Source organism: Phyllostomus hastatus, unplaced genomic scaffold, assembly GCF_019186645.2.
Source record: "Phyllostomus hastatus isolate PE091 unplaced genomic scaffold, TTU_PhHast_1.1 phas_scaffold_46, whole genome shotgun sequence".
NCBI classification, from domain to species: domain Eukaryota; kingdom Metazoa; phylum Chordata; class Mammalia; order Chiroptera; family Phyllostomidae; genus Phyllostomus; species Phyllostomus hastatus.
Genome location: NW_025334032.1, coordinates 38,660,305 through 38,771,449, shown reverse-complemented (window position 1 = coordinate 38,771,449; position 111,145 = coordinate 38,660,305). Strand labels below are relative to the sequence as shown.

General features: G+C 49.4%; 3 protein-coding genes and 1 pseudogene across 4 annotated transcripts in view; 3 read left to right on the top strand and 1 right to left on the bottom strand.

Annotated features, from left to right (window-relative positions):
* The window catches only part of ING2 (inhibitor of growth family member 2), an 8,224-nt gene extending 5,806 nt beyond the window's left edge, over positions 1-2,418 (top strand). Inside the window, exon 2 of the mRNA XM_045821272.1 lies at positions 1-2,418. This exon is cut by the window's left edge and continues 50 nt beyond it. Within this exon, the coding sequence (XP_045677228.1) occupies positions 1-621 (621 nt within the window). The 3' untranslated portion in view covers positions 622-2,418.
* An 11,477-nt stretch (positions 2,419-13,895) lies between these two features.
* Positions 13,896-14,049, top strand: LOC123807827 (annotated as a pseudogene).
* A 51,965-nt stretch (positions 14,050-66,014) lies between these two features.
* Positions 66,015-76,796, bottom strand: RWDD4 (RWD domain containing 4). Of its 2 annotated transcripts, none has more exons than XM_045821891.1 (8): positions 76,470-76,796; positions 74,298-74,378; positions 71,358-71,463; positions 71,116-71,266; positions 69,577-69,694; positions 67,275-67,324; positions 67,138-67,140; positions 66,015-66,292 (listed from the first exon to the last, which is right to left on the bottom strand). In XM_045821891.1, exons 3-8 carry the CDS (start codon positions 71,381-71,383, stop codon positions 66,260-66,262), a joined length of 381 nt encoding a protein of 126 aa, XP_045677847.1. In that variant the 5' UTR covers positions 71,384-71,463; positions 74,298-74,378; positions 76,470-76,796; the 3' UTR covers positions 66,015-66,259. The 2 variants fall into 2 exon arrangements, with proteins under 2 accessions (XP_045677847.1, XP_045677846.1); XM_045821890.1 differs by having other exon boundaries at positions 71,358-71,467; positions 76,470-76,794.
* A 154-nt stretch (positions 76,797-76,950) lies between these two features.
* TRAPPC11 (trafficking protein particle complex subunit 11) lies at positions 76,951-110,434 on the top strand. Its single transcript, XM_045821613.1, has 30 exons — positions 76,951-77,109; positions 78,982-79,206; positions 81,052-81,221; positions 81,871-81,941; positions 82,935-83,049; positions 84,000-84,099; positions 84,643-84,716; positions 87,042-87,138; positions 88,811-88,944; positions 89,606-89,753; positions 91,810-91,903; positions 92,606-92,685; positions 92,787-92,865; positions 92,948-93,002; positions 93,330-93,475; positions 93,895-93,956; positions 94,291-94,423; positions 94,904-95,034; positions 96,661-96,816; positions 98,223-98,410; positions 98,529-98,677; positions 98,838-98,959; positions 99,496-99,615; positions 100,940-101,005; positions 101,111-101,267; positions 103,796-103,907; positions 104,692-104,783; positions 105,751-105,884; positions 107,109-107,276; positions 109,442-110,434. The coding sequence occupies exons 2-30, from the start codon at positions 79,003-79,005 to the stop codon at positions 109,484-109,486; spliced, it is 3,402 nt and encodes a 1,133-aa protein (XP_045677569.1). The 5' UTR covers positions 76,951-77,109; positions 78,982-79,002; the 3' UTR covers positions 109,487-110,434.
* Positions 110,435-111,145: the final 711 nt, after the last annotated feature.

Genomic DNA, 111,145 nt, shown 5'->3' with positions numbered 1-111,145 from the left:
GATTTAAACCAGAAGAAACGCCTACAGCAGCATCTCCAGAGAGCATTAATCAACAGCCAGGAATTGGGAGATGAGAAAATTCAGATTGTCACCCAAATGCTCGAATTGGTGGAAAACCGGGCCAGGCAAATGGAGCTACACTCGCAGTGTTTTCAAGACCCTGCCGAAAGTGAGCGAGCCTCAGACAAAGCCAAAACGGATTCCAGCCAACCAGAAAGATCGTCCCGGAGACCCCGGAGACAGCGGCCCAGTGAAAGCCGTGATTTGTGCCACATGACCAATGGCATTGAAGACTGTGATGACCAGCCGCCCAAGGAGAAGAAATCCAAGTCAGCCAAGAAAAAGAAGCGCTCCAAGGCCAAGCAGGAGAGGGAAGCTTCTCCTGTCGAGTTCGCAATAGATCCCAATGAACCTACGTACTGTTTATGCAACCAAGTGTCTTACGGGGAGATGATCGGATGTGACAATGAACAGTGTCCAATCGAGTGGTTCCACTTCTCGTGTGTTTCACTGACCTATAAACCAAAGGGGAAATGGTACTGCCCAAAGTGCAGGGGGGATAATGAGAAAACGATGGACAAAAGTACTGAAAAGACGAAAAAGGAGAGAAGGTCGAGGTAGTAAAGGCCATCCACATTTTAAAGGGTTGTCTTTTATATAATACTTTCAGGATTTCCTTTCAGAAAATGTTTTAGGGTAAATGCATAAGACTATGCAATAATTTTTAATCATTAGTATTAACGGTGTATTAAAAGTTGTTGTACTTTGTCTGTGACCTTAATTTTCTGCACTGAGTTACCAAATACTTCAAACCAGGTAGTCTGTAGAGCACCCGATGGAAGGGGCAGGAAGTAGGGAGAGGGCGGCGTGAGCACTAGAAACACTTCACAAGCCATGCCTCGTTCATTTCACCTAATATGCAATGCTGTTTTGGGGGGTTAATACCAAAGTTTTGTTAGCATTTTGGTTCTGCACACTTGAAACAATTTAGATAATAGGTGGAGTACTCTGCAAGCATTAGAATTGCCATGGGCATTTAAAGTGCGCTCGCTGCACACCTGTTAAGAGCCGCCTTCCCCCAGCCCCACGTAGACACGCACTCGTTCACCCGGAGTCTTCCAGCATCCAGGGGGGCCGGAGAGAGCGATCTGGGGTTCCGCGTGGAACGATGTGCTCTTCAGTAGAGGGTTTGCTGCTGTCTTTTCATGAGCGGCATTCCGATGCACCGTCAGCAGCCCGTTTGCAGATGCCTTGCAGGTGTATCCTATCTAATGCTTAACGAGGGGGTTGCGTGTTGTTTTCATGGGAACGGGTAAGGGGAGTTACAGTACCAAAAACGCTGCCATCGGCTTATATTGGCAAAATTTGGGTTATGTAGGATCATGGGTCAAGGTTGAGCAATTTCAGAAAATGCGTCTTATTTAATATTTTCTACACTGACCCACTGCTGGGAGGCCTAGACACAGGCCTGTCGCTGGGAAAAGGGCATATACTAATCTTTAAATGTTGCCTTTATGTCAAACAGTAGCTTACATAATTTTGCTATTGGCTATATAGTTCATTTCTGTCCCAATCAGTGATTATATATTAAGTAACACTGTATTTACTTTCTTCTTAACTTTCTGGTATTGGTGCTGTTTGATGTCTTCACGTTTAATGAACTAATTTCATTATAACAATGCAATTAATAATGTATTTGTAAATTGAATTTTCCAAAATCCTAATATTTTAAGGGTAAGCATCTTGATGGGTATTATGTCCATATACGCAGAGAATTTGGGGGTTTTTGGCGGGGAGGGGGCAGCGGATTGGCCAGTCCTTTAGATCTGTGTGTAACATACTTTTTATTCCTCATTTCTTCCCAATCTGGTGATCTTGATTCTTTTTGATTAACATGTGAAAAATTCTGTCTGCTTATTTGGAAAAAAAAATTGTTTTTTTTCTCTTCTAGCTCTCCTGTGTGACTTTTACGCATGTCATCTCTCCTCACCGGGGGGTCAGGCCGACCATGTGTGTGCGGCGGGAGGTGGGCTTACGTGTCCCCGAGGTTCTTTTGGAATCCACAGAATTTTCCCTGTAGTGAGGATGTAAAGAGTCAAGTGACTTGATTTGCTCTTTCATTAACTTTGTCCTTTATTCTGAAGTATGAAGACACTTTAAAGGCGAGCTTAGAGACAGGTGAATGCACAACATTTGATTAACTTCCGTCCTGGGGATATTTTGATTGATGCCTGGAGCTTATTATTATTACTTCTTGAGCAAGGAATATGAGCATGATGAAGAAGTTATTTTATTGTAACTTGTTGAGTATAAAATGCTTTTCTCTCTTGAGAGGATAGCATTTTGTGTTAGTAATCACATCCTTGTTACCAGGAGAGCGCTATTTACCCGATGCCATGAAAACTGTGAGTATGTGCCGAGCCCCCACAGCCTTTCGGATGTGACTTACATAGCAGTCAACACTTGTGCATACCTCAAGTTGATTCAGCACGTCAGCAGATAACTCACTTCCAAACAACAGCGCCCAAATTTGGATTACTTTCGACAGGAGAACAAACATGAAAAAACCTCAAGAAAGATGTGCTCTCTTTCAGACCTAATGTGTGAGACCGTTGTGTTTTCGTGGATTTCTTCTTTTCTATATCACACAGGAAATAGACGTCTTAGGTTTTCATAACGGCATGGCTGGGAGTTTTGAAAATATCTTACAGATTTCATGTCTGACGTCACGCTCACCAACGCACAGCCTACAGCAGCGGTTCCCAAATTTAACTCACAGTGGCATCGCCTCGAGAGCTTCAGCATAAACTGGTCGGTGGTGGTGTCCCACCCCCAGCAACTGCGGTCTAGTTCATTGAAAATGTGGCTGAAGACGAGAATTTTCTCAAAGGGCCCCCAGGTGATTCTAACGTACAGAACTATGGTAGCACCAGCTGCCGTGTGATAGAAGTCTGAACCGGTTGAAAACCGCTGGCGTACTCGCCAAATCCAGGTTTTTGTGTGACAAGCATATCCAGAGTCTGGCACAAATAACACCCCCTTTGATTAAAACGTCATTAAGTATGTAATTCTGTACATAACAGTGTCACACGCAAGCATACCACGTGACATTTTGGGTGAAACGTGCAAATTAAACTTATAAGGTACCACACCCATATTGTTCTCCTACCAACCACACCCGGGTGGGTGTTCCTTCTGCCAGACCCTGTTTAGGTGCCGGTACAGTCGGGAGAGTCTGCCCCGCCCCCGACAGGCCCACCAACACCACCTGAAGGCTGTCCTTGGGCGCTCCTTGCGTGCCAGGCACTGTTCTAAGCAGTGGTGGTTTCGGAAGGAGACGAAGTCTCTGATCGTGGGCCGCATGCTGTAGTGGGAGAGTCAGACACCTGTGATGTCGGAACTGTCAGCTAAAAGGAAAGCCCCGCACGGAAAAAAAGATAGGGAAAAAAAAGGAATGCAGAGGGAGGTCTGTCTTAGTTTTGGTGATTCAAGAAGGTTTCTCTAAGGAAGGGGTCTTTGAGCTGAGACCAGAAAGAAATTGGGAAGTAAAGTAGGCAAAGGTACAGGGGAGGGAGCAGAACAAGCCTATCAGCGTGACTTGAGCAGAGCATCTGACACAGCGTAGAAGGGGCTAGGAAATGCCGGCTCTTGGAAGCCAGCGTCTGGAAAGGGTACATGTTCTTTAAAGATCACTGTGGACACTGCGTGCAGAATTGACTGCAGGGAGCCGTGGTGAAAGAGGATTTTGGAGACCCAGAAGTCTTTGCACTGAAAATACTGATGACCTAGACCAGGGTGGTGGACGTGGTGGGACTCTGCCGGCGTTGCAGAGGTGCAGCCAACGGGAGCGCTTTGGCCCGGGGATTGGGAAGCAAAAAGATGCCCAGGATGACTCTTAGGTATTTGGCTTGAGGGGGAAAAAAAAAATCAAGATTTCTGTTTTGCCCTTCGGTTTGACGCGTCTGACAGGTTTTTGTGGGGTTTCGTGTGTCATGGAGGGCGGGGAACCTGAAGAGAAATATTTCCGAGTTAGCCTATGAATGGAGTTTGAAGTCCTGTGATTGAAATCCCGTAAATAGAATTGTGCTCAAATTTCAGTACGCCTATGAGTCACCTGGCCTTGAACAATGCAGACTGATTCACAAGGGCTGGCAAGGGGCCGGAGATGCTACACTTGCAACGAGCTCCTCAGTGCTGTCGATGCTGCAGGTTTGGGGGCCCACATTTCCAGCAGCAGCCGTGTAGATCCAGAAGGGGGGTGATGCGGGGGATTGTGGTACTGAAGCATTTTTAAAATGGGGCGGGGCCAGCGAAGGGGACTTGGAGATCTCAGGGAGGCCATCCAGAAAAACGGGGCACGCGGGAAACGAAGGTGTGTAGCAAGTTTCAGGAAGGGTGATCTCTCAAATCCTGTCCAGTAAGAGGAGGACTGGGAATTCACCGCAAGATTGGAGGTGGCGGGGGTGGGGGTGGGGAGGTTGTTAAATGTAACGGGCTGCAAGTTTAGGGGTTAAAGCATTGGGAACAGAAAGGGTTGGAAGTAGCGTCAGCAACTTTGGACAACTGGAGTTTTGATGGACAGGGGATAAATGGGGTAGGTGTGCAAGGAGAAGATTTTAGCTTTTACGGAGAGGGCAGAGCGTGGTTAGACGCCGATTGGGATATTGCATTAGAAGGGGGCAGGTGAGTGCAGGAGGAGGCAGGTGACAGATGAGAACTAGGACTCCTGGGGGTTAGTCTCAGTAGGCACAGGGTCCCAGTTCGTGTACGGAAAGGCAAAGGCGGTGTTTTTACCGATTTATTCAAATATTGATCATGCAGCTATTTACAAGACACTGTTTTAGGTGCTTGGGATGAAGCAGCGACCAAAACAAGACGGAAGTCTGTAGCCTCGTGGTACTTAGATTCCGGAGTGAATCCCTGTAAACGCAGACAGGTTCCTAAATTTGGTGCTGGGAAAATGAGATCATTCTCTTCTAACAGCTTCCGCTTGTCCGGTGGAGGGCCAGGACGGGGATGGCCTGCGGGAAGTCTCCAGGAGGTGAGAGGTCTGTGTGTGAACCTGAACTCTCACCTAGAGGAGCCACGGGAATGGGCCAGGAATGCTAGTTAGAACAGCGGGTCCACTGGAGTCTTTGGTCGTGACTTCACATGAACTCGTAACTCATCTGTTGCCTGGATGCAGGCATGAAAAAAGGGTGCAAAATCTCTTAAAATTTCAAAGTCTCTACAGTAAGCCAGAAAAACTGCCGCTCCCAGTCCTTTTTTTATACCCAGTAGGTGGCTTCCTCTGAGAAGTCTGTCCTTGCTCCCCCCATCGAAAGGGAGAGGAGCCCTCTGGAAGGAGCAGTTGGTGTACGGGAGCCGGACGAGTCTCCACCCCTTCCTGGGTCGCGTCCTCAGAGTCTGACCTCATCCACATCGATTTTAAGTGAAGCATAGGTTGTCTGTGCTCCTAAACTCCATCCATCACTCGGAGACACCAAAGTGCCTTTCTCATGTCCCGCGTCAGTGTGATGAGGGCTGTGCTCTGGACCCCATTCCAGAGCTGCGACTCCTTCTCGGGGACCACAGTAGGTCCCTGGTCCTTCGCCTGCGGTTGGTCCAGCCGAGACATGAGGGACTTAATCTGTGCTTTCCTAAAAATGTGACTTATTTCCCTTAACATCAGAGGGAAGCATTCTAATCACAAAGTTACTAACAGTTTATAACACAACAGCTTTGAGTTCGCGTGTGTGGTGATGACTCGAACGCAGCGTTTTCTAAGCTTGAGACAGAACGACCTTGATGGGGTCTGACATTCCTGCATACCATTCTAATTTTATATTTCAAATTTTGTTTGCTTAATACTTTTAAAAAAGAGTTTTGTTTTTTTACAGAGGGAGGGAGGGAGGGAGGAAGAAAGAGAAACATGACGTGTAAGGGAAACATGGATCGGTTGCCTCTCGCACACCCCCAGCTGGTGACCTGATCCCACAACCCGGGCATGGGCCCTGACTGGGAATCGAACTGGGAATCGACCTTTTGGTTCACAGGCTGGCACTCAATCCACTGAGCCACACCAGCCAGGGCTGCTCAAGACTTTTCTTAAAAAATGACTCACTTTTTGATGCCAGTTTGTTTTAAAAAGGAAGCATATTGCTTTGGTTAAGTGGGAAATTGGTATCACTTTCTGTGAATAGGAGATTCCCTAAAAATAGAATGAAAAAGCAGTGTTATTAAAGTCCAGCTATGTAGCATTGCCTCTGAGAACTCAGCCCACACTCTACCCCCCCCCCCCCTTTATTAAAAGGTCTGATTAGTAAATAATCATCGGGAAGGGTGAAAAACAAACAGCAAATTTAGCCTTCCTGCATGATGTGTAATCAGAAGGGTTTGAAGAGAATTTGGAGCACCGCTGCCACCTTGGTCTGGGAAACTAGCTTAGCTGCAGGAGGTCAATCACTGCAGTTCCCTGACTATCAGCATAAAACAGAAATACCACGTGTCTCCCACGTGTCTCCGTTGAAAGGCGTTTATCTAGCTACAGGCAGATGGAATGTGCCTCTTACTAAAGGGTTCTGTAAACCCCCGACGGTATCAACCAGCGTTATCTGTGTCAGCTTTAGAGTCACGGGGGTTATCCCAACTCCACAGGAGCCTCGGTCTTACCTGCTTTCCCGTCTCAGGAGAAACCCTGCCGCCCCTCAGGTGCTCGTCGTCTTGGGCAGCTGAGCGCGAGCCCTGGGCAGACTTGTTTAAGGTCGCTTTGGGGCCTGGCGTTCCAGCCCCGAAAAACTCCTTAGAATCTTCCAAATAACATCCTCAGCGACCCATTTGCTAGTAGATGCTTGATTTAGCAGTCGCCAGCATTTAAAAGAATTCCAACTTCCTTCTGTGTCTGCCGGGTGGTACCACGTTGCCTGTCGTGAACTCAGGGGATGAGATTTGGGGTAGAGCGGTGGATTTGGGTGTCTTGGGTAGCTGTGCACCTGTGAGCACGAAAGTGGTCTTTCACATTTTTATCATATTGAATAAAAGTTACCCTGTCTTAAATATGTCCTTCAATCCCTTTCCGTGTATAGTGGGACATAAGCGAAGATTTGAGGACTTCGTCCTTTGTCTTGGCGCCGAGTTAATACGCAGCAATACCCTTCTTTCTTGCCCCACTTGCTTCAGGCTGGTGCTGAAAATAATTTGGCTGTTTTTAATGGTTTTCGTTCTTCCTTGCTTCTAAAGCTGCCTGCCTGGTAGCCTGTATTCCTCTTCTAGTTAACTGTCTGTTAGAAAAGCATTTAGTCAGATCTGTGTCCGGCTTCAAAACAAACAGAGTCTAAGAGAGGATCTAATGCTTCAGTTTCTGTGTGTGTGTGTGTGTGTGTGTGTGTGTTTAAATACGTGGGGTTTTCCCTTCCCTGCTCTCGACTGTGTTCAGGCAGCACTGTTTTTGCTACGTACTTGCTTTGAACAGCAAGATCCAATTACTCTGACCAGCGCCCTTAACTTATTTATATAGCTCACTAATCCTAGAAACTTCCCACGGAGAAGCAGAGGTGTTAGGCCAACCAGCTAGTTGTCTCCGCAGGGGTCAGGTTTTAGGTTAGTAAAGGGAATCGTGCCTTCAGAGGGCTGTACCGACTTGAGTTGCAAGAGAAGAACTTGCTGTCACACTTCCCAAGGACGTGACATGGTAGCAGATAGCAATTCCAAGACGTTAAGATGGACTTTCACTGCTCTTTTGTGACTTCCTGAGACCTCCCCCAAACGTCAGAAATTGTCTTCTGTGCTCTATAGAGTGTGTTTTGCTTTTTGGTTATAAACTTTAAATTCTCGTCACCTTTTTTAAGAAAAGTAAATTCTCACAGATTAAGAAAAGTGGTTACAGACTAGCAAAATGGTGACCGAAAAGTTGTTTGGTTTTGAGCACAGGAAGTGTGTAGTGGCTTTGGGTGTACGGCGCTTGCACTTGGGTGTAGTGTTGCACTGAGTATTTTCTATGTCTAAATCAGTTTAATGTTCCTTTGGGGAGATTCTGATAAGTTGAAGGTATGATTTAGTGGGACTGGCCATCGAGAGCTTTTACAATTACACAGTGAATAAGAAAGGAATTTCCATGGCTAGTTAAGAGAAAGGAACAAGAAGGATTTACTTTATGTTCTTTCTATTTAAGTCTTCGCTGTGTTAAAATTCATCTTGAATTAATTAGGTTTCTCTTTCTGACGATAGGTGAAATGGACCTGACAGGACAAGAAACGATACAGTTCGAGGAAGAATTGTCTGTCAAATATAACGGGTTACGTAGCCCATTAGCTACATCTTGAAAGTCGTCTCACTCGTTCAGTTTTTTTTTTTTTAATTAGAATTGGCCTCGATTTCTAGGCACACAGGGGCTGTCACCGTCCCATGTGATCAGAGAGAGACCACTGTCAACACTCTTGTGCCTGGTTCTGGGGACACCAAGGGCAAGCAACAATGAAGATCTGCATTCAAGCCACATTTTATTATGACCAGACAGGTCAGGCGGGTGTGAGAACTGGCGTCTGGGGGAACGCCTTGTCCTCCCCCTGGGCTCTGAGGGTGTGAGAATTTACTGTCCTGGCACTCCTCTGGCTCTAGGACCTGTAAAGACCAACCAACCTGTTTTTCCCTGGAAGTTTTCATTGTTATTTCAAAGCAATATAATTTGTTTCTGTAAAATGCATTTATTGAAAAGGCAGAATTGCTTAATCAATGTCATGGTCACACATTTCCATGAAGGCACAGGGAAGTCCCTTCAGCAGACTCAGCCCAAACCTGAACTGTGTGTGAGGCACAGGGACTTTTTAGGGAAGAGAAGTAGCCAGTCACCCCAGCGCCCCCGACAGAACACCGTTGATCATTTCCAGTCGAGTTCCGTGAGCACGTGGGGACCCTTGTACTTTGTTTCACCGTGAAATCAGTTGGCGTCTTCAGGAAGATCAATAGCTGTGAAGCATAAGGTGATCCAATCACACGTGGAGCCAGAAAGTCACACTGAAGCAGGGTTCGACCCCGGTGTCTGTTTACTGAGAAGCACTGGGTTCCTTCCCGTCTCTGGAATGCGTTTGGGAAAGCTTTCTGGAGAGGAGTTGCACGTGTGTTCTGAAGGTCAAGTCCAAGCCAGGATGGTGGGCCCAGGGAAAGCTCTCTTTTCACAGTCATGCTTATTTGGGGAAAAAAAAAAAAAAAAAGCAAAGCTGTCTTCGTGTCACCCTCTGCCTGTGACACGCCACCTCTGAAACAGAGAAGACGAACCAGCTCTGTCCTCCCGTTGGTCCCTCGTAGTCTTGGTTGGAGACACCCGCTGGCTGGAGAGCAGCCCCTTCCGTTACCTCACGGGGAAGGATCTGGGGCATCCGTCAGAGGGGGCATTTGGAATGCTGATCCTGGGGAACCTCCTTGTCTCGCCCCCAAATCCTTTGTCATGTTTAATACGTTTTTACTTATTTTTAATAAATTATCAATTCCATAGCATTTTAATTGTAACCTAATAATTGTAATAGGCAATTCAGGAGAAAGTTTTGAACTTAGAGGCATACGTGTTTTTGTTGCAAAGAGTTACAGTAGGGTCATCGAATGACACCTGAGAATGAAAAGACACCGTTAGGATGCCATTCTGTCAGGGACGTGGAATGCAAATGTAGTCTCAGGGGAAAAACAATGTTGAATTGTAATTTGTTGGTGTTTTTAAAATGTATGATCTGGTAGTTCTATTCCACCAGATATATTTGAGTAGTAGACTGGTTTTTTAAAATGCCAGCATAGAAAATATGGCAGAAGATACACTCATTGCATTCATGTAAACTTATGAGACATTTGGGAGATCAACTTGTATGGGTGAGCAGAGACAGTTTTTTGTTTTGTTTTTTAAGTTAGTAGATGTGACAGCGAAAACATTAGAAATCATTGACAGACATAATCTGCTCAATACTTTGGCCTTGACCCTGTCGCCTCAAATGATTTATCCTACCTCACTGCTTCCTACCCACCCACTTCCCCGGTGTCACCCCAGACTCTGCAACTACCGAAAAGTCTCCACCGACTACCCAGAAATGAATTCGCACTCGCCAGCCTCCTGCCCTCTGACCGCCGCCTCCTACGGGTCTCGTTCACTCCCGTCTGTGCTCTGACTCGCGCCAGGACCCCCCAAAGTACCGCCACCTAACTCCGCCCTTTCACCTCCTCAGGTTGGCTTTTGCTCCTTTGCCTGACTCAGATCCCAGGCCCAGCATGCGAGTCACCTGCTCAGACGCCACGCCAGACGAAGGCCGTACCAAACCGGTAAGCACCCGACAGGACTGGGGCTCGGGCAGGTCATCCAGGAGGATAAGGGTTAGTTGAACAAGGCTTGTTTGTACAGACCTCCCCTTGGCCTTGATTCCCATCTCTGGTGACAGGAATGTTTTTTCTTCCTGGTGCAGGGGGGATGTCTTTCCTGTGGGAGCCTCCTCTCCTGACTTCAGGAAGAGAAAGGCAGGTCAGAGAGCCCTTCCGGCATCTGCTTTTTTTTTTTTTAAGGACCTTTAACTTCAAATAATCCTTAGCCAAAGTGGCATATTCTGGGTGTACTACACCCTTCAGTAGGAGTTTGATTCGGTTCAATAAACCCCGCCCACGTGAGTCTTCCTGTGCTGCTCCTTGTTAGTGCTGAGGGGCTGCAGGGAGAGGGCTGCAGAGAAGGTCAAGGCACACGTCCCTTCAGAGCCTACAACCCGGTGGGAAGGTGCACACACATCTGCAGAGAAGCGACCAGGTACCCCCCACCTTCCCATCACCGAACCCACTGGCTCCCCCGTGCTCCAGCCGCACTCTCTGCCTCTTCCTGTTCGCTCTCACCTTAAACCAACCCCCCGACTGTGTCCCGGACCCGTCTCTTGCCTTGTTACTGACTTACCCAACTGCCTAGTCGATTTGTCGATTGACAGATTTATTAATTCCACTAATAATTAGTGGGCATGATAACATCGTATCCACCAATATTCATCACCTCTATATGCCAGCTACTACTGTAGGTGTGGAGACATTTAGAAACCCAAAAAAGTAAACTAGGTGGTGTCTTGTTACCTGGTAGGAACTTGGAGAAACGTAAAGCAGGAGAGACAGTGAGTGTCAACATGCAGGAGTGAGTGTTGCAATTTTAAATAGGAATGTCTTACGGAAGAGGTGACATTTGATCAAAGACCTGAAGGAGGGGAGGGTGGGGAGCCACGTGCATTTCCTGGGGAAACAGCAGCGGAGGCAGCAGGCGCAGTAGGTGCAAAGTAGCCAGGGCAGGAGCTGCCTTCTTGTGTTCAAGCGGCATCAGGGAGGGCAGTGAGGGAGGGGGAGCCGGAGCCACGTGAGGGAGGGGGAGCCGGAGAACCGAAGGTCAGAGAAGAAATGCAGGGCTGGCATGGGAACAGACCCATGGAGTCATCGTGAGGACTTGGGTTTTCTGTTGACTGAGATGAAGATCTTGTGGCAGCTTTGACCCGAAGAGGGATATAATTTGATTCACTTTTTTAAAAAATATGTTTTATTGATTATGCTATTACAGTTGTCCCATTTCCCCCGTTCACTCCCCTCCACTCTGCACCCCCTCTCCCACCCACATTCCCCCACTTTGGTTCATGTCCATGTGTCATACTTGTAAGTTCTTTAGCTTCCACATTTTCCATAATATTATTACCCTCCCCCTATTTTCTACCTACCATCTATGCTACTTATTCTCTATACCTTTTCCCCCTCTCTCCTCCTCCCACTCCCCTGTTGCTAACCCTCCGTGTGATCTCCATTTCTATGGTTCTGTTCTTGTTCTAGTTGTTTGCTTAGTTTGTTTTTGTTTTTGTTTTAAGTGTGGTTGTTAATAATTGTGAGTTTGCTGTCATTTTACTGTTCATATTTTTTATCTTCTTTTTCTTAGATAAATCCATTTAACATTTCATATAATAAGGGCTTGGTGATGATGAACTCCTTTAACCTGACCTTATCTGAGATGTACTTTATCTGCCCTTCCATTCTAAATGAAAGCTTTGCTAGATAGAGCAACCTTGGATGTAGGTCCTTGCCTCTCATGACTTGGAATACTTCTTTCCAGCCCCTTCTTGCCTGAAAGTTCTCTTCTGAGAAATCAGCTGACAGTCTGATGGGAACTCCTTTGTAGGTTGCTGTCTCCTTATCTCTTCCTGCTTCTAGGATTCTCTCCTTCATTTTAATCTTGGGTAATGTAATGATGATGTGCCTTGGTGTGTTCCTCCTTGGGTCCAACTTCTTTGGGACTCTCTGAGCTTCCTGGACATCCTAGAAGTCTATTTCCTTTGCCAAATTGGGGAAGTTCTCCTTTATTATTTGTTCAAATAACTTTTCCACTTGTTGCTCTTCCTCTTCTCCTTCTCCTTCAGATGTTGGAACATCTAAAGGAGATGTCCTGGAGGCTCCTAAGCCTCTCCTCATTTTTTTTGTATTCTTATTTCTTCATTCTTTTCTGTTTGGTTGTTTCTTTCTTCCTTCTGGTCCACTCTATTGTTTTGAGTCCCAGTTTCCTTCCCATCACTGTTGGTTCCCTGTACATTTGCCTTCATTTCACTTAGCATAGCCTTCTTTTTTTCATCTGATTTGTGACCCAATTCAACCAATCCTGTGAGCATCCTGATCACCAGTGCTTTGAACTGTGCATCTGATAGGTTGGCGATCTCTTCATCACTTAGCTGTATTTTTTTCTGAAGCTTTGATATGTTCTTTCGTTTGGGACATTTTTTTATCTTGTCGCACCTGTTACGTATGAGGGCAGAGCCTTAGGTGTTCACCAGGGCGGGGCAACCCAGTCGCTGGGTTGTGATGCTGTATGTGGGGGCGGGGTCCGAGAGGGAACAATGGCGCTTGCTCCGCTCTCTGCTGGCTTTCAGTCCCTTCCGCTGCTTCCCCCAAGCAAACTGGGCCCTTCTGGTGCTGATTCCCGGGTGGGTGGGCTTGTGTACGTTCTAGGACCCTGTGGGTCTCTCCAACGCACTTTCCTGTGAGGCTGGGAGTCTCTCCCAGCACCTTAACCCCCACAGGTGTTTTCAATCGGTGTTTTGGGGCTTTATTTCCCGGCGCTGGGACCGTGGGCTGCGCGGTCTGTCTCGTTCCCCAGTTTCACCTGGTTTATCTGCACACGAATGTGGGACCTCCTGGTCCGCCAGCTGCCGTGCGTGCGGTGCCCCTCCACACTCCCGGGCCTCGCTGGGTCCGCCCACTGCTGCCCTGCGCCCGGGGTCCGTCAGCCGCTGCTTTTTTTGTGCCGGGACCGCTCTCCATCAGGCCGCCAGCTCCGCCCCTCCTGCAGGTCTGGATGAATGTGTCTACTTTAACTCCTTGGTTGTCAGACTTCCATGCAGTTCCATTTTCTGTCAGTACTGGTTGTAATTTTGTTTCTAAATTGTTGTTGTCCTTCTTTTGGTTGTGCGAGGAGGCACAGTGTGTCTCCCTACGCCTCCATCTCGGCCGGAAGTCCTGATTTACTTTTTAAAAGGTCCCTCTGTCTGCTCTGGGCAGACTAGGTGAGGGGAGAAGTGTAGGAGGCTACATTAGTAAGGCAAACGATGACAGTGTTTGGGGCCAGGAGGAAGCAGCGACAACATAAAAAGTTTCAGAGTGGGCAGACAATGCGGAGGCAGAGCCGGTGGGGTTGGACGTCAGATTGGGTCAGTCAGGGTGAAGACGGTGTATGGACCCTGTTTTCCGATAAAATGGCCAGATTTAACAAATGAAAGTGTAGGATGTCCATTAAATGTGAATTTCAGCTTAACAACAAATTGTTTTTTAGTTTAAGTAGGTCCCAGGCACAGGAAAGGCTTATAAAGCTAAATGTATCCAATAGAAAGTTTGGTAGCTTATTAGAAACCCAAGGAGGGAAATACAAACTGTATTTTTGATATTGTAGCTTTGCGCAGTGGCAGTATCGTAGCCAATGAGGTTTATCTGGCGCGATTATTGCTAGTTGATATTGTGTGTATTAGCATATTATTACAAACATAAGGACTCGTGCAATTTTATTTTAATTAGTCATTTCCTTTATGAGGTCACATCATTGTATTGGGTTCACTTTTGTTATAGCTGCCTCAGTTCTCATTGGTCTAGACACCCTCTGGCTATCATTAAAAAAATAACATTAAAATGAGTGTTTTTTGGGGAAAAAAGTATGTGCCATGCAATATTATTTATACTCACACACAAAAAAATTATTTGCCATTATTCTGCTCTAACTGGTGTCCTTTACTTTACCTGGTAAGGCTAGCTTTGGAGGGAACCTGGAGTTGTCTGTCAGAGGCGTTGAGTAGGCAGTTGGGTAAACGGGTGTGGATTAAGGGGGAGATTTGACCTGAGGATTAACTCTTGGGAAACATCAGCATATAGGTAGCCCTGAAAGAGCTGAGACTGGAGGGAGTCAGCAGTGGAGTGGTGTGGACAGAGGTCAGGTCTAAGGAAGAAGCCTGGGGCTGTCCAGTGGGAAGAGAGGGAGGACACGTGGAAGGACCTGCAGAGAAGATGGGGGGGGCAGTGCTAGCATGCAAGTCAGTGCACCTGCTAGCCCCCCAAGGTTTAAGATAGCTCAGACACAACTTTCACCTCCTCTCCATTCTGTGTCTTCCCATGCCCTATCCCAATTCAAGGTAGCACTGCATCTATCCAATAGCGGAGGTCAAATATCTAGGAATTATCTTTAATATATGCATGCATATATACAAATGTATCTCCTCTATGTCAGGTCTTTCAAGGCATCTCATTGTCAGCATCAGCACCATGTGATCAGTGCAGTGTTCTCTCTGATTTGCTTAATGACCCTCCCCTGACCGCCCAGTGGGGTTCAGCCCCCGAGACTGGCTTACGCGGGGACAACATGAGGGGGTTTATTTCCGTGGTCCCAGCAAAGACAGAGGGCTTGATCTAGAACGACTGGGAGTGTTTGCGCAGGTACTTAACTCCAGGGTTGGCCCTTGACTTCTGCCTTTAGTTTAATTCTTTATGGTTCTTGGGTTGAGGTCATGGATAATGAAGAGTTACCTGAAAAGGCAGGGCCATGACCTTTGTCTGTCAGAAGTAAGAGACTGGCTCTCTGGTGGTCATTCTGTTGGTCATTCTGAATGCTGGCCATCGGACACTGCACATTCTGAACGGCCACGCCGGGAGTTCTCCGTTCTGTGTGTGTGTGTGTGTCGGTGGACACAGGAACTTTAGGAGGAAAACACAGACACCAGAGACGAAATACTAAAAAACGGAGCAGTCGGGCAGCCACCTGCTCTCCCCACCAACTTCCAAATCCTCTAGGTCGGCGCGCTTTAGCCTCTGTCAGGAATTGCGTAGCCAACCACTATACGCCTTATGGGATCAGAGTGTCGTCCATGGAGGCGCTGCACTTTAAATACTTCAGAAAGATTGGGGGAGGGGTGAGAACGGGAGGGGATTGAGAAGGACAGATTGGTCGTTACAGAATGAATAGTCACGGGGATGTGAAGTGCAGCATTACGGAATATAGTCAGTAGTATTTTTAATAGATACCCCTTTATAATATTTTGAATCTTGTATTTATGTAGTACCTACCCCTCCATAGCTAGTCTTTATAAAATGACAGCTTAAAAGGGCCAGAAAAATTAAACCTTATTTATGTACACTTACTATAGTTTTATATGTAAATTTTAAATATTTTTCCCAAAAGGGACAAATATTCTGCAAAGCTGGATGATCCTGGGCGCAGAGCCGGGAGGCCTGGGGCCGCGTCCAGTGACGGAGCCCTCGGACGCTCCAGACTCAAGCAGATCCCGGGGCTCCCGGGAGCTCCGCCTCTCTCGCCGGTCACGTGGGGGGACCACGCGGGATGACCTCTGTGACCTCTCTCAGCTTGGACCGTCCAGGAAGGTCCGTCCACTCACCTCAAAGTGAAAAAGTGTCTTTTGACCTTTCTATGCGGGCAGACATTTCAATCCGCATTGCCCAAGAAACTTCATGTCCAGGAGGGGCCGAGGGCTCGATTTTGGAGCTCGCGTCATTGGTGCCCACCCACAGCTCAGGCCGCGGAGTTGGGGGACCCGCCCGGGAGCTACGGGCCCTCGGGTGTGCGCGTGGCTCGCCCGTGGTCTGCAGGTCGGCGCTTGCCAGTCCGCAGGGGTCGGGTCTGAATCCGAACTCTAATTCCTCTCTCTGAAGCCAGCACATACGGAAAATATTAATACTTCCTTCAAAGGGAAATGTTATTTTCTTTTTGGAAAAAAACACAATTTTTTAAAGAAGTTTCTAGTTAACTGTGCTACCAGCACAAAAATTACGTTTCCAAATGCCCACAGAATTACTGTATTATGGGAAGTAAAGAAGAAAAAATGTTTATTTCAGGGAAGAATACAAATCAAGGCCCAGCAAACGGAGCGTTCTCTCCGCCTGAAGCGAGCTGCAGCTGCAGACGTGGGGGTCAGCCGTCTCCCGCGCTGCGCCCTCTCCGCAGAGCCCGTGGGCCTGGGACGCAGCCTCCGCGCCTCCACCAGCTCTGGGAAGCGTTCAGCGTGTTAACTACAAGCCCTGAACCCCCGGCCTGGCTTACTTACCATGAGAATCTGCCCTGCTGGGCCTCGGAGATACTGGGTTTGCATTCTGAACTGATGCGGCCTCTCAGTTCTCAATGCTGTTGTTTACAGTAATGGCCGGGAGAGTTCTTGATAAGAGGTCTCTCCGGGGGCCTTTGAAGGCATTTAAATAACGTCCTTATGCCTATGAAGTCACATCTGATGTTCCCGGTCCTCAGTGTCTGAGATGCAACAGTCTCACACGTGTAGTTAACGTTTGTGGGAAGCCGGCCCCGGGTTCTCGGGGCTGTGCGAGGTCAGGGGGTCCTGCGTTGCTGGACTCCCTGTGTGGATGCTGCTCTGCGCAGCCCAACTGAGAGGACATCCAGGAGGCAGGATTAGTCACAGAAAACTTCTGGAAATGGCTGGAAATGTGCCATCCTCAGCACACCCCGCCCTCCCCCACCGCCCCTCGCACCAGGGAAGGACCCTGCTGACGTCTTGGGGAGGGTGGGTAAGGGGGTGTGCGGGTTCCCGCCAAAGGCACGGACTGGCTGGCTCAGGAGCTGAGAGAGCAGGAGCATCTGGGAGAGGAGGTCGAGGGGAGGAATGTGTTGTACAGGGACATGGCGCTCAAAGGGCGGCTGGTGCTGTGTTCCTGCTGCCCTCCCTGCGCGGTGAGCCCTCCCTGGGGGCAGCAGCAGGGACTTCAGGGCCCTCGACGAACCCCACCCCCTCAACCTGTTCTCTGATTCCTCCCCTCGAAATACATTTAAAAATGAACGAATAAGTACAATTCCAGCTCTTTCTCTCCTCGGGGACTGCAGAGCCTGTCAAAGGGGCTCCAGAAATCGGGGTTCCGCGTGCTGTATTTTTTCTGTTTGGTTTCACAGACCACCCGAGAGTGGCCCTTTTACTCTCCGAGCAGGCGGACAGGCAGCTTTGCACAGATCTGGCCCCTCTGTCGTGACAGGGAGCGAGGCCTCGTTCTCTGCGCCAGGCTATTTGCTGCCACTCCAGATTCACCAACAGTGCACGCAGCCTGCCTTCTGAAGGTGCACCGATTTGGGGGCTGACCGCATTGTCCCCTTCTGAGAGCACATGGTCTGTCCCAAACAGCTAGCACTCCTGTTTCTGTATTGTTTCCTAAATGTTCCCTGTGTTTGAGTTTCACCCCTTCCCCGGACTGCACGCACCTCGGGCTGCGTCAGGTCAGGCTGCACCCTCCTTGAACTCCCAACGCAGCGCCGCTCCTTATCTGTCCCCAGTAACTCCGCCACCACCACCGCCCGAGGGGGTGGTATTTTAAGAAACAGACGGTAGCACCAGTATCAACTACTGTAATTACTGGGGAAAAGGTGGGGCAAAGCTAAAACTAGATTTAAAAAAAAAAGAAGTCATCCTAGGATATGTAGTGAAATCATACGTCACTCAAGTCCAGGTCCCTGGACAGCAGGGGTTGTGTCTGTTTTTATCACTGCTGCCCGTCCAGCACCTGGCCCGTAGTTTGGCAAGCAGCAGACAGGAAATGACTATGTTTAAGGAGCTAACAGACAAGTTTCTTGAGCTCCTGTGATGCCTAGGTCCTGTGCTCAGTGAGAAAGATACACAGACCCACGGCCGTCTCCTCCGCCGTCTGGGGAGGAGGAGGAATGTCAGAATCGAAAGCAGTCACCGTGAAAGCTATTAATGGTGCTTATCCAATTAAAGTGCTTTGGAATCAGAGAGGGGAGCCGCTAACTTCAGAGGGCAGTCAGAGAACTTTAACACTAAAAAAAACCATAAAAACACCTGATGGGTTTTGGGGGAGACTAGGAACGTGCCAGGTGCAAAATGGGGAGAGATTCTGGGCAGAGGGAACAAGTGGGGGCAGCTCCGAGAGCTGGGAGCGTGCGTGCTTTCCGGGACCCTCGAGTTGTTCCCGAGGCTGAGGGCTTCGGCCTTTGAGGGGGACGGGGAAAACAAGACCAGCAAGCGGGGTCTGGTTTGTGAGGGTCTCGGGACTGCTGTTGCAGGCAGTGGGGCCAGTGAGAGTTTTTTCATCAGCGAACCGATGTGAGCAGACCTGGATTCGGGGCGACCACTGCAGACAGGGTGAGGGCAGATGGGAGAGGGAGAGACGGGAGGCGGAAAGGCCACCGTGATGGCCACCCTGGTGCCCGGTCAGGGAGCAGGGAGGCAGGAGACCAGGTGGCGGGTGTGGCGTGGAGAGGAATGGACAGTTGGAGAGCTGTGCCCCTTCCCAGGAGGACCGTGCAGCTCACGGGAGGTGGGGAGGTAGGGAGGTGGGGGGCGGAAAGGCAGGAGTCCAGAATAACGGCTGGTTTCCAGTTTGGGGGAGGAGGCCCCAGGGAAAGCCGTGGGGTTGGTGTGACGGGGAAGGGAGGTCTCACGTGGACGGCCACGAGCAACCTCTTCTCCCACCTGTGGGGGCCGCAGGGAGCCCCCCCCCCGCCCCCGCTTTGTGGGGAGGGAGGAGGCTTCCCTGAGGAGTTCACGACTCTCCTTCCTGTCTTGGAAGAAAGACATTCCTCAGCCAAGAAGGCGTAATTCAACATGGGGACTTAAGCCCGCTTTGGATTCTAGATGTCAAGGAGCCCTCGGGTTGGAGGCAGACTGCAGCCTGCCGCAGTCAGAGAGGGATATTTTTTAAGCCAAAGAGTTTAGTTTCCTGCGATCGTGTGCTTTTTCCTTAATCTTCAGCAAAGTCTTAGACAAACAATCGGTCTCATTGCAGCTGTGCTGATGCCTTCAGGAGCGTGCAAGGAACAGGGCAGCCCTTCCTGCTTCCAGCCAGCGAGGAGTAGCAACCGTGTTCGCGGAGAGACCTCCAAGGGGAAGAGGAAGGTGGGGGAGTAACACCTGTAAGGGATCGGGGCCTCTCCCCAGCAGAAGTTCGCCCTCATCTGCCAACACCGGAGAGCGAGGCTCTCTTTGGTTCAGGTGGGCAGATAGCTCTCTCCTTCAAGGTGTATGTCGTCTGGGACGCCCAGGCTGCCTCATTCCTTATGGCGAGTAAGAAATGCCGTCTCCTCTCCACCCCCACCAAGGGGCAAGGGGCGCCCACCCTGTTCCGTTCATCCGGCCCGGGTCCCAGTGTCGACAAGCCTGTAGTGGTCCCCAGGTGGGAAAGGCGTCTGCAGCTGTGCGCGTCAGGGCGTTCGGCGTCTGTTTAGAGAACTCGGACCTGACGGTTGTCCCTAAAAAGACATCCTCCCCCCATCTCGATCTTGTGCACCCTTCCCTAAAGTGTTAGTTTGAATCGCAGTAAAATAAACACAAGATTGAGCATCTTGAACGTGTTTTACGAGAGGTTATTTGAGCCAAACTGATGACATACGCCGGGCAGCAAGAGCTCATGGGCTCCCTGAGCCCCGCCCGAGCAAGGGCACGGCTCGGTGGCATTAAGCACACGTACACTGTGGTGCAGCCCTCGGTGCTGTCCCACTCCGGAACTCTTTCGTGTTCCCCACGGACTCTGTGAACAGTGGCTCCTCATCCCCAGCCCCCAGCCCCCGGCCCCCGGCCACCGCCATTCTGCTCTCCGTCTCCGTGAACGGGGCTGCTCCGGGCCCCTCCCCTAAGTGGAAACACGCAGCGTGTGTTGCAATGGGCTCATCTCACCGAGCGTGATGCCTCCCAGGTTCACGCACATTGCAGCGTGCGTCAGACTTTCCTTCCTGCCTGAGGATAATATTCCTTCCTCTGTGCGCATCACATTTTGTATGTACAAACAGCCACTGATGACGGACACCGGGCTTCCGTCCGTGGTTTCCTCCTGTTGGCTGTGGTGAAGCGCGTTGCTCTTCGGAACACGGGTGCACACGTCTCTGCGCTGCGCTGTGCTCACACTTTTCTCCAAAGCGGTTGTCACCACCTGATGACACATTTACTGTGGGTCACCTTTCCCTCGCAACTAGAATGCAGACTTCTGGAGGTCAGAAACTTGGTTTTGTTCATTGCAGCTGTGTTCCAAAGACTGACAGCTGAGTTTGTGGCAGGTTGGTCAATAAATATTTGCTGAAGGACTGGATAAATAGACTGCTAGCCTTGACTCAGCCGAAGTTTCCATGCTGAGTCCCTGAGTCCTATTCTGTCGCTGACATTGCCGGATGCAGGGGGATTTCGAACAAAGTTTTCAGTTAGACGGTGCCTCACCTTCCTTGTCTCTCCAGTGGGTATCAGTCTTGCTTTCTAGCAATATCTGTGAGCTTCCCGTGAGACAGGGCAGGCCCAGGGTCACCGTGTCTCCTGGCAGACCTCAGGGCAGCTCACCGGAAGGGACAGCACACTCCCTGACTGTCGCTTCCGAGGATTTTTGTCTCTGGCTTATTTCTGCTGGAGAAAAGCAGCTATGTTTTGAAGGGGTACATTCATTTTCAATTAAAAAGTACATTTTTCATAGGCTGTCATTTAATGACAAAATATCATGCTCAACTGTAATGAAATGGTTCCACCTCTAGGCTTTGTCATGTGGGTGGATTTAGATGGCGTATGTGTGTTTCCTGGCCATGTTGAGTCTGTATCTGCAGCTGAAAACCTGGGGATATTTGCATCTGCGTATCAGGGTTATTGTGCGGATAAAAATAAATCTGATTCTAACCTAGCTGGTCCCCAACAAATGTGATTCCTCACTTTGCATTTCTACTAAAGCCCAATGCAGAATAGTCTTACAGTGCTGATGACAACAGTAATACTTATTAAGCTTTACTATGTCACTAGTGCTATGCTAGAAACTTTATTCTTTTAACAAAATTAACATTTGATATCCCTTTCCCTCTTCTCTCGGTTGCTCTGTCTCAGCCTGAGTTTTCTGTGGAAGCCAGAGAGTCTCCGTAGCTCAGACAGCTCTTGATGCCCATGAAAGCTTCCGGCCCCATTCCTGTCTTGTAGTAATAACACAACCTCCTACCTGCACCACGGGCTTCTCCCCGAGGCACGCTTCCCATTGTCTCCCTGCTCCGATCGAGGGTCTGCAGTGGCTCTGGAGTGTCTAACAGACGGAGAGATGAACTCTCAGCCCCCAGCCCCAGAGTCAGCCCCTCCGACCGCCTTTTGTTAGGAGAGGCCACCGTCCCTTTCTAGCTCTCCCCTCGGGTCTCCGTGCAGCCCCCTCCTGGGCAGGAACACACCACAGCGCCCTACTGATTGGCGCCCTACTGGTCTCCTTCGTGTCCACTGTGTTCACACTCTTCCCCTGCCTGGGACGAGGGTTCTTTCCTTACTTCCCTTCATCCAAATCCAAGACCAAGCAAAGCCCAAACCTACCGTATTTTACCATGAACAATGCGCATTTTTTTGCCCAAATTTTTGAGGGAAAAATAAGGATGTGCCATTCCACTTGGGTAGTACTAATTCCACTTCTATATAAAAGTTTTTAATTTTTTTGTTTATGCTTATATGTTAAAAGTATAACTCTAGAAAGCAATAACGATATCTGTATGCAAAATAATACTCTGGGTTATGATCATTGGTTTTGCTTCTAAATATAAATAAATAAATAATGGAGTTAAAAAATTAAAACAAAAGATTTTTTTTTCTGCAAGTTCGGGCCAAAAATGTGGGTGTGTATTATCCATGGCAAAATACAGTATATAATTTATATTTGTTTTGCTTTGAAAATTTTGTTTTACTGGTTGATAGTTTCCAGCTTCTCAGTCACTACAGGTTATAATTCTTTAAGGAAAAGAAAATTATATTCTATGACTTTAACGTTTCTCTTCACCTCTGAGCCTAGTCAGACCTACAGAAAACAGTTAGGTACTTAATAAGTACAGAAATAAATCACTGGGATAATGATTAGTAAGCCACAGCTGCCCACCACAAAAACTTCAACACCAAAAGACTTCAGCTTCAGCCTCCGAAGAAACTTTTGCTTAATGGATACATGCCATGTGCAGTGTTACTTTTGTTTTAAATGCATGCATTTTGAAAGCCTAACTACTCAAGAAGATTCCAGGAATTTGCAATCCAAGCCACGTAAAGAATGATCAAAATGTGGATAGTGTCACAACAGTCATGTGGGGAAGGAGGGAGAAAACCGTCCAGCTCAGATTCCAGGCCGGCGAAGGGCTGCTCTCCTGCGGCCTGACCTCTCGTCTGCCGGAACCTGACACCACCGGCTGCGCGAGCGCCCGCCTTCCTCGAGGTAAGACCGTGCCACCCAACCAAGGTGTTCGCCAGCAGCCCCAGCCATCATCCTCATGTTAAAAAGGCGTGTGCAATTTTAGGTGTAAATAAGTTAGTTTATTTTTAAAATCTAAAGCTCAGTATCCCATAGCTTATCTTCTTCTGTATGCTGCCTTGGGTAAGTGGATGGGACAGTAGTTCATGACCTTTCATAAGAAACTGAGGAAAACACAATAGCTGTACACTGGGCTCTGCAGGAGCTCACTGTGGGGCAACACCAAGCGGCGTGAGTCACACACTCATTGTGCACACATTCTATGGTTTTCCAGTGTGGAAGGTGCAGACACTCAAGCGTGCAGTCCGAATACCTCCCACTCAGGGTTTCCTGAGCCAGCATCTACGCTAGGGACAATTTTAACTGGGCCCAACAATAAAATGAAGTAAAATAAAATGACCTTCCTCTAGCTTCAAAGAGTTGGCTCTTTGCCCCCAGCCTGTCTTTGTGCTATGCGGTCTCAGGACGTCTCGCCGGTTTGGCTGTTCTGATGCTTGTTTTGTGTCTGAGACTCAACAGTTTTCTCTTGTCAAACATCATTGCCAAGAAGCCCTTGATTTCACACAAGTTGATGATCCAGTAAATTACCTAATGCCATCGACAGCTCCACCAGTCACTCGTGCAGGCTCAGAATGCTCAAGTGTCAATGATCCTTGGGACATGCCGCCACCAAGGACGTGGGAAAGAGGGAAATAATGTCCAATGAGAATGAGGGGAAAATCAGAACCTCCAAGGATTCAGAAGAGAGAAACACGATTCTTTTTGATGACTCAGTCTGGTTAAAGTGACTAATAATGCAATAGAAGACGTTTGCTTATTTAAACAAGGTGTCACTGCAATATGGCGGTTTGGTGGCAGAGAGGGTCAAAACCAACAGTCAAAAAAGTTGATGTTTGGCTGCGCCCGCCATCCACACACAGGAAGCGGGGTCTTTACTTGCCAGGCGTACCCACCAAATACAAAAATAAGGAAAACCAGGCAATTACAGCCATATGTTATTAAGTACTTGAATCATAACTTCCCTTTCTCTGAATCTATACTTATCAAAAAATATTCTGTGATTTGGTTTCCCATGACCTACATGAGCTTGGGTCCACTTGTCAGTTCTATTTCATGTTGAAAATAATGAATTGGAATTTTGATTAGTATGATTCAATGCATTCTCAGTGTTTTCCCCAAGTTTGATCAAGTCTGGAACATTGACCAAACCTAGTTTTTTTTTAAAGGTTTTATTTATTTATTTTTAGAGAGAGGGCACGCGAAGGAGAAAGTGAGGGAGAGAAATATCAATGTGTGTTGCCTCTTGTGCACCCCCTGCTGGGGGCCTGGCCTGCAACCCAGGCTTGTGCCCTGACTAGGAATTGAACCAGCGACCCTTTGGTTTGCAGCCCACACTCAATCCACTGAGTTACACCAGCCAGGGCCCAAATCCAGTCTTTATGTCCCCCAAAACTGTGGGTTACATTGATAGTTCATTTGGTCATCCATTTATTCAATTAAATGTTTTTGAAAGCTTCTTATAGCCCAATCACTCTGCTTAGGAGTATAGCATTGAGAAAAAATAGATGAAATCCTGACAATCAGAGAGCCTATCATAAAAGATTTTTGGCATCAGTGTTTAGAAAAAATGTTGAGTCTAAGGAAATGACTGGCTTCAGGAAGACGTTCTGAGTAAACGATCTGAGTGGAGACAGGAATTAGGAATTTGTGCAGTGAATGGGGGGAAGAAGGAGAAGAGAGAGGAAATGAGGGGAAAGAAAGGCAGGGTGAGATGAGGGAAGAGAGGAGCTGTCGGGTTAGGCATTTAAATGCTGGAGGGAAGCAAAACCGAGGGCTGACGGAGGGCCTGGGGGTCAAGGTTTAAGGGGTTAGGGAGCCACTGTGTAACAGCCGTGAATCAGTGTGATCAGATCTGCATTTCGGAGAAACCTCTGACCGTGCAGCGACTGAACCAGGGGGAGAGAGGACGGGAGTGGACAGATCGTGGGCAGGGAGGCCCATCGGAAGGCAGTTGTATTTTGTGTGAGAAACAGTGGTGGCCCAAGGTAGGAACAGGGGGGACGCCACAGGCGAATGTTCACCACAAGCACACTGAGCTCTTCTGGTGCTGATTTCCGGGTAGGTGGGTTTGTGTACATTCTCGGACCCTGTGGGTCTCTCCAACACACTCTCCTGTGAGGCTGGGAGTCTCCCCCACTGCCACTGCAACCCCCACAGGTGTTTTCAGTCAGAGGTTTTGAGGCTTTATATCCCCACGCTGGAACCTTGGGTTGCATGGTCCGTCTCGCTCCCCAGTTGTTCCTCCTGGTTTGTCCGCACACTAACGTGGGAGGGACCACCCGGTCCTCCAGCCGCTGCCTCACCTGCCACTGTCTGTCAGCCACTGCCTTGCGGTGAGTCCTCTCCACCATGGCTGCCTGTCTCCACCCCTCGTACCAGTCTGGATGAATGTTTCTTCTTTAACTCCCTGGTTGTCGGACTTCCGTACAGTTCGATTTTGTCAGTTCTGTTTGTTGTTGTTTTTTTTTTTTTAATTTGTTGCTCTTCTTTTGATTGTGCGAGGAGGCAAAGTATATCTGTCTATGCCTCCATCTTGGCCAGAAGTCAATATCCTTCATTGCATCTCAACGAATCCTTTATTCCTCATGAACCACTGAATTCCGCCCACTTGTAGAATTCTGAGATTAGCATTTCTGGAGGTTTCACGGATTAGTTCTTCAGCCATTCTGGTACTTTTTTTCTTTTAACTAAAGAAATAAATTAGGTTCCGTTATCTTAACTCTTTCTCATGAATTTGGGTTTGATGTTCAAGGGTGATGAAAGAAAAAGACACACGGTTATATATACGCAGAAGAAAACAATTGCTACCATGTTTTTCTTAAAAGTAATTATCAAGAAAGACGTGAAGATTATTAAACAAACTTTTGGCAGTCCCTTCATGAGGTTGGTGAAAGGGGCACTTACACACGAGTCATCACCAGTCTCAGGAGGACTCGGCACTGCTGGGGGTCCTCTTGTGCTTCCCCGGCTTACTCTCTACTCAGTGACTGTCTCCAAACTGTCCTGCTTCCCTCAGACCTCCGATCCTGTCACCTCCCTCCTGGTGCTCAGCTGCTTAGAGCAAAGGGGAGCCATCAGCCCAGCACCCACCCAGCTTCCTCCTCATCACCTGCCACCGCATGCAGCCCCTAGGGCGCACTAGGGGACGGTCCCTGCTTCCTGACCTCCACTCGGCCTGCACTCGGACCACATGCAACGACCCCTTCGCTCTTCTGTGGCTTCAGTTGGACTCTGCCCACGACCCGTTCATCTTCATCTCAAAACAGTGCAAAGCTAAACAAGGAACTAGGCCTTGATTTGCACACCCTCCAGCTGCCACTGCGTTCCTCTTCTCTCCTTTGTGACCCCATTTCGTGGTAGACGGTGAGAGGGTTATGGTTTCTGTCTCCTCGCCGCTCGTGCTCAACCCACTCGCCTCACACCCACATGGTCTCTGTCCGGGTCCCCCACGCCCTGCACACCCCCCTGTGCTCCTTTGACCTGATTGCTGCACGGCCTTGAACACCGTAGCTCTTTATTTTCCTTCTTGACACTTCCATCCTTGCTGGGTTAAATATCAGGAGTCCCTAGTGCTCCGCCCTGAGCTCTGTTCTCACCCTATTCTCTCCTTGGTGAATCTCACCTTTGCCAATAGCTTCAGTCACTGTTGATGTGCTAACGGCCCCCAAGCTTCTCTTCTCAGCTCCAGCCCTTGCTGACTTTACTTCCCCACGGGGACGTCTCCAGCGTTCCTCAGGCTCCACAGGTTCCAGACTGAATCTGTTGTCTTCCTCCTCGAAGTCGCTCTCTTGCACTGCTGCCTCGCTCAGGGACCGGACCCACCACGCAAGCGCACAAGCAGGAACCTGTGTGTTGTCTTCAACCTGTCACTTTTCACCTTCCAAATTCAGTACAACTGTTCAAGTACCCAGATAAGTCTCGATTTTTCCTCCACTGTCACACTTTAGTCTAAACAAGCTCTAAGGAATTTCAGTGAAACCAGGTAGCTGACAGCTTTTGGAGGTCCCCTCTCTCGGAGCTATCCTGCTACCCTCAGATTTAGCCAGCACCAGTGGTCGTGGGTTTTCATAGCGTCTGATAATGAACTGTGGGATAACAATGAAGCGATGTGTAAGGACTTTATACAGAGAGGAAAATAAAAATGTATGAAACCCTAATATCTAAATTCTTGCATTATTCACTGGTTGCATTCTACTTAAACTGTATTCTGAAAAAAGGCTGACATTTGAAAAACTTCAGTGTGTACTTGACAACTATTAATTATTTAGTGATGAGGATTGTAAAGGATTAAAATAGACCGAAAACACTGCACAGAGCAGATTTTCCTAAAAGGTACGTGTGCACCAGTAAACAAAAACTGATTGCAAAACCCCATTTCACACACAGTCAATTTACAGCGAAGGGAAACGTAAATCCCCGGCCGAAACTTAACCCAAAGCAGCTTCGGATGAGGAAATTTGCGTTTTCAGAGGCGCCCCGTTGGCAAGGCGGTCGCAGCAGACAGGCAGCACAGACGTTTAAAGAGTCTCTTCCGCTCTGAAGAGCGTCAAGTGCTCTCGTGCAGAGAGGGGGTGGGCTGCACAGGAGCCGCTTTAGCAGGGAAGCCCTCTCTCTGCCAGCAGGACGGCCTGGGGGGCCGGAGCTCTCCGCTCTCACAATGAAGGGCCAACCGTGAGTAACCATGACCACAGCCTCTACAACAGTTAGCAGCGCCTCTTAGAAGAGAATATCGTTCAAGGTCAAGGGTGGCCTTTGTGAGAAAAGGCCTTACCCCGTGCCCCCAGCACAGGCTTGTCACTGGACAGCCACCAAAACCGAGGCGCTCTCAGCCCGGAGGGTGTTTGCCCGGCGGCCCTGCCAGCCTCTTGCCCCTGGGTCCTGCCGGGACTTCCCGTTTCCGTCTCTCCTACTGGGCCGCCGGGGTCCCTCCATTGCCAGAAACTGTTCTGTTGGGGCCAGTGGCAGGGTGGTGGCCGTGAAGTCCTTTCACTTAGTCTTACGTCACTGAGCCGAGGCTCCTCAGCTGTGGAGAGGCCCCCCCCTTCACTGAAGGGTCCTTCTCCCCAGAGCCCCGATGAGGCCTGCAGGACCCCAGGGGCCGGGCACCCCGATGTTCACCTTCCGTATCCGAAATGTGTTGATCGCACGTTCCCATCAGTAACATAATTTCTGGGCATGAACTCCCCTCAATATATATTTTTATTAATTGTCAATATAATGATTTGCCAAAACCTACATACTAAATAGATTAAGCATATTATGTAGATTCAATGTTCATATTATATATTGCAGAGGTTAAAATGAAATAGGGTAAATATGTACTAAATAGTAGAGCCGCATACAGTTTTTCAGAAAAAGCAGGTCTAGTATTTTCTTCCCACGCCCTTGCAGACTGCTCTGCGCACCTCGTAAGTTGCTGACGCCGCGTTCGGAGGATCGTTGCTGCTCGTTTCTGGTGGGCGCAGCATCCCGAAACACAGACTGCTCCCTGCTCGAAACCCTTCCACGGCACCGCGTGGCCCTCAGGACGAAGCCCAAGTAAATGCCTTGACGTGGGCTGTGGAGTGAGGCTGGCCCTGACCTCCCCGCTCGACCGCCCCACCACTCAGAACTGCAGCATTTGTCTTCTCTTCTCTCCCTTCCAGGCCTTTGCACCGGCTTTCCCATAACTGCAATTTCCAGAAAGTTCCCCGGTTCTCCTCCTCCACTCCCTACGACCTCGTCAGGGTTTGGGACCTGCTCACGCTTCCCAGCGTAACAGGGGTCGTTCTTCATGCGACAGACACCATCGCGCGTGGCGAGGACAACCTTACCAGTGAGCTCGCTAAACATCGGGATGAATTTCTGACAAAACGGCTCAGGTTGAGCAAGTTAAAAAGGTGCTGGGACGAAACAGGGTCCCCACCTCACTCCTCACCAAACAGTTGCCAGCTCTGGTGCTGGGGGCTGAGGGGAAGAGAGGGTGTTCCTCTTCCTTTTCTTCCTGCCTTCTTCCTTCCCACTGTCCCTGGGCCACACTTGCTATGTGGTGTAGTGGGCGGTTTTCATGAGTCATGGTCAGAGATTAGTGTTATAGTAGACCCAGTGCCCACATACATGTACACACATGTACACATGCACTCACTTGTGCACACATGTCACTTATTTTCCACTTTCTCAAGGGGGCTACTTACTTGCCTCTGAGTCCCAAACCCCCCAATGCCACTCTACTTTTTCCTGTTCCCATCAAGCCTTTGGTTGCACTAAATAATTGATGTTATTAGGTTTTTTTTTTTAATGATCCGAATCTTACACTAGATTGTAAGCAAGGATCTTTGTCTATTTTGTTCACTTATTTACCCCATGTGTCCAAAACAGTGCCTGGCACACTGTATGTCCTTAACAAAGATTGAAGCAAATGAATGAACGAACTGAGTTGAAATCAATGTTTCGTGACACGTAGCCACACAACGTGAAACACAGACATGTGTTTTTCATCTTGCCTATTTTAAAAACAATTGACCAAGATGTACTAATGGGTCAAAACCTGACCTCTCAAAAGCACTGACCCAGGCTGCTCTTTCAGGGGCCTGTGTCATCGGGGACCTCGATAGGGCCGGAGGGAGGACGCCGTAGGGGCCAGGGACCTTCGAAGGGGGCGCTGCCGAGCTTACAGCAGAGGGCGGGTGCGAGGGAGGTCAAGGGCAGGCCCCGAGGGGAAGTGTATCCAACCAGTGTGTGTGGGGGGGTAACAATACACCCTTCGGGAGGTGGGGCCCGTTTCCCTCTCCTGAGGTGGGGCTGGGCTTCGAGCTCACGTCTAAGGAAGAGTGATGTGAAGCTGACAGCACGTGGCTTCCCAGTCCAGGTGGAAGAAAGGACCGAGGTGTCTTTTTGCCTTCTCTTTTGGATCACCGACCCTGGGTGGGGGGCGCCAGCCGCCATGCCACGGGGATGCTACAGCAGCCCCACGGAGAGAGGCCGTGTGAGAGGGCCGTCCCGGGAGCAAGCGCTGCGGCCCCAGTCAGACCTTCAGACGACGACTACGATGGCAGCCCTGGTGGCATCTTGACCGTGATGTCACGAAGACCCTGAGCCGCACGCACCATCCGACCAAACCAGCCCCGACGTCCTGACCCCGGAAACTGAGAGAGAGCAAATGCTGGCGGTTCTAAAGCCACTGGGTTTCAGAGTACTTCGTGTGCAAAAGCAGGCCATTCGTGTAAGTGTAAGCAGTTTTAAAAGGCATTCACTCTTACGATACAATTTTATGTGGAGAAAGTGAAACAAAGTTGTTTTTATAATACACACCAAAATGCAAAGCTTGTTCAAGTATTCTTGGCTGGTGGAGATTTCAAAAGACAGCATCTTGGTTTAGATTATTGTTGCAAAAGCTGCAGCTGCTGCTCTGCGTGGAAAAGTGTTCGTAGATTTCTAATTCTTTTAAGAGGAGTCCTGGGCCAAAGACAAAGGCAGGCTTCTTCCCCTGCCAGAATGAATTTTTTTTTTAAGTAAGTGGAAAATTCAGCACTCCAAGAAACAGGAATCCATCAAAAGTCCCCCCCCCCCCCGCACCCCCCACTTTGTTGTTTGCTCCCACACTTTTAGATGCAGAAGTCTGGGTGGGGTCCCCCACGTGCCTCAGTTCACGCCACTGCCACTGCGGCCCTCGAGACGCCCCCTCTTCCTTGAGTTGTTTAGTCACGTCCTCACGTTCCCATCCCTGCCAGGGGTCCGAGGCCGTCCTCCTCGTGTGTTTGCTGCGAGTCCTTTCGCTTGAGTGCTCTCACGACGGGTGCACACCAGAGCTGGCGTTGTGCCCTAGACGTTTCTCTGGTTCTTTCTTCTTTTACTCGTGGCTCTGTATTGAAGAGCCTCCAGTGTTGCCGTGTGTACCGTTGCTTCCTCAGTTTCCCGATCCGTCTGCCCGTGGACGGTCACCTTGCACAGAAGCTTCCCGAATGAGTGTTCTCGCCGCACCTGTGCGAGGATTCTGTAACCAGCGCCGGACAGCCTGACAGGGGGCATGCGCAAACTTGCTTTGACTGCACGCCAACAGATTGTGTTCTGGAGCGTCTGTACCAGCCACGTGGGACCAAGAGGTCGAACATGGGGATCCCTGCATTCCCGTGTCCAGCCTTGTAGTCGTTGTCCCATCTATGGATATAAATTTACATCTCATTACTTTATTTACGGTGCTCTGTTACTGAGGAATGTGAGTATTGATCTGCTTGCGAGCTACGTAGCTTTCTTCTCCTGTGGGTTGCATGCTCAGATTCTTTATGCATTTATCATCGGGTTTCTTTTCCTTTTGGTTTGGTTTGCAGGGGTTTCTAACATAGTCAAGATGCTAATACAATTAATGTTGAGAACATCAACTAATATTTCCTTTTAATCTGTGATCTTGGTTAATTTTTTTTAGGACTTTATTTATTTATTTTTAGAGAGGGAAAGGAGGGAGATAGAGAGAGAGAGAAACATAAATGTGCTGTTGCTGGGGGCCGTGGCCTGCAACCCAGGCATGTACCCTGACTGGGAATCGAACCTGTGACACTTTGGTTTGCAGCCCACGCTCAATCCACTGAGCTACGCCAGCCAGGGCTGATCTCGGTTAATTTTTTCACAGTGTTCTCTATTGAATGGGAATCTTTCATTCATCCCTAGGTCACGAAGACCTTGTCTGTGAACGGCACGGCATTTACCATGTGTAGAGGAAGGCTTTAGTCCTGATGGGGTCTACCTCAGCATGTGACCTAAGGTTCAAATCCAGTTTTCTTTCTTTCCCTAGAGGGGCATTTGCATTTGTTCCCCTTTTATTTTCTCTGCCATAGGCCGCCCCCACACACCCATTTCTCGGCTCTCTGCCGGTTTCTTTCTTTTTGTCTTCAAAGTCTCAACACAGAAGGTTCCTTCTGTCTCAGGGGGAAAATAAGCAGAGAAGTTCCTCCATGGTCAGTCTGAGGGGCTAGGAACTGCTCCCCGTCTTCCTGGGTGGGCTCCTGGCCCTTTGCAGAAATAACTGGGATTGATGGCAGCGGCGACATCCCACCAATCAGAACCTCTTCTCTCCCACACGGGACACGGGGCACGGGGCCCTCTGTTTTCTAGTGAAGGCAGTAAGGTGGACGTGCGAAGAACGAGCAGGGCTGCCTTCTCGTGACGAGGTGGAAAAGCTTTGCCGACCCCTCCTACTCTCTACTCCGTCCTTTGTTACAAGTTACGTTCATGGTCTTTGGAGCAGGGCACAGCCCAGACCTTGCAACATCATGTCCTTGGAACCTCAGCAACACTTTATCAAGCCCACATTTTCCCCGACGAAGGGACTCCCACGTGGCAAACGGCTGAGAAGCCCCCGCGAGGGCTTTTCCACGCGCCCCCGGCGTACACCACACGCACTCTTGCCCCCAGAACGGGACCCAATACGGCAACTCCTTGTCTTTGGCGTTTGCCCCGGGAAAAGGCAGAAGGGGCTTCTCTCTTTTCATCTTAGTATCGCAGGACTTGCAAAATAATGACACCCCCCCCCAATAACAACAATCGTGTGAGACAAGCCAGCACTCGCAAATCCGAAGCAGATGTTCGTATGAGGTTCTAAAACAACACTGGACGCAATGGCTCCCATGCAGCTGGATTTTGATGAAAGTGACCTTCAAACTCAATCAGCTCCCAGTTGGCCACTGGCCATTGGGTCCAAGGCCGATGCTTCTGGTTCTCATGAATTTATCTAAACATTGTACTGTGACACGGGCTGATTGTCTTCAGCCAAAAAAAAAAAAAAAGTGGTGCTGTTTCTTGGAGTTTTCATAGCTTGGGAGGCCGTGGCCCTCAGAGGGGCCACGTTGACCACTCGATTAGTTTTCATTTAATTGGTGCACGCACTTCTCTGCTCCCACCTTGGAACGGCCCGGCCTCTTTGTAGCCAGGCAGCAGCCTGACATGGCGCCCCGCCGCCCCTGTGAGAGAGGCTGCTGCCTTCTCTTGAATCTCGGGGAAGGGGGTTCCGGGCACGTAAGCTCAGCCTGTAAAACATGCTTCCTGTTAGCAGGGGAGTACACGCAGGCTGGGCAGAGCCTGTGCGGTAGGGGAGGGGACGGCTGTGGAGTTAATGGAACTACGGGCACAAGGATGGACGGACCCCCATGGGGCATCGCTGGGCGTTGTAAGTTTCCACTCAGAGCTTGGTCCTTAGCCTGAGTTTGGGCTCATAAATGTTCTTCAACCATAACACTTGGGGACTAGTTTTGGCTTAGTTCTCTCAGCAATCCTCTAGCTGTTACTAATTCTTTTTCCTCTTAGGTCTTAAAAATTATACACTCACATGACCCACATTGAGAAGCCTACATGACCTGGCTGGCGTAGCTCAGTGGATTGAGCGCGGGCTGCAAACCAAAGTGTCACAGGTTCGATTCCCAGTCAGGGCACATGCCTGTGTTGCAGGCCATGACCCCCAGCAACTGCACATTGATGTTTCTCTCTCTCTCTCTTTCTCCCTCCCTTCCCTCTCTAAAAATAAATAGAATAAAATCTTAAAAAAAAAGAGAAGCCTACATGAATAAGCTCTGTCATCCCGTGGTTCTTCACATGCAAGGCCATCTCCCGACTCCCGAGAGAAGGCTGCACTCACATTTGATGTGACTAGAGTCCCTGCATCGTTCGTCCAGAAGACAGAAGTGAACGTGTAAGAATTTAACATGTCATGTTTTCCCTGCTAATAGAAGACTTAACTTGAACTTGTGCATGGCTGAAGTTTTTCCAGATTAGTCCTGTAAACTTTCATGATCAGTCACGTAAACCTGCGCCACGTAAGCATGGCGGCTGGGGGCTGCGCGTGGCTACGGAACACTTGGAATGTGGCCGGCCCAAACCGAGCTGTGTCTAAAGCATGAACTGCACACCTGATTCTGAAGGCTTAGTATACTAAAAAGAAAAAAAAAGTAAAATATCTCCACAGTAGTTTTTTTAAAAAATTGATTACATAACTAAGTGATCATGTTCTGATTATATTGGATGAAATAGAAAATATTGTTAAAATTAATTTCACCTATGACTACTAGAAAATTTAAAATCCCATTGGTGGCTCCCACTTTTCTATCAGGCAGTGCTGATCTGGGAGCTGGCTTAGGGTCCCTTAGCCCCAACTCCTTGCCCAGGGACTTGAAGTAGAACACATGAGCTCACCCACACTGGTGCGAGTCCGTCCATGTGGCTTGGCCAACCCCCTCGAACACTGTCCAAGAGAGCAATTAGAAGGAGTCAGTCAGGACTAGAGCCGATGACTGGTCTCCGGTTACAGCCCGCGGTGGCCTGGGGGGCCAGCTGCATCGAGGGTACCTGGCATGTGGCAAGTTGTTGTGTGCCTTCCCACACACTCAGCTGCCAGGGTCTGTGTGCGCAGAAGGCCAAGGCCACTCATCCTACTCCACGGAAATGCTACCTCTGGCCTTGAGCAGAACCTGTCGTTGTCAGAAGTAACAGGATTGCGGGGTCAACCCTGAGACAAAAGCTAATAACATTTTGGTTTTATGATTCCAGGGTTAAACCAGCGTTTCTCCCGTCCCCCCCCCCCCCCCGCCCCGGGCTCCACAGGTGGCATTTCCCGGGCTCTCAGTCACGACGCCTCTCTTCCATGCTTGAGCGCCGGGAGTTGTTCTATAATTTGCCGTGCATTTGATCAAAGGTGAGTTTTGTTTCACTTTAATCTTTGGGTGGCTTGCAGAGTCAGGAGTTCCCTTCATATTTACATCGGTGGGATAGTGTCAGATTATCTCCCCCGAGTAACACCGGAGACCGCAGTGTGAGGGCTGGAGCCGAGGGCTGGCTCCTGGAGACGGCCCGCCGGCGGTGGGGAGCCAGCTGCAGGGAGCTCACCGGGCGTGCTGCAGGCCTCGGGGTTCGAGGAGTGCCCCCGGACAAGCCAGTCTCAGACGACAGACACGTCTCCCGTAAATGCTTCGGTGTGCACCCTCAATGAGGACGTTTCAAAGAATATGGCCGCTCTGACATTCATCACTGACGAAGACTGATAACCATTGCTCAGTGTAAACTAATTTCCAGAGCCTATTTGACATGTCCCACTTTATCTTAAAGATGCATTTTCGCAGGTTATTCGTTTGAAGCAGGACCCAAGCAAGCGTCGCGCATTACACTCGGTGGCCTCGTGTCGCTTTTCTGCGTGCCAAGTAAGACGTGTGAAAGAAAGGGGGGACGTTTGTCTGCAGGCTCTGCCGCCGTCTCTGTGGGCTGACCGCTCCCTTGAAGTGTCATTGGCTTGTTCTGCGGACTCCCGTATTTCCTGGAAACGGGCAGTTAGACCCAGGTATCTGAACGATAGGGTCACCTTCAGCGTCACAGTCCAGAACCCTTCGTGCGAGGTGCTGTGCACTTCTTTTGGCACCACGCTACGTGACACACAGTGACTTGTTGTCCCACTCTGAGAAAGGCCAAGGTCGACCGGGATGGGAGTGGTTCCCACATTACGAAGCTTCCCACCGGCATCCCGTCTGTTGGTTTGGGTCTCAATGAAGGAAGCCCTATTTTATGCCCAGATCATGAGGACGAGCAGGGCCTGTGTCTTGGGCACAGAGCTGCTTGAAGTGGCTGTGGAGGTGGCCGTAGGAATGTCCTTGACTCCTGCCACCTGCCTGCCTGCGAGAATACCTCCCTTATTCCAGTGTAGTCCTCATCAGTGGTTTCACAGAATCCATATGGGAAACTAGAACTTTAATGCTGGAAAGGAAGGATGGTAAGGTGGTGTGTGTGTCTTTGTGTGTGTGTGTGTGTGTGTGTGTGTGTGTGCAGGTGAGATTGAAAAGTAAAACCCGATCTTTTAGCCTAAAATAGTTCCTCTACTGTTTTCAGGGTGAAATGTTCCTTATTTGATGAAGTTATGTTTACTATAGTTGATGACTGGCCAAATACGAAATTGGAAATGTTATTTTTCTGCTCTGTGAACTCAGAAAGCTTCAGATAATCGGTTAACATGACTCTCAACCCAGGAGGTGTCTGAGAACTTCAGGGGTCATGAGCTTTTTAACATTTTCCCAAGTGGAGCATGGGTTAGGGAACACAATGGTTGAGAAACACTCGTCTAAAAATCAATGAGCCCAGGAAACATAAACTCTAACAGATGACAGAGGCGACGATAACTATTAAAGCCTTCTTTTCTTTTTACCTATCGTGGTCAAGTTACATTCCACAGCCCTTTGAAAAGAGACAGTTGCCACCAGATACCCCCTCCCACCCACGGGAATGACCGGGATGGGAAGGAGATGATGACGACTGGCGGCGAAGAAGCAGAGACGCTGGGACCCTCGCCCACTGCTGGTAGGAACGGGGAACGGTGCGGTGCTGGGGAAAGCAGTCTGGCAAGTCCCAAAGGGCACGCAGGGAGTTTCCGCAGGCCCAGCAGTCCCGGTGCCGGGTGCACACCCAAGAGAACTGAAAAATCATATGTTCACGCAAACACTCATACGCGGACGTCCACAGCAGCGTTGTAGCGACAGCCAAGAAGTGGCAGCCACCCAATGTCCATCGGTTGATGAAGAGACTAATACAATGCAGTGTACCCACACAGTGGGGCATTACTTGGTAATAATAATAAAAAATGAAGTGTCGTACATGCCACAACGTGGATGAACATTGAAAGCATTATGCTCAGCAGGAGAAGCCGGTCCCAAAAGGCCACATGTGGCAGGGTTCCCTTTACATAAGACGTCCGGAACAGTCAAGCCCATGAGACACAGAAGTAGATGAGGGGTGATCATGGCACCGCTCTGTGCGTGTACAAAAACCACTAGATTACACACGTCAAATGGGTGAATGGTGTGGCATGTGGAATATATCTTTGCTTGGTTCACAGCCCGCGCTCAGTCCACTGAGCTACACCAGCCAGGGCTTGTGGAACATATCTTAATGAAACTATTATGAAAACAAACCACCACCAGTCTTTCGAGTAAGTCTTGCTTTAAAGACACGGACTGTTCTGCTCGTCTACTGTATGGAATCTCGTGGGCTAGAGAAGTTCACACTTAGTGTTGATGTTTTGGTCGCCTGCTCTTTGTATCTCCTGGTTGTCCTTCTCTCATTCTTTCTCCATTTTCTACGTCTTAATTTAAATGGTCAGGACTGCTTATTTATTAACTAACAAAGAAAGGTAAATCTACTAATGTAACTGGCATGAATAAACTCACTTAAAAGATCAAATGAGATCAGAAGGTTGTTTAATGAATAAACGTTTGGAATAAAGGATGTTAGATCAACCCATTTCCTGACTTAAGAACAGGGAACATAGGATCTCAAAGGGCGTATGTGGAATAGTGAGGGGCATTTTTAAATTGTATCACCACTTTTTAAAAGGGGGGCAGAAGCGAATGAGAGCTGTGGACGGAGGGCCCAGGGAGACAGAAAGGCCCTGGGTTGTTGGCCTCTTGGAGGCCTCGGTGGCACTCAGACCCGAAAACACCCCAAAATATCATCAAGTCAGGGTACAAGGAATGTGAGTCTGTGAAAAGCAGCTCTCAAATTCCCAGTCAGGGACGGCATCCAAAGAAAGCAGGCTGTCCTACTAAATAACTCAGCCTGGTGATGGATAACCCAGGACCGGCGGCCTTTCCAACGACAGGAAGTGGGAGTCTGAAGTGCAGGCCATCGCCGCGAAGACCTGTGTCACGAACTCGAAACGCGGAGGGGCGGCATGCCCAAACATAGACCTTAGTCCACTGTTCAAAATGCCAGGTGACTCCGAGGGGAAACACCTGAGCAGAAGGTTCCATGGAGGCCCTTTCTGACTGGGGCACAGCCGGGGCCCCCTCAACTCCTCAACTGTCCCCAGGGGAGTCTGGGCCATGCGATGAGACGCAAAGGCCCTGTCTCTAGAGAACAGGGGTCCCCCAGTGTGAGCCAGAAACAACAAGCAAGGACCGGGGCTGGTGGCTTTTCACCAACCTTGAACGGCCCGTCCCATGGTGAGCTCATCCCTGCTGACCAGGAGTCGGAGGCAGCATTGCCCCAAACAGGATGCTGCTAAAGGTGGGTTGGAACGCCAGCTACTTCATGAAGCCGTTTCAACGGGGGCAATCTTCATGCGAGCAAGACAAGAAAAACCCAGGGGGGTGGAGAAAGACCTTCACGAGCAATAGTCTTAATCCGTGACCTTTGAAGGTCGTGCTCCCAAGAGTTTAAAGCCCCAGGCGTTGCTTTCCCCAGTAAAGGCGCAGGGTGCCTGGGTACTCGTCCTAAAGGGCTGGATGAAGTTAAGTGGAAGGGCAGGAGTTCCCTGGGCTGTTTTACGGGCTCCGGGGGTGAATGTGTTCAGATCCCTGCCACTGCTCTGGCTGCAGCAGGGCCGGAGCGCCTCTCTGTCTGTCCAGGACCCTCCCTGCCATCTCCGAAGGGCCCCGTGAAGCCTCGGGAGACCCCATCTGCGTGTGACACGCTGCAGCTGACGCTCCCCACAGACTGCCCCTGACGGTTTAAACAGTGTGACGTGAGAAGACGGAGCTCAGGCTGGGGTTGTGTGCGTTTACAGTTGAGTTAGCACATTGCCATTAGAGCTGTGAACCTGGCGGACCCGCCAGCCTGCAGCTTTATTTAGAAGCTCCGGTCCCTGGCACACGCCGCACTGCACAAGTGTCACTTCAGCCGGTGGCGGTGGCGGCGTAACAGCTTTCACAGGATCCTCGCTTCAGACCGTGCTGAGCTGTCAGGGGAGAGCCGAGTCGAGTTACAGAGCGGGAGGAGCCAACAGGCTATTTATACCTTTGCCCTTGAACACTGCCTGCACATAAAGTTATTGATCTGAATGGCCCAGTTCTGAAGTGACACTGTTCTAATTTTTAAAGTGAAATTACAACTCATAGCAATCCACTGATCCCGTAAAACCCAAGTACAGCTTTTTATATCTTGAATACGATTCACCTGTTGTACGATCCATCCATTTAAAGTCTACAGGGGAACGCTTTCTTGCAGCTGTCATCACAACGTGACTTTAGAAGGTTCTCATCCCTTCCTGGAGGGACCTTGTCCCCATTAGATGCCACTCCCATTGTCTCCACTCCCCACCCCCACTCAAGCCCCAAGCGACTGTCAGTCTACGTGCTGTATGGATTTGCTCATTCTGGACATTTCACAGAGAGAGAACCGTGCACCACGTGGTCTTTTGTCTTGTTTCTTTCACTGAGCGTGGCATTTTCAAGTTCATCCGGTCGTGGCGTGCATCAACACACTTCATTTATTTTTACTGCCGAATGAACGGCATGCCATTGTGTGGCTAGACACATTATATTTATCCATTCCTCAGCGGGTGGACACCCAACACAGAAAGTTTGTGTAAGGAAAAAGCAGTGGCTCATCTACAACCGCGCATGTATCTTGCTTGTGTGTCACACACGTCCTGCCAGAATGACTCACTCCTAGGTGAGGTGTAGTGTCCCTGGAGGGCTGGCTACGAGCTGGGATGCAGAAAATGAGCTAGAACATGCATGGTGTTTTATTCCGGCATTCCCGGATGGGGGGAGCTTTCCTCTGACCTCGGCTCGCCACGCTTCTGGAGAACTCTGGCCTGGCGCAGCGAGCCTGTGCAGGATGCTGTGGCCGAGTCTGGGCGCTGTGTACCTGCTGCTGATGCTTCAACAAGGGCGTCCTCGGTAGCCAGGGACACCTAGCCGATCCCCGGCCAGATGCATTCTCCAGCGCGGGGCCCTTCCCAGGGCTGCCCAGGCTCGGCTCTGCAGAGGGGCGGTGCGCGTGGGGTCTCGGGCTGCAGAGATGCAGGCGACGGATTAAATTTAAAATTTTCACCCTGGCATTCAGAGTTTCTCTGGCATTTCCTCTGAGTTGTGTGAAAGTCTTTGACATTGGCCTCATGATGTTTTATATGACTTAAAACACTTCTTTATATATTCTATAATTGTATCTTTAACAACATGGAAAATTTAATTTAAAAAATTTTCCCCGTTTATAACTGGTTCATTTGAAGCTCCTTATAAAAGTACTTTTTTTTTTTCCGTTGAATGCAATGGCCTTTACATTTAATTTCCAAGCCCATGGATATTTGCTTTGCTTTGCAATATTCCATCAGTTTTAACTGGAGGTCCGAAATTCTGGGAATTCTAGTAAATTCCCAGTATGCTTTAATGCAGTGCACACGTGCACCATTTTCCTTCAGAAAACCTTACTGACTTTACTGCCTGAGCATGCGCAGTTCCGGTCCAGCGGAGCATGCGCAGTTGCTGTTCGCTGCTTGGACCACAGAGTTAGTGTCTGTATAGACACTACAGGGGTGAGCCCTGGGGACAGAGGGGCTGCCGTCTCACTCCAGGTCCTGGCACTGCCCAAGGCTGCAGCTGCTGCCACTGTCATCACCACGCATCAGGGCCCAGGTCCCCAAGCCACCTAGGGACTCCACGGTGCCGAGCCTGTCCCCCAGGCAGACGTGCGTGTGCCTGGCCATGCGGCCAAGAGCTCCGTGCCTGGGTTGTGCTGCTCACATGCATATCCTTCGTCCCTTAGGATGTCACTTACGAGACACAAGTTCAAAGATAAAGTTACTAAGAATTGCAACAGCAGAGAGAGCACTAAATCACATGCTAAGTGAAAGGAGCTAGTAAGCAATGACCATGTATCCTGTGATTCCATTTATAGGAAACTGAGTCACAAACTCGGGAAGCCAGCCCTGGCGGTCGTGCGCCCATTTCCCACTGCGGTGCCCCTCCCATCAACAGCCCCTAAGGGCCATCGCAGGTGGAGGCAGCCCGTGTCCCACCCCTCCCCCACCCTGCTGTCACCCCGAGCAGTCACCCCACCTCCTCCGCGGGCGCCTGCGGGACACGGGGCAGGCAGTCTCCCAGAAGCGGCTGTGCCCATCTCCTCCGCGGGCTTTCAAGACGATTACCCCGCAGCGCCAGTGGGCCCTTCCGGTCCAGCTGAGCTCTCATATCGTCCTCCCTTGCTCCCAGTCCACATGCTGCCGGGTTTGCCAGGTAAGGAGCTGGCCAGGTAAGGGCGTTCCTTGCATGAGTTGGACCACGCTCCCGACCCACGGCCCCTCTACCCTCCCTGCCGGTGGCAGTGTCTGCAAGGTGGGGGTGCAACAGCTTCCAAAGAGATCCGCAGTCTAACAAGGCAGGAGTTACATTCTGAAGAGCGCAAGAGAGGACACGTTTGGATACTGTATTGCTGTTCTATGTTTCAGCTATAACATTCCAAACAGAAAAGCTAACCTGACCAGAAAACACGTCCTTGTTCACCTTTTCCTGAATATTCTGGAGAAGTCTTGCACTGTGGTCCTCATCGCTGACACACAGTAACAGCCTTTGAGGGAGTCCCTGGAAGGCAGCGTTGGTGGGCAGCCCGTGGGCGATGCGGCATGGTGAGCAATGGTGTAACCAGCACAAAGTACCCGGTGTGAGCTGCAGAGACAAGAGGATCTACATTGTTTCCATACATATAGGATATTGACAATGGGGAAGGCGTGCATGTGCGGGGGCAGGGGGCTTATGGGAAATTCTTTGCTTTCTGCTCAATGTGGCTGTGCACCTAAACCTTCTCTTTCAAAAACTTGTCCACTTTTAAAAGCTGGTTAAAAATATGTATGAGACACAAAAAAGCAAGAGAAAGCAACCTGTTGAGACATAAAGTTATTAAAAAACAACAACAACAAACAATCCAGCTAGCGCCCAGGTGATGGAACTATTCAACAGGGTCCTTAAAGTAAATATGAAATGCATGTCAGTGGAGTTAGTGGAAAACGTGGACAACATGCATTAGCAAATGGGAAGTTTTTGCAAAGAGCTAGAATCTATCCCACAGAGTAAAATGGAAATTTGGTAAGTAAACAGCCCTGATATTAGAGATGAACAATTCCTACAATGAGCTTAGCAGCAGCCTGGGAAGAGCTGAGAAAACAATCTATGAATGTGAAGACAAGTTCATAGAAATTATCCAAACTAAAACGTAAACACAAAAAGAAGTAATTTTTAAAAAGCCCAGAGCAACCAAGAGCTGTGGGACAATATCAAGCAATATAATACATGTGGACCCGAAGTCCCAGAAAGGACTGAAGAAATTTCAGAAGAGATCATTGTTGAGAATGTTCCAGGATCAGTGAAAGACAACAAATCCCAGATTCAAGAAACGCAGAGAACCCCAAGCTGGAGAAGGGAGAAATCACCCGGGCGCTTCAGGACCAAGGCGCTAACAACCAAGGATACAGGTAAAATTTTGAAGGTGGCCAGAGGAAAAAGAAGCCTTATGCTGTCCTTCCAATGTGCATTTCCCGGGGGAAACGTGTCATGGAGCACCTTTTTATTGCTGAGTGCCACCTGGATGTCTTCTTCTGCGAGGGGTCACGGTCTTCGGCCCATTTGAATTGGTGTTTTTATATTGTTATCGTTGAGTTTTAAGAGCACTTAATATACTTTGGATAACGGCCGCTTATCAGATATGTCTTACAGACATTTTCTCCGAGAGCACGGCTTGTCTCCTCATTCTCCTGACGGTCCCTTTCCTGGAGCAGAAGTCTTTGACGATCAAGAAGGCCGGCCTCACCTCCCTTTCGTGGACGGTGCCTTTGGTGTTGCGTCTAAAAAGTCACAGCCATGGCCAAGGTCATCTAAGCTTCCTCTTATTTGAGGAGTTCTGTAGTTTTACATTTCACATGTAGGTCCATGATCCATTTTGAACTAATTTTTGTGAAGGGCATAACCTCTCTGTCTAGATTCATATATACATTTTTAGCGATTGGATGTCCAGTTGTTCCAGCACCACTTGTTAAAAAGACTGTATTCTGACATTTCAAAACCGGTTTTCTCACTGTTTTTATAGAAGAAATCATTTTCAGAGGCCTCGTTCTGTTCGTTTTCTGACACCAACTCCCCAAAAGGAAGCAGGGGGTTCAGGCATCACATTCGCCCCAAGTGCACATTCATGTCCATAGTTCTCATGCACGGAGGTCAGACACAAGGCCCGCGGGCCGAACCCGGCCCTCCGCCTTGTTTTATCCGGCCCGGCACCTCGTTTCTATGCGGCGGCCGCAGCGCCAAGCTCCTTGCCCCTAGTTGAGGAGTAGTTACATTTACACACTCCTGAAATTACATCCGGCCCTTTGAAGGCAACCGTGAGGCTGATGTGGCCCCCGGTGGAAATGAGTTTGATGCCCCTGCTCTAATGTCTTACATTGGGCTAGCTCGGTTTTCCTGAAGGTTCTGATACACCCACGGTCACCTGCCACGGCGCTGCCACCCCACGCATCTGCCGCGTCCATTTGCGAGACGGCTCAGATTTCTGTTCGAAGCACAGTTCTCAGCGGTGTAAAGCGTCCTCAGACACTCCGTCCTCAAGGGACCAAAACAAATACGTGGAAAAACAACATGATCCCTCGGTAGCTCTCATTAATTTTGTTCCATTAGTTCTGCACTTTTCATACTCCTGTCACATAATTATTTGTAAATTAGGTTCATAGCTGTTTCTTAATTTGTAGTAATTGTATCACTCAGAAGATAATTGTTTAATTATTTTTTCCCTAGGAGGACCATGAAAAAAAAATCTAGACTTTTAAAAAACTGTGACATTAAATCGGAAGGGAAATTCAAACAGTCGCAGTCCCCTTTGCTCTGACATCCCAGATGGTGTCTGCGATTTGTATTCAGTTATGCAAAATGACAGCTGTCAGGAGCAAATATTTCCAGCATACTAATGAGAGCAAACGCAGTGAGCGACCCGTTCTGTACAAGTAGGAAGGACATTGAGTAAAAGGTGCTGAGAACTCTCTCGGGCACAGCAAGAAAAAGAGGCTCACGCACTGTCTTCAGGTAGGTTAGTGCCTGGGTCAGTAAGCAGAAAATCAGAACCCTGGGGCTCTGCCCCCACGACTGTGTGACTTCGGCTTATGTGCCTTCAGGAACGTGGTGGGCTGTGAACTAATAAGTAGGTTAGAGAGACTGATAAGTAGATAGTAACAGCTCATGCGGTCGACATCAAGATCAGGGCATGAGATGGCGCCCCCGTCAGTAGGAGAGCTGAGGAGGTTGTTCTAGAGTGCGACCTAGCGTAGGGTCAAAGGCCACGGCCTGTCGCACCCAACCTCCTCAGTCAGCTCAGAGTGCTGGAGACTGGTTAAGGGTCCTGGACCGTGGGCTAAGGAAGCCCAGCACATCTCAAGTGAGGTGAGGGGAAGGAACGCACCCCAGACACGGTGCACCCATGACACGGTGCAGTGCAGTGAAGGTCACCGAGGACTTCGGAGAGACCGCGGAGGGAGAAAGGCCGACGCCCTGGAAAGGAGCGGCTGTGCTGCAGCCGAGTCCTGCCCAGCAACCACAGAAGCCAGAGGGTGGTGCCGCAGTGACTTCGTTTTGCTGAAAGAAAATAGTCGCCAGTGTAGGATTCTTAGATCCAGTGAAAGTAGTTTTAAAGGAGGACAACAAATAAAATAACCCTTTGGCAAACAGGGCATGATGTTCTGTTTAATTAAAAACAACTGGGAAAGACATTTCTTTAATAATTTATTAGTCTATTATTAACCACTTGAGCATGTAATAGCTGTAACCTTTTGGAACAAATGACTTGTATCTTCTGTCTTTTCTGAAAAATTCACAAATTGCCACTAGCCCCTCCTGGCATTTGAACTGCTTTCCCTTGGAGGCAACACCCCATTCTTAGGCCACATTCCCTGAAAAGTTACCCTGGACAATGACTGTAGAGGTGCAGGCAAACGCAGAGCGACCTTCCTTTTTGCAGATGACGCAGTCAGTGTTCGCCTTTACCTTCCTCCCTGATACACAACATAGTTCTTAAAAGAATAAACCCATCCCTGAGCTGGAGAAGAAAGGGTGTCATCTGTGAACCAGAATTCGAGTGGGGAGGAGATTTCTGGAATATCAGAAGTAAAAGGCATCCAGTGGTGGAGAAACCCCAGCGGAGGGCCCGCCACTGAGCTCGGGCAGGAGAGAGGACCGTGAGCAGGAGAAGCTGGCCTCCCAAAGGCAGGCAGCCTGCAAACCTGAAATGAATAGAGAAATGGTGGCTTATTTACTCTACATTTAAAAGGACAGACGTAGAAAGAGGCTTCAGATACCTTGTCAAGTGAAACATTAAAAAGGACTATGCAGAACAGTATGGGTAGTATGACCCACTTCTAGCTTTAAAATCCACTGGCCTCACAACAAACAGACGTACATGCAAACACACATGTGCATGTACATATGTATGTAAATGCATAGAAAAGGTGCATTAGGTAGAAACACTTCAGCTGCAAATGACTTAGAATCTACAGTAGCGAAGGCAGACATTCAGTTAAAGACTGTTTAAAGGATAGAAAAACCGTTTGTAGGTTTTTCTGCCACTGAGCATATAAAAACCTCTGGCACATCAGCGGGAAAGCATGAACAGTCCAGCAGAAGTATGTGCGACAGACACTGAGAGTCCAGAGAGACACCGGTGACCGGTGAGTGCATGAAAGTAAGTTCACGTTCACTAGGCATCCGATAAATGCAAACGAGAATGACAGCAATATGCCACATCCCATGCATTTAAAAGCTGACACTACTCTGCTTCTGTGTGCGGGTGGACAGGCTCTGAACTCCGTCGGGAGAAGTTTAAAGGTACCTACGGTGGCGAGGTGGCCATTCGCCAGCACCTGGCAACGTGTCACACACACAGCGTCTCTGACACAGCGGCTCTCCTCCTCGACTTGCCTCAGAAACACTGACACACGCAGGAAGCCACCTGTCCACAAATAATCTATGCACCATTGCTCCTAGTGGCTAACACTTGGAAACCATCGAAAGGAAATGAATAGAGAAATGGTGGCTTACTTACCCTACATTTAAAAGGACAGACGTAGAAAGAGGCTTCAGATACCTTGTCAAGTGAAACATTAAAAAGGACTATGCAGTATGGGTAGTATGACCCACTTCTAGCTTTAAAATCCACTGGCCTCACAACAAACAGACGTACATGCAAACACACATGTGCATGTACATATGTATGTAAATGCATAGAAAAGGTGCATTAGGTAGAAACACTTCAGCTGCAAATGACTGGGACCTTGGCCACCGTGGTTTAAACATAAAGGACAAGGAGCACCAGAGCTGATGCAGCTGTTCACAGTGGCCTTCGGGGACACAGGCCTTTTCCATGACCACAGGTCTGCCCTACGGTCCCCATAGCGCCGGCTTTTGTCCCCACACCAGTTGCCTCATCATCACAGGAGGGTGGCTCATCTGCCAACCTGATCTCCCCCTTCTCGCTAATAAGAAAGGTAAGGAGAAGGCAGAAACCCTCCCACCAACCCTCAGCCCAGACAGAGTCCCACGCCTGCCCTGCTGCTGCACGGGCGTCGGGGCCACGTCCCGGTCTCCACACCACCCACGCCCGGGTTCTGTTGGGAAGGAAGGGACGGGAACCCCTGTGGAGGTGAGCAAACACTTCCAATGCAGAAAGGACGTGTAAGTGTGTGACCAGGGAGGGTGTCTCCGCCAAGGAGGGTGGTTTCCCTTTTATTGAACACGTTTCTTTTGTTACTGATTTTAAAATAGTTTCAAACACGCAGAAGAGTTCCAAGAACAGTAAAAGAAACTTCCAGAACCATATGAGAGTGAGCTGCTGGTAGGCTGCCCCATCACCCTGAATTCTCTAGTGTGGGGTCCCTGCAAACAAGGGCATTCTCCTACCCAACGACCCACCACCCTCACATGGGGCATTCACAACAGAACCTCCCGCCTTCTCATCCACTGATCTCCTCCAGCTGCGTTCTTTCCTCCATAATCACGTAACGATTTTCATCGATGATGTTCCCTGGTGTCAGCTGTTTGGGGGGAAATAGGTTCTTTCTGTTAAAACATGTCTTTGTGGCCGTGTGAGTGTTTTGGTGCCAGCGGGAACCTGTGAGCCGAGGTTGGGCAGACACCGGGTCTCTGGTCTCAGCGCTCTGCAGGACGAGGGACCCTGGGGTCGGGCGGGTTGCACTAATATGGGTCTAGACTCCAAGAGGACGACTCAAGTCCCCCACCTCCACTCCGTTGCTTCCCCTGTTTATAGAGCAAGCACGAGAGTGGCCTTGCCAACTGGGACACAACGTCTGCGTGGGCATCGGGCAGTCTGAGGTTAGATGGCAGCTGTTCAGGGGTTAATTGTCTGGCCCGCCTGTTGCCAGCACCTGTTGACCTTGGGCAGTTGCCTTTGAGCACAGCCGCTCCTGCTGAGGGGCTGTGCTCATGCAGACTCTTGCCAGGCAATGTAAGTCTCCAGGGCCACACAACTCTGTCTTCCCACAAAGTGTATCGACAATTCATAAATACCACACATAAAGCATACTTAAGGAAAATTTGGAAAGTAGAGGGAACATAAAATAAGACTTTTTTGTTTTGCCTCCTTCTCTCCATCACTGTCCCCCAATGCCACTGATTTGGAACAGCTTTGCTGATCGGCAGGCATGGCCCCTGCAGGAGGGAACATAGGGATAAATACCCCAGACGCTGATGCTGTGAGGGTGCCAATTAGGAGTAGGCTCAGTGAGTATACAGTCTACCCTTTAAGTGATGCATAAGTACAACTGCTCCCATGATTGCAGTTCAGTGATCCCAGAAATTCTTTAATGTTTAATCACGTGGGGCTGCATTTCACCATTTCTTTTCTTTTTAAAAATATTTTTTATTTTTAGAGAGAGAAGGGAGGGAGAAAGAGAGAGAGAAAGAGGGAGAAACATCAATGTGCGGTTGCTGGGGGTCATGGCTTGCAACCCAGGCATGTACCCTGACTGGGAATCGAACCTGTGACACTTTGGTTCGCAGCCCGCACTCAATCCACTGAGCTATGCCAGCCAGGGCATCATTTCCCTTCTAATACATTTAAATCCACCCTCTGTCAATACGGTCGCCACTCCGACACGAGCGGTTAGGTAAGTAAACATTAGACTAATGTAAATGAAGAGTTTGGTTTCTCAGTCACACTCGCCGCATCTCGAGGGCTTGCCATCCACATGTGGCGAGGGGCTACCTTCTTGCGCGGCTCAGATCCAGAACGTTTCCGTCATCCCAGGAAGTTGTATCGAACCACGCCGCTGACCTTCGCCGGGAGAAAGAATCTTAAGTTGTGGACGTCCAAATCTTATCAAAAAGCTGTTTGGTAGAAGGAATGTTGACAAAACACTGGTGGAAAAAGTATCCATTCCTCCGGTTCCTTTGAGTTTTAGCTTTGAGTCGAGCAAGTTCATCAACGGTGCTTTTGGAGCACAGCGTCCTGGCTCTGCACTGAACCGCTTTCACTGAGCCACATTTGGGGCTTTTGTTCAAGAACTCCTTCAGGAGCAACCTCCTAGGTACGGCTGTGCCGGAATATAAAGAAGAGTTCCAATATGACAGGCCCTTTCAGAAGGACACCGGTGCAGTTTGGTGGGGTACTCGCTGGCCAAAGAGGGCAGAAATTGAAAAGCAGAATATAGAAGGGTAAAATGGTTATAGACCAAATCTTGCATGGAAACGAGTCTATGCTGATTTAAGTAAAAACGTGGAGGAGAGTGCCATACTGCAGAGCGCCGATGTGTCAACGGGGAAGGAGTGACAGAAGTAGAACATCTCCGCCTGGCTGTGTCCACGGTCTCAGCTGTTTCAAGCAAGGATCAGTAAAGCCACACCGGACTTCCGGTGAAGATGTAGGGAGACACACTGTGCCTCCTCGCACAACCAAAATAAGGACAGTAAAAATTTAGAAACAAAAAAACAACCAGAACTGACAGAAAATGGAACTGCATGGAAGTCCGACAACCAAGGAGTTAAAGTAGACACATTCATCCAGGCCGGTAGGAGGGGCGGAGTCAGGGGGCGGGCGGGGAGGGGTCGCCGCAAAAAAAAAAAAAAGCAGCGGCCAGCAGGCAGTGGTGGGCAGCCCTAGTGAGGTGGAGGATCGTGGGGGGGCGCGGAGGGGTGCGGCGCGCAGGGCGGCTGGTGGACCAGGGGGTCCCACATTCGGGCGCAGATAAACCAGGAGAAACCGGGGAACAAGGCAGACCGAGCAGCCCAGCGCCCCAGCGCCGGGAAATAAAGCCTCAAATCACCAACTGAAAACACCTGTGGGGGAGGAGTAGGTGGACGCACCGTGCCTCCTCGCGCACCCAAGATTAGAACAACAATAATTTACAGATAGAATATCACTCAGAACTGACAGGATCTATCTGAATGGAAGTCGGACAGCCAAGAAGTTGAAGTAGACCCGTACATCCAGACCGGTAGGAGACAACGAGTCGTGTGGGCGCAGGGCGGGCGCGGGGCTGGCGCGGGGCGGCGGCGCGCGGAGGTGGGGGGAAATTTGGCATGAAATCGGCGCGACGGCCATCCGGGGCGCAAGAACGCAGCGGGGGTCCCTGAGTGCGCAAGCTGCTGCGGCCGGACCCTGTGGGGCAGTGATTGTGGACCAGGGCAGAGCGTGCAGCCCAGGATCCCAGGGAAGGGCCTGAGTCCGGGAGAACGAAACTATCACCATTGTCCCCTCCCGCTCCTGCCCCCACCCACACATATACCGTCACAATCTAGCGACCAGGGTGCCCAGCCCCGGTGAACACCTAAGGCTCCGCCCCCCACCGTAACAAGAGCGACCAGAGACAGGGAAAGACATAAGACATGTATCCAACAGAACAGATCAGTCCCCCAGGACTCATCCTTTTGAGCGACCAAGAAATAGCCAATCTATCAGATGCACAGTTCAAAACACTGGTGATCAGAAAGCTCACGGAATTTGTTGATTTTGGGCGCAATTTAGATGAAAGGATGCAGGTTACCATAAAAGAGATGCAGGAAGATACGCGGAGGAGAGCCACTAGTGAAAGGAAGGAATCTGACTCTCAAAACAATACAGTGGACCAGAAGGAAGATAGAATCAACCAAGCAGGAAAGCATGATGAAATAAGAATTCAAAAAATCGAGGAAAAGCTTAAGAGCATCCAGGACACCTTTAAATGTTCCAACATCCGAATTATAGGGGTACCAGAACAGGAAGGAGAAAAGCAACAGATGGAGCACGTATTTCAACAAATAATAAAGGAGAACTTCCCCATTCTGGCAAAGGGAACAGTCTTCCAAGAAATTCAAGAAGCTCAGAGAGCCCCAAAGAAGTTGGACCCAAGAAGAAACACACCAAGGCACATCATAATTACATTAGCCAAGGTAAAAACGAAGGAGAGAATCCTAGAAGCAGCAAGAGATAAGGGGGCAGTAACCTACAAAGGAGTTCCCATCAGACTGTCAGCTGATTTCTCCAAAGAGACCTTACAGGCAAGAAGGGGCTGGAAAGAAATATTCCAAGTCATGAAAGACAAGGACCTACATCCAAGATTGCTCTATCCAGCAAAGCTCTCATTTAGAATGGAAGGGAAGATAAAGTGCTTCTCAGATAAGGTCAAGTTAAAGGAATTCATCATCACCAAGCCCTTATTTTATGAAATGCTAAAGGGACTTATCTAAGAAAAGAAGATAAAGAAAAGACATGTATAGTAGAAGGACAGCAAACTCACAATTATTAACAACCACACCTAAAGCAAAACCAAAAGAAACTAAGTAAACAACTAGAACAGGAACAGAACCACAGAAATGGAGGGCACATGGAGGGCTGGCAGCAGGGGGGGGTGGGAGGAGGAGAGGGGGGAAAAGGTATAGAGAATAAGTAGCATAGAATGTAGGTTGAAAATAGATAGGGGGAGGGCAAGAATAGTACGGGAAATGTAGAAGCTAAAGAACTCATAAGAATGACACATGGACATGAACTAAAGGGGGGAACGTGGGTGGGAGGGGGTTGCAGGGTGGAGGGGAGAGAAGGGGAAATGGGACAACTGTAATAGCATAATCAATAAAATACATTAAAAAAAACAAAAAAAAAACACCTGTGGGGGTTGAGGCATTGGGAGAGACTCCCAGCCTCACAGGTGAGTTCACTGGAGAGACCCACAGGGTCCTAGAAGGTACACAAACCCACCCACACGGGAATCAGCCCCAGAAGGGCCCAGTTTGCTTGGGGTAGTGGAGCAAGAACCATTGTTCCCTCTAGTGCCCCTCCCCGACATACGGCATCACAGCCCAGCCATGCGGGTTGCCCCGCCCTGGTAAACACCTAAGGCTCCGCCCCTCACTACGTAACAGGCCCATCAAGACCAAAAAATATGGCCCAAATGAAGGGACAGATCAAAGCTCCAGAAAAAATACAACTAAGCAACGAAGAGATAGCCAACCTATCAGGTGCACAGTTCAAAACACTGGTGATCAGGATGCTCACAGAATTGGTTGAATTTGGGCACAAATTAGATAAAAAATGAAGGCTATGCTAAGTGACATGAAGGAAAATGTATAGGGAACCAACAGTGATGGGAAGAAAATGGACTCAAATCAGTGGAGTGGACCGGAAGGAAGAAAGAAACAACCAAACAGAAAAGAATGAAGAAACAAGAATTCAAAAAAATGAGAGGCCTAGGAACCTCCAGGACATCTTTAAATGTTCCAACATCCAAATTATAGGGGTACCAGAAGGGGAAGAGGAAGAGCAACAAGTAGAAAACTTATTTGAACAAATAATAGAGGAGAACTTCCCCAATTTAGCAAAGGAAATAGACTCACAGGAAGTCAAGGAAGCTCAAAGAGTCCCAAAGAAGTTGGACCCAAGGAGGAACACACCAAGGCACATCATTATTACATTATCCAAGAAGCAGCAAGAGATAAGGAGACAGCTACCTACAAAGGAGTTCCCATCAGACTGTCAGCTTATTTTTCAAAAGAGACCTTACAGGCAAGAAGGGGCTAGAAAGAAGTATTCCAAGTCATGAAAGGCAAGGACCTACATCCAAGATTGCTCTATCCAGCAAAGCTTTCATTTAGAATGAAAGGGCAGATAAAGTGCTTCTCAGATAAGGTCAAATTAAAGGAGTTCATCATCACCAAGCCCTTATTATATGAAATGTTAAAGGGACTTATCTAAGAAAAAGAAAATAAAAAACATGTATAGTAAAATGACAGCAAACTCACAATTATTAATAACTGAACCTAAAACAAAAACAAACTAAGCAAACAACTAGAACAGGAACAGAACCACAGAAATGGAGATCACATGGAGGGTTAGCAACAGGGGAGTGGGAGGAGGAGAGAAGGGGAAAAGGTACAGAGAATAAGTAGCATAGATGGTAGGTAGAAAATAGACAGGGGGAAGGCAAGAATAGCACAGAAAATGTAGAAGCCAAAGAACTTACAAGAATGACACATGGACATGAACTAAAGGGGGGAATGTGGGTTGGAGGGGGTGTGCAGGGTGGAGGGGAGTGAAGGGGGGAAATTAGGACAACTGTAATACCTAATCAATAAAACACATTTTTAAAAAAGAATCAGCAATGGAAACTACAAGTGAAGTTAGATCTAGAACAAAATACTTGCATAATATCAAGGAATCTCCTTACTGAATATTTACTACTTGTAAAGATAAAAAAAGGGTAACTTCATGGTGAGGAAAGCTGGCAGGCACTACTCCAAGCAAAGGTTCTGAGTTGACGCCACCAGCAATGGGCAAGGGGAGGTATCAGGTGCCACCTGACAGGACACCCTGAGGACACAATTCTCCTTCTGAGACATTCCTGCCCAAAATACACGGCCCTGACTCTAATCAGGAGGAAACATCAGACACACCAAAACTGAGGAACATTCTGCAAATATCTGGCCCATGCCGTCAAGAAAATGTCAAGGTCTCGCAAGGCAAAGAAAGACCACGGAAGTGTTTCAGACTAAAGGACAGAACAGGCAAGCAACCGAAGTGCAGTTTCTGAGCCTAGTTTGGGCCCTGGAACCGAAAACATTGTGTGGTTTTTGTTTGTTTGTTATTTGTTTGTTTTGTTTTTCTGCAAAGGACATTTGAGAAAGCTGATGAAATCTGAAAGAGTCTGCGTATTAGCTAATAGCACTGTACTGATGTGAATTTCCTGATTTCGATCACTGCACTGTAGTGATACAGGAGAATACCCTTGTCCTTGAAAATCCCGGCTGGAGAATTTAGGAGTAACAGGACACATGTCTCCAATGGTTCCGAAATATGTATATTTGTGTGTATCTCTGGGGAGAAAGAGAGGAGAGAGGCTGAGGGGTGTAGAGAGAGAGAACAAGATGACATGATAAAATATAATAAATAAATGCCACATTTGGAGAATCTGGGAGAAGAGGATAAGGAATATCTTTGGATAATTTTTGCCATTTGTCTGCAGATCTAAAGTTACTTCAAAATAAAAAGAAAAGAAATAAGCTTATGAAAGCCATCCCTTATCTACTTACCTTTCAACAGAAAAGCTTGCACAGATGTAAACAAAGCTATGTTCAGAACCAAAGAAATTAACACCCGAGCAGAGGCAGGGCCCATGGGGAGACTGTTGTGAATTTTCTGGTTTTATCATGGAAAGTCCTGCATCCAGGAAGACCCTGCCGCAGCTTTCCCATTAGGCGTCATGCCGTTTATCTGAGCTGCAGGCTCCCTGCGGGTGCGCACACGTCCTGTGTGCCAACCAGGGAAAGGGGACCCTGCTGTCGGCAGAGCAGCCGGGAAAGGCTCTTCCTCCTTCCCCACGGAGGCAGGCCCAGGCCAGGCCACGCAGCTGGGGGATCCTCTTGGGACACTCTTGTGCGGGGGGGCAAACACCCCCAGTGGCCCTGCTTTGCTGGGATCACAGACCGTGTGATCACCCCAGGGGCCGAGCACATGGCTAGGTTTACTGGGCCTGTTTTAAAAATGTTTTCATTATTTTTGTTTAAAAATTCAGGAGAGCCTACAGAAAAAATACAGGGTCTGGGCTTTCCTTTACAGCTCTGGCAATCTTCCCCTGTCCTGCTTCCATGACGGCAGCAGCCGCACCCCAGCTGTGTGGACCCGGTGCTTTTATCCGTCTGGGTGTCTGCCTGGCCCCTGGAGACTCTTAAATGTGCAGTCCCCGTGGCAATCTGACCCTCCTTTGATCACCAGGTGACGCACAGCCGCAGGTTCGAACCTGGCAGCCTCTTGGCTTCAGGCCAGGAAGCAAGAGCACCTTCCTGCGCCCGGCAAACCTCACCGCAGGCTGTTGGCTCTGGCAGGGCCAGACGTGGGGGTCACGGGGGTTGCATCTCTGCACTTCTTCCTGTTTGTTTGTGGCCTCCCACTTTCTACATCATTAGGGTCATGGCGGCCTGAAGAAAGGACAATGGATTCATGCAGTGGTTAGGTGTCGGGGAGTGAGGCTCCTAGGAGGGGCTTGGTCTTGAACGCTGTCTGGGGGAAGGTGGGAGAACGCAGGCGCTGGGGGAACGTGGCAGGTGGAGGCGATGGGACGAGGAGGAGCAAACCGCTCAGGGTGAGGAGGAGCGGGCTGCCCTCCCTCCTCCAGACCTCCCGGCATGCCGCTGTCCCGCTGTCCCCCTTCTGCAGAGGCTGATGCTATTTGTGACGTGCGTCTTCTGGAAGCTGTCAGCCAGGTGCACGGCCATCTGGCCTGGTGGCTCAACGCCAGGCTGAAGGGATCTCCCGAGGAATGCGAACCAAAAAAAACAAACTAATTTCAGAGAAGGGAGCCCTGACTTGGACCCCCCAGAGCTTTGACACCCAGCTTTCTGTGGGTGAGCAGAAGCCAGGGCGGTCAGAGCCCGCCCACAGGGTCCCCACACGCCCAGTGGGGAGCAGGCCCCTGGCCTGTTCGAGCCCCACTGCGTATGCTAATGCGTCCCCTTTGAATCGGGGAAGGTGCTTGTTGTTGGCACCGCACAGTGAGCTCCGCGTGTAAAAGGGACACGGCAGGCACGCAGAGGTAGCAACACGCCATCAGGGTGCGAGCGGCAGAGTCTCACAGACCTGGGCAAGTGCGAGATGATCTGGGAGGAAGGGGCCCACTGTGGAACTGGGACGGTCCTGCTTCCACCCCATGTGGAGCGGGAGGGGTGGGCACTGGGGGAGTGCTCGGTACAGCCCCGCCTCGAAGGAGGAGCCCAGATGGGCAGGTGAGAAGAGAGCCGGTGAGAAGAGAGCCGGTGGTCAAAGAACGGCCTTTGTTCCCTCGTTTGGGGGGAGGTCCCAGAGCGTGATGCTGGTTTCCCCGCAGCTGTGGGCTCTGAGTGTCTGGGGACAGAGGAGGGAGACAGGGAAGGGGCACCAGGGGGGAGGCGGGAATACAGTTCTGACCCGCCCCCACAGTTCTCTGGCCTCTTTTAAGGTTCTCTCTTTGGCTTCAACCTTTGGCATTCTAACCTTCGGAGTGGGCCGCTTTGGGTTCATCTTGTTCGGGACTCTATGCACCTCCTGGACTTGTAAGTCCACGGCCTTCACCAGGTCAGGGAAGTTTTCCGTGATTATTTTTTTAAAGTGGGTTTTCCGGTTCTCACTCTTTGTCGTTTACTTAGCCTGTCCATGTTACTGAAGCACCCAGATTGCCTCTTACTGATCTGAACTGTACCACGGGTGTCCAGCCTCTTGGCCTCTCTGGCCCACACGGGAAGAAGAAAAGTTGTTTTGGGCAACACATTAAATACATTGTGACATGACGTATTAAATACATAGTCACGAAAAAAATCTTATGACTTTTTAAAAGATTTTATTTATTTATTTTTAGAGAGGGAAGGGAGGGAGAAAGAGAGAGAGAGAGAAACATCAATGTGCGGTTGCTGGGGGCCGTGGCCTGCAACCCAGGCATGTGCCCTGACTGGGAATCGAACCTGCGACACTTTGGTTCGCAGTCCACGCTCAATCCACTGAGCTACGCCAACCAGGCTGATCTTATGATTTTTTTAAAGTATATTTTATTGATTATGCTATTACAGTTGTCCCATTTCCCCCCTTTTTCCCCTCTGCCCTGTATACCCCCTCCCACCCGCATTCCCCTCCTTTACTTCATGTCCATGGGTCATGCGTATACATTCTCTGGTTTCTACATTTCCCATACTATTCTTCCCCTCCCCCTGTCTATCTTCTACCTACCATTTTTCCTACTTATTCTCTGTACCTTTTCCCACTCTCTTCCCACCCACTCCCCCGGTGATAACCCTCCATGTGATCTCCATTTCTGTGGTTCTGTTCCTGTTCTAGTTGTCTGCTTAATTTGTTTTTGTTTTAGGTTTGGTTGTTAATAACTGAGTTTGTTGTCATTTCACTGTACATATTTTTTATCTTTTTTTTCTTAGATAACATTTCATATAATAAGGGCTTGGTGATGATGAACTCTTTTAACTTGACCTTATCTGAGAAGCACTGTATCTGCCCTTCCATTCTAAATGAAAGCTTTGCTGGATAGAGCAATCTGGGATATAGGTGCTTGTCTTTCATGACTCGGAATACTTCTTTCCAGCCCCTTCTTGCCTGCAAGCCCCTCGTGCCCTGCCACGAGACCTTTTGCAAGGTCTCTTTTGAGAAATCAGCTGACTCCTTTGTAGGTAACTATCTCCTTTTCTCTTGCTGCTTTTAAGATTCTCTCCTTATCTTTAATCTTGGGTGATGTAATTATGATGTACCTTGGTGAGTTCCTTCTTGGGTCCAACTTCTTTGGGACTCTCTGAGCTTCCTGGACTTCCTGGAAGTCTATTTCCTTTGCCAGGTTGGGGAAATTCTCCTACATTATTTGTTCAAAGAAGTTTTTGATTTCTTGCTCTTCCTCTTCTTCTGGCAGCCCTATGATTTGGATGTTGGAATATTTAAAGATGTCCTGGAGGTTCCTAGGCCTCTTCTCATTTTTCTGAATTCTTGCTTTTCACTCTGTTCTGGTTGAATATTTCTTTCTTCCTTCTGGTCCACACCATTGCTATGAGTCCCAGTTTCCTTCCCGTCACTGTTGGTTCCCTATACATTTTCCTTCATTTCACTTAGCATAGCCTTCATTTTTTCATCTAATTTGTGACCCAATTCAGCCAATTCTGTGAGCATCCTCATCACCAGTGCTTTGAACTGTGCATCTGATAGGCTGGCTATCTCTTAGTTGCTTAGTTGTATTTTTTTGGCACTTTGATCTGTTCTTTTATTTGGGCCATATTTTTTGGTCTTGATGTGTCTGTTATGTAGTGAAGGGTGGAGCCTTATGTGTTCACCAGGGTGGGGCAACCTGGATGGCTGGGTTGTGAGGCTGTATGTGGGGAAGGAGTCCGAGAGGAAACAGTGGTGCTTGCTCTGCTCTCTGCTGGATTTCAGTCCCTTCCCCTGCTTCCCCCAAGCAAACTGGGCCCTTCTGGTGCTGATTCCTGGGTGGGTGGGCTTTTGTGTCTTCTAGGACCCTGTAGGTCTCTCTAACAAACTCTCCTGTGAGGCTGGGAGTCTCTCCTGCTGCCTCAACCCCCACAGGTGTTTGCAGTCAGAGGTTTGAGGCTTTATTTCCCTGCGTTGGAGCTCTGGGTTGTGTGGTCTGTCTCGCTCCCCAGTTGTTCCTCCCGGTTTATCTGTGTGTGAATTTGCGCCTGCCTGGCCCACCAGCTGCTGCCCTGCCACGAGTCCTCTCCGCCCAGCTGCCCGTCTCTGCCCCTCCTACTGGTCTGGGTGAGTGTTTCTTCTTTAACTCCTTGGTTGTCAGACTTTCACACAGTTCAATTTTCAGTCAGTCCTTGTCATTTTTTGTTTATAAATTTGTTGTCATCCTTCTTTTGGTTGTGCAAGGATGTACAGTGTGTCTACTTATACCTCCGTCTTGGCTGGAAGTCCCTCACATAGTCTATTCTTGGTATAACAGTCAAAGCGTCTCAGGAGAAGGAATCGAGAGACTGCGGATCCAGATGAGGAGGCCCAGCTTGCTGTCTGCCTGCCCGCAGCCGGCCGGAGCTGGCGACGGGGCCCGAGGCAAATCTCATGGTGTTTTAAGTAAATGTATGATTTTGTGTTGGGCCGCATTCACAGCCACCCTGGGAATCCTGCGGCCCGTGTGCTGTGGGTTGGACACCCCTGAATCCTGGCAGGGGTCAAACCCTGTTGAGTGAATCAATCAGTAGACATCAGAAGAATATAGTCCTCACCTGGGAGAGAAGTTAAGCATGCTGCTGGGAAGCGCCTCGGCCCAATGGCCTAAGGAAGAGGGACAAGAGACGACGTCGCCAGGTGCTGGTGCAGGTTTAAGTGGTGACTCTGCAGCCTTCCTGGGCCCATGACGTGCAGGTGTCTGACAGGCTTTTCCTGCCACGACACTGTCACTCGGCTTGTCTCTCCATGATGAAGTCACTGACTGCGCAAAAGGGGGAGTATCTGAGGGTGAAACTTGGAAAGATGGGGACACTCCACACTGGTTATTACCTGCTTCAGAATCACATTCTCCACTGGCTTCGAGAATCACAGCGTGGGCACCCAAATGGAGTATGCTTGGTCTCTAAGCCCTGTCTCCACCCCATCTGAAAGTCGGGGTGCCGCCATAAAGCATGGGGTGGTGGAAATGACTCAGAAGTACAGCTCAGGTGGGAAACAGAGGGAATCGATCGAATCCTGCAGTGTTATGAAAGAAGGAGGTTTAAATAAAGGGCACCGTTCTGCTCTAAATTAAAAGAAAACTAAAGTTTTAAAGCAAGACTTCATTTGCTGACAACAAAAGTGGTCCAATGTGTTTCTTGCAGTCTCTCGGACTGGAGTCTCGGGGGCTCTGTCTGGTGGGCTGCTGCGCGGGCGAGCAAAGCGCTCTGGCCGGCCCACATGCTGGAGTCCTCTCCCCCCGGCCCCCTGCCCTCCTCGCTCTCATCTAGGCAGTGTTCTGGTGAACTACGGGATTGCTTTATCAGGTTCCACTGAAACCCTGACACACCTGTAAGCCGAGGAGAGATTTAGGGTTTAGGAAGGTGATTTTTATTTAAAAACAATGAAACTCACAGTACATTTTACATTGCAACCCAGTATACACACACACTGGTTCTAGAACAAGGTGAGCGTGTTTCAGAAAACAGCATCTGCTCAAGAACAGGCACTACTGTGTTCTGATCTCTTCTATCCCACTCTCTTCTGCTCGTCAAAAGGTGAGGTGCCACTCAAAGCACACTTAATCGAATTTATACCCACTAACGGGTTTGCGAACCAATTTGAAAAACACAGGTTTAGAAATGCATTTTCCTGTCTCAGTTATCTACGTAGGGGAATGATGGCTAGTCCAGATTATAAACTGGGAAACATTTGATACTGATATTCAAGGACACCTGGTTGGAAAAACAAAGGTGACGGAGGTATCTATTTAAACAACAACTACCACTCACTGCCTCCTCTGCACCCATTACAGTATTAGGCTCTGTACAAACTTCCCTCTGACCTCCGTAACAACCTTGTAACCCAAGGCACTCTCCTTCCCGTCAAGGGAAGAGCTCCAAGCTCGCAGAGAATGGCAAGAAGTAACCAGGCTCCGAGAGAGACGACGAAGGGAGCAAGCCGATCGACCTGTCGTAGCTCCGTAGTCGCTGGACACAAACAAGACCCCGTGGGCCAGGGTGAGGCCGTGCATTACTTTCAGCTGCTCAGTGTGACAGAGCCAACCTCCTTCAGGAGGAGCCCATGACCCCCGTGGATGCCCGAAACTGTGGATAGAACCGAACCCTCTCTATAGTGTGTGTTTTCCTGCACATCCATACCTGTGATGTAGTTTCATTGATAAATTAATTAGGCACAGGAAGAGATGAACAATAATAATAAGTAACAATGATAACAGTAACATAAGGGTGACTTGAACACAAGCACGGCGCTACTGCAGTAGTTGATCCGGTCTCAGAGGCGGCAGCTCCTGAGTGACCCTCGGGCAGGGAGCGTCTGCAGCGTGGAGACGCCGGGTGAAGGGAGGGGTCGCTCCCCAGGTGGGAAAGAACGGGAAAGAACGGGACACGAAATTTGGTCACACTACACAAAACGTCATGCAATTTGAAAGTTATGAATTGTGCATTTCTGGAATTTCCCATTTAATATTTTTGGACCGTGGTTGACAGCAGGTCACTGAACCCATAGAAGTTAAAACTGAGGACACGGGGCATCTACCGTGATGGGAGGTGCAGCAGCTGAGCCCTGCCATGGGCTCAGCACCCAGTACAGCAAGGAGGCGCTAACCAGCCAGCCTCCTGCCCGTGGGGCAAGCAGGGTGCCAGGTGGTCCTCCTGCGGTGGTCCGTGTGACTCCCAGCTCAGGGGCGGAGGCTGGGAAGGCCTGGCAGGTGGGCATCTCAGCAAGGATGGGCAGGGTCCTTGAACTTTTATAGTTGAAGTAATTGAGGCTGAGCAGAATCATTTACTTAAATTCACACGCACAGTGTGGTAGGATGTGCATTCTGATATGTTCGTTGATTCTGATGCAAATGCTGTTTTCATCGGCCGCACAGCCTCTAAGTGGGTCCCAGTCCCATCTGGTGCTTTTTGTTCAGCAGAGGCCTGAACGCACTACGCGGTGCTGAGTGTGGGCGGGCGGTGATAACTCAGGACGTCACCTGTGCTCGCAGACGTTCCCCACCCCAGCGAGTGCTGGCGTGGGAGTGATTCCGAGAGGCGGCATCACTGGACCAAACGCCTGGGTGACTTGGATAGGCATTGCTCAATTGTCACAAAGATTGCATCAATGTACACTCAAAAAACTCGGTAGTGGAACGGGTTTCCTCACATCCTTAAAAATAAATGGTGTCACCAAACTTTCCAGGCGTTGTCAGTCTCGTAAGAGAAAAATAGAATCTTATCCCCATTTTAATTTATCTTGTGAGTGAACATCTTTTTACATTGCGTTTCCTTTCCTGAAACTGTCACATGCTGTGCTCATTTTTTCTATTAAGTTGTTCTTTTTCTTGATAATTTCCAAGAGCTCTACATATATAATATGCATTAAATAATTTTTCTTCCAAAAAGAAAAAGACATTTATTGTTATTTATGGACTTCTGTTATGCAGATTTTTTTTTTTTTTTTTACTTTTATGTCATCAAGCTTCACATTTTTTCTGTGGCTTCAGAGCTGAGGAAGGTGGTCTCATCCTGAACTTACACGTTTAAGCATCTCCAACATCCCCTTTTTCCCGATCTGTCTGGAAGGGTCTGCGATGTGAGGTGCGAGGCAGGAACGCCTTTCCCTTCTTCCCCCCGGGTGGCTGTATCAGTTGTCCTAATGCCACGTATTGACGACCTTACGCTTTCTACAGAGCTACCACGTATCAAACTCCCCACATCTATTTAGGTCCGTTTCTGGAGTGAAGATCTGACGCTGAGCGAGTTAACCCTCTGACCCTCTGACCGTCTGAGGGAGAGTCCTGGTGGAGGCCAGAGCCGTCGCGAAGGCCACCAGGCAGGAGCACGGTGGGGTCAGGGGCGGAGGCCACAGGCGGCAGCAGACGCGGACCAAGGGCTGGTGGCCATCTCAAGTCAAATACTGTTGCCAGCAGTTACCTTTGTGGGGTAGGAATTAGGAGGAGAGGAGCACAGCAGAGAAAATGATCTTTTTACATTAAAAGCCTTGTAGAACTATTTGACGTCTAAAAACTACATCTATATATGACTTTGATAAAAATAAAAACATTAACAAGGAACTTAAAACAGCGCCATACAAAAGGAAAAACATAGCAACAAAGGGAAAAATGTAACAGATGGCACTTGTCAGCATGCAGTGGGAGTTAAGTTGTTCTTTCAGCAGATGGCTGGACATGGTTGTAACCAAACTCCGCGATTTCCCAGTTACCATGAAGATTCTAAATACCCAACACCCCTCGATTTAAAACTATCAGGAATATGTAGTTGGTGTATTCAGCATTAATCAAGTGCAATGGCAAATTGACAAATTCAAGGAGTAGTAATCTTTAGAGAAACAGAACAAAGGAGGAAAAGGTTTCACCAGTTTGTAATTTCTTTCACTTTCATGTTTAAAAAGCATCACCCTCTTGGGTGGAATTTGGAAAAAAAAAAGTTATTTTAAGAATACAAAAGAGACAGTAAAAAGAATGTAGAGATTAATCAAGTGTTTGCTTCCACTGAAACCTCCGAGGGATTTTATTGTCCCGGGAGACGAGCGTCCAAACCCCCGTCTGTCCCTTCACAGATGGTGGGACGGTGATCCAGGACACCTACCGCCCCCTGCAGAAGCGAGGGTCCAGGCACACCTTGCCGCAGGGGCGGGGCAAACTCAGGCCCCATGCAGGAAGGCTTACCCTCTGTAATTCCACCTGTTAAAGGAACACCTTCCTCTTCCTCTCTGTCTGCACTCTAAAAACCGTCCTGATATCCACCCTTCCAGGGGTGACTTCCAAGCACTCAGTTACGAAGTGAAAATGTTTTCATCAGGCCCCCCCTTCCCCATGAGCAGTGCCTTCCCTCCCTAAGCCGTGTTCTCCTTTGCTAGAGAAAGGATACAGGACTGGGCACGGAGGGGGTTTCTCCCTGAAACACCGCTAGTGTCCCAGCAGGCCGTCGCTGCGCAGAAGCCCCAGGAAAGGACACAGCGGCTCCAGGAGGCCTCAGAGACACATGGAGGCCTCCGAACCCTTCCCAGACGCTGGCGGCAGAAAACTGGGGAGAAACGCACAGGGGTGGGATGTTTCCTGTTTTATCGCCACCATCTGTCGATGATGACAACTTAATTTGGAAGCGAGGTTTATGCCGGAAACTCAGCAGGACGACAATTATTCCTCTGGAAGCGGTGGGCTACTTGAACTACTTTTCTCATTTTCGGTTCTTATTAGTGAGAAATGAAAGTCATCGAAATCACGTATTTATTCAGGCATGTGCTTTCCTATGTTCTCTTCAGGTCTCCACATTAGCGAACCCTGCCAGGTGAGGGCGTTCGTTACTGCAGGTGCAACTGTCAGAGGCGCTGCCTCGAAATCAAACGTTTCGCTCCTCCCCTCGCATACTACACGACACAGCTTTATGTAATCAGTCGTCAGGAAAAAACACAAAATCAGTGATGGATGTTCCTGACATTTTTAACGGCATGTTGTACTTTTAAAAAATAAGTCTTTGTATAAAATTTGTTCCATCTTGCACGCTCTGATCCATGGCTTTCAAACCCCTTGTTCACCGTTACCCACTGTGAGAAAACAGTTTTACACGGTACCCCCCTTCCCCCACAACACACACAGATACCCTGACCCCATGCAGACTACACTGGCGTTTCCTGCTGAATTCTCCTCTCCAGTTCCACAGAAACTGCTGGTCAAGTCCCTCAATGACCTGGTCACTAACAGCAGACCACACACTGTAGTTGGACAAACGCTGTGGGATTTGGACCATACATACTCCCCTTCCTTGTCATTGTCACGATTGTCACACAGGGTCCAGGGCCGGGGTGGGGGCACGTCGACAGTGTCAGCAGCTTTGTGAAGGCATGAACCACCCAACCGATCTAACGTTTGGGGTCTAGGCGCCCAGCTAGCTCAGTGGGTAGAGTATGAGACTCATAAAATGTGGGGGGCCTGTGCCCCTGACCAGTGGACCTCTGTGGGGTACCCATCCTCTGGGGGACCCGTCCTGCAAAGCAAAAGGTGGCTGGTTCGATTCCTGGTCAGGGCACGTGCCTCGGTTGCAGGTTTAGTCCCCGGTCAGGGCGCATGTGAGAGGCAACCGATCAGTTTCTCTCCATCTAATAGAATGTTGAGGCTTGTGAAGAAATGACGTGGAATGACTGAGATGCTAATGCTATAATCAAAAAGGGAAACTACCCTAGCAGGTGTGGCTCAGTGGATTGACTGCTGGCCTGCGAACCAAAGGATCACGGGTTCGACTCCCCGTCAGGGTACATGCCTGCCTTGCAGGTCGGGTCCCCAGTAGTGGGTATGTGAGAGGCAACCACATATTGATGTTTCTCTTTCTCCTCCTTTCCTCTCTCTAAAAATAAATAAAGTCTTTAAAAAAAGAGACAATCCAAAATCCAATTTCTTCCACAGGATATTTATATACTGCAAGCAATACTTCATCTGTATGTTCTTTGATTTTATTTTCCCCCTTTTGAGAAGTTCTGGTGGGTTCTTTTCCAAATCTACTTGATAATTTTAATAGTTTGTTGTCCCTTAATTTCTTCTGAATGCTTAAGAGTCTGTGTAGTGTCCATATACCCTAGAGGCTCCCACACTCCCTCGATTTCTTCTCAGAGGCTCGCACCGTGCCTTGCTTCTGTGTACTGTGGGTTTTGACTGTGGGTATACATCCCAAGGACTCTATAACAGGGGCTTTTCTGGAGGGTGGGTTTTTATGGAGCAAATTTGTGGTCATTTCCACATTGCCAAGGGGCTCTACCTACTTCGTACTTTAAAATCCCATTTGGTTTTTTCAGATGGCCCCTGTGGGGAGGACTTTGGCCTGAAATCCAAGTCAGAGCTAACACATTCTAAGCAGTCGGAGAGTACGTGTGTATGTATTTACATTTTACCCCTCCAACCACACAAAGTTCAAGGTAGACACTTCCTCAGGGTCCCCACTGGGGATACTTCTCAGCCATATGCATGTGGGGGTGTGGGTGCACTGTGTGTGCGTGAAAAGAGAGAGAGAGAGAGAGAGAGAGAGAGAGAGAGAGAGAGAGACTATTCACCTGGGCCAACCCTGGACTTCACCTCCGGCCTTTCGGGACCCCCGAAGATCCAAAACAAAAGCTGTCCCTGACCTCTAGGTTCCGACTTCAACCTTTTAGACGGGGTGTTCCTTACCTCATTGTCAGCTTGTTCCAAACACGTTTTGCAATCCAGCAGTCTGAACAGTGTCCGGGAGGCTACACCCTGCGACCCAGACTGCGCAGGTTTATACGATAAAACCAACCCTTCTCCCTCAAGTCATTTGAAACAAACGTACGAAAACCACTGCGTGTAGTTCGGATTGTATTGCTTATTAATTATGCCATTCCGTACAACTGTTAGCAAACGGAGCTGGAGAAAATATCACACTCGGGAGTGTTCACGGTGACAGCGAGACCGGCGAGGGGAGAGAACACTGGGGGGATCACCAGAAGGTAGCGAGAGGCCCCGGCCACCACCGTCCCCCCGGAATCTGCCCTTTCGTACAAAAAGAGTAAAAATAGTTCATTGGCATCTTGCTAGCATTATTTTTTGTAATCTACGCACCACGATAAGCTTGCACAACTTCAGACTCTTCAGGGCAGAACACAGCACTTCCCCGCTAGCAGATGCAGCGGCTTGTTTCTTGAAGAAAAGCAGAGAAGCGGGTCCACACGACAAAAACCATGCACACAGCCCCACTCGAACATTGCCGCACTGCAGTGGCCCTGGATTTTAATGTTTCTGTCGTGTCATTTTAAGAAAGAAAATGCGATTCTGCTGGTAGAAATGAGAATACACTTCTTCACCATAATTACACCGACTTTCCAGTTCGAAAGACTTCAGTGCAGGCACTGCCGACCCGGTGGAGGCCGTGAACACAGCCCCACCGCTCCCAGGCCGAGCCCGTCAAGCTGCACGGGCGGAACCGAGGAGACGCAGCCCCCACCGAGTCCCCTGTCGGATGTCACAGCAGTGGCGCTGCCTGTGCTGGAAGCTGGGAGCAGGCGCAGAGTCGCTGCGAATCGCATGGGGACGCCAAGGACTCCCCGGGAAAATGGCACTGAGCGTTTCCCCTACTAGTGACTTTAAAAACACCCAGCATGCGCCACCGCTCAGCATCTGGAACACTCTGTCTTTAGCACAAAGATGCTCGGGTGAGCTGTACACTTGACCACTCGAAAAGCAGCAAAACTTGACATGTGGGTTGATGTCAAATCCTTTAGAAGACCTCGGTTACCAGACGACTAAAAATACACAGTAGCAGGTAAACAGAAATTTATTGAAACCGCCGTCCCCGACAGCACAACGATGAAACAGTGAGGCACCGTTTCCTCCCATCTGGGCACCTGCAGGGCAGGGCGGTTTCCCGCAGGAACCGGCGCCCCCGCTCGGGGGCCCTCCAGTGTGCCCGCCGGAGGCATCTCCTCCCAGTGCCCCCGTCCACGCGCCACGGACAGTGGTCCCGATCACAGTGTGACCCGCACCGAGGGGAGAGCACACACAAGTACCCGCTTATTGAAGACAAGGCGCTCGCCCTGGAAAAATGAAGAAAGGAGCTAGGAAGAGTATGACGGGTACAGCTCAAATACCAGGACCTGAACTTCCCTGAAGCAGCTGGTGCTCAGTGATGAGGGAAAGGAGACGACCGCCCAGGACGAGGAGCCCGTTAGTGCGGACCGCGCTGCGGGGTAGCTGTTTGCTCGTGCTCTGTGCCGCCCCCGGGGCAGGGGGTTGTGAAAAGGGCTCCAGACTTTAGGAAGATGCTCCCGTGTGCTAGAGCCAGATTACACGAATCAACACTGGTTAATCACCCTCCGTGTGTGTCCACTGGCAGAGCTCAAGAGGCTTCCCAAGTACACCGAAGAGGAACATTTCACCTTTTATTAAGGCAAGTTTGTGAAAATAATTTAATACAACCAAATCTCTTCATGAGCATTCAGCTTAAAACATTTTTTTATGTAAGAAACATACAAAAAAGTTGTTTTATAAAAAGCCACCTCACGGTGGGAAACGGGTGACGAAACACCGTGAACCCCGTGGACTGCGAACCCTGTGGACTGTGAACCCCCTCTCCTTCCAACGGACGCTCGTCCCTGGTTCCGATCCCCAGCGCTACTCGTCGTCTTTGGAGCCGGTCTTGCTCAACTGCGAAAGACGACAGAAGAGACAGTCACCAAGCTTGAGCTACCATTATCGAATTCATTATTTTCGCTGTGTATCAACAGTCAACTTTTATCGCTACAAGAGGCAACAAGGCTCAGTAACTTGCACCACGTCCAGCTCCCCCCACCTCTCTCTGCACTTACAATGGCCCCTCCGCAAACACCACCCGATAGAACAAGGGGGGGACCCTGGAAGCTTCCCAACATATAACATGGGACCAAGGACGTACAAAGGTGCCATCTATAAAATGAAGGATGGCTTCTTTTTTTGTCTCCTATTACAAACATATTCTTTTTTTTTTTTAATTTCTAAAATTTTCTGTTGTGGTAAAAAAAAAATGTAAGATTTATCATCTTAATCAGACAATTCTTGCAAGTATCACTTAGAAGCATTAATTGCTTGTGACAGTACTGGCATGCAAAACTCATTTCGTGAAGTCCTACAGAGACAGGAACTTACTGTGTTAAGTATCCGTTCAATACATTTGATGCTACAATTCGTGCAAGGAAAATATTGAGAGGAGTCGGCAGCAAAATTAAAAATGGAACGTAAACAATTTTAAAATTGTGTACTTGATAAAATTGTTTATTTGTTTCTTTGATAACCAAGAAAGATTATAAAAAATCTTCCTTGATAATGATGAGAAACTACAACTAGGGTCCGAACCTAAATGCAATACTTAATTTCTACTAAGAAATCAAAGTGTTTCTTTCTGTGACTTATTTGTGTTCTGCCATGTCGCTAATTTCGAGCCAGAGGTAAGCGTGTCCATTCTTAAGGTGAACTTACACGCACAGGCACACTTTGCGGAAGCTACAAATACTTACATGCTGCGGGCAAGACGGGAAGCAGATGCCCGGGTGAAGTCCGCATGTGGAGGGGGAGGAAACGAGAGAGAAAATATTCGTTACTCAACAGTGACAGTCATGGGCGTCTTGGGGGCCAGGACAGAGACGTCACGCACCTTCACCACGTCCACCCAGTTCCATCCTCGAGGGCGTTCTCCTTTGTGATCTGGAGGAGAGAAAGCAGACGCTGTATTTTTACGACCAAGCGGGAGTTTTTAAATTCATCACTATTCCAAGAAAGAAGATTCACGCACTACCCTGCACAGCGAACAGAGACGGGCTGAACTGACGCAGTGCCGAGCTGAAGAACTAGTCTGTCGTCGCCGCGGCCGACAGCCCTCTCTGCCCGGGCCCCCCTGCCGCGTGTCTCAGGGGCCCTGACTCACTCCCCGGTGCCCAGGCCAGACCTGGCGTCACGGGAGCAGCAGCGTGGAGGTGTGTGGGTGACGCCCGGAAGACAAACCCATCACCTACTGGCGTCACGCTCTCGCACAAAGATTCCCCAGCTTTGCACGAGCTCACGGCTTGTTTCAGTGGGGGGCTGTGTCAGTTCACTGTCTCATGTGCTAGTGTGTCAGGCGAGGACGTGAGGCTCAGGGCCAGAGGCCTTACAAACAGATGTTTGGCTTCAGATCAAAAGAGGACCTGGTCAACTTATTTACTAATTCCTGTGCTCTGATAAAATATTCATTAATTCACCTGACATTTTAAAACTAGAGCTTTAATCTGCTGGGAGTGCTTGAATATAAGCTCAACCCCTCTATAAGAATTTGTAATTTACAAAGTGATTTCGTTCTTTTAATAGAATAGTCAAATTTAAAGAATACTTTAATACATACATACAACCCAAACATTCTTCAATTTAAAATGGCTTGATTTTCTTTATGCTTAACATATCTTTATATCTCACTTTACGAGACTTTCACAATCTGTATTCGAAACAAGGACATTAACTTTACAGTCAGGGAAACAAACTAACTCCTCGATTCTTACAGAACAGACACAGTATTACCGGAGCTCAATTCCAGATGCTAATGGCTCCTTCCTCCTTCCTGCCAAGAAGAGTCTTCCCCACGGGTCACGGTCACAGTAATGAGAGGCATGGAGGCAGATGGCCAATCCCGGCAACCGAAGCCGGCCGCAGAGCGGTTCAGAATGCAGGCTCCACCCAGACTCCCACGCCTGCACTGTGACCGCAGGAGGGGAGCCACTCTCAGGTGGGCACCATCCAGGACCCCGGAGGTGGCGGCAGCAGAAGGGAACGACCTCAGGCCGTCACATACGGAAGCAATAGGTAATGAACCGGCAGATGCTAAGCACTCCAAAAAGCGGTTAACCGAAATTCGAGAACAGACTGCAGTAGCTAACGATTTACCAGTCAGTTGGTTGGTGGCGCTTTGACGCCGCTGTCATGGATTCCCGCATTCTTACCGTGCAGACCATTAAAATTTCACAAATGTCCTTTGAGGGCCCATCCAGGACTACTGTCTTTTTATTCTGCCACGGACACTGAATTAAACAGACAACCAAAAAACTGCCTGCACTTTATGAAACAAAGGGCATTATTTTAAAGCTCCGCGCCAAAGGAAAAGGGGCAGTCCTTCCCAATTGAGAGCAGCTTGTAACCTCACACCAGCAACACACACACAGATGTAAACTGTATGCTTATGTGTACACGTATGTAAATGTATGTAGGCACACATGGTCACGTCCTCACCCTCCTGAAGTGGGGAAAAAGGTTCATCGACGGATACCAATTTGCAAGTGTTCGGGCTAAACTAAGGGGTAAAACTCCGTCGTTGGTATGAGCTGGAGTTCACGACACTCTCTTCAAGGTCTCTGCCAAAGGACCCCTGTTGAAGACACACAGGAATTCTGTCCTCGAGTTCTACTGTTCTTGCGTATGGACGGCGATGGACAGAAACGCTGAAAACATTTCCTGTGCCAAGATCCGACGGCACACCCAGACTTCACTTCCCACGAAAGCTGCGTTTCAACAGGTTTTCAACCACCACGTCTCTGCCCCAGAGGTAGACAGACAGGTGAGTCCCACACGTCAGAGAGCATGCAGGTGGGACACACGTGAGAGAGGGTGCAGGAGGGACATGCATCAGAGAGGACACGCGTGCAGGCAGGACACACGTGTGGGCGATGCCCCGCTGTTCCCACGAGTCCACGCCCGTTCCCAGTCACTCGCCGCTCGGCCTCCCCTCCTGGGGGGTGATCCCGTGCGGTGCAGTGGGCCACACCTGCCGCAGACACCTGCGGCAGCGGCGAGCACGGCCTCTGACCCACGTGTGCCGAGAACGGGGAGGGCAGACTCATCTTCTGAACACACTCACTAAGCACCCATATGGCAGCAAACAGCCACACCTCTAGTTGTGTTCCCAAAGGGAAAAAAAAACAAAACAAACAAACCTGTTTTATCGGCCAGCTTCCGTTTCTGGGCTTTGGAAAGTTGTTCTCTTTTGTCTTTTTTCTTGCTTGACGGGGCTGCATTAGGAGTTTCAACCGAGATGATATTGCTTATGGATGTCTGGGGGGAAAAACAATCCTCAGACCCGTGCCTTAAAGCCGACCGAATGACACACACACACTACGGCTACACCCCGCAATGCGCTGGCGCTGCTGAGACCCGAGAAGTGAGAGGACCCCACGCTGCTGTCTTCACCCTGAGCTCGGGCGCCCTCCAGGCACGGGCCCCGCCTCGCCCCCCCACCCCCACCCCCAGAGCCCACTCCGGAGGGCACGGATTAGTGCCGCTGTGGGGGCAGGTCCCTCGGGAAGCAGGCCTGACACCAGCAGTGTGCTGAAGCTCTCTGGTTCCAGGGTGAGTCTACTATGTAGCTCGTTTGCTATTATTTGGAAGTTTAAGTAAGCCTTTAGAAAAACCACACATGCCTACTTAATGATCCCGATTCCCTGAGGAAACGAAGGAAATCTTTAAAATCTGGGGTGCGTAAATAACAATAACAACACAAGAGTAAACTCTGGGTTTTGTGTACTCGCAACTGCAAACCTCCTTTTGCCCCCCCCGGGCCCTGGATCTCAGTTCCCGCCATCAGAGCTTACGACAGGCGACATGTACAACATGTACAATGCTCACCAGGGGCGAACGTCGCTGGGAAAGGCGTACGTTTCATGCTCGCTCCACCCTCACTGCAATTGTGTAAGGTCGATACTATCCCAACTGCCACTTTCCGTGGAGAGAAACCGAGTGCAGTGAGCTCACGAAGCCTGCCGCAAGTCAGCCAGCACGTGGCGCTGAGGGCCGAGCCCGCGCGGTCCGGCCCCCAGTCCTTGGCCTCCGCCGCCCCACCGCCTCTCCCACTGTTCCGAGCTCCGCGGGGACGTGGAGGCCAGAACCGCTCAGGCACGAGACCTGGCCGTTGCTGCCGAAGATCACGGCTCTATTCACACGACAAAACTCAAGTCCTACTGGTCCCTGGAAAGTCTTCCGTGCAGAACGTGGTGCAGAGGGGCTGATACACACTCACGCTCGTAAAAGATGATTATTTCCTAAACAATTCTAGAAAATACATACTGTTCTTATTTAATCAGTCTGCTTAAGCGGCAATGCCTTCAAACTGAACTGCGGCAATACACTATTTACAAGTAAATAAACCTCAAAAAGTTTCATATATATATTAGCTCTATGTAAAAAGTCTCTCTGAGCTTTCTGAAGAGGTTAATTAAACCTGAAAAAATACTGTTTCTGCAACACCTCAGTTTTGGCGGGTACGTGAAGCATCCGACTCTTGCAGAAAGGGGGTAGCATCTGGAGAGTGTAATTTTGAAAGTTACGTAGAAGCTAAGAGATCTAAAATTCACTGTCCTCATGTAACTCGGGTGTAACTCACGTTAACACAAAGTCTCCTTCTAAATGTTAGAGGGTAACAGCTGGTACCAATGGACGCGCAATAAAAGCCACACGGCACCAGAGGCGGCGGCGCTCACCGGGGCGGGCACGGCGGGGCGGTGGTGCTCCATGAACTGCTCGCGGTGGTCCTTGGCGTACTCGAACAGCGTGTAGGTCATGGCGGTGCCCAGGTTCACCTCCACGGCCTCCTGCAGCTTGGCCACGATGCTCTGCTTCACGGCCGAGGATCTGCAGCACACAAGGCATGGACCGCTAAGAGGAAAGCCACAGGGAATGTTTAAAAAAAAAAAAGCAATGAAAACAAGGCATCACTGCTCACATGGTGTTGTTGAAAAAGGCGTTCATAGATATGATCGGAGGCGTCTGGGGATACGTGTCTGTCCAGGAAATCTCTATTAAGAAGGCTTTGGGATCACCGTTTTCACCTATCTGGAGAAAAGGGAAATCTTAGGCTTGTAAACAGGGACACCGAGACAGAGTATTACATTACGATCTCTAAAATGACGGTTTCTTTCCGGTGGTCAAGGTCAGTCAGACGCGTGAGCCTGAGGAGTGCAGGGCACAGGCTGGGGCGCAGCGGGGTGGGCGCAGGCTCTCAGCGCTGGTCCACCCCAGCAGCGTCCACTGCTGCCCATGGCCTGTGTCTCGGGCCGGCCCCTCCGGCCGTCCCCAGGGCCCAGACGCTGCCTCCTGCGGGCAGCTGCTGTTTCAGCAAAGCTCTCAGAGGACAGACACCCACCGTGAAGGACAGGGAGAGAATGGGCGGGAGTGATAACCCGCAACCCTACAATGCCTCGTCTTGGGCTCGAGTTTTCCCACAGCTGAATCATTAGGGGCATCAAGAACAAGTAAACTGATGTTAGCACAGTTCCAGCAGACTCGAAGATGAAACATAAAATTCAGAGAAAAAGGGAAAAGGCACAGAGACGAGGAAAAAGACACCACCTTAGGCTAAACAGCCAACTCCTGGGTAATTTTTTCCTATTTATCTATAATTCAGGTGTAGCTGACATATAACACTGTGTTAGTGCCAGGTGCATGACAATGATTCTGTATCTGTGCATTTTGTGAAATGTTCACCGTAACAAGTCTCGTTAACACCTGTCAGCACACACAGTGATGTACTTTTTCCCTTAGGATGAGAACTACTAAGATCTGCTTTCTCAGTGCCTCTCAGAGCCACGATACGATGTGACTGCCTACGGTCGCCGTGCTGTGCCTCGCACCCCCAGGACTCATTTTTAACTGGCAGTTTGTACCTTTGGGCCCCCTTCACTTGAATACTATGAAGATGTCTTTTCTGTTTCTTTTGCTCTCCCCAACGTTTTAGTTTGAAAATGTTTCATTGTACAGAGAAATTGAATAGAACACTGAACACTCACTGATGTATATCTCATGTACTAAATGTCTCTTACTTTTATCTACCGAGGGGGACCCTGTCCCGCAGTGTCCCCCAGCGCTGCGGATGAAATGAATGACTGCTAACACACGATCTGCTTGGGGAGAAAAGGCTGGCTCACCTCTCAGAGGAGAAGAGCCCCGAGTACCCTTTTCCTTGGGCTTTTATTAAGTTTAGCTTGCACAGGGATACATATCAAAGAAAGGCATGGTTTACAGATAACAGTTCTGGGACCTGAGGGTCCTTTTGAGTCAGGGTCTGGTAGACAGAGTGACGCCAATCGACGATAAAACCTGGAGACACAAACCCATTTTGGGCTCAGACCCTAAACGTTTTGTTTGCATGGCTTGAGGGCATTCCTAGCAAAGCAGCGTTCACAGGATCACCATTTAATTCACCATTTAATGCATTCTTTCTCAGGCCAGATCACCCCAGAAACCGCCCGTTCCAGCACAGGGCTGCACCCCGGAGGCCTTGTTGCAGGCCTGAGTCAGGTGGGGGAGCAGGGTAGCCGAGAGATTAGGAGACTTTTTACAGACAGAGTAAAGACTCAGGCTATACCAAAGTCAAGGGGTGAAGGTTCGTCATCCCTTCTCTGAAGTCCCCTAAGACCTTCCCTGGTGGTCCCTTCATGACTGTGCCTGTCTTAGGTTGTTGCTCCCTTGAGGAATCTTACCTGTCATTGGCTAACCAGTCATGCGCCCGGGGCCAAGCAGGGGATGTGAGGGGACAGGTCTTTGTCTCCTCGGTGGGTTGTGTCCCTAAGGGCTTTCCACTCAGCCTTAGCTGTGGGAGGCTACAGCTCCTGAAAGCAGGCAGGGCGGTTCCCGACAATCTACTTCTCTTCTTCTCCACTATAGAATCATGCCCCACCCCAAATATGTGTGAGACTTTTTTCCTTTGGTTTTTGTTGAACCATTTGAAACTGAATTGCAGACACCATGAAAACGTTTGCAGATATTTACAGGTAAGTATCCAAACAATAGGGATATTGTTCTTTATAACTATGATACCATTCTGACACCCAAGATGTCTAACACTGCTGCAAAACATCGTGATCTCACTCATGATCCACATGAAAAGTTCCCCGATCACACCTAAAGTGTCCTTCCATAAACTGCCCCCTCAAACCACACTGGAGGGGGTGACTATAAAGAAGTGACTTCCTGTGAGAGTTCCATAATAAATGTGTATAAGGGTCATGTCTCATACAATTTATTTCAGACACAGACAATGTTACCACATGTCTTTCACAGAAAACTTTTCTATCTATACCACTGTTACTTGTAATCATTTGGATAAATGGTTTTTATCATTTGTTTATAAAATAAAATAGTGGTACTGTTATGTGATGAAAATGGCAATGAGCAACTTCCATGATAGAGATTAATCAACATCTCACATACGTAAAAAATACTCAGACCTATTAATCATACAGAATTAAGAGAACATCAACTTTTCCTGACTACACCACAGGACAGTAAAAAGAGTAGTAGACTCCTAATAAAGACCTGGATCTTAATCCTAATTTTTATCAATATCAGCTACAGGAATTTGGGAAGTTTTGAGTGAGAAAAGTTATCTTTCAGATGACAAGGTAAAACCATACAATTTAAAAGGTTTCTTTAATCTCTAACACGTTCTAGTTCTGGTACCATAGAGACAAGTTTATCTTTTTAAAAGTTTCTGAATTATATGTTCAAAAGTTAAAAAAAGGGACATCATGGTGATGTGTCCTCCTTTAAATGTGGCAGGAAAACCGGACAGAAATGCAAACCACTAAATTCAAAGACGAAACCGGCATTTTTAGCAACCGTCAGCCTTTGCTGGCAAAGCAGCCCTGCTCACGCCGCGTCTTACCCTGTACTGGAACGAAACCGGACTCAGTTCCCGGAAGCTCTCATCCCCTTCATATATGGAACGCAGTGCCTCCAGTTCCATCTGAAAGAAATGAATCACATGCATTTTGTCTAGTGGAACACCTGGGTGGGAAGTAGAGCCTCTTTAGTTTCTGATTCAAGCCCACTCCACTGCGTAACACTCGACTGAATTACATGGCCTTGGATGTGTTCGATGTCCGTGGATATACTCACTCCAAAACTACGTGCCAGGTACCACTAAGATTTGCAGTGCATAATCTCACTTAATTTTCACATCCATCCTGTGAAGCAAAGCTCGCTATTTTATTTTCTCCTTCCTACCGGGGTCGGGGGAGGCAGAGGGGGAAAAGATTTGGTGTGAAGCAACCCCAGAGCACGCGCCCTTTATCACTCTGCTAAAGAGCAGCCTGGGCTGGAAAGAACGTGAAAGAACGTTACTTACGTATCTTACCTTTGTAATCCTTCCCACAGAATGATACCAGACTTGAAAAAACACTTAAGGACAATAAAAAAGCACTTTGAAAAAAAATGATAGTTAGAAAAAGGCGAATAAGCGTCCTCCCAAGACGGGGACACGGACTGCAAATGAAAATGTAACTAGTGACCCCTGCCTGGAAACATTTCCTAGAACACTGTGGGCTCACAGGGGAGAAGACTCAGTTGCTGTTGTGATTACGGATGAGCACCTGCGAAGAGACGCCAGGAATGCCTGTACACTTGGGTGCGGATTTTAACTTTCAAAAAAAAAAGAAAAGCATGTCATGAATTCTACCAACTAAAGGTGGGTGGATTCGATCGATCTATGTGGACAAAATTTTAGAACGGATTATTAAAGAAAGTGTTTGTGACGACCTGGCCAAGAGAGGAAGAAGTAGATCCCAGGACCTAACAAGCATATGAAAAATAACGTACATGTAAACAACCCTCTCAGAGAGGGTACCGGACTGGCACACGAGGGAAAGGCTCAAAGGTGTCCACCTGGGTTCCGGGAAGGCTCCACAGATTTCTCTGGTTACTTTTACAGGAGTTCAAACTGGATTCAAGAGTAACTGAGATTACAGTGAAACAAGCAAACTTGTTTGTAAACGTTTTCCTATATTTTAATTAATGACCTGGACAAGAACAAAAATTGAAGGCAGGCTTGCCAATTTGATGGGACAGTGAACCATGCTAGTGGCGGGCCAAGAATTCAGACAGTCCTGGAAAAACAATCTAGCATTACAGTACAGGCTCCACGCGTCCCAGTAAGAACTGTCCATGTCTTGGCTTAGAAACGCACCTGGCAAGAATATTTGAGAATGGATCGAGATAGCAACTCACTTGTTGGAATCTGGGGTCCTTTACAGGTAATTTATAATCTAGAGATTCTATTACATGCACCCTGTAAAAGTCCTAGATTTCAGGCAATAGAGTCTAAATGAGTATTGAACTAGTTACCTAAGGAGACTCAGATTCTAGTCCTGATTCTACCAATGCACAGCCCTGGGCAATCGTTTGACTTCCTACATCTTCCCTTCATCCCTCCACATCAAAAGTTAGAAGGTTCCTCTGGAGATGACTCATAGCATCTCCTTCAACTTTAGGTATGCTCAAAACAGACTTCGTAAGTATACACTGGACACAAAGCATCAGATGGGTAAGAAAGTCTACCGGACAATATTGCCAGAGCCAGGGGACACTGGAGTCATTATTGTCCTCCATCAGAGATTTAACTAACTCAATTAACTTTCCCTACAGGCTAACAGATTTAGAATTTAAAGGTAATCAGATTCTAGTAAAATAACTCACTTCACAAGCTCTAAACAACATACGGCATTTAAGGCCAGCCAAGGCCACCGGTTCGCGGACCAAAGACACTCCTTGTTGCTATCAGAGATACCTGGGGCGACCCCGGGCCAACAACAAAATTGAAAACTGCTGGGATGGGGGAGGGGAGGCAGAGGCGGACGCGCGCCTGGCCTCTGCTCCCAGGGCACCGGTCCACCTGTGGCACCCCCGCCAGGCTGCGTCCGCTGTAGGAGCGATGGCACGTGCGGGGCCGCTAGTCCGAGAGCCGGGTCTCACCTGGGCCGGGGGTGGGGGACAGCAGCCCTCCCTGGGATCTGGGCACCGCGCCTGCGCGAGGACAAGCGCGTGCAGCCCCGGGACTCACCTCCTGGTCCTCATTGGCACTCATCGCGCGGGCCGCGGGGCGCCTCGCGGGCCGGGGGACGGCGTTCGCGACAACAAGGAGTAGGCGCGAGCAGTGGCCCCGAGGGCAAGACGTCCCGGTTCTGCGCCCTCGGCTGCCGGATGCACACCCCTTACACCCTAGACGACAGTCACGCGCACCTTTGGCCCTTGGGCGGCGCAAAACCTCCTGCTAAAGGGCTGTGGGCACTGAGCCCCGGGCCGCAGCTGGCGGGGCGCCGGCGCGTCCTGGGACAGACAGCAGGGCAGTCACGAGAGAGGCTCCACCTGCTCTTCCTCTTCGCTTCTCCTATTGGCTCCTTCTGTCTCAGCCCCAGCTCCAGCTCTGCTAGGAAATGGTGCGTCTTCCCTACGTTTTGTGGAGCCGCGTACAGACCTGGGTTAGCGATTGGTGCAGAGCGCTGTCACTCAGGGCCGGAAAGCACTTCCTGTGCCGGCGCAGGTAGGCAGAGGGAAGTCTAGTTTGCTGGAACCGCCTTTGTGGCGGTGGCTTCGGGAACCGGGCCCCGGCGTTCCTAGACTCCCCTGCCTGCTTCCCCTCGTCCTCCCCCGGCTGGGGGCGACCGGCTGCAGCTGCAGCGGGCCCAGTGGGCACGGCCTGGGTGAGTCTGGGCCCGGAGACCTGCGGGGCCAGGCGACCCCGCCGAGGGAGAGAGCTAGCTCCTAATTAACAATGCCTGTTTGGGGGGCCTGCGTGTTCCGACGGCGTCGGCGGGTGCAATTCGGGCATTTCTCCTTTAGCCCCTACGGACCTATGGTTTAAGGCTTTAAGGCTCTAGGTTTAAGGGGGGATTGGGACGAAGATAAGAGCCCGCTTTTAGGGCTGCAGCGTTATTTCTCCAGCCTTTTCTGATTGGCTGCCAGGGCAGAATTCTGCGCCCCTGAGACGGTGCCACTTAATCGGTTGTTGTTCCATATCCTCAACATCACCTTTTATTTTTCATCATCCAGGCCTCAAACTGTCGTTCCTCTCTTGGTCATTTTGTAGTTGAACGTCTATGAACTTTACCCTGACTAGCCTTGCCCTGCACCCTGAACCTCTATTAATTAAAAAATAGGGACCACATGAATTTATGTTCCACTTTGAGTAGGTCGCCTTTCTTTGCATTGTGTCATCATCCTTTGCAAGAGCCTTCGTTGTTATCTTCCATACCAGCGTCGGAGTACTTCCCTTGCAATACACGTATCTCTTCTAGGGTGTTCACTCACTGCCTCCGCACCTGCTTCCACGTCACTGGCTTCTTCCAGGAGACAACGAAATTCCGCCCGCGGGTTGTCATCCGGATCCTTAACACCTCTGTGCCTGGCGCTTGTGCCATTCCCATTGCTTTCCTGCAGAATAAGCACGACCCATTTCAAGTGCCAAAAATTTTTAACGTAGAACGTGGCAGGAATTTGGGGGACAGAATTACAATAATTTAGAGCTGCGCTGTCCGGTATGGTAGCCGGTAGCCAGTAGCCGTATGTGGCAGCTGAGCATTTGAGTGGAGATGTGCTGTGAATGTACAGTACACACCAGATTTTGAAAACTTGGTACAAAAAAGGTAAACTACCATGTTAATAACGTTTGTAGTAATGTTGAAATGATAATATTTTGGATATGTTGGTTAAATAGAACATTATTGAGATTAATTCCAGCTGTTTCTATTTTTTTAGTGTGATTGCTATAAAATGCAGAGAGATGACGCAGCATGGTTGAATCTGCACCTGTGGAATCAGGGATGTGCAGGGCCGACTCTGTTTAGAGAATTAGCATATCATTTTAATAATTTCTCAGGAATTCAGAAGTTCGGTGTTAGAAGTTAGAGAAATTACAGATAATTATACTTTATTGTATACCTAAGTCAATAATTATAATTATTTTTCTATGCAGCTGAAGTAGCTCCTGAGACCTATTGTAATCTGATGACGTTCCTGCTTTCTTGGTCTGCTCATCCCCAAGTTTTGTGCACATTTGGAGATGTTACTGGAAATGTTGATTTGTCTTAAAGTTCACTACCTCTGTAATACGAAAGATTTTTTTTTTTAAATACAATACCAGTAGTTACTAAATTTCAGTAGGTCAGTATAGGAATTAAAACTTTTCAGAAATTTTGATCTTTTTCGTGTTTGCTCAACAGTTTGCAGACATTTCAAAGTCTATTACCTTTTTGTAATGTTTATTTTTTTAAACCCTACTTTTTTTTAAATTAGAATTATTTTAAGAGGTTTTATTTATTTTTAGAGAGAGGGGGAGGGAGGGAGAAAGAGAGAAAAACAGCAATGTGTGAGAGATACATCAGTCGGTTGCCTCTCACACGCCCTCAATCGAGGACCCAGGAATGTGCCCTGATTGGGAATTGAACTGGCGACCTTTCAGTGTATAGGCTGGTGCTCAAATCACTGAGCTACATCAGCCAGGGCTATAATGTTTTTTAAATGGTGAAGATTTATGTATTAGAAGTGTAAATGGGCTTTTAACATTTGTATTTCAGAGTTGTCCTCACGCTGTGATCATGAGCCCCACGCAGTGGGACTTCCCTGTGGAGTTATGTTGCCGGCCTATGGCCTTTGTCACTCTGACGGGCCTGGATGTGGTGTACAACGCTGTCCACCGAACCGTCTGGGATGCTTTCTGTGCCAATCGGAGGGCTGATCGGGTACCGATTTCTTTCAAGGTGCTACCAGGTGACCACGAGTATCCCAAATGTAGGCCCAAGGTAATGACATTGTGATTGCGTGCGGGCTGTCCTCCCTCTCTCCTCTGTGTGTGGGTATATTTTTCTGTTCCTGTGGCCTGTGCTGGAAAACCCCTGAGTTTATCAAGGTGATGGTTACCGTGATGCGTGGAGAAACCCTGGGCTTTTCATGTCTGTAATACACTACAGGTGTGTTTAGTGCTAGTTGTTTTTTAACCCCAGAGGAATAATTACTTTATAATTATTAAGCTTTTTATCCCATGAGCCTAGGGTTTCCTTTTTGCATTTGCTTAAAAACAAACAAACAAACCCAGGTCTCCATAAAGGCCTCCTAAGAGGAAGGTTTCACACTCCCTGTACATCATTGCCAGTTTCACTGCAGAATCCATGGTCCTCACCCTCCGGCTCAGTTTCACACACAGTCTTGGAGCGCTGGCTTCGTGTGAGGCACCCGGAGCTGTGCAGTGGCTGGTGATGGGGATTTAAACAGGGCGTGAGTAAGACACGCCCTCTGTCCTTGGGGAGTTCTGCATAAACTGAAACCACTCATTCAGTGTGGAGCGAGGAGGGGTGCTAGTTCAGAACTGACTTTCAGGGTGAGCATCATAGTAGAGACCCTTATTTACCTAAAGAAATAATGATGATGATTATGTAGTATTAATAATCGCAGCTAATACATACATAGTACTTTGTGTGTCAATTTACTTTTTAAAGGAAGTTGTGTATGTTGGTCGGTTATTTATTATAATCCTATGAGGTTGATCTGAAAGTCAATTAACAAGGCACATGGATCAAAATATCCTCCCCCAGACCCCGACTTCTTTCCCCTACAGTAGTGTTTCTGACAGTCTGGCCATGGGACCAAGTATGTTGTCATCACTCGGGGTGTTTGCTGAAAGTGTAAACGCCAGGCCTCAGGTCAACTCTGGGAGGGCGGGACCGATGGCTTTGGTCGCCAGCTGATCCCTTTCTTATGTGTGAGAACCACGCACTGAGGACACAGTTTTGTACACTGAGCCATAAAAATTGAACTCTCTCTGAAACTGTGCAAGTAACCGCACCCCTGGCCCTTACACTTTTTATTTTTTGAAGTGGTGCTTGTGTCAAGAAAGGCCAGCGGCCCAGTACGACTCATGTGCATTTCTCCTTGGTTAATTTTCCAGTTCAGGAGCTTTTTAGTTCCCTTTTTCTGGTGCTTTGCTGAGTCTCCAAGTTTTTCTGTGTCCGGTTTCCTTACTGTTCTGGTCGTTCCCCACTTGTAGCAGTGATCAGAGCACCGTGAGCTGGAGGTAGTCGGTGTCAGTGTGGGGAGTGATGTGAGGGTCAGCTGAGCTCTCTGGGGCTCGCTCCCACGTCTGCCGCCTCCCCTTCCCACCACCGGTCCTTCGTGCGCTGAGCCCCAGTGGCTGCGTGGGGCTTCTGTGTTTAAGGATTGTCCTTCGTTTCCCCCTCCATCCTCAAGTAAGGTGAAATGCCATCCTGCAGTGTGTCTCCAAACAAATGGGGCCATGTTCGGTTTTGCATAATAGTTTATTTGAGCAATTTTTACAAACAGAAACTGGAATGGTAAGGAATAGAAGTCGACTTTACCTGGAAAAGGGCTGTTTGCTTCCAGGGTATTTGAGAGCCGTGACATCATGAGACACGCTTGGCTTTCATCATTCTTCAGATGGGAATCGTTGCAGCTCTGGGGCTGAGGTTCTAGTTCTTTCTTGATCTCTGTAAGCTGGCATTGCCTCATCTTAAAGATGGCCAGTGTGCCTACCCAGTGAGATCTGTGCCCCTTGGGGGTGTGGGGCCCAGAAACAGGTGGTTTCTGCTGCTGTTGCATTCCAGTAACCCTTCGACCTCTGCCACCACCCGCAGAGAACCTCGTATGAGTGGTACATCCCCAAAGGGATCCTCAAGACGGGCTGGATGAACAAGCACCTGAACCTGGTGCCGGCCCTGGTGGTCGTGTTCTACGAGCTGGACTGGGATGAGCCTCAGTGGAAGGAAAAGCAGTCGGAGTGCGCCACCCGAGTGGAGATAGTCAGGTCTGGTCGCCCCGTGCGTCGCGTCGGCCGGCCTAGGTTGTCCGAGTCTGCTGACCGCTCGCGTTGAGCGCAGGCAGCCAGCAGGGCGCTGTTTAGACCGCGGAGGTCCCTCTGGGGACTGCTGACCCCCGGGGAACGTGTGCAGCTCCAGGCGGGAGGCTTTGCCGTTAACTTACAGAACGCCGAGCAGGGTGCAAGGCTTGGGAGACAAGCGGGCCTGAGTTTCCAAACGCCTTTTCCAGCATTTATAATGTGTGTTTGAAGATGCCGTAATTTGCTTGCGAGTTGCGCGCTACTTTTGCTCTATCACCGCTTCAGTTTCAAAGTAATTCTTTTGAACGGCTACTCTGTGATGTTTCACTGTAAAGATACTGTATTATAACTTATACGTGAAAGTATATATTAAACTTTTGCTCTCAGAATAGACTTTTGTAAGGATTAGGAGCTTGATGTGAGATGCTTTTTTTGGAATTTAAATCATTGTGGCATATATGTTTCGTACATACGGGAAAAGATTTTCTCTTGGGAGCTTTTTAGTTGAAATTTATCTATCTTTGAATTATCAAACTTATATTTTACATAAAGTTTTGAATGTATTTTTAAAAAACAACTTAATTATTTCATTAATGTTATTATTTTTCCAACGCAGGCAAAGCTTACAAGGGAGAAACACAAAAGTGGCTGTGGTTCTGATTCAGAAAAAAACACCTTTGCCCCCAGGTACCAAAAAGTTAATTAGTAACTAGTTAATTGCTTTACACCTCTGATTCTTATTACTACGGAGCATAATTTTAATGTTGAAATCTTCTGTGCATTATGAGAAATACAATGCATAGTTAGCTTTAAGAGGTACTCACAGTGCGTGCATGATACTTCCTGTAAGAATGAGAATATTCTAGAGCACAGCACTTCCCAGGTCCCACTCGCCCGTCGCCCTTGTTTCCCAACTTAGGCACACATCATTGACGAAACAGTTATTCACTGATTTCTAAAGAAGACGGTTTACGTTTTTGAGATCTATTTGAAATCATAGTCGTAATGTGGTACTTTTTTTCTTTTTCTTTTTTAAAGATCTTATTTATTTATTTTTAGAGAGGGAAGGGAGGGAGAAAGAGAGAGAGAGAGAAACATCAATGTGCGGTTGCTGGGGGCCATGGCCTGCAACCCAGGCATGTGCCCTGACTGGGAATCGAACCTGTGATGCCTGGTTCACAGACCGTGCTCAATCCACTGAGCTACGCCAGCCAGGGTGGTACTTTTTTTCTTAACGTGCAGTAGGGCCAAGAAAAATGCAGTGTGAGTTCCCACTTCCCTCTAGAACATGCTTGCGTTTCAGACGCCTGTTCTTCTACCTTCTCGGACGTTGCGAGGCCAGAGCAGTTTTTGCTTCTGTGTTGAAACTTGTGGCATCCCAAATCCACTTCCATGAATTACTGCTTCCACTTCTAGTGACGGTTGGGGAGCAGCTGTGTGGCTTGTGGGCTGGCATCCCTGAGCCTGTCCTGGCTCCGTGGGCGGTTCCACAGGGTTTTCCTACCAGCTGTGTAACGTCTGAGACCCCACAGTGCTCTCGGGGGCGCAGGAGTCCTCCTGGCGTGGTGGAAGTGGTTTGGGTTTTTAGTCTGCATTATAGTGTTCAGATTTGGGGAGATGCTCGTTGCGGAGAACACACTAATTACTTTCTCTCTCTGTCTTGACGGGTCTTGTCAACAGGGGAAGACGTCATTGCTTCGGAGAGGGCTGCGGCTCTGTGTAACGCGTGTGAACTCTCGGGGAAGTCTTTGTTTGTGCTGCCGCACACCGACCACCTTGTGGGTTACATCATAAGGTAAATAAAGGTCTTGAAAATATTTTTTTTAGACTTTTTTTTAGGCATTGAGAAATTGGTAGTGTAGCCCCATTTATTAAAAAGGAAAAAATACACGTTCATGGGAAAAAATTCAAATGGCGGAAAACCCTTGAAGTTCCTCCCACTTTGCGTGACCGTGAATTCCGCTCTCTCCGGGGCCCAGGCCCGAGTCCAGGCAGGTGCTTCCGAGGGGCGCCTGCTTTCCCGAAGGAGCTCGGAGCGGCTCAGCATCTCCAGCCGGGTTTCCCTTGTTCCTGGTCGATCGCGGAGTTCGGGAGCGGGGCAGGATTTGCACCACACAAATGTCACTTCACCTCGTTGGCCTGTTTTCACTTTTCAGTCTTTTTCCTGTTAGTTTTCTTACTCTTTAAACCCTAAATACTAAAGTCATAAAAAATAGTCAAATGTAAATATTAGATATGTTTCTTTTAGACTTCTTATAAGATGATAAAATAATAAAGGTGGAAGTAATCTTAGAATTTACCCAATTGTTAGAAGTTACAGAATGTTTTCATTGGCTACCATATTCCCCTGTGTAGTGTGCTCCCGTGCAGGAGGCGCGCCCACATGCTTGTGCATCGTACGCGGGATTCTTGTGCCCGCTGTTACATCCATGTGTGTAACCATCGTACCCATGTATAATGCATGCCCTTGGATTTCCCTAAAAATTTGGGCAAAATGCGTGCACTATATACCCCAAAATATGCTACTTTTTGGGTAGCACATAATTTTAAATGGCTTTTCTGCACTTTTAATTTTAGATTTTTTAAATCTAGAAATTCTGGTTTATGTTTTGCTTCACTTTTTATCTTAGTCATGAGGTAAACTAGATATTATCTCGGTCAGAATTTTACCTTCGTTTCTTACAAATATGACTGTTTTAAAATAACTTTGGTGTTTTAATGTTGTTCTTATTTTTAAAAAAATAGATTAGAAAATGCCTTTTATGAACATGCGCAGACGTACTACTACACCGAGATCAGAAGAGTGAAGTCTCACAAAGAGTTTCTGAATAAAACCACACACCAGGTGCGTGCTCGTTTGTCCCTGGAGGACGAGGTGCCGGACGCGCTCTGGAGCAGGCTGTCCGCTGCTGAGCGGTTTGCGGGAGGCAGGGGACGCCTGTAACGCCTGATGTTTTGAAATGGCTTTGGTGCATTTGTTCATTTATTTATTTATTGTCTTTTAGTTTTATTTTTATTTTACTTATTTTTAATTGTATTTTTTCCATTGCCATTTATCCCCCAACATCCTCTTTCACTTCCTTTTAGTTTTTTTAAAAGCACTTAAAAGCTAATTAGTTTTTGTATTCTTTGCCCTTGAAGTTCCTAAAAATAGATTTTTATAGCCTTGCCATCTGTACTTATTTGTTGGAATAATTCTTGAAATTTAATTTTGAGTATTATTCTTATACTTTTATGTCTCCTCTTAATAAAACTTATTAAAATTTTCTCTCTTACCCTACCCATCTCTCTAAAACTAACTAAATAAAATATTTTAAAAAACTTATTAAAATTTTTACATTTTTAAGAAGATATATGTAATAATGAATTTTTCTGTTTTTTTTTTCAGCTTTTATTTGTGAGACATCAGTTCAAAATAGCTTTCTTCAATGAGCTGAAACAAGATACACAGAATGCACTGAAGTAAGTTTCTAACAGCTGTCGATCTGAATTTCCCTTAGCCTTACGTTAACCCCACCACGTGTGAATGGCAGTTTCTGAATCACAGCCAAACTAATTGATTCTAAAGTGTTTATATTGGTTTAGGTGCAGTTATGCTGTGTTTAGTTTGTCTAGAGATGAATGGAATGTAATATTTTCAGACTTGAAAAGTTCCATTGTCGGAAGTAAATTTCATTAGTGTCACAAGGCTTTCTGGCCTGCTTTAGTTAACTGTCGTGATCTAAAGAGACGTGACATTAAAATGTTCCCACTTTCTGCCTCTTATTCGCATGTCCAGTAAGACGCTTGTGTTAAGACTGATTTCCAGAGTTACATATACATTAAACGTTACCTAAGTCAGACTGAACTGAAGGTATATAGTGCACTTATTCAACTCAGCTATGACTTTATTTTTAATTAAATGTGTGCTTTAGTTTACAGTGCCTGTCGGCATCGTTGTTACTCAGAGGCGCTGCGTGGAGCTTTGCTGAGTATTTGCAGATGCCCTGGCCGTGGCCGAGCCTTTTATTCCTTGGCCACAACTTAACAAACACCACCTCTCTCTGGCTTTACCTCAGTTCTTGAAGATTGCAGTGGCAGTGTAACAAAGGGATAAAAGACAGCAGCATATCCTAAAGTGGGGACAAGCTGAGTGTCCAGGGAGAGAAATAGAGAAGTAAATGAAAGTGCATCTAGTATTCAGAGAAATATTACAGAAACCTGTGTGTGTGTGTTATTATTGAGGTGCTAAGTACCAAACTCTGTTCTCTGAATCTCAGCGGCTTCAGATAATGATAGCTGGCTTTAATGTAGTTCACTTTTAATCAGTAGTACTACTTAAAAACCTTCCGCTCCAGTCGTGCTCAAACGTCATTCCGGAAAGAGAGATGGTGCCTGCGCAGGTTAGGAGCACGGTCTTCTTTGGAGGAGACTGTTGAGATTTTGCCGCTGCCTCCCGTGATCAGGGTGGGCCTCCTTCTGCCAGGATCTCCCTTCTCCCCCGTCTCTCCCTCAGCCCCTGCCACCCGGAGGGCGTGTCCCCTCTGGCCTGTGACCAGACCGGTGAGAGCCGCGTAACTTGCGGAGACACTGGGTCTGAGAGCCTTTGACCTGTCCTGGGTGATAACGCCTTTCCTAACAGAGTTTCTCTTTGTTTGGGAAGCTCATGTTGATGCTTTTAAAAAATACCACTTTTTAACAGAATGCTAATTTTTAGATTAACTCTGAGCCCTGGCTGGCATAGCTCAGTGGATTGAGCGAGGGCTGCAAACCAAAGTGTCACAGGTTCGATTCCCAGTCAGGGTACATGCCTGGGTTGCAGGCCACGGCCCCCAGCAACCGCACATTGATGTTTCTCTCTTTCTCCCTCCCTTCCCTCTCTAAAAATAAATAAATAAGATCTTAAAAAAAAAGATTAAAAGTGCTCTATGAATGTCCATTCTTGGAAAAAAAATAAATTAACTCTGGACAACTGTCCACCCTACTTTCATTTTCCAACGTATTTTCTGTTAGTGACAGGTGTTAATTACATGATAATCTGCACACGATGGTGCTGTTCTTAGAAGCCATTGAATCTTTTTGCACATTAATCAATATAGTACTTTCCAGGAAATCAGAGATTAGTACACATGAGGGGGACCTAAAAAAATGGAATTATCTTCTGGAGGACAGGCCCCTAGTAGTCCAGGCTTCCCCCACTAGGCGCGTGCTCTAGGAACCCATCTGTGTCAGTGCACCAGCTGGCATTGTTGTGAGAGGCTGTGTTGAAGACTCTTTCAACTCATTTGCCCATTTCATGCATGATGGATGATGTATGAGTGCATCTGCCCACACTGTGCTGAGTGGTGAGCAGTTTTTTACCCAAAACAGCTTGACTCCCCCTCCCTATTCACCTGACCTCGCCCCAAGTGATTTTTTTGTATGCGTGGCTGAAAAAAGCCCTCAAAGGGAAACATTTTGCGGATGAGGAAGAGGTGAAACAAAAAATAGCAGAAGCACAAAAAGGCATCAGAATCAGTGAGTTCAAAAACTGTTCTGAGCAGTGGAGAAAATGTCTCAGTGGGTGTGTTGCATCAAATAGAGACTACTTTCAAGGTGACTGAAGTTTAAACATGCAAGAATAAATACACAATTTTTTATAAATACATCCCGGGATTTTTTGGGTCTCCCTCATGTATGTTTTAAGTTGGTAAGTGCTAAGAAATGTTGACTCAACATTGTCTCCGTTATTTTTAATAATTTTTTGAGTACTCTTTTCTTAAAATTAATTTATGTCATAATTAACCACCTTCCTCATGTGTCTCTTAGGAATTACAGGACCGCCTATAATCTTGTACACGAATTGAGAGCCCATGAAACTAATATCCTGGAAATTAAGACGATGGCAGGATTTATAAACTACAAGGTAATAGTCATAATTCCAAATAAGGAGAATTTGTCTTTAATGATCAGATTATCTTTTTACAGTCTGAAAACCAAAATTAATTACCTGCTCTGAAAAGTATTTGATGAATTATGATCGTTTTTCATGCCCTTTATCTCCGGGGGGCGGGGGGGGCCTGGTGCTTAGCAGCAGCCTCATTATGAAGTTTGGTTTTGAGTTTAGGGGTGACGGCCTTCTCCTTTACAGCGATGCTGTTTTTGGAGAACTCCTCCAGGGGGTCTTGTCTTTGTTTTTTCGTGGGAGCAGGAAGGAGTGAGACAAAAGCTGCCAATTACTGAACCTTGAAAGACACAGTGTGTTCAGACAGTGGGAGGCTTCCTTGGTTTAACGGCACAGCCTTGGGAAGGGTGTCTCTGTTCGCCTTCGTGCAAACTTTGTGCATGGTATTTCTGCGTTTTAAGATGGTATATGGCAGAAATAGATGCTCCCAGAAGGCAAGTGAGGGCTGTTTGTTTTGCTTTAGTCTTTGCACTCTCCGTCTCTCCGTCTTTGAAGAGGGCTGGCGCTGGATTGGTGATGTGGGGCAGGTGGATACCTCGTTCATGGTTTCTGTAAGTGGACATTGGCCCAGTCTCTGTAGAGACTGTTTCTGCAACGACGACATGTTTAGAGTGGGTAGATGTTGCCTTGGCCTGGCAATTCCATTTCAGAAAATTTATCCGGCATCTGTGCTAAGACTCGCAAATCACACGTATGAGGATATTTGTTATATCCTGTGATAGGAAAAGATCGGAAACCACCCAGAAATAAGTGACTGGTTAATATAAATTATAATTCCAAACTATGGACTATTACACAACACTTAAGAATGAGGCAACTCCATCTGTTGATAAGAAATGAGATCCAAGATAGATTTTTAGGTGAAGAAGTGAGGCACAAAGCATATTTAGTGAGGCGCTATCTGTATAAGAATAATAGTGTATATGGGAATGTGCACACACACACACACACACACTTGTCTGTGCATGGACTGTGTCATGAGACCTGATCTGGGCGCCGGTTGCCTCTGGAAAGAAGGGCTGAGGGACAGGGGCCGGGGCGGGGCTTCACTTTTCAACTGTTTCTTCCTACCTAACAAATAAAACTGGTAATAACTATATGGAAGGAAATGTAGGCTTTGTTTCTGTTGTTTTCCCTTTTACCCTGCATACGGATACATTATTACCGTTCTGAAACAGAATCCCCAGCCAAAGGTTGTTAAGAATTTCCGTAGTCCTTGTTTGACGCGGAGTCCACGGTGGTCTGCTGGGCTGTAGAAAACCTTAGCTCTTTGGCAGTTGGAGAGCTGAAAGTTAACCTGTTCCTTCTTAGCCATCTGTTGGCGATACTTGACTTTTGCCCGTCTTTATGTTCTTCGTTGGGCATACACTTGATACTATTACGAGGCTTTTTCTAAGGTACAGAATAGACTCAGTACCATACTGGACAATTGTGTCTCACCTGCCAAGGGGATGTCACCTGGTGTCAGCACCGCCCCGCTGCCGGAGAACACGAGCGCCGGCGCAGGGAACGGCGGGGACGGGAACTCGGCGGTCTCTCCAAAGCTGGTCTCCAAGTTGACGCGTGTCTAAGTGAACACGCCTTTTGACTCGGGTTTCCCTCTTTCTTCCGGGGCTGGTTGTGCATTTTGCAGATCTGCAGGCTGTGTTTTCAGCACAACACCCCACTGGACGCCATCGCTCAGTTCCGGAAACACATCGACTTGTGCAAGAAAAAAATCGGAAGCGCGGAGCTGTCTTTCGAGCACGCCGCGTGGATGGCTAAGCAGTACGTCTCAGGTCGCACTCTCGGGGGGGTCTGAGGAGACACCTGGGGGTTGGGGGGGTGGGATCAGCGTGGGCTTTGGTTCTAAGTGGAGCTAAGATACTGTCCATAAGTAGGTCTTGAATGATTGTGTATGAGTACGTTTCCAGTAATAGTAAATGTTGATTCATACAGTTGCTTGATGGGAATCGGTTAATTCAGGGTACTGTCTCTCTCATTCAGCACGTATTTACTGAGTTTCTGCCGTGCTCCTAGGTTCACTGAGAACACAGCAGTGAACAAAAACTGCCTGCTGACGTGGAACTTCCTATTTGAGACCGATGCTTAAAACTTGCTAAAATGGAATAGTTCCCAGAAACATGGATGTATTGGAGTGGAGGGGACTGTTTTGACATTCAGCTTGGGCGTGTATTTATACAGGCTTGCCAGCACTGAGAGGTTGCCTTAGATACAGACTCTGTTACCTACAGTTAATCAGTGCGTACTAGTGCTTACACAAGGAATCCCACTGATAACACAGTTCATCAGTCGTGTCATTTTAATGCAGTCGCTGAGGCTACGATATGGTTCCAGGTTGAATAATTACAAAACTAAGCATTTTCTTTCCTCCTCCTTTCTCATTCACTTTTTTTCTTAATTTCTTGATTTTTGTTTTCCTCTTTAGATTCCAAGCCTTTGGAGATTTGTTCGATGAAGCTATTAAGCTGGGGCTGACAGCCATTCAGACGCAGAACCCCGGCTTCTACTACCAGCAGGCCGCACACTACGCCCAGGAGCGGAAGCAGCTGGCGAAGACGCTCTGTGAGCACGAAGTAAGTCACCGCCTGCCGTGGGCTCTGGCCTTCGGGAACCTGGGTCCTTGTCTCCCGGAAGCAGAGGAAACTAATCGGCGTGGGTAATTACAGCTGCATATAATCAGCCTTTCTTTATTTTTCAGGAATTAGAGTTATTTTTAGCTTTAGCCCGAGTGCTCCATGTTCACCTGAGTACTCAGTTTTCGCCCGTGACCTGAGCAGGTTTTCTTTGAGGAACTGATTGATGACTGTCAGTAAGCCAGTGATTTAGACAAGAGAAAATTACTTTAAACTAAAAGCCACAGTCTGGCGGTGCCACACCGTAAATCCAGCGGGGTGTTCTTGCGGTCCCGTCCGCGGGAACTGGAAGGCGTGTGCTTTGTGTGATTCACCAGCTGAGGACTCCTTCCTTTTCCTGCGGATTTTCTCTGGGGAAAACGCTCAATCATCCGTGTGAGACCTACTGTCAGTTGCATGGTTTCCTAGATGCGACATTTCATGTTGCCTTTCTCATCGGTGATTGTGTTTAGATACCAGGTTCCCCATTAGCACCTTAAAATAAAGAACGTGGTGTGTATGTGTAAATTCATTTTCGTTCATATAGTTATGTCAGTTTATTTTCACTTACAGTTTGCAGTTTTCTTCTCTGAAGATAGCTGAATATTGTCAATAGTACTTATTTAAAAACTGTTTCATGAACAGTTTGCATATTAGTACTTTAATGTATGGATTTTTTCTTAAATCATAATATAACTAGACTATTTTCTACCACGTTATTTGTATATGACTTATAACTTCATTGCATGTTTTATATTGTAAAAGTTTGGCATATTGTATTTTGAATACAGTATTTTAAAAAGTTTTAAGACTAGGTTTTATATGGATATGAGGAAATGGGCATTAAAAATAACACTGGCTGGAATATAAAATAAATATTTCTGTCAAATAATAATTTGAGAAACCTCAAAATCATGTATATCTTTTGACCCAGAATTGCATTTTCTAGAAATCTAAAGCAGAGAGATCTTAAGAGATAAGTACTGAGGTTTATTTGTAAAGTTGTTCTGACAGATTTATTAATTGTAATGTAATATAGAAATAACAAGAAGAGCAACTACAGAGAGTTTATTAAAATATGGAACAGCAAGCAGCCATGGAAAATAATGTTTTAGAAGAATATTTAATGGTATGGTGAAATATACAGATTACATATAAATGAAAAAAGCGGGGTGAAAAATTATTCCAGTTGACAGGATGACTAAATGTTTCCACGGAAACCCGGAGAATCATCTGCACATTGTTAACAGTGGCAGTAGGCTGATAAGTAGTTTAAATTTTAATCCTTTTGGTTGTGTTCTGCAGTTTTCAACAACGTACTTGTATTACATTTTGGTTTCAGAGGAGAAAAGTTATGAAAAAGAAAAATAAAGCAGTATAAATTTGTAAATTCTCATGCCAAAAGTATCCCTGCCCCACCAAAATCAGGACTTCAGCACAAGTGACAAGCAAGGAAAATAGTGTCTCTTTAAAAAACTCCTTATAGCATTCTTCTCATTTGCACAAGAAGCACTGGTACATATGGAATAAACATCAGTCATAATTTGTAATATCTTTCACTGGGTTATTATAGCAAAGGTAGAAAGATAACGTAAAGAAATTCCGGCACGTCCTCACTTAGCGTGGTCGCCGGCGTCCGCGGCTTTGAGCTGGGTGCTGCGCAGTGAGGCCATCTTCTCCCTAGGGCGTCGGAGCGGGGACCGGTGTGAACAGCAGTGAGGTCCCGCGGTGCTGCATCAGCGTCACAGTGACGGGAGGTTGTGCGAAGACTCGCTGTGCCTTGCACTCCTGTGTCAGAATCAGCTTGACTTATTCAGTCTGATTGTTTTGAGACCCCCTGACCATTGAATGAAACATTGTGAGAATTTAATTTACGTTGAACCAGTCACATCTTTGATACTTGCATGTGTTCGGCATTGGTATTCACGAACACGTTTTTACTCTGTCGGAACTGAGGGAGAGGCGGCTTGTGGCGGGTTGCCTGAACTTGTGTGTTCAGGGCTGTTTTCATTTCCAGGCCTCCGTCGCGTACCCCAGCCCCGACCCCCTGGAAACACCGACGGGCGCCCTTGACTTCTATGGACAGAGGTCATGGCGACAAGGAGTGCTGAGTAAGTCACCTTTCCCTCTGCCCTTGAACCTCTCACGGCAGCAGCTGCTGTCACAATTTTGTCATAACAAGCAAATTCTGTTGAGGTGAAAATGTGTGCTTTGTAAACACTTTTTAAAAAGATTTTCAGTTTTTTAATTTTTACAATGTTTTGTTGGTATCACTGCATCTCAGAATAACTTAAAGATGTGATATGGTTAAAATATTTATGTTTGGATGTCTTAAACAACACAATTACTAAGCCACTCTGGTCTATTTATTTTCATTCCAGTTAACTTTAATGATTTATTTGACATTTTAAATAGCATTAGTTTGTTCCATCTTAAAAATAATGTCTCTGCATCTTTTTTGTGTTTGATACATACTTACTTAATTTGGGCAGTTTCTGTAGCAAGTGTTGAGGAGTTATTTCTTGACTCTCCAGGAAGTGTATTGTGTGTAGAGCATGATGTTGGCGTTGTCCTTCAGGTGGTTGTCCCAGCCGGCCAAGGAAGACCGAGCTCAGTGATGTTCTCTTCAAACAGAGCTCACGGAGAATTACTGCGCCAAAGCAGCCATCTCCCAGAGTCTTTTAAAGTTCTAGAATGTTTAGGAATTTTGAATACATCATATTACAGGATTCAAGGAATGTACACACCCAGTGTTCAGTGAAGGACTTATGTAAATGAGCCGTCTAAAATGGGTTGTGTCTTACCTGGTGCAGGTTTTGATCTTTCGGATCCTGAGAAAGAGAGGGTGGGAATCCTTGCCGTTCAGCTGAGGGAGAGAAATGTTGTTCACTCCGTAAGTTTTTTTTTCCCAATGTCAACTATTTTTTGCAGTATTCAAGGAAAACAGTAGATTATTTTTATTGGAATGTTTCACACTTTATCTTTTTTTAACAGGAAATAATAATAACTCTTCTGAGCAATGCTGTTGCACAATTTAAGAAGTATAAGTGTCCAAGAATGAAGAGTCATCTAAGTATGTAGTCGTAACCTGCCACAGTTTCATCCAAGTGTGAATCATTTTAAATTATGTACATACACTTTCCTTTCCTTTACAGTGGTTCAAATGGGAGAGGAATATTACTATGCAAAGGATTACACCAAAGCTTTGAAGTGAGTCCTAGTCCCTATTTTTACAAGTATTCTGACTTCCTCAATGAAAGATTACAACAGGAATTGTATTTATCACTTCCATACTTATTTCTGCTTTAGTCAGCTCCATTGCTGTGATGCTTTCTCAAGTGCTGTCTACTAGTACGGTCATTTTCAAAGTCTCGGGCCGCCTCACACGTAGCCAGATGTGAAAATGCCTGTTCAGCGGCTGCAGCAGAGTTTTCTGGAGTTTACGTAGAACGAGCGAAGCGCTTTGTCCTCTTCCGGAACTCGGCAGCCCCTTCTCGGGCCACGCGTCAGCCTGTCCTCCCTTCCGCCGCCTTCTAGGTTGCTGGACTACGTGATGTGTGACTACCGCAGCGAGGGCTGGCGGACGCTCCTCACGTCCATCCTGACCACGGCGCTGAAGTGCGCCTACCTCATGGCCCAGCTGAAAGATTACATTACCTACGCCCTGGAACTCCTCGGAAGAGGTCACTTGATGTTCTTGCAGGAAAACTCTGCATTGTTAAGCTCGTGTAGCAACGTTAAGCTCTCAGAACTGGAAGAATTATAATTGCCTCACGAATCTGGTGGTGCTTTTACTATGTACAGGTCACTTTGTGCAGTGAAGGGACTCATGCCTTCCATGGAACTTGTCATAGTTGGGAAAACAAAATTCTTCTGCCTTTTTAAAACGTGGCATAAGATAACTTTTCACGTAGACTGCAGGTGGAGGTATATGAAGTGTTGGGGCTAACTTTTAGGAAGCTATGCTGTCATTGGATTTTCTGGAATTGCGTTTAGCAGAGATGTTTATTCTACAATATTTTAGTACCTTAAATGGGGGCAGGTAGTGGACATACTTGCCTGTCTTACATTTCTAGTTTTTTCCCCTCTTCCTTCATATTAGCTTCAACTCTGAAAGATGACCAGAAATCTCGGATAGAAAAGAACCTCATAAATGTTTTAATGGTAGGTTGGAATCTTTTTTTTTTTATTGATTCCAGAGAGAGGGGAAGGGAGGAAGAAGAAAAGGGAGAGAAACATCGATATGAGAAACTGACCGGTTGCCCCTTGTGCCCCACGTGGGGACTGAATCCCGGACCCACGCATGTGCCCTCACCGGTAATTGAACCAGTGACCTTTCGGTTTGCAGGTGACACCCACCCAACTGAGTGAGCCACAGCGGCCAGGGCTGGGATGCTGCACATAAAATAAGTCCTAAGGCTGTGTATACTTAGCTCTGTATCCCTTCATACATACTTTCCAACTGGCTGAGCGAATGTTCCACTGTGTGTTGGTGCAGAATGAAAGTCCTGACCCGGAACCCGACTGTGATGCCTTGGCCGTGAAGACAGCGCAGAAGCTGTGGGCGGACCGGATTTCGCTGGCCGGCAGCAACGTTTTCACAATCGGAGTCCAGGACTTCGTGCCGTTTGGTGGGTAGCCAGCATCTGCACTGTTATCTCAGGGGAGTCATCCTTGTTTCCGCAGAACAAATAGGTACAGAATAAGAATCGTAAAAGCCAGAGAAGGCACTTTCAAAGTATAGTCCTTTTGGCAGGGAAACCGACCTTTTCCCCACCGATGATCAAAATTTTAAATAGTTTCTGTCTTAAGTTGACTGTGTTCATTTGTAGTTCAGGTGTTCTGTGAAACACATTTGGAAAGACTCTTGTTTAGAAGGCTTTTGCTTTACTGCCCAGGGCAGGTGTTTCGAAATAAATCAAAAGTAACAGAATGGTTCTTTCTCCTCTGAAGTGCTGTGTCAGTGTCGCTCCCAGAGCCACTGCAGCCCGTTTAGGGGTGTGTTGGGGGTGTCCGTTCTGCAGAGCATGCGCAGGGTGGAGGGGCGGGGGCCCACGGGTGCCCTGAGTGTGCACCCTGCCCTGCGACGCGGCCTGTTCGTTCACTTCCAGTGCAGTGCAAGGCCAAGTTCCACGCCCCGAGCTTCCATGTCGACGTCCCTGTGCAGCTGGACGTCTACCTGCGGGCCGACTGTCCGCACCCCGTTCGGTTCTCCAGGCTCTGCGTCGGCTTCAACAACCAGGTACGGCGCCTCCCGGCAGCGCATGCTTACCGCGTGCTCACCGCGCGCGCGGGCCTCGGCCTGGCTCCCGTCCAACTGGGGGACTGAGCTTCGTCACCGCCAGGTCTCGGTGACTCCGCAGTAACAAATGACAGGTGGCGTGGTCACAGTCCTCAGCTTCTGTGTCAGCCATTCAGAGTTCACGTTGTCCCTGCTACGTTGGTTTTCCATCCCATGCTTGTAAACCCTGAGAACTTGGTCTGTGCATTTTTTAAATATTCAACCTGAATTTCAAATGAGATATTCAGAGTGAATATAATTTCCAAAACTGTTCTGCGGTCTCGCACTGACACTAGTTTTGCGTTACTGAACCGCCGTGTGTTTGGTGCTGACGTAACTGAGCTGGGGCGGACGTGAGTGATGTGTGACCACGTGAATGTGCACTGCTCCTCCTCCTCCGCTGCCCAGGGCTCGTCGCCGCTGGCCTCCTGACCCGGCTGGACACTTTCGGTGCACACGCACGGGCAAGCAGCTCTTTCCTGCAGAATTTCCTGCATTTGAGCACTCTCGTAGTGTGGTGTTCTAGTCAAGTACTCGGTTACGTTCCAGCTGTTCCAGTTGTAGGTTCCCTTAATAGAGAATTACCTTCTGGTCGCCCAGAAAGGGTATCGAGCCTTTACCCAACATGCACTTACTGAAAGAGTTACAATATTCTTAGTACTATGGTGACCCTGAAAACATTCAGCATATGTGAGCCCCATGAAAACATCAGCACTGGGGGGGCAGGGGCCAGGACTGACTCACCGATGATGGCCTGGGACGGTGGTGGGGTCTGAATTACGGGTCACCGGCCAGAAGTGCAGTCACAGGAGGCACGCTAAGGAAAAGAGAGGCGGTTTTCAGAATGGAGATCAAGGTCCAACACGTGTGAGAATCCGAGCGTGGACAACACGCGTGGCGGTGAGCAAGCAGAGGGGCCCACTCTGTTTACCTGTTTACGGGCGAGTGAAGGCAGCAGCCGCACGAGAGAAGGGGCAAGGAGGGGCTTCGTGGGGCGAGGGTTCATCTCTGTGATGATTTGGCACACACCCCCACGAGACAGACAGTCTCAGGTGGAACGAGAGGTTTCTCGTGGGCAGCAGCACACAGCAGAGGTGCAGCCTAGGCGGGCGAGGAGTAGCTTTGCAGCGGCGTGAGCCGGGAGAGGCAAGGAGGCCCAGAGGCCCAGGACTGAAATGTGGGGGACCTCCGCGTGTAAGGAGACAAGAGGGAGGGTTTAACAGGACCTGTGAAGGGAGCTGCCGTCAGTCAGGGAGGACGAGACGCACGAGACGCTGTGGTGGCACAGGAGCCCAGGACAAGAAGGCTGTTGAAGAAAAGACGACAGCACCCAGTGCGTTTCTCCATTTGGGAACGGGAGGGCCGATGTTCCCAGACTCCAGCTCGTGTGCACCGTGAGCTGGCCCTGCCCCCCCTGCTCGGGCGGCGGCGGGGTGTGGATACGTGCCCGCAGCGCACACAGAGCGTGCGTGTGTCCGTGACCCTTCGTGACGCCTCGGTGCTGGTGGAGGCGAGCCTCCCGGGCTCCATCCAGCGCGCTGGGCGCGTGCCGTGCGTCACCCGCCGCTCCGCTGCCCTCTCTTCCAGGAGTACGACCAGCTCTGCGTGATCCAGGAAGCGTCCCGAGCCAGTGAGGTTCTGGAGAACGCGACGCAGGGGAGGATGTGCTTGGTTCCTGGGAAAACAAGGAAGTTTCTGTTCAAGTTCATTGCCAAGACCGAAGACGTGGGGAAGAAAATTGAGGTTAGTTACGTAATTTATCTGAGATATTTTAAATGATAAAAGTATGTGTGTGTGTCAGAAAACTTTGAAATAATGTAGACGTTGATTAAGTAAAAATGTGCCGCTTGGACCCTCCAAGGGAGGCCCTTTGTGACGGCCTGGGAGGCCTCCTTGCATTGAGAACACTCTGTGCACGGTGCTCAGCGGCTGGCCTCTCTACTCAGTGTGTGTGTGAGATGTCGTTCCCGTTAGTGTGTGAGACCAACCTGACTGTTTTAGTGGTGACGCGGCCCCTTAAGGAATTTTAAACAAAATGCGTATATTATATAATATAGCAATTATGTTTTGTATAACGTGACAGTTCAGTCTGGAGATTTATATCGTTTTGATGTCTCAACATGGCTGATTGCATATTTTTGAAGAAAAAGTGAAGACACATATTGGAAAGAATCCGTGTAACGTCGGTAATTAAAATGCCTTTCAGACATATAGGTGGTGAAAGTCCCGTTTCTGCCGAGCGTGAACTCGGCGCTGAACCTTGTGGGTTTGAATTCCGCCCTCAGCTCAGTAGCTGGGGGCCCGGGCGGCTCCTTGCCCCTTGGTGTGTCAGTTGATTGTCTGTACAGTGGCGGCAGTGACAGGACTTCCCTTAGTGTTTCGTGAGGATTGAAGGAGCGAGTCAGCGTGAACTGCTTGCAGTGGTGACTGGTGCGTAGTGAGCGCCCACAAGGGGACTGTGTCCACGGCACGAATGAGCGTGGCTGGCGGGCGTGCGCTCGGGACCTGTTTCCGGGGTGGACACACCAGACTGCACGACTGGTGTTCCCACAGCCGTGTCTGTGCAGCTGTGGGATTTAGTATTAGCCAGTATCCAGAGCTGCTTGAGTGTTCATTTAAAAAGGTCTTCATGATTTTGACTAAATTACACATTTTTTATAAGGAACCTAAGGAAGCCCGCCAGATGTAAGTCAGAATCAGTACTATTCTGCGTACTTTGTTAGTGCATTCAGTTGGAAGGACGTCTGTGTGACCAGCAGAGAGTTTCACTGCCGACCCTGTAGACGCCGTCAGGGAGACCAGGGAGCGAGGCTCCGAGTGTGTGGCCGACTGGCTCTGCAGACGTGGGTGCCGCTCACTCGGCCCACCGTCCGCGAGCCCCCCCAGGGTCCGGCCTGCCCGGGTGCTGCAGCCCTGGCGGCCAGTGGCTGAGCCCGAGGGCCAGGCGCTCATCTCTGCCGGAAGGCAGAGCAGTGGAAACCCGGCGTGCCACGAGCCCGTGTCCCCGCTGAGAGGTGGAGGGACAAGACCCGCGTCACCCCGGGGCTCTGGGTGGGCTCCACAGGCCAGCCCTGTGGGATGTGAGGCATCGGGAGGGTTGGCGCCGCCCAGGAGCGAGCCCACGTTTCTGACAGACGCCCTCTTTCCAGATCACCTCTGTGGACCTGGTCCTGGGCCACGAGACCGGGCGCTGCGTGGTCCTGAGCTGGCAGGGCGGCGGAGGAGACGCCGCCTCGTCCCAGGAGGCCCTGCAGGCCGCGCGCTCCTTCCGGAGGCGGCCCAGGCTCCCCGACAGCGAGGTTCACTGGGACAGCGTCGTGGTCCAGGCCAGCACCATGTGAGTCGGCCGGGCCAGGCCGGGCGGGGAAGGTCGTCTCGTTTCTCTTAAATTCTGCGTGTCAGGAACTCGGTCTCTGAGACAGTCGGTCACTTAGCTTCACGGTTTCCCCCCAAAGGATCATCTCCCGAGTTCCGAACATCTCGGTCCAGCTGCGACACGACCCTCCGGCCCTGACGAACGAGATGTACTGTCTGGTGGTGACCGTGCGGTCCCAGGAGAAGAGCCCCATCCGAGACGTGAAGCTCACCGCCGGCCTGAAGCCCGGTGAGTGGTCCTGCCGGGCCGGGGGCGTCACCTCCGCGTGTCGGCCCGGGCAGCCCGTGGGGGGCACGGCTCTGAGCGGCGCTCCTGGCGCAGCGCTGCTCGTGGCGAGCGTGGCGCCTCGGCTCTCTGGACGCTCAGACTGCGATGTGCACGCTTTCAGGCCAGGACGCCAACCTGACCCAGAAGACCCAGGTGACCCTGCGCGGCACGGAGCTGTGCGACGAGTCCTGCCCCGCACTGCTCACGGACATCCCCGTCGGGGACCTGCAGCCCGGGGAGCAGGTCAGCTCGGTCGGCGGGGGTCGGGTCGGGCCGGGGGGTGGGGGGGCGGTGGCGTTAGCTGGGGTTTCACGTGTCGTGAGCTGCAGAGCGTTCGAGTAGCGCTTCCCGAGACTGCGCACGTGACTGAGCTTGGGCACATTTTACATCTGAGCGTGTCAGGCATCTCAAGCAGCTTTTATACAGAGGATTTTGGAACAAATGACCCTGATACAGAGAACTGGTTGCCTGGTAAACATGACCAGATAACACTGAATAACGAAACGACACGAAGTCTGTGACTCAGTGAAACCGTGTTCCCGTAAGCGTCTGTTTCCACACCAAACCCCCAGAGCCCCTGGGAGGCTGGTAACGGCGGCAGGAAGACGGAGCGGTGCGGATCCCGCCGTGCGCCGCGGCAGGACCGGCCTGTAAAACGTGCCCAGGCATCTAGCCAGGTGGCGCAGTCAGCTTTACTAGGTGGGAACGTCGTCCTGGAATGTGTGTCAGATGGGGCTCTGTGGTGGTGACTAAGTTAAAGCACTTAAACGTCGTTACAGCTGGAAAAAACCCTGTACGTGCGCTGTGGAACGGTGGGCTCCAGGATGTTTCTCGTGTACGTGTCTTACCTGATCAACACCACCATCGAGGACAAGGAGATTGTTTGCAAGTGTCACAAGGTATTGTTTCCGTAGCTGCTCCCGAAGCATCCCGTGTGCAGTGTTCCTTACTGTGCCACTTTAGCTTACTGGTAAAACAAGCAGTTAGGGGCTTCTAGTCTGTTACAATTTCAGTTGAAATCTGTTGACTCTCTAACACATTTCGATTGATCATAAACAATATAATAAGGCATTCATTGGGCCAGTATTAGAAAATTGACCAGTGTGGCTTTTCACAGAGCATCAGAGGGTTGAGGTCTCATGCGAACAAGTCGTGAGACTTTAAACCCGTCTGCTCCTTTCCGAAGGCACACGTTCGATAAACTCTGTCAGCTGGCTTGAAACATTGTATATTATTATATATGTAATAGTGTATAGTGAGATAATATTATGCTTGTGAAAAGTTAGCTTGATGATCTTGAAAGAGGAAGTCATTTGAAGCATGTAACAGTGGTGATACTTGGGCAGATCATGAAGTGCTTTCTGTGTGTTACCCCGTGCGATTATCAGAGCAGCCCCGTGAGGACTGTGGAGCCGACTTAGAGAGACCACGTAACGTCCCCAGGGCCACACCGCCACCACGTCCACGGTCCACGCGGCCAGTGTGCGTCCAGCCAGGACTGAAACCCAGCTCTGGCGTTCCAGCCTGCGTTTTTTACGCACGGGGAGGGTGTTTGTTTCCAGACATTAATAACCCCACCGTTGTTTGAACAGACTCCAGAGAGGAGATGTCACAGCATGTCGGTTTTAAGTCGGGCTCCAGGGTCACAGGGGTTCAGCTTCTGCCTCTGGCACTTACCAGCACTTGAAGTGACAGCTTCATCTTCAGATGGCGGTGATAATGGCATGCGTTTGCTTGAGTTAGGAGCGCTACATAACACGGGTGTAGCGGTTGTAACACGGTCGCGTTGCACCACTTATTATCAGCGTTACTTTACTCGTCTGGAGTCAGGGTGACGAAAGGAGGCCCAGAGTCTGTGCTCGCCAGGCACCCCTGCTTTGCGGCCCAGGGCCAGTCACTCACAGTCTCCCGGGCCTCTCGCTCCTCCCCCCGCTGTAACCTGTGACGGTGCCTGCCCTACCCGCCTTCTCTCGACCCTGAGAGGAGTGATCTGTGAGAAGGCCCTTGGCAGGGAGGTGATAATACCACAAGGTAATTGATCAGAAAAAGTAGTCTGGTCTCTCTGCATGGATGTTGACAGATATCTTAGGGGAAAATCCTAGCTTCTTACTCCAAAATTGGGATTATTTACGTAAATTGTTTTGAATGCCTTCCGTGTTTAAAGCTCTGTGTCCCGTTACGATTTAGAAACCTGTTGCCCGTGCCTTTCACGTTTTCCTGCAGGACGAAACCGTGACGATCGAAACCGTCTTTCCGTTTGACGTTGCCGTTAAGTTTGTTTCTACGAAGGTAGGTCCCCGTGCGGCGCGTCGGAGATCGCTTGGGGAAACCGATGGGAAAACGCGCAGCGGACATGCGTCGTCCTGACGGGCCTTCTGTCTTCGCTTCTGACAGTTCGAGCACCTGGAGAGGGTCTACGCCGACATCCCCTTCCTCCTGATGACGGACCTCCTGAGCGCCTCGCCCTGGCCCCTCACCATCGCGTCCAGCGAGCTCCAGCTGGCGCCTTCCATGACGCCCGTGGATCAGCCCGAGTCGCAGCTGGACAGAGGTGAGAACGGGGGCCGCCGCACTCCACTAGCAGGAGACAGTTGTGTGCCTGCGTGCGTGTGCACCTGTCTGCGTGGGGTGGCAGTGAAAGAGCTGGCCTTTGGTGAGGGAGGGCCCTTGAGACTCATGCTCACAGAAGCAAAAACACTTAGAATTAAGGTGGGATTGGCATCATTTACAGTTTGAGGATACCTTATTTTAAAAAATCAGATTTTTGCTACTATAAGGAAGTTACTTTTTGAAAAGTGTACCAGAAAGTAAAACAGTGCAGCAGGTCCTGGAATAGCGTCGTCTCGTTCAGTGTTGTTCTGGTCGGGCGATGATGCGATGCCACAGGCCTTACTCACCCTCTGTGCACACCTGTCAGCCCGTGGTGAGCGGGTCTGGCTGCGTGTCCGGCTGCGTGTGCCTTCACCAGGAGTGGCCGGTCCCCTGGCTCCATGCCTCTGAGTCTGGCTGCTTGCCCCCATTCTCGCTGCCATCCTCACCGGCCCCCGCTTCCTCCCACCGGCCTTTTGAAATAGCTTCTCACCTCCTCGCCTCCTGGCCATTTCCTCCCTCCGTCTACCTTTCCTGTCGCTCCAGAGTTGGGTTCCTCAGGAGGCGGTTGGGAACTTGTCATTCCTTCTTCACAAACGGCCGCGGCACATCAGACCTTTCCCGGGCAGGCTCCGCTCCCCCTGCAGCTGCCTCTGCTGCCTCTGCACCGGCCCCTCTCCCTTGAGCTCTGCTCTCCCAGCCTGGGCCTCCTCTCCTCCCTCCCCTCCTGCAGAGCCGAGCGCCCTGTCTCCTTCCCGCCTGGGGGTCGGGGGTCAGGGGTCGTGGCGCACTGCTGTCGCGGCACTTCCCACCGCGATGTCGCTGTGTCTGCACAGACGGGCTCCCCGCCCCGTGGTGTGCCCCTCGAGAGCCTGCGCTGTGACTGCCTCCTCTGTGTTTTGTCTGCCTCATCCTGGTTCATCAGTCTTTATTAAATTCATGAGTAATGTCCAGTTCTTAAGATAGTAAAAGCCAGGTTTTATCGTCCTAAAATCCTCGTGGTCGGAAGTCCTCACACCGAGGTGTCGGCAGGGCTGCGTTTCCTGGGCTCCGGGAGGTCCTCCCCTGGCCTGCTGCAGCTGCGGGGCCACTGGAGGCCTTGGCTCGTGGCTCCTCCCCCCGGGCCCATAGCCAGCTGCGTGGCGTCTCCCCCTCTCCTTGCGTGACCTCCGCTTCCGTTCGCATCTTTCTCTCACCTTCCTCCCTCTCCCTCTCCCTCTCTCAGCCCTGGTGACGGACCGCACTGGGCGCAGCTCAGGGATCCAGTGTGATCTCCCCGTTTTAAGGTCCTATTGTCATGGCGTCCCCGAAGTCCTCTTCGCTGTGGGCGGGAGCACGTGAAGGTGCTGGGACCGAGGTGTGCATACCTGGGGGGAGGGAGGGGTGGCCTTTCCTTGTCTGCCGCCTCCAGGGACACCAGCGGCGACGCGCCGTGAGCTGTGTGATTGGCACATTGAAAACCACCGTTCTCCGAGGCCCGTGGTTAACCCTGATGTTAGCCTTTAAAGCACGTGGTCGATTGGGTTGGCTTCTTACAGTTAGGGAGGACTTCGGGGGATTTAGTGTGAACACCCCGGGTTTTTGCAGAAGCTGCTCTTAGAGGTTGGCATTGAGGTGGGTTTTACGTACCTCGCTACGTTGTCATTTCCTAGTCCTTAGAAATTACTTACGAGGAGTTAGTTCAAGTAAAGTTTAATCCAGCTCTTTAACCTTTTTCATTTCTGGTACCTACCCACAATCGTAACCGTGAATTTGTCACAGTCTTCCTCATTGGAAAGCCCTAAGAACAGCTACTTAATGTTCAGAGACCTCACTGTCGTTGCGAGGTTTTGCTCAGAGGCTTGCGGAAGCTGGCCTCACACGGGCACTGTTGCCAGCTGGCGTTTGAGCGGGTGACAGGCCCTGCGGGCTGTGGCAGGCTGAAAGCAGGGAGGGCGTGGTCTGCAGGAGCGTTTACCCGGCTGTCAGACTCACCGTGACAGTGGCGAGAGGCGCGCCTGCGTGCACCGGGGGGTGAGAGCCGCGCCGGGCAGTGACGAGGCACCACAGGACGCACCTCCACTTGGAGCTGTCAGCAGGACGCGTCTATCCGGAAGGTCAGATACCTTCTAGAGTGACGTGTTGCGCGCCTTCCGGGGTCACACTGAAATTATGGGTTTTCTCCCTATTGTGAAATGCTCTCTTTGGAGACATGAAATCATTTGGAAAGATTAAAATAATCGTCAAAAGGTACTTTTCCGACTCCAGACTCCTCCCTTTCACGGGTCCCCACCGGTGCCTCCCCTGCTTTCATCGTGCGGCGTGTCGCTGGACCCGCAGGCGCACTGGGTAGGGACCCAGTGACGGGGGAGCCATCGGGCGTCTCCGAGCCTCGGTGGCCGTGTCTCCGTCAGTGACGTGTAGGGGGTGTCCGTTTCCCGGGGCGCCGCTCAAGGCAGGCCCCTCGCGGAGGTGGGCCGGGGCGCGGGCTGACACGGCGGGCCTTGGCAGTTGTCTTGCAGACCGGGGAGAGCGCCAGCGAGTGCTTCTGTCTCCGCTGCCCGGCTGCCGGGACTGGCGACGGCGGAGTGGCGACCGGGCACTACATCGTCTCCTGGAAGAGGTAAGGCGCTGTCGGCGTGGTCCTGTCTTCACGTCCGTGTTGCACTGACGCCTTTGTCATCTGTCACTGTTGTTTAGCAGTAGAGCACTTCCGTCGGTCCCGGAGAGGGCACTGGGGGTCCCGGGCCGTCACCGACTGTCAGTCAGATAAACAGGGATTCGATAGGATAATCAAACTTTGATTTGTGTTTCGTCACAATGAAAGTGACTTGTATCCTGGTGACGTTTTAGCCAAACTAATTGTGGTGATAGGACCGTTACAAGCGTAAGAGACACCGCCCTTGTCTGCGGTCGGTGAGATTGTCCGCACGGAATCCCCGAGGGACCCACAGAGTGTTAGGACGGTTGGAGCTGCCGTGAGGTCGCTGCGTGCCCGTGGCCTGGAGGTGACGGTGCGCTTGCTGGCGAAGTGCCCTGGGGCTCCTCCGCAGGCTGTCCTCGTGTGATGGTGTGTGTGATGGTGTGTGTGATGGTGTGTCAGTCACCGCACCGCCCCACGCTGTGGTCGCTGGTGTGCGCGGGCGGGAGCCCCTCCCTTCCCCCTGCTGGGACCGGAAGGCAGCCCGAGCTGGGGCTCTGGAGTGGCCAATTAGAAGTGGTCAGAAAAAACGGGGATGTGAGAGCTCTTACCTTGTCACAGCATTACCTTGTCAACCAGCGCGGTTGTGGGGAATGCAGGGTGTGTGTTTCCCGGGGAACCGGCTGGTGAGCGTGCTCGTTCCGTCCCTGCCTCCCTGACCTCCCCCGTGAACCCTGGACGTGACAGACGCCCTTTCCCGCCGCAGGGCCTCCGCCGCGCCCGACATTCCCGTCGTCAGCACCGTGGTCACCCTGCCGCACGTGATCGTGGAGAGCATCCCCCTGCACGTGAACGCAGGTAAGGGCGTGAGCGGTCGGTCTGAGGGAGAGGCCCCAAGGGGAACGTTTGTCGTGGCTCCTACGGCTTCTAAAACCTCTTCGTTACGGGAAAGGCCGGATGTGTACGACGGTGCACGGCGACCAGTCTCCTCTACTGGCGCCTCTCTCTGCGCTGCCTGCCCCTGTTATTTACAAGCAGTTCCACACGTAGTTCTGTCTCTAAACATTTCCGTGTGTGTCTGTAAGAGGGGTGGTTATTTATCTAAACGTGATCACAATACCATTATCGTGACTTTGAAAATCAGCAGAAGCATCCTAACGTGACCAGGTTCCAGTGCTGACATGCTCCCCGTGGACCCTGCCCTGTGGTTTGGCCTCAGGTCTCTGCGGAGCAGCCGGCACTTGTGAAGTCGATAGGCAGGCCTGTTCCCTCCCACGGCCGCCTCCTCCCACGGCCGCCTCCGCCCACGACCCTCCCCTCATTTCCTTGCCCCCTCAGTTTCCCTGCAGAGCTTGCCATGGTCTGGGTTGTGCTGGTCGCGTTGCCTTGTTTTCAGGTGTTTCGTTGTCCCTGTAAAGCGGCAGCTAGGTCTGTAGGTGTGGTCAGACCCAGGTTGAGGTTTGGGGAGAATACCTGTGCTCCTATCAAGAGACACATAATATCTGTCATTCCTTTTTGAAACTTGGTTGACACTTAGGAAAACCTCTTGTAGATTTTAAAAATTACTCCTAAAATATAATTCAGCTCCTGATGGCACACACCCTAAGTCAGTCATTTTCAGAAGGAGACTTGGGTGTTTCTTAACCTCTTTTCATCATGGTCTCGTGGCTAATGTACGAGCAGAACATTTCTCACTTAGCAGGAGTGCGGCAGCATTGCTAATCTAAATGAGCCCGTGTCTTGTGGAACGAGCCTTGTTCACAGAAGGAACACGAACGTGGTGAGCCTGCCTTTACCGGAGAGAACCGTGTCCCTTCCTCCGCAGATCTGCCACCCTTCGGGCGTGTCAGGGAGTCGCTGCCTGTCAGGTACCACCTGCAGAACACGACTGACCTCGTTCAGGACGTGGAGATCTCCGTGGAGCCCAGTGACGCCTTCATGTTCTCTGGCCTCAAGCAGGTGGGGCCGCGTCCCGCGGGGCTGCGCGTGCAGACACCGCAGTGTGGCCGGGGGGTGGGAGCTGGGCAGCGGGACCGACGGACGGGCTGCGGTCCCCTAACTCTGGTGGCTGGGAACCGTCAGTCCCTTGTGTGGACTAAGTACACCTGGTTACAGAGGTGGACTCAGTGGGTGGGCCTCTTCACACCGAGATCACACACGTAGGTTCTTTTTCCTGAAAATCGGCGATTTCCCTTTGATTGCTACTGAGTCTGTGTGTGTGTCTTTTTGGCTTTTAATTGGAGGCCTGGGGGTGTAACTACCCGTATTAAAAGCCCAGTTCTCCTCTGAACTATCAGTGAAATTTTTCAGAGGTGTTGTGGTAGTCAGCTGGTACTTTTTATTGCTGAGGACATAATTAGAGGAACAGACACGCCGTATCACCCAGAAGCACCCGCCCTGACCAGTCGCCCGAGCTGCGCGTGTGCCCAGTGCTGTCGGCTGGGCGGTGCAGACGGCGGCGAGCTGCACGTGAAGTGCGCCCCGAGCTCGCCCACTGACTCCAGCCGACGCAGCAGGGGCGACGTTGGCTCCGATAGGCTGGTGCACACGTGTGCGCACGTTACCTTCGGCGCGTGACGCACCTGCATGCACTTACTTGCATGTGAGCGAGCTTTTCTTGAGCGCCTTGACCTCGTTCACCTGTTAACTTGAAGGTACTCGGGTAACATGAGATACCCAAATCTTACCACTTCATGTTCTGTTTGCAAGTATTGTTAAAAATTTCCAAGCACCTTTTCCCCCGGAAGTCACTTAGCTTACCACGAAGGTAAAATCCCTCCGAGAAAACACAAGAAACGACCAGTTTGTGGTGTGTGGACACCGTGTTTACGGAGGTACCCTTCTACAAAGTACCCCGAAACTTCTGTGGTGGTGAAATCCGCCTGGTCTGCTTTACTGCGCAGAACACACTGATCCGTCCGGTGGTCTCGTTTTTAGGCCGGCATGTTGCCCTTCAGATGTTGGCAGGACAGAAATCACGCACACATTTTTTTGTACACGTGTTACCGGTGTGGTCCTGGCCCCTGACTGGTTCGGCCCCCCATTTGGGAACCGGGAGATGGAATAGGAGAGAACGCGTCACCAGAGAGATGCGGGCGTCCGGTCACTTGTGGATCAGCTGGGGTGACAAGGCGGGCGCCGCAGGTCTGCGCGTTTGGCGATCTGTTGCTTTTCGCGGTTTAGATCCGACTGCGCATCCTGCCCGGCACCGCGCAGGAGATGCTGTACAACTTCTACCCGCTCACGGCCGGGTGCCAGCAGCTGCCCTCGCTCCACATCAGCCTGCTGAGGTTCCCCGGCTTCACGCACCAGCTGCTGCGGCGCTTCATCCCCACCAGCATCTTCGTGAAGGTGAGGCTCCCGCCGCGTTTCCTGCCGCCGCGGTTACTGCCGTGAAAACGGACGGGAGGTGACGCTTTTATGTGGACATCAGGAAACGGTAGTTTGAGACTAACAGTTACACTTCTGGCTTTTACTGTATTACTGAATCTGGCCACATTGATATTCGTTTCTGTGAAGTTACTGTTGTCGTATAGGATCTCACTCCACAGATTTCTGTTCCCTCAGGTAAATGATTTATCCTCATAGTGTCCTTAAACACGTTTCCTTCTTTGGCTTCAGTGAAGCATGTTTTTAAACTGTAGTTCGTTTGTAACTGACTTTTAGTCCTGAACTTTCCTAATTCTCTCCGTTTAACTGTGTGGTACTGGATGTGGGTCTTTCTGAAAAGGACCGCCTGTCGGAAACTGCACTCTGGGTTAGTGTCTCCATTTCCCCTCCGAGGCCCTGCGGTGGGGGAGCACGCGGACGGCCGTGGTGCGTGCGTGTGTGTGTGTGTGTGTGTGTGTGTGTGAGCGAGTGCATTGGCCGCAGGTGGTCCGCGCAGCCCCTGCTGCTTCTGCGCGTCGCCCGCCGCCGGGGCCCCGGGGCCAGGCCACCCCTCCCCACGGTCTGGTTCCCATGGACGTCCGGCAGCTCAGTGTTCATGAGCACGCACGGACACTCTCTTTCTCTTCGGTGAATCCCCCGCTTTGAGACGGCCAGTTGCCTTGCGGGCTGTTTCCTTCTCCGTGTCTGTCAGGTCTGGGGAGCTGGGCCCGTTTGTGTCGTCTGGGATTTGATGTTACGACCAGTCTCTGTTAGTGTGTCCTTCATGGTTCTCCTGGCTTTTCTCCTTCCTGACTTAGACGCTGTTTTGTATCTGCCGAAAAGTCATTTTATTAACCCTTCCAAGCCCCTACATTTGTCTGTACTTTAAATTGTAAAAAAAAAAAAGGAAAAGGGAAGAAAGCCAGACTCGTGGTTTTAGGTGTGCAGTGTTTAAACACTGGCTTCAGCCTGCTTCGGACTCACAGCTGACAGGCGCCCGCGCTCCCCACGCAGCGGTGGCTCTGCAAACCGCCCCACCCGGCCGCAGTCCGAAGTCGTCTTCCGTCGCCCGTCCACTGCGGTGTCCAGGGTCTCCTGCCAGGGAGCCCCCTCCATCGGCTCTAAATGCCACACGAGGGCAGAGAGTGGGCACCTGTCCTGCCGTGCGTTCTGTGCCTGCCTTGAGTGCGAGAGGCCGGACATACACGCGTGTACATGTGTGTAGACATGCAGGCATACACACATGCACATGCACACATGCACACAGCCAGCCTCACAGCAACCCCCCCAAGTGCACGGGGGCTGTGCTCACCGCAGGCCCCTGCAGGAGTCGTTGTGCTGGGAGCTCCACCAGGGGCTTCAGGTGGCGTCTCCTGTTCCAGTCCCGGGCCCCGTCCCTCTCCTGCTGTCCCCACAGGCCTGCCGGAGTACGTCTGCGTGATGACATACAGCCGTTTGCAGTAATTTCTTTTTTAGCTACTTGGCTCTGGGGCGTTGCTGACCCGCCAGAGACTTGACACCTGAAGACGGTCATGGTGCCTTCCCCTCCCTCCCAGCCTGTACTTGTCTGATGCGATGCTTCACGTTTTTTCAGCCTTGAGCGAGGGAGACACTTGTCCTTACTTGCCGCTTCGGTCCTCGCAGCGTTCGTCGTCAGGCAGCCCGGCGTCCACTGGGGATCTCGCTGGTTCTCCAGCGGACTGCTGGGAGGCCTTAGTCTCCGGGAGCTTGTCTGTCGTAGCCTGAGCCCCAGGCGGGCCCTGAGAGGAAAGAGAAGGAGAGAATAATGCTTCTGTCACTGGAGCAGGAGCGGCGCCCCGGTCCCCACCCCTGCCCGCGGTGGCAGGTCGGCAGCAGCTGCTGCAGCACCAGGCGGAGAGAGCAGTAGCGACCGGGGCAGCCTCCGCAGGTGGAGGTGTCGGCACAGGGTGGGCGGCGACAGGGACCGAGGCGCACAGGCGCTGTCCGCAGGTGCGAGTGAAGCGGGAGACCGCGGGCGAAAGGCGGATGTGTTTTATTTTGATGTTTGCTCACATTTACGCTGTTTTTGTGAACAGCCTCAAGAATTTCAGAATCTTTTCAACTGATAGAGCTCATGTGGTCCCTGTTCTTCCGTGAATGAACCCCTTTTGTTCCCCTCCTTAAAGCCACAGGGTCGGCTTGTGGACGACGCCTCTATCGCCGCTGCCTGACTTTCCCGACGGCCCCCAGCTGCGCCTGCGGAGAGGTCGGACGGATGGAGTCCTAGGAGTTTTCGTTCTGAACTGTAGCTTTGATCCTGGTGAAAGTTGATTTGTTCTATTTTTTCATGGGTGTTGTGCCAGCTGTTCAGAGGAACTTGGGCATAAAATATTAGAAGTCTGTCCTCTGTCGCAGTCTCTCAGTCTCACGATATCTGACGCCCGCCAGTGGGACAGGAAAGGCTGTCAGCCCCGTTACTGTTGAAAGTCACTTTGTGAATCGTGAGTGCTTCTGACGGTGAGTGATTTGCACGTGCAGTGTCAGAGGAAAACTAAGCATCCGAGTGCGACCGGACGAGGAGAGGGGATGCACCGGCGGCTGCCCCCCCCCCACCCCCCCCCGCCGGGTCCCGCATCCCCAGGAGTCCCCTTCCAAGCTGGCCGAACTGGAGGCCGTCCACCCTCATAAATGCAGCGTGTGCTCCTGGCACCTACCCAGGAACGGAGAGCGATTGTGGGATGGATCCAGAAAGCTTCCAGAAGGCTTTTTTAATCAGAGCGGTGTGAGTTGTCTGAAACACACCTTTGTTCACCACCCAAACCTGCCGGGTGGGCTCGGCTCCCGGCCGAAGCGTGGACTGTCCGTAGGGCAGGTCTGTGCCCGAGTGCGAGCCGGAGCCTCATCTGGGGGGCGGCAAGGGTCTGGCGACCAGCCTCGCTTCCCACATACAGGGTTTTGGAAAAGATACAAGGTCTAAATAAAAGCTTTTCGGTACCTTGTGCAGTATGAAAAGAACCATTTAAGGCTCTTAAAAACTCGTGTAAATAAAAATCATATTGTGAAAATTTTCTTTGTTTAAACATTTTAATTTAAAACAACCTGATTTTCTGGAAATTTTTATTGAAGAGTGTAGGAGTTGTCAGAAGGAAATAGGCTGTAAATAAACACGTTCTCATTCAGATGTGCCTGTGTACGTCTTTTCTTTCTTTCGGGCCCGTCTGACTTCAGTTCCGTGAAACCACCTTCACTAGGAACACACGTATGAGTTGGCGTGGAGCACAGAGGACTGAATTCGTTCACGTTACTTGAAGTGAAGAGTCTTTACTTGGGCCCTGGCTGGCGTAGCTCAGTGGATTGAGCGCGGGCTGTGAACCAAAGGGTCGAAGGTTCGATTCCCAGTCAGGGCACATGCTTGCGTTGCAGGCCGGGTCCCCAGCAACCGCACGTTGATGTTTCTCTCTCTCTCTCTCTTTCTCCCTCCCTTCCCTCTCTAAAAATAAATAAATAAAATCTTTAAGAGTAGTCACTGAATTAATTTATATAAAAAAAAGAGTCTTAAGCCCTGGCTGGCATAGCTCAGTGGATTGAGCGTGGGCTGCGAACCAGTGTCCCATGTTCGATTCCCAGCCAGGGTACTTGCCTGGGTTGCAGGCCATAACCCCCAGCAACCACACATTGATGTTTCTCTCTCTCTCTGTCTATCTCCCTCCCTTCCCCTCTAAAAATAAACAAATAAAATCTTAAAAAAAAAGTCTTCACTTGGGTTTTAATTCAGTCATTTCTTTCACGGCTCATGTTGTATCTCCACCCAGAACATTAAAAGTCTCCCAGTTGACATGCTGCCTAATAACAGCCGTTAAGAATTCTGGGCTGTAATTTCCACACTGGCA

Coding starts and splice junctions, on each gene's coding strand:
- RWDD4 (XM_045821890.1), bottom strand. CDS start 76,493: ATGAGTGCCAATGAGGACCAGGAG. Junction 71,468..74,297: donor CGGTTTCGTTCCAGTACAGG/GTAAGACGCGGC, acceptor CCTTTTCTCCAG/ATAGGTGAAAACGGTGATCC. Junction 67,325..69,576: donor GAAGCTGGCCGATAAAACAG/GTTTGTTTGTTT, acceptor TCTCTCCTCCAG/ATCACAAAGGAGAACGCCCT.
- TRAPPC11 (XM_045821613.1), top strand. CDS start 79,003: ATGAGCCCCACGCAGTGGGACTTCCCTGTGGAGTTATGTTGCCGGCCT. Junction 79,207..81,051: donor ATCCCAAATGTAGGCCCAAG/GTAATGACATTG, acceptor CACCACCCGCAG/AGAACCTCGTATGAGTGGTA. Junction 84,100..84,642: donor TGAATAAAACCACACACCAG/GTGCGTGCTCGT, acceptor TTTTTTTTTCAG/CTTTTATTTGTGAGACATCA.